This window comes from Motacilla alba, unplaced genomic scaffold (assembly GCF_015832195.1).
Source record: "Motacilla alba alba isolate MOTALB_02 unplaced genomic scaffold, Motacilla_alba_V1.0_pri HiC_scaffold_34, whole genome shotgun sequence".
In the NCBI taxonomy this organism is placed as follows: domain Eukaryota; kingdom Metazoa; phylum Chordata; class Aves; order Passeriformes; family Motacillidae; genus Motacilla; species Motacilla alba.
Window position 1 is genome coordinate 548,805 of NW_024037436.1, and position 139,050 is coordinate 687,854.

General features: G+C 53.9%; 8 protein-coding genes across 9 annotated transcripts; 5 read left to right on the plus strand and 3 right to left on the minus strand.

Annotated features, from left to right (window-relative positions):
• The first annotated feature begins 970 nt into the window (after window positions 1-970).
• Window positions 971-31,588, plus strand: LOC119696647 (class I histocompatibility antigen, F10 alpha chain-like). The gene is made up of 6 exons (XM_038126451.1): window positions 971-1,230; window positions 3,259-3,531; window positions 3,842-4,114; window positions 4,194-4,298; window positions 4,397-4,584; window positions 31,486-31,588. Exons 1-5 carry the CDS (start codon window positions 1,032-1,034, stop codon window positions 4,576-4,578), a joined length of 1,032 nt encoding a protein of 343 aa, XP_037982379.1. The 5' UTR covers window positions 971-1,031; the 3' UTR covers window positions 4,579-4,584; window positions 31,486-31,588.
• On the plus strand, window positions 25,992-62,731 carry LOC119696608 (class I histocompatibility antigen, F10 alpha chain-like). Its single transcript, XM_038126398.1, has 8 exons — window positions 25,992-26,121; window positions 27,776-28,039; window positions 29,684-29,956; window positions 30,268-30,540; window positions 30,620-30,724; window positions 30,823-30,858; window positions 30,978-31,004; window positions 62,565-62,731. Exons 1-8 carry the CDS (start codon window positions 26,055-26,057, stop codon window positions 62,576-62,578), a joined length of 1,059 nt encoding a protein of 352 aa, XP_037982326.1. The 5' UTR covers window positions 25,992-26,054; the 3' UTR covers window positions 62,579-62,731.
• Window positions 62,732-65,322: 2,591 nt separating this feature from the next.
• On the plus strand, window positions 65,323-80,035 carry FLOT1 (flotillin 1). The gene is made up of 12 exons (XM_038126380.1): window positions 65,323-65,404; window positions 65,917-65,992; window positions 66,071-66,161; window positions 67,484-67,627; window positions 69,085-69,204; window positions 69,737-69,832; window positions 71,753-71,905; window positions 72,304-72,485; window positions 73,720-73,765; window positions 77,423-77,560; window positions 78,601-78,756; window positions 79,713-80,035. Exons 1-12 carry the CDS (start codon window positions 65,362-65,364, stop codon window positions 79,800-79,802), a joined length of 1,335 nt encoding a protein of 444 aa, XP_037982308.1. The 5' UTR covers window positions 65,323-65,361; the 3' UTR covers window positions 79,803-80,035.
• Window positions 80,036-81,613: 1,578 nt separating this feature from the next.
• On the minus strand, window positions 81,614-92,743 carry LOC119696599 (tubulin beta chain). Its single transcript, XM_038126379.1, has 4 exons — window positions 92,532-92,743; window positions 87,945-88,053; window positions 85,578-85,688; window positions 81,614-84,144 (listed from the first exon to the last, which is right to left on the minus strand). Exons 1-4 carry the CDS (start codon window positions 92,586-92,588, stop codon window positions 83,087-83,089), a joined length of 1,335 nt encoding a protein of 444 aa, XP_037982307.1. The 5' UTR covers window positions 92,589-92,743; the 3' UTR covers window positions 81,614-83,086.
• Window positions 92,744-93,019: 276 nt separating this feature from the next.
• LOC119696542 (mediator of DNA damage checkpoint protein 1-like) lies at window positions 93,020-106,162 on the plus strand. Its single transcript, XM_038126283.1, has 8 exons — window positions 93,020-93,050; window positions 94,058-97,310; window positions 97,622-97,927; window positions 99,077-99,262; window positions 100,081-100,206; window positions 100,973-101,083; window positions 103,338-103,597; window positions 106,099-106,162. Exons 1-8 carry the CDS (start codon window positions 93,037-93,039, stop codon window positions 106,160-106,162), a joined length of 4,320 nt encoding a protein of 1,439 aa, XP_037982211.1. The 5' UTR covers window positions 93,020-93,036.
• LOC119696606 (octapeptide-repeat protein T2-like) lies at window positions 105,487-114,347 on the plus strand. Of its 2 annotated transcripts, none has more exons than XM_038126394.1 (7): window positions 105,487-105,545; window positions 106,397-106,561; window positions 106,749-107,160; window positions 108,819-108,908; window positions 109,294-109,383; window positions 111,804-111,949; window positions 112,362-114,347. In XM_038126394.1, the coding sequence occupies exons 2-7, from the start codon at window positions 106,404-106,406 to the stop codon at window positions 112,558-112,560; spliced, it is 1,095 nt and encodes a 364-aa protein (XP_037982322.1). In that variant the 5' UTR covers window positions 105,487-105,545; window positions 106,397-106,403; the 3' UTR covers window positions 112,561-114,347. The 2 variants fall into 2 exon arrangements, with proteins under 2 accessions (XP_037982322.1, XP_037982323.1); XM_038126395.1 differs by lacking the exons at window positions 111,804-111,949; window positions 112,362-114,347 and adding exons at window positions 110,511-110,584; window positions 110,840-111,030.
• A 4,873-nt stretch (window positions 114,348-119,220) lies between these two features.
• LOC119696543 lies at window positions 119,221-123,560 on the minus strand. Its single transcript, XM_038126284.1, has 3 exons — window positions 122,215-123,560; window positions 121,087-121,471; window positions 119,221-119,681 (listed from the first exon to the last, which is right to left on the minus strand). Exons 1-3 carry the CDS (start codon window positions 122,236-122,238, stop codon window positions 119,221-119,223), a joined length of 870 nt encoding a protein of 289 aa, XP_037982212.1. The 5' UTR covers window positions 122,239-123,560.
• A 268-nt stretch (window positions 123,561-123,828) lies between these two features.
• On the minus strand, window positions 123,829-126,558 carry LOC119696615. The gene is made up of 2 exons (XM_038126406.1): window positions 125,589-126,558; window positions 123,829-125,189 (listed from the first exon to the last, which is right to left on the minus strand). Exons 1-2 carry the CDS (start codon window positions 125,745-125,747, stop codon window positions 124,395-124,397), a joined length of 954 nt encoding a protein of 317 aa, XP_037982334.1. The 5' UTR covers window positions 125,748-126,558; the 3' UTR covers window positions 123,829-124,394.
• Window positions 126,559-139,050: the final 12,492 nt, after the last annotated feature.

A 139,050-nucleotide genomic window follows, 5' to 3' on the forward strand; every position in this document is an offset into this window, starting at 1 on the left:
TTTGGACTTTTTCCTTGACCTGTGGACCCCCAGATCTCCCAACTTTCCATGTCCTTCCCGTTTTCCCCTCCCGGCACTTCCCAAAACAGGGTTCCAGAGGGTACCAGGGGTCCCAGGAGGGATCCAGATGAATTCCCTGGAATTCCCCCTTTCCCCCGTGCCCTCCCCCCCACATCCCCTCAGTCTCTTTCTCTTTCCCGTCTCCCCAGCTGCCCCCCTGGGATCCGCCCGCCTTTCCCAGCCCCAGACCCCCCTTCCTGTGACCCAGGGACCCCCTGGATCCCCCATCCCACCTCTCCCAATCTCTTCCTTGAACCTTGGTCCCTTCCTGGCTCTCGTGATTCCACTTCCTGATCCTTGGATGTCCTCAGGGGGGCCAGGAGGGTCCCTGGGTGGTTGTGGAGGTTCCAGGGGGGATTCTGGGCTCTGGGACACCCCTGAATTTCCAGTCCCGGGCACTGGCATCCCCTTACACCCCCTTATCCAGTTCCAACAACTTCCTGCACCCCTTTCCCATCCATCCCGCTTTCCTTAGTCCCCAGACCCCCCTTTTCCTTGACCCTGAGGCCCCCTGGGCCCCCATTCCTGCTTTTCTCAGTCCCCACTCCCCCCTTTCCTCTGCACCAAGGACCCCTGAGCCTCCCATTCCCAGGTCTCCCCACCTTGTGACCCCTTTTCCTGGCACTGGGGACCCCTGGACCCCTTTTCCTGGGCACAGGGATCCCCTGGAACCCTCTTCCCACTTTCCTAGTCCTTCCCCCCCCTTCCATAACCCTGGAACCCCCTGAGCCCCCATTCCTGGACCCCAGGACCCCCTGCAGGCCCTTTCCTGTCCATGCCACCTCTCCCAGCCTGCACTCCCTTTCCTTGGCCCCAGCATCCCCAAACCCCTTCCCAGCTCTCCCAGTTCCCCTTTCATTGATCCATGACCCCCTCAACCCCCCCTAAATCTCCGTGTCCCCCCAGTTCTCCACTCCCTGCATAACCTGTACGTGGCGGTGTCAGAGCCCAGCCTGGGGGTCCCCCAGTACATGTCCATTGGATACCTGGATGGGATCCCCTTCGTGCGCTACGACAGCGAGCGGGGCCGGGCGGAGCCGCTGACACAGTGGATAAAGGATGGAGTTGAGCCGGGATATTGGGATGGGCAGACCCAGATTGCTGTGAGGAACCAGCACGTGGCTGCCAGGAACCTGGAGATACTGCGGGAGCGATACAACCAGAGCGGGGGTGAGTGGGGGCAGCTGTGGGGCTGGGATGGGAACTGTAGGGCTGGGGTGGGGATCCATGGGGCTGGGATGGGATCTATAGGTCTCGGCTGTGGATCCGTGGGGTTCCACGTGGTTGGAATCGGGATGCATTAGGCTGGGTTGGCATATGTTGTGATCCACGGATTGGGATGTGGATCCGTGGGGCTGGGATGGGATCCGTAGGGCTGGGGTGGGATCTGTGGGGCTGGGGTGGGACCTGTAGGGCTGGGATGGGATGTGTAGATCTCAGGTGTGCATTCACAGGGCTCTGTGGGGCTGAAACGGGAATCCATTAGGATGAGATGGGAAAGCTTGTGATCCATCGGGCTGGGTTGGGATCTGGGGGTTGGGAGAGGAACTGCAGGGCTGGGGTGAGGATCCATGGGGCTGGATGGGATCTGTAGGTCTCAGGTGTGGATTCACAGGGCTCCAAGGGCCTGAAAATGGTGATCCATTAGGCTGGGATGGGATATTTTGTGATCCACGGGTTGGGATGTGGATCCATGGGGCTGGAATGGGATCTGTGGGGCTGAGATGGGATCTGTGGGGCTGGAATGGGAACTGTAGGACTGCACTGGGATCCATAGGACTCAGATATGCATTCACAGGGCTCCAAGGGGTTGAAATGGGGATCCATTAGGCTGGGATGGGATAGTTTGTGAGCCATGGGGTTGGGGTATGGATCCATGGGGCTGTGATGGGATCCGTGGGGCTGTGATGGGATCCGTGGGGCTGGGATGTGAATGTATGAGGCTGGGATGGGATCTGTGGGGCTAGGATAGGAACTATAGGGCTGAGATGGGGATCCATGGCGCTGGGATTGGATCCGTGAGGCTGGGATGGGATCTGTGGGGCTGAGATGGGAACTGTAGGGCTGGGATGGGATCCATAGGACTCAGGTGTGCATTCACAGGGCTCCAAGTGGTTGAAATGGGGATCCATGAGGCTGGGATGGGATATTTTGTAATCCATGGGGTTGGGGTATGGATCCATGGGGCTGGGATGGGATCTGTGGGGCTGGGATGTGGATCCATGGGGCTGGGATGTGAATGCATGGGATCTGTGGGGCTAGGATAGGAATTTTTAGGGTTTAGATGGGGATCCATGAGGTTAGGATGGGGATCCGTGGGGCTGGAATATGACCTGTGGGGCTGGGATGGGATCTGTAGGTCTCAGGTGTGCATTCACAGGGCTCCAAGGGCCTGAAAATGGGGATCCATTAGGCTGGGATGGGATATTTTGTGATCCGTAGGTTGGGATGGGGATCCATGGGGCTGGGCTGGATCTGTGGTGCTGGAATGGGATCTGTGGGGCTGGAATGGGATCTGTAGGGCTGGGATGAGGATCCATGGGGCTGGGATGGGATTTATAGGTCTTAGATGGGGATTCACAGGGCTCCATGGGGTTGGAAGGGGATCCATTAGGCTGAGATGGGATGGTTTGTGATCCATGGGGCTGGGTATGGATCCATGGGGCTGGGATGGGATCAGTGGGGTTGGAAAGGGAACTGTAGGGCTGGGATGGGGATCTGTGGGGCTGGGATGTGGATCTATAGGTCTTGGATGTTAATTCACAGGGCTCCATGGGGCTGAAAATGGGGATCCATTAGGTTGGGATGGGATATTTTGTGGTTCAGGGGTTTGAATATGGATTCATAGGGCTGGGATGGGATCCGTGGGGCTGGGGAGAGGATCTGTGGGGTTCAGATGGGATCTGTAGATCTTGGATGTGGATTAATTGGGCTCCAAGTAGATAAAAATGGGGATCCATTAGGTTGGGATGGGATAGCTTGTGATCTGTGGGTTGGGATGTGGATCCATGGGGCTGGGATGGGATCTGTGGGATTGGGTTGGGATTCATGGGGTTGAGATGTGGATCCATGGGGCTCCTAGGAGCGGGGATGAGGCTCTGTGGTCTCCCTCAGACTCTGGGGCTCCATAGGGCTGGAATGGGGCTCTGTGGGGCTGGGACACAATTCCATGGGGCTCTGTGGGTACAATCCCCCCAGGTCTCCACACATGTTTGCGAGTTTCTGGCTGTGACCTCCTGTCCGACGGGAGCATCCGTGGATCTGAGCGGTACAGCTACGACGGACGGGATTTCATCTCCTTTGACCTGGGATCCGGGAGATTCGTGGCGGCCGACAGCGCTGCCGAGATCACCAGGAGACGCTGGGAACAGGAAGAGGAACCTGAGAGGTGGACGAATTACCTGAAGCACGAATGCCCGGAATGGCTCCGGAAATACGTCGGATATGGGCAGAAGGAGCTGGAGCGCAAAGGTGGGAGCAGAATTCCTGTGGGAGCTTGGGATTTGGGAATGGAGGACTCGAGAACACAGTAATTCCTGTGGGAATTCCATGGATAGATTTCACCCCTGTCCCATTCCCACGGAATTTCACAGGCGGATTTCAACTCCATCCCATTCCAGTGGGAATTCCATGGGCAGAATGCAACCCAGTTTCATTCCCATGGAATTCCATGGGCAGATCTCACTCTCATCCCATTCCTAGGGAATTCCATGGGTAGAGCTCACTCTATTCCCATTCCCATGGAACTCCATGCACGAATTCCAGCATTATCCCATTCCAGAGCCCCCTGATGTCCACGTGTCCGGAAGAGAGGAACACGGGACGCTGATCCTGTCCTGCCACGCGTACGGATTCTACCCCAGCACCATCACAGTCAGCTGGATGAAGGGGGGGGATACCTTGGATCAGGAGACGCAGTGGGGCGGGATCGTTCCCAACAGCGACGGCACCTTCCACACCTGGGCCAGGATCGAGGCGCTGCCGGAGGAGCGGGAGCAGTACCGGTGCAGGGTGGAGCATCCCGGAATGCTGGAGCCCGGGATCTTCGCTTGGGGTGAGGCTGGGAATGTGGGAATTGGGAATTTGGAATTCCTAGATGGGGATTCCCCTCCTCACTGTCCGTCGTTTCCCAGAGCCATCTGGCGGGAATCTCACCGTGGTGGTCGCTGTGTCCGTCATCGCTGCCATCCTCATCCTCGTTGCCCTCATCGGATTCGTTGTCTGGAAGCTCCAGTCCGGTAACACATGGGATGGGGGTCGGGAATGGGCACGGATCCACCCGGCACCATTCTGGGAATCCTGTGCCACCAGCGCTGATCCCTCTTTGTTTCCACAGGGAGGAGGGACAGGAATGGATACAACCCGGCAGCCGGTGAGTTCCAGCAGCGGATCCGGCTCTGGATCCCCCCTGTGCGGATCCCAGAACGGATCCTGGGGTTAATCCTGGTGTGTGATCCGTGCTGGAATCTCATGGATCTTCTCTTTCTGCAGGAAAGGACGCGGGAACCACTGGCTTGAGCACAGGTACGGAGCAGGATTGGGGTGGGATTCCAGGGGGAGATCAGGGCAGGATGGATGGACTGGGATCAAGGAGGGATTCCGGATCAGAGCAGGGTCCACAGTGGGATCAGGTGGAATTGTGGAGTGGGATTGGGGCTGGATTGTGGAGCAGGATCAGTAGGGATGGCTGGAGCAGGATTGGTGTGGGAGGGATGGAGTGGGATCAGGGCTGGATTCCAGACAAGAATCAGGTGGGATGGAATGGAGCAGGATCAGGTTGGGATTCCAGAGAAGGATTGGGGTGGGATGGATGGGGCAGAATGGGGTGGGGTGGATGGAGCAGGGTTGGGGCAGAATGGATGGAGTGGGATCAGGTGGGATGCATGGATGGAGCAGGATTTTAGCAGGATTGGGGCGGGGTCAGGGGGGATTCTGGAGCAGCTCCTGCTCTCCATGGGCTCCAGCCAGGTCCATCCAGTGGAATGGGGACAGGGACAGGTTGACACCATGACCCTCTCTCATCCCGGCAGGAGTCACTGCCTGAGCAATCCATGGAGCTGGATCCGGCCCCTTCCCTCTTCCCAGGAAAGCTGAGAGCTGCCAGCAGAGCTCATCCCGCTGCTCCCACTCATGCCACAGCTTTTTCTAGTGGATCAGTTTCCTGTTTTCCAGTGTTTTAAAGGCAAGATCCACAAATATTCACAGTGCTTCACTCTTGGTGTGAAATTATCCTTCTTGGGGCAATAAATCCAGGTTCCCTCCTCCCTTGGTGTCTGGCAGTTCATCTCTCGGAGCCAGGAATGGGAATGGGGTCACTGGGACAGGGAAGGGGACACTGAGAGCAGGGATGGGGACAACAGGAGCAGGGATGGGAACACCAGGAGCAGGGATGGGGACACCAGGACTGGCTTGGGGACACCAGGAGCAGGGTGGGGACACCAGGAGCAGGATTGGGACTTGCCAGCCATGCCCGGCTCCATCCCCTGGGATTCATTTCCTGTTCTGTGTCCCATGTCCGAGGTGTCCCCAGGATGGTTTGGCTGCATTGGGTTCCTGAAAGAGCAGTGGGATGGGGGCAGGGGTCAGGCCAGGCTTCATTATCCCCAGTGATCCTTGAGTGTCCCAAAATCAGGGCTCAGGATCTCGGAGGGGTTCCCTGGCCACGGCCACATCCATGACACGAGCACGAGATGGCCGTGAGATGAGAGTGACCATGAGTGACACAACCCTGAGATGACTGTGGCCATGGGATGACCATGACTGTGACCGTGACCATGACGCAATCACAATCCTGACCATCAGATAATCTGGACCAAGAGATGACCATGGGTTGGCCATGGCACAGCCATGGCCTTGAGGTGACCCTGACGCGATCGTGGCCATGAGGTGACAATGACATGATCATGAGATGACCATTACAGTGAGATGACCATGAGCATCAGATGATGGTGATCAGCAAACGACCGTGACCATGAGATGGCCATGAGATGACTGTGATCATGAGATAACCACAACCATGGCCCAACCACAGCCGAGAGATGACCATGACAGGATTGTGGCAAATGAGTCAAACGTGAGATGATCATAAAATGACCGTGACCAACCAATGACCATGACCATGACCATGACACAGCCAGGACCATGGGATGACCATTACAATAATTTCCATGACATGAGATAACCGTGACTGTGAGATGAGCATGAGCATGAGATGATTGTGACCAAGAGATGACCATGAGATGATCACAACACACCATGGCCATGTGGGGTCATGATCAGGAGGTGACTGTGAGATGCCCATTACAGTGAGATAAGCATGAGCTTAAGATGATGGTCATCAGGAAATGACCATCGCCCTGAGCTGGCCGTGGGATGACCATGACCATGACAACCATGATCATAAGATGACCATTACAGAGAGATAACCACAAATGTGACCATGACACAGCTGTGACCATGAGCATGAGATGATTGTGACCAAGACATGACCACAGAGCAGCCATGGCCGTGTGGTGATCAAGGCCATGAGATGACCATGACTGTGACATTAATACACACTCAACCGTGAATTGATCAAGATTGTGACAAGATTCTGACCACAAGTTGACCAAGAGATAACCATGGCCATGGCACAATCACAGCTGTAAAATGACCATGATGTGTTTGTGGCCATGAGTGGACCATGGAATGACCATGAGGTAACAATGGCATCAAATCAAACAATGAGATGAGCACGACATGACTGTGAGCCTGTGATGATTGTGATCAAGAGATGACCATGAGATGACCACAACGCATCATGGCCGCGTGGTGATCAAGACCATGAGATAATCGTGAGATGACCACGACCATGACATGATTGTGACCATGAGGTGATCATTACAATGAGACGACCGTGACCGTGGAATAACCATGACTGTGACACAACCATGACTGTGATGATGTGATTGTGGCCATGAGATGACTGTGAGGTGACCATGACACAATTATGGCCATGAGGTGATCAAGAGGTGATCAAGACCATGAGATGACCTCAACACATCATGGCCGCGTGGTGATCAAGACCATGAGATAATCGTGAGATGACCAAGACCATGAGGTAACCCTGCAACGACCATGGCACAACCATGAGCATGAGCATGAGATGATTGAGATTAGGAGATGACTGTGAAGTGACCACAATATGACCGTGGCTATGAAATGATTGTGGCCACGGGATGACCGTGACCATGAGGTAATGGTGATAAGGAGATGCTTCTGACCATGACATGACCATGAGGCGACCATGACATGACCATTACAGTGACTTGACCACAAGCAGGAGATGATGGTGATCAGGAAATGACCATGACTGTGATGATGGCACAACTATGACTGTGAGATGACCATGAGCATGAGACGACTGTGACCATGAGATGACCATGACACAGCCATGGCCATGAGGTGACCATGACATAATGATGACTGTGAGATGACCTTGATCATGACATGACCATGACCACAACATGATCCTGACCGTGAGATGACCATGAGCATGAGACGATGGTTATAAGGAGATGACCATGACCATGACATGAGTGTGATCATGAGATGATTCTTACCATGACATGACCATGGCCACGAGCTGACCATGAGCTGACCATGAGCTGATCCCGAACCGGCCGTGGTCTGGAGCTCCCCAGAGCCCGTCACTGCCCTCACCTCCAGGTTCATCCCGAACTGAAATTGTTCATTTCCCATGGATGATACGGAAATATGAACAGCGCGCAGCCAATGGAGCGCCGGGGAATCAGTGACGTCACAGGTTGCTAGGCAGAACAGACGTTCCCTTCCCGCCCTTGGCGCGGCAGCCAATGGGGACCGCGTGTTCGGTGACGTCACTGCGCTAATGCGGAAGTGGCGAGCGCGGGGGCTGCCGGGATCGGGGCGGTGGATCCCCATCGATCCCGATCGGCTCCAATCGATCCCCATCGATCCCATCGATCCCATCGATCCCATCAATCCCCGGCTCTCCCCTGCCGCGATGTTCTTCACCTGCGGCCCCAACGAGGCCATGGTGGTCACAGGTGAGTTCGGGGGGCCCGGGGGCTCCTGGGGACCCCCAAAACTCCCGGGAACCCCTAAAATTCCCCCCCAAGCCCTCCAGGGAATGCCCAGAAACTCCCCCTCTAAAAAACTCCTGGGAACCCCCCGGACCCCCAAACCCACCCCGGGACTCCTCGGACCCCTCCCAGCCTCCCCCAAACCCCTCCAGGGACTCCCCAAACCCCTCCCCGAGGGTCTGCCCCATCCATTCTGCCCCCCTGGGACTTCTATGGACCCCTTCCAAATTTTCCCCCCAACTTCCCTCCCAAATCTCCTGGGGGGTTCCCCCGACTCACCCAAGCACCCCCAGAACCTCTCCTGGGACCCCACAACCCTCTCCTGGGGATTCCTGGGGGTGTTCCTGTGTCCCCCCGGGGTTTCGGGGTCCCCCAGCTGTTGGTGTCCCCCAGGTTTCTGCCGCAGCCCCCCGGTGATGGTGGCCCGGGGGCCGGGTGTTGGTGATCCCGTGCCTGCAGCAGATCCAGAGGTGAGGAGGGGCCCGGGGGGTTTTTGGGGTTCAGGGGGGTTCCCCAGAGATTTGGGGTGACCGCCCCGGCCCCCCCAGGATCTCCCTGAACACGCTGACGCTGCCCGTGCGCAGTGAGAAGGTTTACACCCGTGTCATGGTTTGACGCTGGCCCAATGCCAGTGCCCCCATGAAAACCCATCTTCCCCTGGTGTCTGCTGTGAGATGTGATCAGAGACAGAGCAAAGCAGGCCTCCACTTGTAAACAAGAAAAAAAACTTTATTATCACATAACTACAATAAAATTAACACACAGAGCAGAATGGAAACCTTTTAAACATTTCTCCTCCCCCCACTCAATTTCCACAGAATGACACAAAACCTTAGATCTCTTCCCAGTCCATCACCCTTCAGATAATCAACTCAGTCCATCTCCACCCTTCCGACAATCACCTCTCATTTCATCGAGGAGAGAAGAGCCCCTCTTGTGCTACCACAGGCAAATCCCCGTCACTCAGCAACTACACGTCGTGACTTCTTCCTTCCATGGTCAGTGCTCTCACCACTGCACATGGACCAGAGCTGCTTTTAGGGTTTCCCTTTTCAAGGATGCCTTGCCCAGTTCCAGAAGAGAACGACAGTCTCTCACCTTTTCGGGACACCAGTCCCCCCCAATATTTCACCCCCTGGGGCCGAGGGGTCTCACCATCACTTCTTTGGCACCGCCTCCCCTTAAAATGCAGTCTCTGTATTACAGGAAAGATTCTGTTCATGGCTATACAAGAAAAGTCCAGCCAAAAGCCACTCTATCATCTCCTCCACCTAGGATTTCCTCAACTTCTCTCTGTCGTTCTTCACTTGCACAGCTTTCATCACACTTCTATATTTCCTCTTATCCGTCTCTCTCCTCCTTCAACTCCCGGAGGATCAGCATTTGCCAGGTTTCCACCGTCCCACAGAAGGGTTAAAATCACAGTCTCTGCTTATCTCGAACTCCCACACCAGCTCCGCACTCTTCCCTTGTCGCCCCCCCCTTCTCTTCTCTTCCTCGGCCAGGCCGGTGCTTATCAAGTTCAAGATAGCACTGGCACCTCTCTCTTTCTCTCTGTCTCCCGAGGAAGGGGGGGCTGCCCGCTGTCTCTCTGAGTTCCTCCACCCTTCCATCTCTGTGGGGAACTCACTCTTGTCCGAACCATCACCTCCCGTCCTCTGCCCAAGGCTCCGGCCTACCTCCCTCGGCCGCGTGGCTTTCCCCTCCCCCGCCCAGCCCGAAGCCGGGCAGGGGAGGTCTGACCTATCCATCCACCGGAACCAAGAGGGAAGTTCCCCTGGGAGTTCCTTGCTTTTAACCCCTGTGTTCTCAGAGGCATATCCATATCCTCAATGGCCAAACCAGGTGCCAATATCCACATCTGGGCACCTATTGGTTTGACCACTACCACCTCCCAAAAACTCGCTTCCTCTCAAACCACGACAACCCGCCACGGGGTGCCCATCTCCGTCACTGGCATCGCACAGGTACCCCCGGGATGACCTAAAACCACCCCAAAACACCCCCAAAACACCCCAAAAATTGCCGCAAAAATCCTCTCCTGGACCCCGAAAAATCCCCCATCAGAACCTCTGAAAATTCCCTAAAAATCACCCAAAATCCCCTCCTGGACTTCCAAAAATACCATAAAAATCTCCCCCAAATCCCCCCTCAGAATCCCCAAAAATCCCTTCCTGGACCCCCAAATATCGTCCATCTTAACAGCCAAAAATACACTCAGGGTCCCCCAAAATCCCCACCGGGATCCCCAAAATGCCCCTCGGAACCCCCAACCCTTCCTGGACCCCAACACCCCACTGGGACCCCAAAAACCCCATTCAGAACCCCCGGAATCTCATTGGCAGCCCCCAAAATCCCCTTCTGGATGCCCCAAAATTCCCCTGGAACCCCTGAAAGCCCCCCACAACCCCCAAATATCCCACACTGTTGCCCCCAATACCCCCTTGGGACGCCCAAACCCACACTCTGAACCCCTGAAATCTCCTCCAAGGCTCTCAAAAATGCTCCGGGACTCCCAAATTCCCCCCGGGACCCCCCAAAAGCCCCCTGGGGTTCCCCTGCCCCAACCAACCGGGGGGATGTTGCCCTTTTAAGTGAGTTTGTGGTGGGGTCCATGGAAAGGCGTTCTTAAAGCGGTGATGGTCGCAGGAAGGGCAAAACACCGCGGGGGAGGGGAGGAGCCCTTTAAAGGGGGTTTGGCGTGGGGGGGCACACCAACAACATTGAAAGGGGTAAAAATCCCCTTTCAAAGGGCATTTTGGGATAGGCAGTCCCTTCAAAGGAGCTCGAAGTTTTAGGGATCCCCAAACCCTTGGGATGGGAGGGGGAACCCGCCCTTAAAAGAACCTTAAGAAACAAAAAGGGCTTGTAATGGGGCAGTCTCCCTAAGCCCTTATTAAAGGGGTCACAGTCCAATCCTTAAAGGGGCTTGGGGTGGTGGGGATCCCAAAATCCCAGTGAGGCGTCTTGACTTCCCTTAAAAGGGGTTTTTCTTGGTGGAGACCCTTTTAAGAGGGGTAAGACCCCCCCAAAAAAGGGGCTGGGGATGGTGGGGACCCCCAAACTCCCTTCAAGTGGATGAGATCCCTTCAAAGGGCACTGCCCTGTCAGTCCCCACCCTGTCAAGCTGTCACGATCCGTCCTTACGAACGGAGATCGTGATGGTTCGTGAATTGCTCTCAGGGTACAAAACACCAACACGGCAAGGGGTTTGCAGTAACAATCAAAACCAGTGTACTTTATTGAATAATCACAGCAAAATGCATTGGAGGGGATTGGGGAAAAGAGAGAGAGAGAAAGCCTATGGAAAGAAAAGGGTTGAGAGAAAGGGAGGTAATAGCTACCAACGTAGAGGCGATGAAGTTCTTCGAGGTCCAGTCAAGGTCCAGTCGAGGAGTCGCTTTCACGCTGGGGAGATCTCGTTTAAGCTAGCTAGCTTGGGGGTTTTTATTAGAATTTTTCTATTGAGAATTGTGAAGGAGGGAAGAGGGGTAACACAATAGTCATCTGGTCAGCAGTGGGCGAGAGCCATTGTCTTCTTGGTCCAGTGGTCACTACCTGCAGGCAAACATCTCAGTTTGATCAGCTCTTCTCCCCCACACACACTGCAACACCTCCCCCAGGTTAGAGGTTTCAGTCCTTGAGGAGAAAAGGAGTCTTTTCCATATCGGGGTTTCATGTCTCAGTCTTGGAGGGAGTGGCTTCTCCCATCTCAGTCCGTCTGTCACGGTGGTTGTACAGTAGATGAAGGGTCTTCTGTGGAGACCAGCAAAAGGTCATTCCAGAAGAGAGTCCAGCCAGGTTAGGAGGTGGGTAAAATTCCAGGGCCATTGTTGCAAAGCGATGTAGGTGAAGAAGGGCGAAGTGCCCTTTCTCCTTTCACTGGGTTCAGTGTACCATGAGGTGGACAAACACACCTGCGAACAAGAACTCGAGTTCCAGTCCTGGGGCCCTGGCAAGTTCCCACCAAACCAGGATGTTGAACAGGATGCCCGGTGGTCTATAAATCATGAGGCAGATGAGAGTATTTTCGGACAGAGTCTCACAGGACCCGGTGACTCACGATTTGTTCATCAGCAGGTTTCTGGAGAGTCTCCTTTTTCAGGGCTCATACGTAGGTAGCATACCTCGGAAAACAGAGACAGTGTGACAGAAGGGGGGGAAGAGAGAAAGAGAAAAGGAGGAAAATGGAAAAATAGAGAGAGAGTGAAAAAGAAGGGAAACAATTGTACAAACATAATTAATATTAATTCAAACAATATTGTTTCTTAAATGATCAAAATAAATCAGAAACAATTAAAAGCAAAAGCAAAGAACAGAATCATAAACAAATACCAATTAAAAGATAATCTTTTAAATGTTTTTTCAAAGTAATTCACTAAAAATCAAAGTGATTCTCACAAAATCATAAAAGGAAAACTAATGATTGTTCCAAAACACATGTTCTTGTTTATACCCATTTTGTGTCAATAGCCTTAGGAATGTCTACAGTATTGAAAGCATCCACCAAGTTGTGAGCATTGATGATAGCTGTCAGCCTAGTTAACCGTTCCATCATTCTCCAATTCATTACAAATAAGATTGTGGATAGAACAAAACCAATCAGAACAAGAATGAAAAGAACAACAATGGGATGACACATAGTGTTCAAAACACTTGTGGCAGTTGGTGACCACTCAGAAAGAGTATCCCACCACCTGTGTTCGGCATCTTTCTTTACTCTTTCCAGGACACGGTGTATTTGTCTCACATTGTGATGAACGGTCAGCAAGGTTTTCTGTCCGCTTTTCTTGATCTTTTCCAAAATCTCAAGCAGGTCCTGGTGGAGCAACAGTTGTCTTACCAATGTGAGGTTCATCCAAATGGGAGTGGGCTCTAATTTGTGGATCAGCATATAGTTGGATTGTAAAAGGTAGTGAGACGTAACCTGTGGAGGATTTTGTGGACAATTGGCTAGCTGAGAAAGGTCACGTAGACACAATACCGTAGGTTAAGCAAGAAAGGGACAAGTGTAGGAGTCAGCAGTCAGTATAAAGCAAGGGCACTGTGCCCTTGGTGCAACAACAGGATAAGGAGGAAGATCTCTGGTTAGAAATATGAAGAAACACAGAAAAGCTGTAACAGTATAATCACAAGAATGCAAAAGTAGGTGTAGCTGGCTAATAAGTAACTAAGTAATAATGAGCTTGCTTTCTGCAATATGTATTAGTCTCATTAACACCAATATAAATATGTGTGGCTATCAATAATGTTTGGGATTTGCTGATCACTTATGTTAAGTGCCGCTTTTCTCCCGCCAACCTCAACAAATTGGTGACCCCGACGTGATAGCTGTAACGTGATACCACGGTGGATCAGTGTAGAAGTTCGGGTCCTACCACAGCTGGGTCGGCGAAAAAGCACTGCTGGAAAAGCGAAAGGTGCCGCGCCCTGGGTGACCTCAACGGAGAGCCCAGCCAATACGTGCTGCCGAGACCTTGTGGGGCTGCAAAAGTGCTGATGTTTTAAAATGGAAATGGAAAGGCAAGCAGCATATGATTTATTTACTTGCTTTTTAAAAAAGCATTAGGTTATGGGCATAGATTTGCAGAAAGAGCTTCCTGGGTTGTTAGCTTATGGGTATGCACTAGGAGTTTTTCAAAATCCTCCTACAGTGCATGAATTAATGGAGTGGGGACACTAAAGCTTGGGGACAAGCTGTGGGAGGCAGCTATAGATGAGGATAAAACTGCAAAAAAGTTGGGAAAGCTATGGTGAGTCGTGCACAATGAGTTATTACAATATCAGGCAGAACAGAAAGCTGCTCGGCAAGCTAGTGTAGCATATGATAAGAATAAGAGTTATGGGGACTTGTCAGATTGTCCATTACCCCCTGCCACATCTACAGTCATTTTGCCACCAATATCGTCTCCTTCTTCATGCAGCAGCCCTCCCCCCACGGGCGCTCTAGCAGCACCCCTTACGGCTGCTGCAGCTGTACCGTCCGCACTGCCTGCACCATGGCCAGACTATCCCCCTCCTCCTCCTTGTAATGAGCTGATCCCTGGGGCAGAAAGTGACCTAGCGGGGGCCATTGCACGAGAGTGAAGGGAGGCGTGGGCGGCGGTAGCAAAAGAGATCTTAGATACGGGGGACAGTGAGGCTATAGCAGCAGCTAGGGATGTTGCTTGTCCGGTGGTATTTGCACCTCTGGCAGGGGGCGGGTATCAAGCAACAATTACGGCCCTGGATTGGAAGCTACTGTCACAATTACGGTCCACAGTTAGTCGGTTTGGGGTGACTCGTGAGCCTGTAAAGCAAATGCTTGACTATATTTGGGGGACTCAGGTGTTACTGCTGGCTGATTGCAGAGGAATAGCAAAGCTTATCTTCACTCAACATCAGTAGCTCTTGTTTAATGCACACTGGCAAGCACTCTGCCAGGAATGTGTCACAACAGCACAGCAGCCAGGCGACCTGCTACATGGAATAACCCTACAGGAGCTAATGGGTTTAGGGCCTTTTCTTCGCACAGAAGCGCAAGCGTTCATTGGTCCCAATAAATGTTGAGAGGCTATGCGCCTGGTACGGCTGGCCATAGACAAGATAAAAGAACCAGGCGGGGTTCCCTCTTATATGGGAATAAAGCAAGGAAGGGATGAATCATTTGGATCTTTTATAGATAAGGCAGCCACTGCCATGGATCGGGCAGGAGTCCCTGATTTTATGAAAGCTACTTTGTTGAAAGAATGCGCACTCCAGAATAGTAACCAGGCTACGAGGAACGTATTAAATACCTTAGGAGCTAATTGGTCTATAGAAGAAGCATTAGAACGATTGGCAAATATGCCCGTAGGAAATCAGGCGATGTTAGTAGAAGCTATTAAGGACATAGGAGTAGGATTACAGAAACAGGCAGCAGCCTCTCAGAGTCAGGTGTTAGCTGCTCTTGCACCCCTACAAGCAGTGGCAACAAATGCTCCGCAGGCTCTCTCTACTGGCTGATTTAAATGTTACTGGTCAGACACCCACAACACCGCTGTCAGCGCCTCAGCTCAGCTCCACTACAACCAGCCACCGACGGGAGCCTCGGGCTGGACGTGGCAGCCTCAGTAGCAGTAACATTGATGACCACACAACCAGAAAAGGTGCTGACTGGAATAAAGGGACCAATCATCATTGATGGACAACCTATGGGAGCTTTGTTGCTGGGACGATCATCGGCCACCATGATGGGATTACTTGTTTTAACTGGGGTAATAGACGCTGATTGTACAGGGGAAATTTGTGTCATGGTGCATACTCCTTTTCCACCAATACAAATCGAGAAAGGACAAAGGATAGCCCAATTGGTTCCATTGGAACAGATGACTAAAACGTTGCCCCCTCGTCAATCACAACTGAAGGGAGAACGAGGCTTCGGTTCCACTGGGGGACTTACTTTATTAACAATGACTTTGAATGATCGGCCAAAGCACACTGTAATAATAGAGTATCCGGGTGGGAGACAAACCTTGGAAGGTTTATTAGATACTGGTGCAGACTCCAGCATTATTAGTCCAGATTGCTGGCCCCATAACTGGCCATGACATCCGACCACAGTGACAGTTACCGGGGTTGGGGGCCTAATGCTTGCAAGAAAGTCACCTATGTTATCTGTAACTATTGATGGAAAGACTTTTGTCATGGTTTGGCGCTGGCCCAATGCCAGTGCCCCCATGAAAACCTATCTTCCCTGGTGTCTGCTGTGAGATGTGATCAGAGACAGAGCAAAGCAGGCCTCCACTTGTGAATAAAGGGGGAAAAAAACTTTATTATTATATAACTACAATAAAATGAACACACAAAGCAAAAAATGGAAACCTCTCAAACATTTCTCCTCCTCCCACTCAATTTCCCACAGCATGAAACAAAACCTTAGATCTTTATCCAGTCCATCACCCTTCAAATAATCAACTCAGTCCATCTCCACCCTTCCGACAATCACCTCTCATTTCATCAAGGAGAGACGAGCCCCTCTTGCACCACAGGCAAATTCCCCTGGAAACACAGCCGAGTCCAGCTGTGTTTCCCCGTCACTCAGCATCACCTTCGTGACTTCTTCCTTCCATGTTCAGTGCTCTCACCACTGCACATGGACCAGAGCTGCTTTTAGGGTTTCCCTTTTCAAGGATGCTTTGCCCAGTTCCAGGAGAAAACGACAGTCTCTCACCTTTTCGGGACACTAGTCCCCCCCAATATTTCACCCCCTGGGGCCGAGGGGTCTCGAGAGCACCATCACCTCCTCACCTGTCATCTCCACTCACATCACTCCTTTGGCACCAAGCCATCGCCTCCCCCTAAAATGCAGTCTCTGTATTACAGGAAAGGTTCTGTCCATGGCCATACAAGAAAAGTCCAGCCAAAAGCCACTCCATCATCTCCTCCACCTAGGATTTTTCTCAACTTCTCTCAGTCGTTCTTCAACCTTCACAGCTTTCATCACACTTGCGTATTTCCTCTTACTTTATTTCCGTCTCTCTTCTCCTTCAGCTCCCGGAGGATCAGCATTTGCAAGGTTTCCATCATCCCATAGAAGGGTTAAAATCACAGTCTCTACTCGCTCAGAACTCCCACGCTGGCTCTGACGGGCACTCTTCTCGCCGCCCCCCCTTCTCCTTCTCGGCCAGGCCAGTGCTATCAAATTTTAAGGTAGCACTGGCACCTCTCTCTCTCTCCCTCCTGAGAAAGGGGGCTGCCCGATGCCTCTCCGAGTTCTTCCACCCTTCCATCTCTGTGGGGAACTCACTCTTATCCAAGCCATTGCCTCCCGTCTCTGCCCAAGGCTCCGGCCTACCTCCCTCCGGCCTCATGGCCTCCCCTCCCCCGCCCAGCCCGCAGCTGGGCAGGGGAGGTCTGACCTCTCCATCCACCGGAACCAAGAGAGAGTTCCCCTGGGAGTTCCTTGCTTTTAACTCTGTGTTCTCAGAGGTGTATCCATATCCTCAATAGCCAAACCAGGTGCCAGTATTCACATCTGAGCACCTATTGGTTTGACCACCACCACCTCCCAAAAACTCACTTCCTCTCAAACCACGACAACTTTACAGAGTGTTTTCTCAGTTGTACCTTTACCCCCTACTGTGCAGTGCCTTATTGGTCGGGACATTTTGGCTCAAATGGGAGTAGTGCTGACAAATGAGCACCCTTTGGACTAGTGGCCATTGTGTGGACTTTCCCAATCCCGCTGACCTGGACCACGGGTGTTCCAGTGTGGGTTAAGCAATGGCCGTTAAAAAGGGAATGTCTGGAACAAGCACATATACTAGTACAAGAACAATATAAGCAGCGTCGTTTACAGTTGTCAACAAGCCCATGGAATACCCCTCTTTTTGTCATTAAAAAGAAATCGGGAAAGTATCGCTTGTGACACGATTTAAGGGCTGTGAATGAACAAATGGAACTTATGGGAGCCTTACAACCAGGTTTACCTAACCCAGCTATGCTGCCAAAGGACTGGCCACTGTTGATTGTGGATCTTAAGGACTGTTTTTTTACTATTGCTCTTCTCCCTAGAGATACCCGAAGGTTTGACTTTACTTTACCGGCTTTAAATAGGGAAGAGCCAGACAAGAGATTCGAATGGGTTACTCTTCCACAGGGCATGTGCAACAGCCCCACCTTGTGTCAACTGTATGTTGACAATGCTTTACAACCTTTGCGGCAAGCATGGTCCAAAACCATAATTTATCATTCTATGGACGATATTTTATTTGCTCAGCCGCAACCTTTTACAGGTCAACAAATTCAAAAAATGCATGATGCTCTGAAACTACATGGGTTGGTTGTAACTCCAGAAAAAATTCAATTATCTGCACCCTGGAAGTATTTAGGATGGACACTTACCGGTCAGGTTGTTACCCCCCAGAAACTGCAATTAAATGTTAAAATACATACATTGCATGATGCACAAAGGTTACTTGGTGATCTGCAATGGCTGCGCCCTATTGTGGGCATCCCAAATGAGTTATTAGATGAACTTCGACCTTTACTAAAAGGAACTGATCCGGCACAGCCTGTTCATATAAGCTCTGAGCAGGTTAAGGCACTTCAACAGATAATGGACTGTGTGACACAGGGCAGTGTCCGGAGACGAGATCTTAACCTCCCTATACAGCTGACAGTCTGGTGTGGGACTAAATATTTACTGGGTGCACTTACTCAGCAAGACAGAAAAATGGGGGAGGCGTGGGCCTTGGAATGGATACCTCCTCCACTTCAACAGCATAAGATCCTTCTTCAAAAAATCAAAATTTTGGCTGATTTGCTCAAGAAGGGTCGTGAACAGGCGCTACAGATTACGGGAAAGGAGCCTGATCAGATACGGATACCAATGAAGAAAGATACATTGACCGGGTTCCTGATAAACAGTATAGAATTACAAGAGGTGTTGTTGGGAGCCGGAAGCTTGATTGCCACTGATGATATTCCCAATATACTGCTGAGCTGGATAGGGCATTGGGGTTGGATGCAATGCCCAAAAAGGTCACAGAAACCCCTGTTGGATGCCATCACAGCCTACACGGTTGTGGGAAGAAAATCCAGAACTGCTGCAGTGACTTGGCAGGAAAAGGGACAATGGCACCATCAGATTCTCCAGGCCTCTGAATCGGATACTCTACAAATGATGGAGTTATTGGCTGTTGTTTGGGCCATGATGCATTTTGCTGGACCTCTAAATATAGTGACAGATTCTTTGTATGTTGCAGGAGTATGTGGGTGAATAGAAGATGCCTCTATCAAAGAGGTTCAAACCAGGAGGTTACATGAGCTGTTTCTACAGTTACAGAGGGCAATTAAGCTGAGAGAGTATCCTTTCTCTGTTATCCATATCAGAAGTCACAAATGGGATATTGGCCTCGGAGAGGGTAATGCACGAGCAGATAAGCTAGTCTCAATCACACAAGTGACTCCAATTCCTAGGCAGACTATAGCCAGGGAGGCACACTCCATATTTCACCAAAATGCAAAAGGCCTCCATAGAGAATTTCAGATATCTATGGAAGAGGCACGGGCAATAGTCAAAGCCTGTCCCATATGTAGCCATGATAATGGGGGCTGCGGGTTAGGTCTGGGAGTTAACCCCAGAGGGCTGAATACAAATGAGACCTGGCAAATGGATGTCACACATGTTGCTGAGTTTGGGAGGTTGAAGTATGTGCATGTTACTATAGATACCTACAGTCATTTTATATGGGCCACAGCACAGACCGGTGAGAAGGCTGGGCATGTAGAGAGGCATCTCAGTAGCTGCTTTGCAGTAATGGGAGTGCCACGGTGCATCAAGATGGATAATGGGCCTGCTTACTGCAGCAAAAGAATAAAGCAGTTCATGCAAATGTGGGGGATAGAACACGTGACAGGCATCCCTAATTCCCTGACAGGAGAGGTGATAGTAGAAAGAGCTAATGGTACCTTGAAAAGATATCCAGGTACATACACAGATATTAGAGAGCCGCAAGAAAGATTGTTAAGGTGCCTATTTGTTTTGAATCATTTGTGTGTTTTTGGGGAAAGCCAAGTCCCTGCCATAATTCGTCATTACGTACAAGAGAAAGATAGTGTGAGGCAGGAGGTGTGGGTAAAATACAGGGATCCTAAGACAGGGCAATGGCAAGGTCCTGCTGAGGTATTATATTGGGGCCGCAGATATCTTTGTGTTTCTACCCCTACAGGATCCTTGTGGGTACCTGCTAAATGGACCCGAGCAGCTGTGTTAGAAAATTTTGGTCCCCAGGGTCCATAGTGGCAGCATCCTTTTTGACTCCAGGAGTATCGGCAGCAGGTGCCCATGCCATTTTAAATAAGCTAGGATGCTGGCTTGCTAAACAAACCAATGCCACCTCTTTGGCACTTTCTAGCCTTTTGCTTGATGTTGATTCTATTCACCATGCAACGCTTCAAAGTAGGGCTACAATTGACTTCCTTTTACTTGCACAAGGCCATGGCTGTGAAGAATTCGAGGGCATGTGTTGCATGAACCTCTCTGATCATTTGCACTCCATCCACTCCCAGCTCTCTGAGTTGCAGAGGCTAACTGGAAACTTACAGGTAGAATCAGGCCTCGGCATTGATGGATGGCTCAAATCTTTAGGCCTGGGATCGTGGTTATGCTCTATTGTCAAGGTTAGCATAATCGTGGGCATTATAGCTTTGTTAGTAGTGGTAATTTTGCCTTGTTTTTGCATATGCTTACAGACCATGGTGCAGAGGATGATATCTGCTGCATTTAATCAGACCATGCTTGTTCAACAGAAAAACGGGGGAAGTGTGGAGGATTTTGTGGACAGTTGGCTAGCTGAGAAAGGTCACGTAGACACAATACCGTTGGTTAAGCAAGAAAGGGAGAAGTCTAGGAGTCAGCAGTCAGTATAAAGCAAGGGCACTGTGCCCTTGGTGCAACAACAGGATAAGGAGAAAGATCTCTGGTTAGAAATATGAAGAAAAGCAGAAAAGCTGTAACAGTATATCCCCAAGAATGCAAAAGTAGGTGTAGCTGGCTGATAAGTGACTGACCAATAATGAGTTCGCTTTTTGTAATACGTATTAGTCTCATTAACACCAATATAAATATGTTTGGCTATCAATAAAGTTTGGGATTTGCTGATCACTCATATTAAGTGCCGCTTTTCTCCCGCCGACCTCAACAGTAATCGGAGCTACATAGGAAAAATCACATCCTGTAATCTTAGTTAAGTTACAAGCACAAATATTTGAATAATTTCTGGTATCTACTAGCACATCTTCTACAAATACAATATCACAAGCAGTTCTAAAGCATGCATACCTGTTACCTATGTATATTAAAACTGTTTTAAAAGTCTCATTAGGATGAATTTCAAAATGACAGATGTTTTGCTCTGTGTCCAAACAAATATCCTGAGCTGTTATTGCATTGCTTTCACAGATGAACCCTTGTTGTTCTCGGATAATCCAGGATCCCAAATTGACAGTTTGCCATTTGTCACCAATGCGGCGTGCCCATTCCCTGTGCTCAGAAGGATAGAGAACAGCTCCGCTGTGGTTCAGTCCTAATGCAATAATAGGGAATATGAAATGCACTGAAGCATTGTGTACAAAAGCTGTGGCTTTGTTTGAAATGGGGCCATAGGTAAAATTCACCAGGTTCCACCAGGATTGGAAATCTCTTTCAAAGCCTGTAGCACTGTCCCAAATTATTTTCCGAATTTTCAGTAGGAAAGGTGCCGTCTTCTTCTTCTCTTATAATTGAGGCAGAAACTGACTGCATCCATAATTGAGCCTGGATAAAGGTGAGAGCCAAAGAGACTTTGTTCTGTGTAGCACTCAGTGCATCAATCACCATTTTGTGGTCTTTTATATTTACCTTTTCCCAGTTCGGCAAAATGTTTGACAGCAGCCACTGATGTGTTCCCAAAGCCAATAAGGATGACTGCAGTGGTTGCTGTATCTTAGTCAAATCTTTGGTTGTGGCAGCCAATTTATTTAAGTACAAAAATTCACATGTTATATGTAATATCATCACCTGGTGTTACCATAAAGGAAAGGGAAAACATTATTTTTGTCGTCCAGCGCCAGTGTTATCGTGGTTTATCAGGTCTTCAAGTTGTCCCTCGGAGTTCTTCTGTAAAAGCAAACACAACAAACTCTGCCATGAAGAGGCAGGAAAAGTTAGAACGATGGAATTGTCAGGGAGGTTTTTAACACCAGTGGTACTTCCCCTACAGCACGGAGGTCCAGCAAAACAGGTTGTCCAGGATAATGTGCTGGATTCTTTGAATCATCTGGTTCCTGTAGTGAAGGAATTACGCTTGGAGCTGTCAGGCAAAAAGCAGTGATTTTGGGACACCCATTGACCCCCCATCTATAATAAGAGGTGTGAGAAATCCATTTAACCCCTTCACCTTTTGCCCAATCCTGCACATCTTGGACAGTAAAGTGAGAAACATTATCAGATTGGATTTCCTGTGGCTTTAGAAAAATTCCAAACCATCCCTGCAATGCTTTAACAGTATTATCTTGGGTAGCTCTTTTAAAAGCATCGGCCTGGACCAACACAAATATAAACACAGCATAGGACTTGGTGTAAATACAGACAAGAAAATAATTTTGTCCCTCATGCTGGAAAGTGCTCCAAACAGTTAACAGTTTTTTAACTTGTGCACTGCTTCCTTCCTCTCTGTTAGCAGAAGCGGGGGAGAAAGGAGGGGTTGCTTTAATCCCAGAGGCAAGTTTGTCTTGGCTGCTACCCAGGCTCTCAGTTTTGTGTATTGCTAAGTTTTTATCCACTTCTCTAAGAGTTAAGCTAACCACAGACAACCCCCCTTCCCAGGTAGAGAATCTTTTCTCAGCATCTTTGAAACCCCAGGAATAGAAACAAACAGGTTTTGTCAGACCCTTAGAACCCCACTGCCAGATGTGTACTGACAGTTGTGAGGAGGCAAATTCCCACTCCACCTGGAAGGGATCTGGAGGATGGATAGGGTCCAGTGCTTGGTGAGCTCTTGCTTCTACAGGAGACATAGCTGCTATGGTTTTTTGAGGGAAAATTGCTATAGGTTCAAATGTTCCTTGAAGCCCTTGCATTAAAGAGGTCATAATTTCAGGCTTTACAGGTGATTGCATTGGTAACTCAAAACTAGGAATGAATTTATTTTCACAAATCATTTGTGAAAAGGCAGCCAGCTTTGTGAATGTTTTCCAGGAGTTGGTCGGGAGTACCAGCTATGGTTAAAAGGTCTCCCCTTTTCAAGGGGTTAAGCCCCCCTGCCCAGTGAGCTGCACACAGAGTTAGGCATCATGGGATGTGTCTGTCCCCCGTTGTTAAGAACGCCCCGTGTCCCCAGCACCCACCGGCTTCTTGTTCTGACAAATGAATTTGTCCTCCCCCGGTGAGAGACACTTGACATATGTATTCTGTTTCAGATTTGTGGGGGAGAACCCCATGCTGCTTTGCAAGTTTTGTTAATTCAGTAGCAGTGTACAGGGTTTCCTTGGTGGTTATGTGCGGGTCAAGACCCTCATCATTAATACAGTTGCATTCTGTTTTAATTAGAGGTCTCATGCTAGAACAGCAGTGCTCCCCACAATTTTTCATCAGAGCTAAATCTTTTTGAGGGTGATTTTGATTAATGTGAGGAGTTTCCTTCTCCTCTGCCTCTTTTGAGTAATCAGCACTATGTGAATTTTTAACATGTTCCTCTCTTAAGGCAGCTCGTAATAAATGATTTTCATTTCTTTCTTCATCTATTTTTTTTCTTTGCAAAACCTGACAAGATTTTGGAGGGAGTCTATTATTGCATTTTCCTCACTTCTTCGCTTACAGCGAGTTTCTATGGCTGCTGTGAGGCAGTCTCCCAAGACTGAGCAGAGGATAGTCTTATTGTTGCCCAGTTTTAGCCTATTTCCATGTTGCAGAGAGCATATTTTATGAATAACGTTTTCTAAATGAGACCAATTGCAGTTTGCCCATTCTTCTCCTTCTGGAGAAGGTGCGGCATTGTATTTACCAAGCAGAGCATAAAATTCAGCTTTACCTTTTACACTGAGGTTCTCAGTCATTTTGTGAAGGGACCCAAACTACGACAGGGAGGTACAACTTAGTTACACAACCACACAGCCTTTGCTGTGTTCCCCTTCGCTTCCCTGGTAGCTGAAGGGACAAAATCTGTCTGGGAGGCCCTGCTTAGTTTCTTCAGGAGAGTCTCTTCCTTTCCAGACAGTCCAAACACACACGCACACACACAGAAAGCAGTTTTTTGTGAGGGAACCAAAAACTACTGCAGGGAGAAGAATCACAGACAGCCACGTGGCCTTTACCGCGTTTTCCCCCTCACTTCCCTGAGTAGCTGAAGGGACAAAACCTGCCGGGAGGCCCTGCTTAGTTTCTTCAAGGTGTCCCTTCCTTCCCGGACAGTCCAGATACACACAAGCACAACAACAAAAGCAGTTTTTTGTGAGAGGATCAAAACTACTGCAGGGAAATTAAACACACGGCCTCTGCCGTGTTTCCCTCTCACTTCCCCGAGTAGGCAAAGGAGATAATCTGTTTGGGAGGCTCTGCTTAGTTTCCTCAAGGTGCTCCTTCTCTCCCAAACAGCCCAAATACATACAAATACAACAACAACAGTTTCCCCCTTTTGCACTGAGAGATCTTTTTTGAAATCCCAGAGACAGAGTCCTAAACAGAGTCTGCCAACCAGGATCCTGCCGACTACGCCAGTTTATGTCACGATCCACCCTCACGGACAGGATTGTGCTGGTTCGTTATCTGATCTCAGGGTTCAAAACACCAACACGGCAAGGGGGTTTGCAGTAACAATCAAAACCAGTGCACTTTATTGAATGATCACAGCAAAATGCATTGGAGGGGACTGGGGAAGAGAGAGAGAGAGAGAAAGAGAGAGAGAGAAAGAAACCCTGCAGGAAAGGAAAGAAAAAGGGAATAGGTATAGCTACCAAAACACAGAGGCGACGGAGTTCCACTCGAGCCCCAGTCAAGCCCCAGTTGAGGAGTTGCTTCCAAGTTTTAGGGAGATCTTGAGTTAGCTAGCTGACTCGAGGGTTTTTATTAGAATTTTCTATTGAAAGTGTGGAAGGAGGGGGAAAAGATACAATAGTCTTATGATCTCATCTGGTCAGCAGTGGGCAAGAGCCATTGTCTTTTTGGTCCAGTGGTCACACCTGCAGCAACTTGCCTCCCCCATGCACCCTCCCCCCTGGGTTAGAGGTTTCAGGCTCAGTCTTTGGGAGGAAAGGGAGTTTTTCTATGTAGGGGTCTCATATCTCAGTCCTTGGAGAAAAGGCTTCTCCCATCCCAGTCCATCTGTCACGGTGGTTGTAAAACAGATGAAGGGTCTTCTGTGGAGACCACCAAAAGGTCATTCCAGAAAAGAGTCCAGCCAAGCCGAGAGGTGGGGAGATTCCAGGGTCATTGTTGCAAAATGGGTGCAGGTGAAGAAGGGCAAAGTGCCCCTTCTCCTTTCACTAGGTCCAGTGTTCCAATACGGCAAACACACCAGCAAACAATGGCTCAGCAGACCAGAAGCTCTGCTCCGGCCTCGGGACCCCGGGACGCTCCCACCAAACCAGGATGTCAAACAGGATCCTTTTTCGGTGGTCCCAGTTTCTGCTTTTTTTCATGACGATCATGAGGCAGATGAGAGAAACCCCCCCGTCTTACACACGGGGATCCCCCTGCACCCCTGATCCAGCACCAATGCCCCCCTGCAGCCCCTTTCCCGGCCCTCCCCCTCTCAGAGACCCCAGCCCCTGCTTTTCCTTGACCCCGGCACCCAGTGGACCCCCACTCCTGCCTTCCCCAACCCCCACCCACCACCTTCCTCAACACCGGGGACCCGTGCACCCCCTTTCCAGAGCACAGGGACCCCCTATACCCCCTTATCCGGGACTGGAACCCCCTCCTGGACCCCCTTCACGTGTTCTGGGCCCCCCTGCACCCCTCCCCGGCGCTCCCGCCCTTCCCAGGCCCCAGACCCGCCCTTTGCCTTCACCTTTGCACCCCCAGGTCCCCCAAATTTCCGGGTCCCCCCAGTTCTTCACTCCCGGCGCTTTCTAAAGGGGGTCTCTGGGGGTCCCAGGTGGTTCTGAGAGGGCTCCAGGGCGGTCGCAGCGGGGATGCAGAGGGATCCAGAGGGATTCTCTGGAATTCCCCCGTCCCCTCCTCCCCCCGCCCTCCTCGGTCCCTTTGACTTCCGCGTCCCAACCCGGGAGACCGGGATCTGCCCGGCGCCTGGTGACGTCACAGACAGATCGGGCTGCCATTGGCGGGCAGTTAACAGCGGGGCCAATGGCGGGGCCGGAGGTGGTTCTGGGGGCGGGGCCGGGGCAGGGGCGGGGCTAGAGCCGCTGCCGGGGCCGCAGCGGAGCAGCGCCATGGCTCCCGCGCTGGGGCTGGGGCTGCTCCTGGGGCTGCTGGGGGACCTGGGGGGCGCGGCCAAAGGTGAGTGGGAGCCCCGAAACCGGGAACCCTCTGAACTTCCATTTCCGGCCGCCGGGACCCTCCTGAGCTTCTATCACTGGGCACGGGAACCTCCCAAGTCTCCATTCCCGGGCTACTGACTCCTCTCCATCCTTTTCCCCATCGCCGGGACCCCCCTGTGCCCCCTCACCTGGCACCAGGACCCCCCTGAACCCCGATTTATGGGCAGGGAAACCCCCCGAAGCGCCATTCCCTGGCATCAGCATCCACTGAGCCCCCATTCCTGAGCGCCGGGACCCCTTCAGCCCCCTTTCTATGGACATCGGGACCCCCCTGTACTCCCTTCCCAGCTCTGGGGCCCCCCCGTACCCCCTTACCAGCTCCGTCTAAACTGCGTTTTCCGGGCTCCAGAACCCACTTGGACCCCAATTTCTGGGAAGAGAATCGCCTGAACCCCCATTACTGGGCAGGGAAACCCCCCTGAACCCCCATTCTTGGGCATAGAGCCCCCTGTGAATGTTCATTTCCTGGCAGCGGGACCCCCTTGCACCCCCTTATCTAGCCCTGGGACCCACCAGATCTCCCATTCCTGGGCCTCAGGATTCCTTTGAATCCTGAATCATGGCTTAGGAACCCCCTGAACCCCCATTCCTGTGCTCTGGGACCACCCTGCCCCCCCCTTTTCAGGCATCCCTCTTTTCCTAGACCCTTTGGACTTTTTCCTTGACCTTTGGACCCCCAGATCTCCCAACTTTCCGTGTCCTTCTCTTTTTCCGCTCCCGGCACTTCCCAAAACAGGGTTCCAGAGGGTACCAGGGGTCCCAGGAGGGATCCAGATGAACTCCCTGGAATTCCCCCTTTCCCCCGTTCCGTCCCCACCACATTCCCTCGGTCTCTTTCTCTTTCCCGTCTCCCCAGCTGCACCCCTGGGATCCGCCCGCCTCTCCCAGCCCCAGACCCCCCTTCCTGTGACCCAGGGGCCCCCTGGGTCCCCCATCCCACCTCTCCCAATCCCTTCCTTGAACCTTGGGCCTTTTCTGGCTCTCGTGGTTCCACTTCCTGATCCTTGGATGTCCCCAGGGGGGCCAGGAGGGTCCCTGGGTGGTTGTGGAGGTTCCGGGGGGGATTCTGGGCTCTGGGACACCCCTGAATTTCCAGTCCCGGGCACTGGCATCCCCTTGCACCCCCTTATCCAGTGCCAACAACTCCCTGCGCCCCTTTCCCATCCATCCCACTTTCCCTAGTCCCCAGACCCCCCTTTTCCTTGACCCTGAGGCCCCCTGGATCCCCATTCCTGCTTTTCTCAGTCCCCACTCTCCCCTTTCCTCTGCACCAAGGACCCCTGAGCCTCCCATTCCCAGGTCCTCCCACCTTGTGACCCCTTTCCCTGGCACTGGGGACCCCTGGACCCCTTTTCCTGGACACAGGGATCCCCTGGAACCCCCATCCCACTTTCCTAGTCCCTCCCCCCCCCTTCCATAACCCTGGAACCCCCTGAGCCCCCATTCCTGGACCCCAGGACCCCCTGCAGGCCCTTTCCTGTCCATCCCACCTCTCCCAGCCTGCACTCCCTTTCCTTGGCCCCAGCATCCCCAAACCCCTTCCCAGCTCTCCCAGTTCCCCTTTCATTGATCCGTGACCCCCTCAACCCCCCCAAATCTCCGTGTCCCCCCAGTTCTCCACTCCCTGCATTACCTGCAAGTGGCGGTGTCAGAGCCCAGCCCGGGGGTCCCCCAGTTCACGTCCATTGGGTACCTGGATGGGATCCCCTTCACGCGCTACGACAGTGAGCGGGGCCGGGCGGAGCCACTGACACAGTGGATAAAGGATGGAGTTGAGCCGGGATATTGGGAGAGGCAGAGCCAACTCTATGCGAGGAACCAGCACGTGAATGCCAGGAACCTGGGGATACTGCGGGAGCGATACAACCAGAGCGGGGGTGAGTGGGGGCAGCTGTGGGGCTGGGATGGGAACTGCAGGGCTGGGGTGGGAATCCATGGGGCTGGGATGGGATCTATAGGTCTCGGATGTGGATCCATGGGGTTCCACGTGGTTGAAATCGGGATACATTAGGCTGGGTTGGCATATGTTGTGATCCACGGATTGGGATGTGGATCCATGGGGCTGGGATGGGATCTGGGGGTTGGGAGAGGAACCATAGGGCTGGGGTGAGGATCCATGGGGCTGGATGGGATCTGTAGGTCTCAGGTGTGGATTCACAGGGCTTCAAGGACCTGAAAATGGGGATCCATTAGGCTGGGATGGAATATTTTGTGATCCACAGTTTGGGATGGGGATCCATGGGGCTGGAATGGGATCTGTGGGGCTGAGATGGCATCTGTGGGGCTGGAATGGGAACTGTAGGACTGCAATGGGATCTGTGGGTCTCAGATGTGCATTCACAAGGCTCCAAGGGGTTGAAATGGGGATGCATGAGGCTGAGATGGGATAGTTTGTGAGCCATGGGGTTGTGGTATGGATCCGTGGGGCTGGGATGTGAATGTATGAGGCTGGGATGGGATCCGTGGGGCTGGGATGTGAATGTATGAGGCTGGGATGGGATCTGTGGGGCTAGGATAGGAACTGTAGGGCTGAGATGGGGATCCATGGGGTTAGGATGGGATCCATAGGGCTGGGATGAGGATCTGTAGGTCTCAGGTGTGCATTCACAGGGCTCCAAGGGGCTGAACAGGGATCCATTAGGCTGGGATGGGATAACTTGTGATCCATGGTGCTGGGATTGGATCCATGAGGCTGGGAGGGGATCTGTGGGGCTGGGATGGGATCTGTAGGTCTCAGATGTTGATTCACAGGGCTCCAAGGGGCTGAAAATGGGGATCCATTAGGCTGGGGTGGGATAGCTTGTGATCCATAGGTTGGGATGGGGATCCATGGGGCTGGGCTGGGATCCGTGGGGCTGGGATGTGAATGCGTGGGACTGGGATAGGGATCTGTGGGGCAGGAATGGGGTCTGTGGGGCTGGAATGGTATCTGTAGGGCCGGGATGAGGATCCATGGGGCTGGGATGGGGATCCATTAGGTTGGGATGGGAAATTTTGTGGTTCAGGGGTTTGAATATGGATTCATAGGGCTGGGATATGGATCCCTGAGGCTGAGATGGGATCTGTGGGGCTGGAATGGGATCTGTAGGTCTCAGATGTGGATTCACGAGGCTCTAAGGAGCTAAAAATGGGGATCCATAAGGTTGGGATGGGATATTTTGTGATCCGTGGGTTGGGATTTGGATCTATGGGGCTGGGGAGAGGATCTGTGGGGTTCAGATGGGATCTGTAGATCTTGGATAGGGATTCATCAGGCTCCAAGGAGGTAAAAATGGGGATCCATTAGGCTGGGATGGCATAGCTTGTGATCCATGGGTTGGGATGTGGATCCATGGGGCTGGGATGGGATCTGTGGGGTTGGGTTGGGGTCCATGGGGCTGGGATGTGGATCCATGGGGCTACCAGGAGCTGGGATGAGGCTCTGTGGTCTCCCTCAGACTCTGGGGCTCCATAGGGCTGGAATGGGGCTCTGTGGGGCTGGGACACAATTCCATGGGGCTCTGTGGGTACAATCCCCCCAGGTCTCCACACATTGTTGCGAGGTATTGGCTGTGACCTCCTGTCCGACGGGAGCATCCGTGGATCCTACCAGGTCGGCTACGACGGGCGGGATCATATCTCCTTTGACCTGGGATCCGGGAGATTGGTGCCGGCCGACAGCACTGCCGAGATCACCAGGAGACGCTTGGAACAGGAAGAGGTGGCTGAGCATTGGATGAATTACCTGAAGCACGAATGCCCGGAATGGCTCCGGAAATACGTCGGATATGGGCAGAAGGAGCTGGAGCGCAAAGGTGGGAGCAGGATTCCTGTGGGAGTTTGGGATTTGGGAATGGAGGACTCGGGAACACAGTAATTCCTGTGGGAATTCCATGGACAGATTTCACCCCTGTCCCATTCCCATGGAATTTCACAGGCGGATTTCAACTCCATCCCATTCCATTGGGAATTCCATGGGCAGAACGCAACCCAGTTTCATTCCCATGGAATTCCATGGGCAGATCTCACTCTCATCCCATTCCAGTGAGAATTCTATGGATAGAGTTCACCCCAATCCCATTCTTAGGGAATTCCATGCACGAATTCCAGCATTATCCCATTCCAGAGCCCCCTGATGTCCACGTGTCTGGAAGAGAGGAACACGGGGCGCTGATCCTGTCCTGCCACGCGTACGGATTCTACCCCAGCACCATCACAGTCAGCTGGATGAAGGGGGGGGATACCTTGGATCAGGAGACGCAGTGGGGCGGGATCGTTCCCAACAGCGACGGCACCTTCCACACCTGGGCCAGGATCGAGGCGCTGCCGGAGGAGCGGGAGCAGTACCGGTGCAGGGTGGAGCATCCCGGAATGCTGGAGCCCGGGATCTTCGCTTGGGGTGAGGCTGGGAATGTGGGAATTGGGAATTTGGAATTCCCAGATTGGGATTCCCCTCCTCACTGTCCCTCGTTTCCCAGAGCCATCTGGCGGGAATCTCACCGTGGTGGTCGCTGTGTCCGTCATGGCTGCCATCCTCATCGTCGTTGCCCTCATTGGATTCGGTGTCTGGAAGCTCCAATCCGGTAAGACACGGGATGGGGGTCGGGAATGGGCACGGATCCACCCGGCACCATTCTGGGAATCCTGTGCCACCAGCGCTGATCCCCCTTTGTTTCCACAGGGAGGAGGGACAGGAATGGATACAACCCGGCAGCCGGTGAGTTCCAGTGGTGGATCCGGCTCTGGATCCCCCCTGTGCGGATCCCAGAACGGATCCTGGGGTTAATCCCGGTGTGTGATCCGTGCTGGAATCTCATGGACCTTCTCTTTCTGCAGGGAAGGACATGGGAACCACTGGCACAGGTACGGAGCAGGATCAGGCGGGATTCCCGGGGGAGATCAGGGCAGGATGGATGGACTGGGATCAGGGAGGGATTCCAGATCAGAGCAGGGTCCAGAGTGGGACCAGGTGGAATTGTGGAGTGGGATCAGGGCTGGATTCTGGAGCAGGATCAGGAGGGATGGCTGGAGTAGGATTGGTGTGGGAGGGATGGAGTGGGATCAGGGCTGGATTCCAGACAAGATTCAGGTGGGATGGAATGGAGCAGGATCAGGTTGGGATTCCAGAGAAGGATTGGGGTGGGATGGATGGAGCAGGGTTGGGGCAGAATGGATGGAGTGGGATCAGGTGGGATGCATGGATGGAGCAGGGTTTTAGCAGGATTGGGGTGGGATCAGGGGGGATTCCGGAGCAGCTCCTGCTCTCCGTGGATTCCAGCCAAGTCCATCATGTGGAATGGGGACAGGGACAGGGTGACGCCGTGATCCTCTCTCATCCCGGCAGGAATCACTGCCTGAGCAATCCACAGAGCTGGATCCAGCCCCTTCCCTCTTCCCAGGAAAGCTGAGAGCTGCCAGCAGAGCTCATCCCGCTGCTTCCACTCATGCCCCAGCTCTTGCTAACGGATCAGTTTCCCGTTTTCCAATGTTTTAAAGGCAAGAAGCACAAATATTCACCATGCTTCACTTCTGGTGTGAAATTATCCTGCTTGGGGCAATAAATCCGGGTTCCCTCCTCCCTTGGTCTCTGGCAGTTCATCTCTGGGAGCCAGGAATGGGAATGGGGTCACTGGGACAGGGAAGGGGACACTGGGAGCAGGGATGGGGACACCAGGAATGGGATGGGGACACCAGGACTGGGATGGGAACACCAGGACTGTGTGGGGGACACCAGGAAGAGGATGGGGACTTGCCAGCCATGCCTGGCTCCATCCCCTGGGATTCATTTCCTGTTCTGTGTCCCATGTCCGAGGTGTCCCCAGGATGGTTTGGCTGCATTGGGTTCCTGGAGGGGCAGTGGGATGGGGGAAGGGTCAGGCCAGGCTTCATTGTCCCCAGTGATCCTTGGGTGTCCCAAAATCAGGGCTCAGGATCTCGGAGAGGTTCCCTGGCCACGGCCACGTCCATGACACGAGCACGAGATGGCCGTGAGATGAGAGTGACCATGAGTGACACAACCCTGAGATGACCATGGCCATGGGATGACCATGACTGTGACCGTGACCATGACACAACCACAACCCTGACCATCAGATGATTTGGACCAAGAGATGACCATGGGTTGGCCATGGCACAGCCATGGCCTTGAGGTGACCCTGACGCGATCGTGGCCATGAGGTGACAATGACATGATCATGAGATGACCATTACAGTGAGATGACCATGAGCATCAGATGATGGTGATCAGGAAATGACCATGACCATGAGATGAGCATGAGATGACTGTGATCATGAGATAACCACAACCATGACCCAACCAGAGCCGAGAGATGGCCATGACAAGATTGTGGCAAATGAGTCTGTCATGGTTTGACCCTGGCCCAATGCCAGTGCCCCCATGAAAACCCATCTTCCCTGGTGTCTGCTGTGAGATGCGATCAGAGACAGAGCAAAGCAGGCCTCCACTTGCAAACAAAAGGAAAAAAAAACTTTATTATTACACAATTACAATAAAATTAACACACAGAGCAGAATGGAAACCTTTCAAACATTTCTCCTCCCCCCACTCAATTCTTACAGAATATCACAAAACCTTAGATCTTAATCCAGTCCATCACCCTTCAGATAATCAACTCAGTCCATCTCCACCCTTCCGACGATCACTTCTCATTTCATCAAGGAGAGAAGGAGCCCTCCTTGTGCCACCACAGGTAAATCCCCGTCACTCAGCAACTACACGTCGTGACTTCTTCCTTCCATGTTCAGTGCTCTCACCACTGCACATGGACCAGAGCTGCTTTTAGGGTTTCCCCTTTCAAGGTTGCCTTGCCCAGTTCCAGAAGAGAACGACAGTCTCTCACCTTTTCGGGACACCAGTCCCCCCCAATATTTCACCCCCTGGGGCCGAGGGGTCTCACCAACACTTCATCACCTGTCGTCTCCGCTCACATCACTCCTTTGGCGCAGCCTCCCCCTAAAATGCAGTCTCTGTATTACAGGAATTAAACAGGAAAGGTTCTATCCATGGCTAATGCAAGAAAAGTCCAACCAAAAGCCACTCCATCATCTCCTCCACCTAGGATTTTCTCAACTTCTCTCAGTCCTTCTTCACTTGCACAGCTCTCATCACACTTGCACATTTCCTCTTATCCGTTTCTCTCCTCCTTCGACTCCCAGAGGATCAGCATTTGCCAGGTTTCCACCGTCCCACAGAAGGGTTAAAATCACAGTCTCTGCTCATCTCGAACTCCCACACTAGCTCTGCACTCTTCCTTTGTCGGCCCCCCCTTCTCTTCCTCGGCCAGGCCAGTGCTTATCAAGTTTCAAGATAGCACTGGCACCTCTCTCCTTCTCTCTCTCTCCTCAGAAAGGGGGGCTGCCCGCTGCCTCTCTGAGTTCTTCCATCTCTGTGGGGAACTCACTCTTGACCGAACCATCGCCTCCCGTCCTCTGCCCAAGGCTCCGGCCTACCTCCCTCGGCCACATGGCTTTCCCCTCCCCCGCCCAGCCCGAAGCCGAGCAGGGGAGGTCTGAACTCTCCTCCGACCGGAACCAAGAAGAAAGTTCCCCTGGGAGTTCTTCGCTTTTAACCCCTGTGTTCTCAGAGGCGGATCCATATCCTCAATGGTCAAACCAGGTGCCAATATCCACATCTGGGCACCTATTGGTTTGACCACTACCACCTCCTAAAAACCCACTTCCTCTCAAACCACGACAAAAGGGCATTTTGGGATGGGCAATCCCTTCAAAGGAGCTCGAAGTTTTGGGGATCCCCAAACCCCTGGGATGGGAGGGGGAACCCGCCTTTAAAAGGGGCTTGGAGTGGTGGGGACCCAAAAACTCTTTTAAGATGAGAAAACCCCTTAAGAAATCCATTAAAAACATTTAAAACCCTTTAAACACCCTTTAAAACCCTTAAAAAACCTTAAAAAACAAAGAGGGCTTGTGAGGGGGCAGCCTCCCCTAAGCCCTTATTAAAGGGGTCACGGTTCACTCCTTAAAGGGGCTTGGGGAGGTGAGGACCCCAAAATCCTACTGGGGGGTCTTGACTTCCCTTAAAAGGGGTTTTTCTTGGTGGAGACCCTTTTAAGAGGGGTAAGACCCCCCAAAAAAGGGGCTGGGGATGGTGGGGACCCCCAAACTCCCTTCAAGTGGACGAGATCCCTTCAAAGGGCACTGCCCTGTCAGTCCCCACCCTGTCAAGCTGTCACGATCCATCCTTACGAACGGAGATCGTGATGGTTCGTGAATTGATCTCAGGGTACAAAACACCAACACGTCAAGGGGTTTGCAGTAACAATCAAAACCAGTGTACTTTATTGAATAATCACGGTAAATGTGTTGGAGGGGATTGGGGAAAAGAGAGAGAGAAAGCCTATGGAAAGAAAAGGGTTGAGAGAAAGGGAGGTAATAGCTACCAAATGTAGAAGCGACGAAGTTCTTCAAGGTCCAGTCGAGGTCCAGTCGAGGAGTCGCTTTCACGCTGGGGAGATCTCATTTAAGCTAGCTAGCTTGGGGGTTTTTATTAGAATTTTTCTATTGAGAATTGTGAAGGAGGGGAGAGGGGTAACACAACAGTCATCTGGTCAGCAGTGGGTGAGAGCCATTGTTTCCCTGGTTCAGTGGTCACTACCTGCAGGCAAACATCTCAGTTTGATCAGCTGTTCTCCCCCACACACACTGCATCCCCCTCCCCCAGGTTACAGGTTTCAGTTCTTGAGGAGAAAAGGAGTCTTTTCCATATCGGGGTCTCATGTCTCAGCCTTGGAGGGAGTGGCTTCTCCCATCTCAGTCCGTCTGTCACGGTGGTTGTACAGTAGATGAAGGGTCTTCTGTGGAGACCACCAAAAGGTCATTCCAGAAAAGAGTCCAGCCAGGTTAGGAGGTGGAGAAATCCCGAGGCCATTGTTGCAAAGCGATGCAGGCGAAGGAGGGCGAAGTGCCCTTTCTCCTTTCACTGGGTTCAGTGTACCATGAGGTGGACAAACACACCTGTGAACAAGAACTCAAGTTCCAGTCCTGGGGCCCTGGCAAGCCCCCACCAAACCAGGATGTTGAACAGGATGCCCAGTGGTCTGAGGATCATGAGGCAGATGAAAGTATTTTCTGACAGAGTCTCACAGGACCCGGTGACTCACGATTTGTTCATCAGCGGGTTTCTGGAGAGTCTCCTTTTTCAGGGCTCATACGTAGGTAGCATACCTCGGAAAACAGAGACAGTGTGACAGAAGGGGGGGAAGAGAGAAAGAGAAAAGGAGGAAAATGGAAAAATAGAGAGTGAGTGAAAAAGAGGGGAAACAATTGTACAAACATAATTAATATTAATTCAAACAATATTGTTTCTTAAATGATCAAAATAAATCATAAACAATTAAAAGCAAAAGCAAGGAACAGAATCATAAACAAATATCAATTTAAAAATAATCTTTTAAAGTGATTTTTCAAAATAATTCACTAAAAATCAGAAGTGATTCTCACAAAATCATAAAAGGAAAACTAATGATTGTTCCAAAACACATGTTCTACTTTATACCCATTTTGTGTCACTAGCCTTAGGAATGTCTACAGTATAGAAAGCATGAGCCAAGTTGTGAGCATTGATTATAGCTGTCAGCCTAGTTAGCTGTTTCATCATTCTCCAATTCATTACAAATAAGATTATAGATAGAACAAAACCAATCAGAACAAGAATGAGAAGAACAACAATGGGATGACACATAGTGTTCAAAACACTTGTGGCAGTTGGTGACCACCCATAAAGAGTATCCCACCACCTGTGTTCGGCATCTTTCTTTACTCTTTCCAGGACACGGTGTATTTGTCTCACATTGTGATGAACGGTCACCAAGGTTTTCTGTCCGCTTTTCTTGATCTTTTCCAAAATCTCAATCAGGTCCTGGTGGAGCGACAGTTGTCTTACCAATGTGAGGTTCATCTCAATGGGAGTGGGCTCTAATTTGTGGATCAGCATATAGTTGGATTGTAAAAGGCAGTGAGACGTAACCTGTGGAGGATTTTGTGGACAGTTGGCTAGCTGAGAAAGGTCACGTAGACACAATACGGTTGATTAAGCAAGAAAGGGACAAGTATAGGAGTCAGCAGTCAGTATAAAGCAAGGGCACTGTGCCCTTGGTGCAACAACAGGATAAGGAGGAAGATCTCTGGTTAGAAATATGAAGAAACACAGAAAAGCTGTAACGGTATAATCACAAGAATGTAAAAGTAGGTGTAGCTGGCTGATAAGTGACTGACCAATAATGAGCTTGCTTTTTGCAATATCTATTAATCTCATTAACACCAATATAAATATGTGTGGCTATCACTAAAGTTTGGGATTTGCTGATCACTTATGTTAAGTGCCGCTTTTCTCCCGCCGACCTCAACAAATTGGTGACCCCGACGTGATAGCTGTAATGTGATACCATGGTGGATCCGTGTAGAAGTTTGGGTCCTACCGCAGCTGGGACAGCGAATAAGCACTGCTGGAAAAGCGAAAGGTGCCGCGCCCTGGGTGACCTCAACGGAGAGCCCTGCCCATACGTGCTGCCGTGTCCTTGTGGGGCTGCAACAGCGCTGATGTTTTAAAATGGAAATGGAAAGGCAAGCAGCATATGATTTTTTTTACTTGCTTTATAAAAAAGTGCCAGGTTAAGGGCATAGATTTGCAGAAAGAGCTTCATGGGTTGTTAGCTTATGGGTATGCACTAGGAGTTTTTCAAAATCCTCATACAGTGCATGAATTAACGAGTGGCGTAAGCTTGGGGACAAGCTGTGAGAGGCAGCTATAGATGAGGATAAAACTTCAAAAAAGCTGGGAAAGCTCTGGCGAGTCGTGCACAATGAGTTATTACAACATCAGGCAGATCAGAAAGCTGCTTGGCAAGCTACTGTAGCTCAAGATAAGAATAAGAGTTATGGGGACTTGTCAGATTGTCCGTTACCCCCTGCCACATCTACAGTCATTTTTCCACCAACATTGGCTCCTTCTTCAAGCAGCAGCCCTCCCCCTATTGGGAGCACTGTCCGCACTGCCTGCACCATGGCCAGACTATCCCCCTCCTCCTCCTCATAATGAGCCGATCCCTGGGGCAGAAAGTGACCTAGCGGGGGCCATTGCACGAGAGCGAAGGGAGGCGTGGGCGGCGGTAGCAAAAGAGATCTTGGATACGGGGGACAGTGAGGTTATAGCAGCAGCTAGGGATGTTGCTTGTCCGGTGGTATTTGCACCTCTGGCAGGGGGCGGATATCAAGCAACAATTACGGCCCTGGATTGGAAGCTACTGTCACAATTACGGTCCACAGTTAGTCAGTTTGGGGTGACTAGTGAGCCTGCAAAGCAAATGCTTGACTATATTTGGGGGACTCAGGTGTTACTGCCGGCTGATTGCAGAGGAATAGCAAAGCTTATCTTCACTCAACATCAGCAGCTCCTGTTTAATGCACACTGGCAAGCACTCTGCCAGGAATGTGTCACAACAGCACAGCAGCCAGGCGACCTGCTACACGGAATAACCCTAGAGGAGCTAATGGGTTTAGGGCCTTTTCTTCGCACGGAAGCGCAAGCGTTCATTGGTCCCGAAAATGTCGAGAGGCTGTGCTCCTGGTACGGCTGGCCATAGACAAGATAAAAGAACGAGGTGGGGTTCCCTCTTATATGGGAATAAAGCAAGGAAGGGATGAATCATTTGGATCTTTTATAGATAAGGCAGCCACTGCCATGCATTGGGCAGGAGCTCCTAATTTTATGAAAGCTACTTTGTTGAAAGGATGTGCACTCCAGAATAGTAAGCAGGCTACGAGGAATGTAATAAATACCCTAGGAGATAACTGGTCCATAGAAGAAGCATTAGAACGATTGGCAAATATGCCCGTAGGAAATCAGGCGATGTTAGTAGAAGCTATTAAGGACTTAGGAGTAGGATTACAGAAACAGGCAGTAGCCTCTCAGAGTCAGGTGTTAGCTGCTCTTGCACCCCTACAAGCAGCGGCAACAAATGCTCCGCAGGCTCTATCTACTGGCCGATTTAAATGTTACTGGTCAGATACCCACAACACTGCTGTCAACACCTCAGCCCAGCTCCACTACAACCAGCCACCGCCAGGAGCCTTGGGCTGGACGTGGCAGCCTCAGTAGCAGTAACACTGATGACCACCCAACCGGAAAAGGTGCCGACTGGAATAAAGGGACCAATCATCATTGATGGACAACCTATGGGAGCTTTGTTGCTGGGACGATCATGGGCCACCATGATGGGAATATTTGTTTTAACTGGGGTAATAGACGCTGATTGTACAGGGGAAATTTGTGTCATGGTGCATACTCCTTTTCCACCAATACAAATCGAGAAAGGACAAAGGATAGCCCAATTGGTTCCATTGGAGCAGATGACTAAAACGTTGCCCCCTCGTCAATCACAACTGAGGGGAGAACGAGGCTTCGGTTCCACTGGGGGACTTACTTTATTAACAATGAATTTGAATGATCGGCCAAAGCGCACTGTAATAATAGAGTATCAGGGTGGGAGACAAACCTTGGAAGGTTTATTAGATACTGGTGCAGACTCCAGCATTATTAGTCCAGATTGCTGGCCCCATAACTGGCCATTACAGCCGACCACAGTGACAGTTCCCGGGGTTGGGGGCCTAATGCTTGCAAGAAAGTCACCTATGTTATCTGTAACTATAAATGGAAAGACTTTTGTCATGGTTTGGCGCTGGCCCAATGCCAGTGCCCCCATGAAAACCTATCTTCCCTGGTGTCTGCTGTGAGATGTGATCAGAGACAGAGCAAAGCAGGCCTCCACTTGTGAATAAAGGGGGAAAAAAACTTTAATATTATATAACTACAATAAAATGAACACACAAAGCAAAAAATGGAAACCTCTCAAACATTTCTCCTCCTCCCACTCAATTTCCCACAGCATGAAACAAAACCTTAGATCTTTATCCAGTCCATCACCCTTCAAATAATCAACTCAGTCCATCTCCACCCTTCCGACAATCACCTCTCATTTCATCAAGGAGAGACGAGCCCCTCTTGCACCACAGGCAAATTCCCCTGGAAACACAGCCGAGTCCAGCTGTGTTTCCCCGTCACTCAGCATCACCTTCGTGACTTCTTCCTTCCATGTTCAGTGCTCTCACCACTGCACATGGACCAGAGTTGCTTTTAGGGTTTCCCTTTTCAAGGATGCTTTGTCCAGTTCCAGGAGAAAACGACAGTCTCTCACCTTTTTGGCACACTAGTCCCCCCCAATATTTCACCCCCTGGGGCCGAGGGGTCTCGAGAGCACCATCACTTCATCACCTGTCGTCTCCGCTCACATCACTCCTTTGGCACCAAGCCTCCGCCTCCGCCTAAAATGCAGTCTCTGTATTACAGGAAAGGTTCTGTCCATGGCCATACAAGAAAAGTCCAGCCAAAAGCCACTCCATCATCTCCTCCACCTAGGATTTTTCTCAACTTCTCTCAGTCGTTCTTCAATCTTCACAGCTTTCATCACACTTGCGTATTTCCTCTTACTTTATTTCCGTCTCTCTTCTCCTTCAGCTCCCGGAGGATCAGCATTTGCAAGGTTTCCATCATCCCATAGAAGGGTTAAAATCACAGTCTCTACCCGTCCCGAACTCCCACGCTGGCTCTGCCGGGCACTCTTCTCGCCGCCCCCCCTTCTCCTTCTCGGCCAGGCCAGTGCTATCGAATTCCAAGGTAGCACTGGCACCTCTCTCTCTCTCTCTCCCTCCTGAGAAAGGGGGGCTGCCCGATGCCTCTCCGAGTTCTTCCACCCTTCCATCTCTGTGGGGAACTCACTCTTATCCAAGCCATTGCCTCCCATCTCTGCCCAAGGCTCCGGCCTACCTCCCTCCGGCCTCGTGGCTTCACCTCCCCCGCCCAGCCCGAAGCTGGGCAGGGGAGGTCTGACCTCTCCATCCACCGGAACCAAGGGAGAGCATTCTCCTGGGAGTTCCTTGCTTTTAACCCCTGTGTTCTCAGAAGCGTATCCATATCCTCAATGGCCAAACCAGGTGCCAGTATTCACATCGGAGCACCTATTGGTTTGACCACCACCACCTCCCAAAAACTCACTTCCTCTCAAACCACCACAACTATACAGAGTGTTTTCTCAGTTGTACCTTTGCCCCCTACTGTGCAGTGCCTTATTGGTCGGGACATTTTGGCTCAAATGGGAGTAGTGCTGACAAATGAGCACCCTTTGGACTAGTGGCCATTGTGTGGACTTTCCCAATCCCGCTGACCTGGACCACGGGTGTTCCAGTGTGGGTTAAGCAATGGCCATTAAAAAGGGAAAGTCTGGAACAAGCACATATACTAGTACAAGAACAATATAAGCAGGGTCATTTATAGTTGTCACCAAGCCCATGGAATACCCCTCTTTTTGTCATTAAAAAGAAATCGGGAAAGTATCGCTTGTTACATGATTTAAGGGCTGTGAATGAACAAATGGAACCTAAGGGAGGCTTACAACCAGGTTTACCTAACCCAGTTATGCTGCCAAAGGACTGGCCACTGTTGATTGTGGATCTTAAGGACTGCTTTTTTACTATTCCTCTTCACCCTAGAGATACCCGAAGGTTTGCTTTTACTTTACCGGCTTTAAATAGGGAAGAGCCAGACAAGAGGTTTGAATGGGTTACTCTTCCACAGGGCATGCGCAACAGTCCCACCTTGTGTCAACTGTATGTGGGCAATGCTTTACAACCTTTGCGGCAAGCAGGGTCCAAAACCATCATTTATCATTCTATGGATGATATTTTATTTGCTCAGCCGCAACCTTTTACAGGTCAACAAATTCAAAAAATACATGATGCTCTGAAACTACATGGGTTGGTTGTAACTCCTGAAAAAATTCAGTTATCTGCACCCTGGAAGTATTTAGGATGGACACTTACCGGTCAGGTTGTTACCCCCCAGAAACTGCATTTAAATGTTAAAATACATACATTGCATGATGCCCAATGGTTACTTGGCAATCTGCAATGGCTGCGCCCTATTGTGGGCATCTGAATGAGTTATTGGATGAACTTCGACCTTTACTAAAAGGAACTGATCTGGCACAGCCTGTCCATATAAGCTCTGAGCAGGTTAAGGCACTTCAACAGATAATGGACTGTGTGACACAGGAAAGTGTCCGGAGACGAGATCTTAACCTCCCTATACAGCTGACAGTCTGGTGTGGAACTAAATATTTACTGGGTGCACTTACTCAGCAAGACAGAAAAACGGGGGAGGTGTGAGCCTTGGAATGGATACCTCCTCCACTTCAACAGCATAAGATCCTTCTTTAAAAAATCAAAATTTTGGCTGATTTGCTCAAGAAGGGTCATGAACGGGCGCTACAGATTACGGGAAAGGAGCCTGAGCAAATACGGATACCAATGAAGAAAGATACATTGACCTGGTACCTGATAAACAGTATGGAATTACAAGAGGCACTGTTGGGACCCGGAAGCGTGATCGCCACTGATGATATTCCCAATATACCGTTGAGCTGGATAGGGCAGTGGGGTTGGATGCAATGCCCAAAAAGGTCACAGAAACCCCTCTTGGATGCCATCACAGCCTACACGGATGCAGGACGAAAATCCAGAACTGCTGCAGTGACTTGGCAGGAAAAGGGACAATGGCACCATGGGATTCTCCAGGCCTCCGAATTGGATACTTTACAAACGATGGAGTTATTGGCTTTTGTTTGGGCCATGATGCATTTTTCTGGATCTCTCAATATAGTGACAGATTCTTTGTACGTTGCAGGAGTATGTGAGCGAATAGAAGATGCTTCTATCAAAGAGGTTCAAAACAGGAGGTTACATGAGCTGTTTCTACAGTTACAGAGGGCAATTAGGTTGAGGAAATGTCCTTTCTCTGTTATCCATATCAGAAGTCTCAGGCATCTTAGTAGCTGCTTTGCAGTAATGGGAGTGCCACGGTGCATCAAGACAGATAATGGGCCTGCTTACTGCAGCAAAAGAATAAAACAGTTCATGCAGATGTGAGGGATAGAACACGTGACAGGCATCCCTAATTCCCTGACAGGACAGGCGTTCGTAGAAAGAGCTAATGGTACCTTGAAAAGATATCCAGGTAAATACACAGATATTAGAGAGCCGCAAGAAAGAATGTTAAGTGCGGGGTTTCACCCCCGGATTGGGATGACCCCAAAAGATGGAAAAGTCCCTCCTCCAACCCGTGCCTTCGAAGAAAGACTCAGTAGTCTTCTGTTGTCTGTTCTCAAGGTTGTTTATTGTTGGTTATCTACAAGATTCTTCTCCCTGAACTGCTGTGGCCCGTTCAGCAGCTCAGACAATGGGACTCTGCCCTCCCAGGAGGCTGGTGCCATCTTTCATATCATATATTACGTACTACATGTTTATACTTTTTCTCCAATACCTATCATCTATATTGAATGGTGACTTTCTACTCCAAACCAATCTGTGAGTGCCAACATCACCAAAGACATGGAGGCTAGGAAGGAGAAAGAAAGAGGACAGGGCACACCCAAGTCCCTCCATCTTAGATCTCCTGACCCCCATGTACAAAACTTGGACCCCTGCGTACAAGGCTTAAAACCCCCCTGTACAGCACTCAGAAATCCTACCCTTTACTTCGTGACTACTTCTACTACAATAGCTAAACTTTTGTGACTTCTTGTTCTTCCTGCAAAGTTGGTAAACTGTTCCATGGGTCAGATTCAAAGCCACAGGGGTCTCTGGCTGCATGCCAGGGTCTCAGATGCTTTTGACCTGGGCCTGGAACGTCCGAGAATGTCTGTGGGACATTCTGAGTTCCGACAGTTAAGGTGCCTATTTGTTTTGAATCATTTGTGTGTTTTTGGGGAAAGCCAAGTCCCTGCCATAATTCGTCATTATGTACAAGAGAAAGATAGTGTGAGGCAGGAGGTGTGGGTAAAATACAGGGATCCTAAGACAGGACAATGGCAAGGTCCTGCTAAGGTATTATATTGTGGCCGCAGATATCTTTGTGTTTCTACCCCTACAGGATCCTTGTGGGTACCTGCTAAATGGACCCGAGCAGGTGTGTTAGAAAATTTTGGTCCCCAGGGTCCATAGTGGCAGCATCCTTTTTGACTCCAGGAGTATCGGCAGCAGGTGCCCATGCCATTTTAAATAAGCTAGGATGCTGGCTTGCTAAACAAACCAATGCCACCTCTTTGTCACTTTCTAGCCTTTTGCTTGATGTTGATTCTATTTGACATGCAACACTTCAAAACAGGGCTGCAATTGACTTCCTTTTACTTGCACAAGGCCATGGCTGTGAAGAATTCGAGGGCATGTGTTGCATGAACCTCTCTGATCATTCACAGTCCATCCACTCCCAGCTCTCTGAGTTGCAAAGGCTAACTGGAAACTTACAGGTAGAATCAGGCCTCGGCATTGATGGGTGGCTCAAATCTTTAGGCCTGGGATCGTGGTTACACACTATTGTTAAGGTTAGCATTATTGTGGGCATTATAGCTTTGTTAGTAGTGGTAATTTTGCCTTGTTTTTGCATATGCTTACAGAACATGGTGCAGAGGATGATATCTGCTGCATTTAATCAGACCATGCTTGTTCAACAGAAAAATGGGGGGGGGAAGTGTGGAGCATTTTGTGGACAGTTGGCTAGCTGAGAAAGGTCACGTAGACATAATACCGTTGGTTAAGCAAGAAGGGGACAAGTATAGGAGTCAGCAGTCAGTATAAAGCAAGGGCACTGTGCCCTTGGTGCAACAACAGGATAAGGGGGAATATCTCTGGTTAGAAATATGAAGAAACACAGGAAAGCTGTAACAGTATAATCACAAGAATGCAAAAGTAGGTGAAGCTGGCTGATAAGTAACTAACCAATGATGAGCTTGCTTTTTGCAATATGTATTAGTCTCATAACACCAATATAAATATGTGTGGTGATCAATAAAGTTTGGGATTTGCTGATCACTCATTCTAAGTGCCGCTTTTCTCCCGCTGACCTCAACAGTTACCAGAGCTACATAGGAAAAATCACATCCTGCAATCTTAGTTAAGTTACAAGCACAAAAATTTGAATAATTTCTGGTATCTACTAGCACATCTTCTACAAATACAATGTCACAAGCAGTTATAAAGCATGCACACCCGTTACCTATGTATATTAAAACTTTTTTAAAAGTCTCGTTAGGATGAATTTCAAAATGACAGATGTTTTGCTCTGTGTCCAAACAAATATCCTGAGCTGTTATTGCATTGCTTTCACAGATGAACCCTTGTTGTTCTCGGATAATCCAGGATCCCAAATTGACAGTTTGCCATTTGTTAACAACACGGCGTGCCCATTCCCTGTGCTCAGAAGGATAGAGAACAGCTCTGCTGTGGTTCAGTCCTAATGCAATAATAGGGAATATAAAATGCACTGAAGCATTGCATACAAAAGCTGTGGCTGTGTTTGAAATGGGGCCATAGGTAAAATTCACCAGGTTCCACCAGGATTGGAATTCTCTTTCAAAGCCAGTGGCACTGTCCCAAATTATTTTCCGAATTTTCAGTAGGAAAGGTGCCGTCTTCTTCTTCTCTTATAATTGAGGCAGAAACTGACTGCATCCATAATTGTGCCTGGATACAACTGAGAGCTAAAGAGACATTGTTCTGTGTAGCACTCAGTGCATCAATCACCATTTTGTGGTCTTTTATATTTACCTTTTCCTAATTCGGCAAAATGTTTGACAGCAGCCCCGGATGTGTTCCCAGAGCCAATAAGGATGACTGCAGTGGTTGCTGTATCTTAGTCAAATCTTTGGTTGTGGCAGCCAATTTATTTAAGTACAAAAATTCACATGTTATGTGTAATATCATCAACTGGTGTTAACCATAAAGGAAAGGGAAAACATTATTTTTGTCGTCCAGCGCCAGTGTCATCATGGTTTATCAGGTCTTCATGTTGTCCCTCGGAATTCTTCTGTAACGACAAACTCTGCCACAAAGAGGCAGGAAAAGTTAGAATGATGGAATTGTCAGGGAGGTTTTTAACACCAGTGGTACTTCCCCTACAGCAGGGGGGGGGTCCAGCAAAACAGGTTGGCCAGGATACTGTGCTGGATTCTTTGAATCATCTGGTTCCTGTAGTGAAGGAATTATGCTTGGAGCTGTCGGGCAAAAAGCAGTGATTTTGGGACACCCATTAACCCCCCATCTATAATAAGAGGTGTGAGAAATCCATTTAACCCCTTCACCTTTTGCCCAATCCTGCACATCTTGGACAGTAAAGTGAGAAACATTATCAGATTGGATTTCCTGTGGCTTTAGGAAAATTCCAAACCATCCCTACAATGCTTTAACAGTATTATCTCGGGTAGCTCTTTTAAAAGCATCGGCCTGGAGCAACACAAATATAAACACAGCATAGGACTCGGTGTAAATACAGACAAGGAAATAATTTTGTCCCTCATGCTGGAAAGTGCTCCAAACAGTTAACAGTTTTTTAACTTGTGCACTGCTTTCTTCCTCTCTGTTAGCAGAAGTGGGGGAGAAAGGAGGGGTTGCTTTAATCCCAGAGGCAAGTTTGTCTTGGCTGCTGCCCAAGCTCTCAGTTTTGTGTATTGTTAAGTTTTTATCCACTTCTATAAGAGTCAAGCTAACCACAGACAACTCCTTTTCCCAGGTAGAGAATCTTTTCTCAGCATCTTTGAAACCACGGGAATAGAAACAAACAGGTTTTGTCAGACCCTCAGAACGCCACTGCCAAATGTGTACTGACAGTTGTGAGGAGGCAAATTCCCACTCCACCTGCTAGGGATCTGGAGGATGGAGAGGGTCCAGGGCTTGGTGAGTTCTTGCTTCTACAGGAGACATAGCTGCTATGGTTTTTTGAGGGAAAATTGCTATAGGTTCACATGTTCCTGGAAGCCCTTGCATTAAAGAGGTCATAATTTCAGGCTTTACAGGTGATTGCGTTGGTAACTCAAAACTAGGAATTAATTTATTTTCACAAATCATTTGTGAAAAGGCAGCCAGCTTTGTGAATGTTTTCCAGGAGTTGGGGGCACCAGCTATGGTTAAAAGGTCTCCCCTTTCCAAGGGGTTAAGCCCCCCTGCCCAGTGAGCTGCACACAGAGTTAGGGGCCATGGGATGTGTCTGTCCCCCGTTGTTAAGAACCTCCCATGTCCCCAGCACCCACCGGCTTCTTGTTCTGACAAATGAATTTGTCCTCCCCTGGTGAGAGACACTTGACATATGTATTCTGTTCGGATTTCTGGGGGAGAAGCCCGTGCTGCTTTGCAAGTTTTGTTAATTCAGTAGCAGTGTACGGGGTTTCCCTGCTGGTTATGTGCGGGTCAAGACCCTCATCATTAATACAGTTGCATTCTGTTTTAATTAGAGGTCCCGTACGAGAACAGCAGTGTTCCCCACAATTTTTCATCAGAGCTAATTCTTTTTGAGGGTAATTTTGATTAATGTGAGGAGTTTCCTTCTCCTCTGCCTCTTTTGAGGAATCAGCACTATGTGAATTTTTAACATGTTCCTCTCTCAAGGCAGCTCGTAGTAAATGATTTTCATTTCTTTCTTCATCTATTTTTTTTTTTTTGCAAAACCTGACAAGATTTTGGAGGGAGTCTATTATTGCATTTTCCTCACTTCTCGCTGTGAGGCAGGCTCCCAAGACTGAGCAGAGGATAGTCTTATTTTTGCCCAGTTTTAGCCTATTTCCATGTTGCAGAGAGCATATTTTATGAATAACATTTTCTAAATGAGACCAATTGCAGTTTGCCCATTCTTCTCCTTCTGGAGAAGGTGCGGCATTGTATTTACCAAGCAGAGCATAAAATTCAGCTTTACCTTTTACACTGAGGTTCTCAGTCATTTTGTGAAGGGACCAAAACTACGACAGGGAGGTACAACTTAGTTACACAACCACTCAGCCTTTGCTGTGTTCCCCCTCACTTCCCTGGGTAGCTGAAGGGACAGAACCTGCCAGGAGGCCCTGCTTAGTTTCTTCAAGGTGTCCCTTCCTTCCCGGACAGTCCAGATACACACAAGCACAAGAACAAATGCAGTTTTTTGTGAGAGGATCAAAACTACTGCAGGGAAATTAAACACACGGCCTCTGCCGTGTTTCCCCCTCACTTCCCCGAGTAGGCGAAAGAGATAATCTGTTTGGGAGGCTCTGTTTACTTTCCTCAAGGTGCTCCTTCTCTCCCAAACAGTCCAAATACATACAAATACAACAAAAACAGTTTCCCCCTTTTGCACTGAGAGATCTTTTGTGAAATCCCAGAGACAGAGTCCTAAATGGAGTCTGCCAACCAGGATCCTGCCGACTACGCCAGTTTATGTCCTGATCCACCCTCACGGACAGGATTGTGCTGGTTCGTTATCTGATCTCAGGGTTCAAAACACCAACACGGCAAGGGGGTTTGCAGTAACAATCAAAATCAGTGTACTTTATTGAATGATCACAGCAAAATGCATTGGAGGGGATTGGGGAAGAGTGAGAGAGAGAGAAAGAAAGAAAGAAAACCTGCAGGAAAGGAAAGAAAAAGGGAATAGGTAGAGCTACCAAAACACAGAGGCGACGGAGTTCCAGGCGAGGTCCAGTCGAGGTCCAGTTGAGGAGTCGTTTCCGAGTTTTAGGGAGATCTTGCGTTAGCTAGCTGACTCGAGGGTTTTTATTAGAATTTTCTATTGAAAGTGTGGAAGTGTCGGAACTCAGAATGTCCCACAGACACTCTCGGACGTTCCAGACCCAGGTCAAAAGCATCTGAGACCCTGGCATGCAGCCAGAGACCCCTGTGGCTTTGAATCTGACCCATGGAACAGTTTACCAACTTTGCCGGAAGAACGAGAAGTCACAAAAGTTTAGATATTGTAGTAGTAGAAGTAGAAATAGTCACGAAGTAAAGGGTAGAATTTCTGAGTGCTGTACAGGGGGGTTTTAAGCCTTGTACGCAGGGGTCCAAGTTTTGTACATGGGGGTCAGGAGATCTAAGATGGAGGGACTTGGGTGTGCCCTGTTCTCTTTCTTTCTCCTTCCTAACCTCCATGTCTTTGGTGATGTTGGCACTCACAGATTGGTCTAGAGTAGAAAGTCACTATTCAATATAGATAGTAGGTATTGGAGAAAAAGTATAAACATGTAGTACGTAATATATGATATAAAAGATGGCACCAGCCCCCTGGGAGGGCAGAGTCCCTTTGTCTGAGCTGCTGAACGGGCCACAGCAGCTCAGGGAGAAGAATCTTGTAGATAACCAACAATAAACAACCTTGAGAACAGACAACAGAAGACTACTGAGTCTTTCTTCGAAGGCACGGGTTGGAGGAGGGACTTTTCCATCTTTCGGGGTCATCCCAATCCGGGGGTGAAACCCCACATCTGGCGTCCCTGGGTCGGCCCGACTGAAGCAAAGAGATAAAACCATCAGACGACCTCCCACCCCAATATGGGAGGAAGGCACACTCCGAAGCTCCAGAGAGGACCAGGGAGGCCCAGACAAAATATTGTGACCTTCACCAAGAGAAATTGCCTCGGGCGCAGCCCGGAGAGGAAGAAAACCAGAAATGCGCGTCTGGAATTCCTCACCTGGAAAACTGCTGGACAGGAACCAGGACCATCTCTGGACTGACCTCGCGTTGATTCAGCTTTTGGTGAGAACAGTCAAAATTAAGAACATGGGGGAAGCATATTCCCAGGAACAACTCAGGGAGATTAATGGACATCTTTATCATTTAGCAACAGGGAAAGAAAACAAGGCCTTGAAACTTTTGGCTCCAGAGAGACTAATGCTGGAGGAAATTTCGTGGAGTGCCGCGGGGGTACCTTTTACCAGCAGGCAGCAGAAATGACTCCCACCAGTCAGGGGGGAGGGATGCCTTCTTGCCATCCGCAAGAGAGGGAATCGTCTAGCCATCCACAGACGGGGTTTACTGTTATGAAATTAGGAGGAACAGAACTGACTCTCACCAAAAAGGTGGGGGGGAATTGTTATCACCTTCAGGACTTACAGGGTGCCCAGGCACACCTCTTCCAGTTGCGGGAAAGCGCGGCTTGAAGGACTGGGATTTTGCCTTCTTTGTGGCTTGTTCCCCAGAATTGCAGCCCGCCACAGAGGCGACGGCAGGATGGGGGGCAGAGAGATTGCAGGACGGGAGAAGGAGCTGCTTTTCGGCGGCTGGCACAGAACCCATGCCGAGGTGGCACCGGTCAGCCGGCAGCCCGGGGGGCCCGCACAGGTGGCCGTGGGGGTTGTGGAGGCTGGCGGGGGGGCCACGGTGGCAGCAGGGGCGGCAGCTGCAGCCACGGCGGCGGCGGCGGTGGCGGCACGCGTATGCGCAGTGCCGGCGGCAGGAGAGGCAGCGGCGGCGGGAAGCACGGACGCGGCGGTTGCGCGTTCCCAGGGTGCCGTGACGCGCTCCATGCTGAGAGCCCGCGCGGCCGCGGAGAAGGCCGCCTGGCAGGCGGGGGGGGGGCGCTCCTACACTGCAGCAGCGGCGCTGGCAGGGCAGCCCACTGAGACAGAGCACAGAACCGCGGCGGATGCTCGTCCAGGAGCGGCAGGGCCAGTGCACGCGCGCGTGTCGGTGGAGCGAAACCCTACCTGGTTGGGGAGGGGCAGCTCGCATGTTGCAGATGCGAAACGGGCACAGACGGGACAGGAATCGCGCGCTCGGTTGTGGACATTGGCACGGAGCCAGGGGAGGCGGATCCTGGTGGACAGCAGAGCAGGCACAGGCAGAGACGGGACAAGGTCAGGGCAGAGATGTCCTTCAAGGCAGCGCTCTGTCAGAGTTGCTAGGCAACCACAGCAGCCAGAACTCCAGGCAGGCTTTTGGGGAAAAAACAGGTCTGGAAACTTTTCCAAGGGCAGGATGAGAAACTTCTGAGAATTTTCACAGTGTTTTATCCAGTTTTACAACAGGGTCAACTCCAGAAAAAAAAATGCAGCAGATGTTATGTGGGGCAATTGGTTCAGTTCTTCCACAGGCAGGTTCCACAGAAGTGATGGCAAAAGCATTTGCCAGAGGACCATGATTCAGATGCAGAAGACATGGACAATGCTACAAGTGCAGAGTTCTATGTTCCAGTCAAACAAAGTTTTTTAAGGGTTGAATTTCTAAATAGGTATTTTCATATCAGTCATTTCTTGGGATTTTATTGTTTTTCTACTGTGAAAAATGCTTCCTAGGGAAACAAAACATTATGTAAAGAGTCTGTGGGGTCATCAGCTGATTTCCCAATGGTTCAGAGTTCTAGGAATTGTTGGTATTGAGTTTGTAACCTTTGTTATTTTTAATTTTTATAAGTAATAATGATAAATAATGATGGTTGTTGATGTTATATGAATGCTTTAAAAAGATTGTCTTGTGATAAGAATTATTGTTAAGGTATTGTTGTAGTATTAACAGCCGGCTTTCATGTCTTTGTGTGATAATCTTTTATCTTTTTTGTGATCATCTGCAAGACACGTGTCTCTTCAGGATCCTGTCTTTTGATTTCTTAACTACTCACATGTTTTTTGGGTTTTTCTATCCAGATTGCCAGTCTCATGGTTTTCTTCAGTCATTATTACAGAGGTACTTCAGCAGAGAATTCAGTTGTAACATTAAGTTCTTAGGTTTTTGGGTTTCAATATTGTATTAGGTAGTCAGTCTTTCATTCAGCTGCACTTCTTTCGCTCTCAGTGTCCAGATCCAGAGTCACAATCCTGACTGTGACGAAGTTCACATCTCTGAAGAAGAGGTTTGTTGTGTTTGAAGAATCCCTATCATGTTATTTCATGGTGTGAATGATTTTTAATCCTAAGGTTTCTTATTCATAACTGTTGTTTTTAAGAGTCTTGTTTTAGAATGTGTTAAGTGATACTCACCAATTAGAGTTCGAGCTGTGGCCAAGCTTTAGCTCTACTTGGTGGAGTGATTGACAATCAACCCAGAAGTTTTCTGCATCAAAAAGTATTCAAGTCCTTTTGACTTGGCAATTTGACCATATATGACAGCTGAGCTGGTTTTCAAAGGGAGCTTGGAGAAACATGAATCCGGACATGATTTCTTCAATCTTCTGTTGTTTTAAGGTTCATCAGCTGTTGCAGACTCTGGGATGACAGTCCAATGTTGTGGTGCTTGATAATTGTGTGATTTCACATGTGCTGTTGATTGTCTGTATTATTTGGTTGATTTCTAATTACTGTTGTATTGCATTTCTCTATGCAATTTTGCAAAACAGAACAGATCAAGGTTTCATTTTCACATCAAGACCTATTCTTCATCTCTGGGATTTTGAGAGGATCCTCCAGTCCCTGCGGGGACGTGGATTTGTTTGTGTTTTAACAGGTACAAAGTACAGGTGCATTTCAGTGAAGAATGTGAAACTGTATCGAGTGCAAGAAAACGCTGAGCATTTGACAAGCAGAGAAGAAGACACACAGATGTGGACGGGAGACCTCTACCACATCCGGGAAACGGGAAAAAGAGTGCGAATCATCGTCAGCGCGCTCCGACACAAATAATGGCGGTGATGCAAAGTCAGCAGGGAAAATCATCGGGGAACAGCAAACAGAACCACTAAGCAGAGCAATCTCCAGGATCCCCAGCGACCCAGACTTGGTACCACCCGGCTTCCAGTGCGTGTTGGCAGCCTCCAAATTGACGTGTCTTTTGGATGACAGTCATGTGATGATACCCACGGGTGTCACTGGGACTTCTTGGAAAAGGCAGGAGTTTTTGATAACGGCCAGAGACAGGAGCAGCATCCTTGGACTTGTTGTTTATCCATCCATGGTTTCGGCAAACTGCAAAGAGGAGCTGAAGGTCACGGCAAAAAGCTCTTCGACCACCCTTGACAATCCCAAAAAATACACCGATAGCCCAGGCCATGGCTTTGCCATCCCATGCAGAAAAGCAAATCATGCCAGTGTTCAACAAACAGGACTCTTTCTCTGGTGACCAAGTGGAAATACATGCATCCTGGGTGAAACATTTGAGCCGAGATCGACCAATTGTTACCTGTCAGTGGACTTGTACCGAGAAAACAGTGATCATCACAGGGATGCTCGACACAGGGGCAGACATCACAGTCATCTCATACGTCTTTTGGCCCCGGGAATGGGACTTGGTGGCACCTTTGGGTTCTCTCACAGGCATAGGGGGAAGTTCCCTATGCACGCAGAGTGAGAACGCAATCGTTGTCACAGGTCCAGGGGGAAAAACGGCAATAATCCGTCCTTTCATCGTGCAGAGGCCCATCACAGTTTGGGGGAGAGACCTCTTGGCACAATGGGGACTGAAACTGGAATTGGATTTTTAACAGGGGTCACTGTGGCATTCACCACTCTGAAGTTGACTTGGAAAACAAATGATCCTGTTTGGGTGGATTTCATCATTGCTCGACCTTTTGAGAGGGGACAACAACATCAAATTTCCCAGGACTCTCACACCTGAAGCGCGAAGAGATCTTGAAAAGATCACAAAAATGATCCAGCAGAGACAAGCACATCGCTTTGTGAAATCACTGCCTTTCCATTTGGCAGTGCTGGGGGAAACAGTACAACTGTATGGGTTGATTTTTCAATGGGATTCATCTCAAAGGGATCCTCTTTTAATGATAGAGTGGGTTTCTTTTTTAGCTTACAGGCCCTCAAAAACAATCCTCACAGATCTGGAGATGATGACTCAAATAACCATCAAGGCAAGAACAAGGTTGCTGACAATGTCAGGCAAAGACTTTTCAATCATTCACTTACCTTTGAAGAAAAAATATTTTGAGTGGGCAATGCAAAAAGCACAGGATTTGTCAATCGCTTTGTTAGGGTACCCAAGAATTTGTACAATTCACTTTCCAGCTCACAGAATGTTAAATGCAAAGATAAGTTTCAGGGAAAAACCAAAAGTAAGTCAGGAACCGGTGGAGGGGGTGACAGTGTTCACTGATGGTTCAGGGAAAACTCACAAAGCAGTGATCACATGGCAAAACACAAAAACAGGGAAACAGGAATCAGACATCAAAACAGTACAGGGTTCACCGCAAATTGTGGAATTGGCAGCAGTAGTCAGGGTTTTTCAATTATTTCAGGAGCCTCTCAATCTGATCACAGATTCAGCATATGTTGCAAATGTGGTCAAACGATTGGAGGGATCACTTTTAAAGCACACAGACAATGACATTTTATATCCATATTTATCATGTATGAGATCAATCCTAGAAAACAGAGAGCACAAATACTTTGTTACACACATCAGAGCACATTCCTCACTTCCAGGGTTTTTAGCAGAAGGGAATGCTCGTGCAGACAAACTCACAATGTCCATCTCACAGACATTACCAGACATTTTTGAACAAGCAAGATTGAGCCATGCATTTTTCCATCAAAATGCAGAGGCATTGATGGAATCCTTTCGCCTTTCAAAAAGCCAAGCAAAGGAGATCATCAGTGCTTGCCCAGATTGTCAGCTTGTGCAGCCACCTGCATCCACAGGAGCAGTTAATCCGAGAGGATTGGAAAGTCTTCAGCTGTGGCAATCAGACGTCACAAAATACCCATCTTTTGGGAGACTCAAAAATATCCATGTTTCAGTTGATACATTTTCAGGGGCAATCTTCGCATCATTACATACAGGGGAAACTGCAGAACATGCCTGCAGACACTTTTTACAAGCATTTGCATCATTAGGGGTGCCACAAGAAATAAAAACAGATAACTTACACAGGCAAGGTGCTTGACAAATTCTTTAAAAAATGGGGAGTCAGACACACTTTCGGCATTCCTTATTCTCCCACAGGTCAAGCAATCATTGAAAGAACACATCACACCCTGAAATCCCTTTTGGATAAACAAAAAAGGGGGGAGGCAGGTGCGACACCTTATATGCGGTTGAGCAAAGCTCTGTATGTGTTGAATTTTTTAAATGGTTCTTTCTCAGAGCCCACTCCACCAATTGTCAGGCATTTCACGAACAGCACACAAGCAAAACTAAGGGAGAATCCTTTAGTTTTGATCCGAAACCCAGAGACAGGACCAATCGAAGGCCCATTCACATTAATCACTTGGGGCAAGGGTTTCGCTTGTGTCTCCACAGGGCAAGGGCTGAAGTGGGTGTCAGCAAGGCACGTGAAACCTTACCAGACGCAGACAAAAGTGGACACAGACTCAAGGAGCAAAGAAGAAAGCACGCAGGCGAAGGCAGACGACAATGCTGCAGACATCTCATCAGACGACAATTGAAATTTAGAGACTTGAGGGTTTTCTTGGGACTCGAGTGACTTTCGGGTGTTGTTGCATTGCGGGGTCTCTCACAGAGAGTGAGGACATGGGCACGGGGTTCAGACTGATAGTGCTCATGTGCTTCATTCTCCTGCCTGTTGCTTTGGGCAATAGGACAGATTTTCCCATGAGACAACCAAAGGGAAATGTGTGGGAGACTTTGGCAAAGGCAGCGGGTCTGGACAGCATTTGTCTGACTCATTCAAGACCAGGGAAACCATTCTCCACATGTTTGGTAGGTGTGCCAGTGAAAGAATGGCCGATCCCAAAGAACATCCCTTCAAAGGTTTTGAAATCTTTTTCGGATCCAGTGGAGGGATGGCGTGTTTGGACACAGTTCCTTCCTGTGGCTCATTTTGAACCTCAGGAACTGGACATCTTTGGGTCAACAAGAATGGAATTCTGCATCATACTCAATCCATTGGGAGTGACGGAGACAGATAACCACACGATAGATGTCACTCCAAACCAGCTCATTTACAGAAATGCATCATCCTGGTGAAATTACACCAAAATGATGAGCAGACCATCCCTCCAAGCTCCAGCAATTTTGCCAAAAGGAATGTTCTTGATTTGTGGGGACAGAATTTGGCCTGCTATCCCTGCAAAAATCAAGGGCGGTCCATGCAGCATTGGAGAACTTACATTGATAACACCCAATTTGAAAATTTTAACAGACACACAGGGAAATAAGATCCCTTGAACAATATAGTCAAAATTGTGATGATAGAGTTTACACCTGGGACAAAGCTCGGAGAATTGCAGTAGCAATTTTTTCACCCCAAGTTGCATCAGGGGAGGCCTTGACACAATTGGACCACATGGCGTGTTGGTTGAGCAAACATACTCGTGCCATCTCCTCTGCACTGAGCGACACGTTAACAGATATCGACAGTGCGAGACAAGCAACACTCCAGAACAGGGCAGCAATTGATTATTTGCTGCTGTCACATGGGCACAGGTGTGAGGAATTTGAGGGGATGTGCTGCATGAACTTGTCTGATCACTCAAAATCTATCCATGAAAATATAAAACAAATGCAAAATAGCATCAGCAAATTGCAAAAAGTTACAGGATCCTGGTGGGATGATTTCATTAACCTTTTTAGTCTTTCACTATTGTGGAGGGAGCTTGTAAAAATAGCCATTTATATTCTTATAGGACTTCTAGTTCTTCTGCTTGTTCTGCCGTGCATCTTTCTGTGCATTCAGTGGGTCATGAACAAAGTGGCAAGAGAGGTTTTTTTGGTGCAAACAGGAGGGGGAGATGTCGGAACTCAGAATGTCCCACAGGCACTCTCGGACGTTCCAGACCCAGGTCAAAAGCATCTGAGACCCTGGCATGCAGCCAGAGACCCCTGTGGCTTTGAATCTGACCCATGGAACAGTTTACCAACTTTGCAGGAAGAACGAGAAGTCACAAAAGTTTAGATATTGTAGTAGAAGTAGTCACGAAGTAAAGGTTAGGATTTCTGAGTGCTGTACAGGGGGGTTTTAAGCCTTGTACGCAGGGGTCCAAGTTTTGCACATGGGGGTCAGGAGATCTAAGATGGAGGGACTTGGGTGTGCCCTGTTCTCTTTCTTTCTCCTTCCTAACCTCCATGTCTTTGGTGATGTTGGCACTCACAGATTGGTTTAGAGTAGAAAGTCACCATTCAATATAGATAGTAGGCATTGGGGAGAAAGTATAAACATGTAGTACGTAATATATGATATAAAAGATGGCACCAGCCCCCTGGGAGGGCAGTGTGCCTTTGTCTGAGCTGCTGAACAGGCCACAGCAGCTCAGGGAGAAGAATCTTGTAGATAACCAACAATAAACAACCTTGAGACCAGACAACAGAAGACTACTGAGTCTTTCTTCGAAGGCACGGGTTGGAGGAGGGACTTTTCCATCTTTTGGGGTCATCCCAATCCGGGGGTGAAACCCCACATGGAAGGAGGGGAGAAAAGATACAATAGTCCTATGATCTCATCTGGTCAGCAGTGGGAGAGGGCTATTGTCTTCTTGGTCCAGTGGTCACACCTGCAGCAACTTGCCTCCCCCATGCACCCTCCCCCCTGGGTTAGAGGTTTCAGGCTCAGTCTTTGGGAGGAAAAGGAGTTTTTCTATATAGGGGTCTCATGTCTCAGTCCTTGGAGAAAAGGCTTCTCCCATCCCAGTCCATCTGGTCCATCTGGTCCATCACGGTGGTTGTAAAACAGATGAAGGGTCTTCTCTGGAGACCACCCAAAGGTCATTCCAGAAAAGAGTCCAGCCAAGCCGAGAGGTGGGGAGATTCCAGGGCCATTGTTGCAAAATGGGTACAGGTGAAGAAGGGCAAAGTGCCCCTTCTCCTTCCACTAGGTCCAGTGTTCCAATACGGCAAACACACCAGCAAACAATGGCTCAGCAGACCAGAAGCTCTGCTCCTGCCTCGGGACCCCGGGACGCTCCCACCAAACCAGGATGTCAATCAGGATCCTCTTTCAGTGGTCCCAGTCTCTGCCTTTTTTCACGACGATCATGAGGCAGATGAGAGAAACCCCCCTGTCTTACACACGGGGATCCCCCTGCACCCCTGATCCAGCACCAATGCCCCCCCGCAGCCTCTTTCCCAGCCCTCCCCCTCACAGAGACCCTAGCCCCTGCTTTTCCTTGATCCAGCACCCCCTGGACTCTCACTCCTGCCTTCCCCAGCTCCCACCCACCACCTTCCTCAACACCGGGGACCCGTGCACCCCCTTTCCTGGGCACAGGGACCCCCTGCACCCCCCAGCCTCACCCCCCTTTCCTTGACCTGGAACCCCCTGAGCCGCCGTTCCTGGGCACAAGGAGCCCCTGCACCCCCTTATCCGGGACTGAAACCCCCTCCTGGACCCCCTTCACGTGTTCTGGGCCCCCCTGCACCCCTCCCCGGCGCTCCCGCCCTTCCCAGACCCCAGACCCGCCCTTTGCCTTCACCTTTGCATCCCCAGGTCCCCCAAATTTCCGGGTCCCCCCAGTTCTCCACTCCCGACGCTTTCTTAATTAGGTCTCTGGGGGTGCCAGGGGGTTCTGAGAGGGCTCCAGGGCGGTCGCAGCGGGGATCCAGAGGGATTCTCTGGAATTCCCCCGTCCCCTCCCTTACCCCCGCCCCGCCTTGTTTTGACTTTTTCGCTTCCGCGTCCCAACCTGGGAGACCGGGATCTGCCCGGCGCCTGGTGACGTCACTGACAAGTCGGGCTGCCATTGGCGGGCAGGAAAAAGCGGGGCCAATGGCGGGGACGGAGGCGGCTCTGGGGGCGGAGGCGGGGCTGTGGGCGGGGTTAAGACTGTGCGCCATGGCTCCAGCCCTCGGGCTGGGGCTGTTCTTGGGGCTTCTGGGGCTCCTGGGGGACCCGGGGGGCGCGGAGAGAGGTTAGTGGGAACCCCGAAACCGGGACCTCCCTGAACTTCCATTACTGGGCTCGGGAACCCCCCACATAGCCCCATTTTGGGTCCTATCCCCTTCCCCACCACTAGAACCCCCCTGTACTCTCTTATCTGTTACCGGGTCCCCCCTGAACCCCGATTCGTGCGCAGGGAAATCCCCCCGAAGCGCCATTCCCGGGCATCAGCATCCACTGAGCCCCCATTCCTGATCGCGGGCACCCCTTGAGCGCCCATGTCCGGGCACCGGGACGCCCCTGTACCCCCTTCCCAGCTCCGCCTGAACCGCCGTTTCTGGGCACCAGAACCCACTTGAACCCCAATTTCTGGGAAGAGAATTCCCTGAACCCCCATTCCTGGGCAGAGAAACCCCTCTGAACCCCCATTCCTGGGCACGGTGACGCCCGTGAACATTGATTTCCTGGCAGCGGGACCCTCCTGCACCCCCCTATCTAGCCCTGGGACCCATCTGATCTCCCATTCCTGGAGTTCAGGATCCCTTTGAACCCTGAATCACAGCATGGGATCCCCCCTGAGCCCCCATTCCTGGACCCCAGGACCCCCTGCAGGCCCTTTCCTGTCCATGCCACCTCTCCCAGCCTGCACTCCCTTTCCTTGGCCCCAGCATCCCCAAACCCCTTCCCAGCTCTCCCAGTTCCCCTTTCATTGATCCATGACCTCCTCAACCCCCCAAATCTCCATGTCCCCACAGTTCTCCACTCCCTGCATTACCTGCATGTGGCGGTGTCAGAGCCCAGCCCGGGGGTCCCCCAGTACATGGCCATTGGGTTCGTGGATGGGATCCCCTTCATGCGGTACGACAGCGAGCGGGGCCGGCTGGAGCCACTGACCCAGTGGATAAAGGATGGAGTTGAGCCGGGATATTGGCAGGAGGAGACCCAGATTGCTGTGAGGAACCAGCACATGTATGCCAGGAACCTGGGGACACTGCGGGAGCGATACAACCAGAGCGGGGGTGAGTGGGGGCAGCTGTGGGGCTGGGATGGGAACTGTAGGGCTGGGGTGGGGATCCATGGGGCTGGGATGGGATCTATAGGTCTCGGCTGTGGATCCATGGGGTTCCACGTGGTTGGAATCAGGATCCATTAGGCTGGGATGGCATATGTTGTGATCCACGGATTGGGATGTGGATCCGTGGGGCTGGGATGGGATCTGTGGGGCAGGAATGGCATCTGTAGGGCTGGGTTGAGGATCTATAGGTCTCAGGTGTGCATTCACAGGGCTCTGTGGGGCTGAAACTGGAATCCATTAGGCTGAGATGGGAAAGCTTGTGATCCATGGGGCTGGAATGGGATCTGGGGATTGGGAGAGGAGCTGTAGGGCTGGGGTGAGGATCCATGGGGCTGGGATGGGATCTGTAGATCTCAGGTGTGGATTCATAGGGTTCCAAGGGGCTGAAAATGGTGATCCATTAGGCTGGGATGAGATATTTTGTGATCCACAGGTTGGGATGTGGATCTGTGGGGCTGGAATGGGATCTGTGGGGCTGGAATGGGAACTGTAGGACTGCACTGGGATCCATTGGACTTAGATGTGCATTCACAAGGCTCCAAGGGGTTGAAATGGGGATCCATTAGCCTGGGATGGGATAGTTTGTGAGCCATGGGGTTGGGGTATGGATCCATGGGGCTGTGATGGGATCTGTGGGGCTGGGATGGGATCTGTGGGGCTGGGATGTGAATGTATGAGGCTGGGATGGGATCTGTGGGGCTAGGATAGGAACTATAGGGCTGAGATGGGGATCCATGGCGCTGGGATTGGATCCGTGAGGCTGGGATGGGATCTGTGGGGCTGGGATGTGGATCCATAGGGCTGGGATGGGATGTATAGATCTCGGGTGTGAATTCACGAGGCTCCAAGGTGCTGAAAATGGGGATCCATTAGGCTGGGATGGGATATTTCGTGATCCACTGGTTGGGTTGTGGGTCAGTGGGGCTGAGATGGCATCTGTGGGGCTGAGATGGGAACTGTAGGGCTGGGATGGGATCCATAGGACTCAGGTGTGCATTCACAGGGCTCCAAGTGGTTGAAATGGGGATCCATGAGGCTGGGATGGGATATTTTGTAATCCATGGGTTGGGGTATGGATCCATGGGGCTGGGCTGGATCTGTGGGGCTGGGCTGGGATCTGTGGGGCTAGGATAGAAACTTTAAGGACTTAGATGGGGATCCATGAGGTTAGGATGGGGATCCGTGGGGCTCGGCTGGGACTTGTGGGGCTGGAATGGGATCTGTGGGGCTGGAATGGGATCTGTAGGGCTGGGATGAGGATCCATGGGGCTGGGATGGGATCTGTAGGTCTTGGATGGGGATTCACAGGGCTCCATGGGGCTGGAAGGGGATCCATTAGGCTGAGATGGGATGGTTTGTGATCCATGGGGCTGGGTATGGATCCATGGGGCTAGGATGGGATCAGTGGGGTTGGAAGGGGAACTGTAGGGCTGGGATGTGGATCTGTGGGGCTGGGATGTGGATCTATAGGTCTTGGGTGTTAATTCACAGGGCTCCATGGGGCTGAAAATGGGGATCCATTAGGTTGGGATGGGATATTTTATGGTTCAGGGGTTTGAATATGGATTCATAGGGCTGGGATGGGATCCGTGGGACTGGGGAGAGGATCTGTGGGGTTCAGATGGGATCTGTAGATCTTGGATGTGGATTAATTTGGCTCCAAGTAGATAAAAATGGGGATCCATTAGGTTGGGATGGGATAGCTTGTGATCTGTGGGTTGGGATGTGGATCCATGGGGCTGGGATGGGATCTGTGGGGTTGGGTTGGGGTCCATGGGGTTGGGATGTGGATCCATGGGGCTCCCAGGAGCGGGGATGAGGCTCTGTGGTCTCTCTCAGACTCTGGGGCTCCATAGGGCTGGAATGGGGCTCTGTGGGGCTGGGACACAATTCCATGGGGCTCTGTGGGTACAATCCCCCCAGGTCTCCACACATGTTTGCGAGTTTATGGCTGTGACCTCCTGTCCGACGGGAGCGTCCGTGGATCCTACCGATACGGCTACGACGGGCGGGATTTCATCTCCTTTGACCTGGAATCCGGGAGATTGGTGGCGGCCGACAGCGCTGCCGAGATCACCAGGAGACACTGGGAACAGGAAGGATGGGTTGAGGAGCGGACGAATTACCTGAAGAACATCTGCCCGGAATGGCTCCGGAAATACGTCGGATATGGGCAGAAGGAGCTGGAGCGCAAAGGTGGGAGCAGGATTCCTGTGGGAGTTTGGGATTTGGGAATGGAGGACTCGGGAACACAGTAATTCCTGTGGGAATTCCATGGATAGATTTCACCCCCGTCCCATTCCCACGGAATTTCACAGGCGGATTTCAACTCCATCCCATTCCAGTGGGAATTCCATGGGCAGATCTCACTCTCATCCCATTCCAGTGAGAATTCCATGGATAGAGTTCACCCCAATCCCATTCCTAGGGAATTCCATGGGTAGAGCTCACCCTATTCCCATTCCCATGGAACTCCATGCACGAATTCCAGCATTATCCCATTGCAGAGCCCCCTGATGTCCACGTGTCTGGAAGAGAGGAACACGGGGCGCTGATCCTGTCCTGCCACGCGTACGGATTCTACCCCAGCACCATCACAGTCAGCTGGATGAAGGGGGGGGATACCTTGGATCAGGAGACGCAGTGGGGCGGGATCGTTCCCAACAGCGACGGCACCTTCCACACCTGGGCCAGGATCGAGGCGCTGCCGGAGGAGCGGGAGCAGTACCGGTGCAGGGTGGAGCATCCCGGAATGCTGGAGCCCGGGATCTTCGCTTGGGGTGAGGCTGGGAATGTGGGAATTGGGAATTTGGAATTCCCAAATGGGGATTCCGATCCTCACTGTCCCGCGTTTCCCAGAGCCATCTGGCGGGAATCTCACCGTGGTGGTCGCTGTGTCCGTCATCGCTGCCATCCTCATCCTCGTTGCCCTCATCGGATTCGGTGTCTGGAAGCTCCAGTCCGGTAAGACACAGGATGGGGGTCGGGAATGTGCACGGATCCACCCAGCACCATTCTGGGAATCCTGTGCCACCGGCGCTGATCCCCCTTTGTTTCCACAGGGAGGAGGGACAGGAATGGATACAACCCGGCAGCCGGTGAGTTCCAGTGGCTGATCCGGCTCTGGATCCCCCCCGTGCGGATCCCAGAACGGATCCTGGGGTTAATCCTGGTGTGTGATCTGTGCTGGAATCTCATGGATCTTCTCTTTCTGCAGGAAAGGACGTGGGAACCAACGGCTTGAGCACAAGTACGGAGCAGGATTGGGGTGGGATTCCCGGGGGAGATCAGGGCAGGATGGATGGACTGGGATCAAGGAGGGATTCCGGATCAGAGCAGGGTCCACAGTGGGATCAGGTGGAATTGTGGAGTGGGATCGGGGCTGGATTGTGGAGCAGGATCAGGAGGGATGGCTGGAGCAGGATTGTGTGTGAGGGATGGAGTGGGATCAGGGCTGGATTCCAGACAAGAATCAGGTGGGATGGAATGGAGCAGGATCAGGTTGGGATTCCAGAGAAGGATTGGGGTGGGGTGGATGGGGCAGAATGGGGTGGGGTGGATGGAGCAGGGTTGGGGCAGAATGGATGGAGTGGGATCAGGTGGGATGCATGGATGGAGCAGGATTTTAGCAGGATTGGGGCGGGGTCAGGGGGGGATTCTGGAGCAGCTCCTGCTCTCCATGGGCTCCAGCCAGGTCCATCCTGTGGAATGGGGACAGGGACAGGGTGACACCATGACCCTCTCTCATCCCGGCAGGAATCACCGCCTGAGCAATCCACAGAGCTGGATCCAGCCCCTTCCCTCTTCCCAGGAAAGCTGAGAGCTGCCAGCAGAGCTCATCCCGCTGCTCCCACTCACACCACAGCTCTTGCTAGTGGATCAGTTTCCTGTTTTCCAATGTTTTAAAGGCAAGAAGCACAAATATTCACCATGCTTCACTTCTGGTGTGAAATTATCCTGCTTGGGGCAATAAATCCAGGTTCCCTCCTCCCTTGGTGTCTGGCAGTTCACTTCTGGGAGCCAGGAAAGGGAATGGGGTCACTGGGACAGGGAAGGGGACACTGAGAGCAGGGATGGGGACACCAGGAGCAGGATTGGGACTTGCCAGCCATGCCCAGCTCCATCCCCTGGGATTCATTTCCTGTTCTGTGTCCCATGTCCGAGGTGTCCCCAGGATGGTTTGGCTGCGTTGGGTTCCTGGAGGGGCAGTGGGATGGTGGCAGGGGTCAGGCCCGGCTTCATTGTCCCCAGTTATCCTTGAGTGTCCCAAAATCAGGGCTCAGGATCTCAGAGAGGTTCCCTGGCCACGGCCACGTCCATGACACGAGCACGAGATGGCCGTGAGATGAGAGTGACCATGAGTGACACAACCCTGAGATGACCGTGGCCATGGGATGACCATGACTGTGACCGTGACCATGACACAACCACAACCCTGACCATGAGATGATTTGGACCAAGAGATGACCATGGGTTGGCCATGGCACAACCACGGCCTTGAGGTGACCCTGACGCGATCGTGGCCATGAGGTGACAATGACATGATCATGAGATGGCCATTACAGTGAGATGACCATGAGCATCAGATGATGGTGATCAGGAAACGACCATGACCATGAGATGGCCATGAGATGACTGTGATCATGCGATAACCACAACCATGGCCCAACCACAGCCGAGAGATGACCATGACAGGATTGTGGCAAATGAGTCAAACGTGAGATGATCATAAAATGACCGTGACCATACAATGACCATGACCATGACCATGACACAGCCAGGACCATGGGATGACCATTACAATAATAACCATGACATGAGATAACCGTGACTGTGAGATGAGCATGAGCATGGGATGATTGTGCCCAAGAGATGACCATGAGATGATCACAACACACCATGGCCATGCGGGGTCATGATCTGGAGGTGACTGTGAGATGCCCATTACAGTGAGATAAGCATGAGCTTAAGATGATGGTCATCAGGAAATGACCATCGCCCTGAGCTGGCCATGAGATGACCATGACCATGACAACCATGATCATAAGATGACCATTACAGAGAGATAACCACGAATGTGAGCATGACACAGCTGTGACCATGAGCATGAGATGATTGTGACCAAGACATGACCACAGAGCAGCCATGGCCGTGTGGTGATCAAGGCCATGAGATGACCATGGCTGTGACATTAATACACCTTCAACCATGAATTGATCAAGATCACGACAAGATTCGAGAGTTGACCAAGAGATAACCATGGCCATGGCACAACCACAGCTGTAAAATGACCATGATGTGGTTGTGGCCATGAGTGGACCATGGGATGACCATGAGGTAACAATGGCATCAAATCAAACAATGTGATGAGCACGACATGACTGTGAGCCTGTGATGATTGTGATCAAGAGATGACCATGAGATGACCACAACGCATCATGGCCGTGTGGTGATCAAGACCATGAGATAATCGTGAGATGACCACAACCATGACATGATTGTGACCATGAGGTGATCATTACAATGAGACGACCGTGACCGTGGAATAACCATGACTGTGACACAACCGTGACTGTGATGATGCGATTGTGGCCATGAGATGACTGTGAGGTGACCATGACACAATTATGGCCATGAGGTGACCAAGACCATGAGATGACCTTGACCATGAGGTGACCCTGCAACGACCATGACACAACCCATGAGCATGAGCATGAGATGATTGAGATTAGGAGATGACTGTGAAGTGACCACAATATGACCGTGGCTATGAAATGATTGTGGCCTCGGGGTGACCGTGACCATGAGGTAATGGTGATAAGGAGATGCTTCTGACCATGACATGACCATTACAGTGACTTGGCCACGAGCATGAGATGATGGTGATCAGGAAATGACCATGACTGTGATGATGGCACAACTATGACTGTGAGATGACCATGAGCATGAGACGACTGTGACCATGAGATGACCATGACACAGCCATGGCCATGAGGTGACCAATGACTGTGACCATGACATAATGATGACTGTGAGATGACCTTGATCATGACATGACCATGACCACAACATGATCCTGACTGTGAGATGACCATGAGCATGAGACGATGGTTATAAGGAGATGACCATGACACGAGTGTGATCATGAGATGATTCTTACCATGACATGACCATGGCCACGAGCTGACCATGAGCTGATCCCGACCCGGCCGTGGTCTGGAGCTCCCCAGAGCCCGTCACTGCCCTCACCTCCAGGTTCATCCCGAACTGAAATTGTTCATTTCCCATGGATGATACGGAAATCTGAGCGGGGCGCAGCCAATGGAGCGCCGGGCAGTCAGTGACGTCTTAGGTTGCCAGGCAGAACAGACATTTCCTTCCCGCCCTTGGCGTGACAGCCAATGGGAAGCCGCGTGTTCGGTGACGTCACTTCGCTAATGCGGAAGTGGCGAGCGCGGGGGCTGCCGGGATCGGGGCGGTGGATCCCCATCGATCCCGATCGGCTCCGATCGATCCCATCGATCCCATCGATCCCCGGCTCTCCCCCACCGCGATGTTCTTCACCTGCGGCCCCAACGAGGCCATGGTGGTCTCAGGTGAGTTCGGGGGGCCCGGGGGCTCCTGGGGACCCCCAAAACTCCCGGGAACCCCCAAAATCCCCACAGAATATCCCGGGAAAATCCAGAATCCTCAATAAACCTCCTGAGACCTCCAAAAAACTCCCGGGAGCCCCCAAAATTCCGGCCCAAACCCTCCAGGGAACGCCCAGAAACTTCCCCTCCAAAAAACTCCTGGGAACCCCCCGGACCCCCAAACCCACCCCGGGACTCCTGGGACCCCTCCCAACCTGCCCCAAACCCCTCCAGGGACTCCCCAAACTTCTCCCCGAGGGTCCCCCCCATCCATTCCGCCCCTCTGGGACTTCTGGGGACCCCTCCCAAATTTTCCCCCCAACTTCCCTCCCAAGTCTCCAGCGGGCGTTCCCCCGACTCACCCAAGCACCCCCAGAACCGCTCCTGGGACCCCACAACCCTCTCCTGGGGATTCCTGGGGGTGTTCCCGTGTCCCCCCGGGGTTTCGGGGTCCCCCAGCTGTCGGTGTCCCCCAGGTTTCTGCCGCAGCCCCCCGGTGATGGTGGCCGGGGGCCGGGTGTTGGTGATCCCGTGCCTGCAGCAGATCCAGAGGTGAGGAGAGGCCCGGGGGGTTTTTGGGGTTCAGGGGGGGTCCCCAGAGATTTGGGGTGACCCCCCCGGCCCCCCCAGGATCTCCCTGAACACGCTGACGCTGCCCGTGCGCAGTGAGAAGGTTTACACCCGCCACGGGGTGCCCATCTCCGTCACCGGCATCGCACAGGTACCCCTGGAATGACCTAAAACCACCCCAAAACACCCCAAAAACACCCCAGAAATTGGCGCAAAAATCCTCTCCTGGACCCCCAAAAACCCCCCATCAGAACCTCTGAAAATTCCCTAAAAATCCCCTTCCTGACCCCCAAAAATCGTCCATCTTAAAAGCCAAAAATACACTCAGGGCCCCCCAAAATCCCCACCGGGATCCCCAAAATGCCCCTCGGAACCCCCAACCCTTCCTGGACCCCAACACCCCACTGGGACGCCAAAAACCCCATTCAGAACCCCCAGAATCTCATTGGCAGCCCCCAAAATCCCCCTCTGGATCCCCCAAAATTCCCCTAGAACCCCTCAAATCCCCCCAGAACCCCCAAATATCCCACGCAGTTACTCCCAAAATGCCCTCGGGGGCAAAATGCCCTCGGGACCCCCAAACCCCCACTCTGAACCCCCGAAATAACCTTGGAACCTCCCAAAAATACTCCCTGACCCCCAAATCCCCCCGGGACCCCCCAAATTCCCCCCGGGGCTCCCCTGCCCGAACCACCAGAGTGTCGTTGCCCTTTTAAGTGAGTTTGTGGTGGGGTCCATCTGAAGGAGTTCTTAAAGCGGCGATGGTAGCGGGAAGGGTAAAACACCGCGGGGGAGGGCAGGAGCCCTTTAAAGGGGGTTTGGAGTGGGGGCGCCCACCAAGAACATTGAACGGGGTAAAAATCCTCTTTCAAAGGGCATTTTGGGGTCGGCAATCCCTTGAAAGGAGCTCGAAGTTTTGGGGATCCCCAAACCCCTGGGATGGGAGGAGGAACCCACCTTTAAAAGGGGCTTGGAGTGGTGGGGACCCAAAAACTCTATTAAGATGGGAAAAACCCTTAAGAAATCCATTAAAAACCTTTAAAACCCTTTTAAACACCCTTTAAAACCCTTAAAAAAACCTTAAAAAACAAAAAGGGCTTGTGAGGGGGCAGCCTCCCTAAGCCCTTATTAAAGGGGTCACGGTCCAATCCTTAAAGGGGCTTGGGGTGGTGGGGATCCCGAAATCCTACTGGGGGGTCTTGACTTCCCTTAAAAGGGGTTTTTCTTGGTGGAGACCCTTTTAAGAGGGGTAAGACCCCCCCAAAAAAGGGGCTGGGGATGGTGGGGACCCCCAAACTCCCTTCAAATGGATGAGATCCCTTCAAAGGGCACTGCCCTGTCGGTCCCCACCCTGTCAAGCAACCAGCCTCTTAAAAGGGCAATGCCACACCTACCCCTTTAAGTGCCTGTGGTGATTTTGGAGGGTACCAGCGGTGGGTGGGGAATCCCCAGGTGATCCCAGCCCCCCTGCAGGTGAAGATCCAGGGCCAGAACAAGGAGATGCTGGCGGCCGCCTGCCAGATGTTCCTGGGCAAGTCGGAGAGCGAGATTGGCCAGATCGCCCTGGAGACGCTGGAGGGCCACCAGCGCGCCATCATGGCCCACATGACCGTGGAGGTGGGGCTGGGGGAGCCACGCCCTTTTGGGGAAGCCACGCCCCTCCCAGGACAGCCGCAACCACTTGGGATCCAACCAAACACTCCCCACTTGGGATGAGATGTGGCCCCTTTAAGAAATCCCAGGTCCCGGGTCCCACACCTCCACTGTGGCCATGCCCACCTGGATGGACACACCTCCTCCGGGACAGGTCACCTCCCCCTCCCTGGGAGTGGGATTTGGCCCTTTAATAGAACCTCTCCCCCATTTGGCCCATAAGCTCCACCCCTGGAGGAGGCCACACCCACTGCTGAAGCCACACCCACAAGATGGCCCCCTTTTGCTAAAGCCCCACCCACCAGCACAAGATCCTGCTTCCTTGTCCCAACCCCTCTAAAGCCACGCCCATCACTGCCCCACCTGTGCCCTAAGCCCCGCCTCCCTTATTGACCCTGCCCCATATAAGCCCCACCCATCTCAAAGCCACACCCACCAGACTCCACCCCATGACTCAAGCCACGCCCCCTGCATCAAGTCACGCCCCTGCCTTAATCCTGACCCCACTCTTCACTTTAGGCCATGTCCGCCATGGCTCCACCCCTTACTCAAGCCACACCCACTTAGCACCACACCCTTGCTCTAGCCCCGCCTGTTCTTGGTCAAGCCACACCCACTAAGCTCAGCCACTCCCCTGACTACACCCTGGGTCATGCCATGCCCACCTGGCTCCACCCCTTGCTTCAAGCCACACCCCTTAAGTTCTGGCCACTCCCACTGGCTCAAACCACGCCTACCTGGCTCCACAGCTCTGTACAAGCCATGCTCCCAAAAAAGCCATGCTCACCTGGCTCCACCCACTTTCCAAAGCCACGCCCACTTTTCCTCAAGCCACACCCCACCTTAAGCCTGACCCCACTCTGCTTAAGCCACACCCACAGAACCAAACCACGCCCCTGAGATCAAAACCACACCCCCAGGACAAAGCCTCACCCCCTGGCACTGCTCATTGCCTCAAGCCACGCCCCCTGAGTAAACCACGCCCATCACCCCCCATGCCTTTTCTCTGCTAAGCCCAGCTTTTTTTGTCCCTGCCCTACAAAGCCCCACCCCAGTACCCCCCACCCAATTTAAAGTCCACCCCCTTGGGCCCCACCCTGCTAAACCCTGCCCCACTAAGCCCCACCCCTGCCCCACAAAGCCCCACTCTCTTTGAGCCACACCCTGCTAAGCCCTGCCCAATTTGAGCCCCACCCTGCTAAGCCCCACCTACTTGAGCCCCACCCCTGTAAGCCCTGCCCCTTTCAGTCCCGTTCTGCTGAGCCCTGCTTAATTTGAGCCTCACCCTACTAAGCCTTGCCCCTTTTACCCCCACCCCACTGAGCCCTGCCCAACTTAAACCCCGCTCTCAGGCCCCGCCCAGCTAAGCCCCGCCGCCATTTGAGCCCCACCCTGCTAAGCCCCGCCCCGGCCCCACCCAGGAGATCTACAAGGACCGGCAGAAGTTCTCGGATCAGGTTTTCCGCGTGGCCTCGTCCGACCTGGTGAACATGGGCATCTCCGTGGTCAGCTACACCCTCAAGGACGTGCACGACGAGCAGGTGGCGACCTGGGCATGGCTGGGGACAGCTGGGGACACAAGCGAGACACTCAGGACACGCCTGGGGCACACTTGGAGATGCCCAGGGACAGGATGGGGACACCTGGGACACACCTGGGCACAGCTGGGACACTTGGGGCGGCCTAAGACACACCTGGGATGTGCCTGGAGGGGATGGGGTGACACAAGTGTGACGGGGGGTGACACAGATGTGACACAGATCTGACTCAAGCGATGGAGGTGACACAAGTGTGTCAGGGAGGTGACACAGGTGTGACAGGCGTGTCCCCATGCAGGATTACCTGCGCTCCCTCGGGAAGGGCCGCACGGCGCAGGTGCAGGGGTGACACAGGTGTGACAGGGAGGTGACCCAGGTGTGACAGGTGTGACAGGGAGGTGACACAGGTGTGACAGGCATGTCCCCGTGCAGGATTACCTGCGCTCCCTCGGGAAGGGCCGCACGGCGCAGGTGCAGGGGTGACACAGGTGTGACAGGGAGGTGACCCAGGTGTGACAGGCGTGTCCCCGTGCAGGATTACCTGCGCTCCCTCGGGAAGGGCCGCACGGCGCAGGTGCAGCGCGACGCCCGCGTGGGAGAGGCCGAGGCCAAACGCGACGCCGGGATCCGCGTGAGTGACACCGGGGATACCTGGGGACACCTGGGGATACCTGAGAACACTGGGGACATTGGGAACACCTGAGGATACATGGGGGCAGCTGGGTCACCTTCCTAGCAGTCACACCCCAGCATTCCCAGTACTCCCAGTGCTCTCCCTGTGGCCCCCAGTTCATCCCAGTGCCCCCAGTACCCCTGACAACCTCAGTACCCCCCTTCCCCAGTGCCCCCAGTGCCCTTCCAGTGCCCTTCATGTCTCATCCCAGTCCCTCCCAGTGCCCCCAGTACCCCATTCCCCAAACTGCCCCAGTACCCCCAGTGCTCCCAGTACTCTCCCAGTACCCCACTAACCCCACCCCAGCACCTCCCAGTTCTCATCTAATGCCGCTGGCTGGTCTACGGGGTGTACCTAGGAGCTGCATCAAAGCCGGATAGCACAGCTCTGAGGGGGGCTGGTCAGCCCAAGCTCTGGCAGTGCCTCCAGCCTACGCCTTAGCAAGCCCTTAGTGATATTCAGCTTTAGTGATTCTCAGCTCATGAGTGATTTCAGCTCGAGGGCTTGCTAGGCTCGGCTGGGGCACGCAGCAGGCATTCGGAAGACCAGGAAAGAGAGGAGAGCGCTGTGTGAGCTTCCAAGACGATGTCTTTATTGGTCTTCTTCGTAGCTCTTCCACGGAGTGTCTCGAAGGGTCTCAGGGACAGCAGCTCCACTGAGTCGGGCAGAAACAGGGGTTTATATAGGGCAAGGGAGGATTGAGAATTGTCCAATGGTAAGGGTTAAAGGAAAGTGACCGATAGCCTTACAGAGAGATAAGCCAGGGTCCGAGAGCGGGAGAGAGGGGCTCCTATTGTCCAGTCATCCTGACTCAGCATTCTGTCTCTGAACGCCAAGGCAGGTTCGCAGGGCCTGCGCCTGCTACACTCGTCCAGCTGCTCCCAGTACCCTCAGTACCCCAATCCCTCCCAGTGCTCCCAGTGCCTTTCTAGTCCCATTCCAGTTCCTCCCAGTCTCTCCCAGTACCCCCATTCCCCAAAGTGCCCCAACACCTGCAGTGCACCCTGTAGTTTGTCCCGGCTAGATGGTGACGGGGGCAGGGGCGCCACAGATACCCCTCCTGGGATCTGCAGAGTCCCAGCTACAGGTGGAAGCGCAGTGCAGGAACAGCAGCACGGGTCCTGGGGTGGAACTGGGGTACCTTTATTCGATGGCAAAACTCCCCGAGTTTCCAGGGTGCCAGGACCCCGAACTGGGGGCAGACAAGAGCTTATAAACAGGGGGAGGTCTCAGGGAGAACACAATCTTTAACTAATCAGGAGAACTGGGGGTGGAACACAAGGTGGGGAATACGAGGTGTAAACCAATAAAGGATTACAAGGGAGGAGAACAGCTTCAGTGAACTAATGGGGCTTGGAAGAATACGAAACTGACAGGGAAGTTTCTAGGGGGAAGGCAGGTTCAGTGAGAGATTGACATTTGATGGAAGGAAGAGTAAAGAAAGTTCTGGGGAAAGGGTATGGATAGGAGGGGTTAACAACTGGGAAGGGGAGGGGGTTTAAAACTTGGCAGGGAGTAGCTAGGTAAAAAACAAAAAAACAGCGCTTCACTAAACTAAATAACAATGAGGGAGCAAGTCTGGTTTTAGAAATGTAAGATACAAAGTGGGCAACCTGTGCCACTCTAAGGGTAGGGAAAGGACAGCATAAGGGAATTACAGAATTACAAATCAAACAGTAAGCATACTAATAAAACTAAAGAAAGCACTCTGCAACAGCGTCCAGTGCTCCCAGAAGCCCATTCCCCAGTCTTTCCCAGTCCCATTCCTGTGCTCTCCCAGTCCCTCCCAGTCCATCCCAGCCCCTTCCACTCCCTCCCAGTCCCTCCCAGTTCACTCCCAGTCCCTCCCAGTCGGTCCCAGTGCCGCTGTCCCCGCAGGAGGCGCGGGCGCGGCAGGAGCAGGTGTCGGCGCAGCTGCTGAGCGAGGAGGCCACGGCGCGAGCCCAGCGCGACTTCCAGGTGGCCCAGGCTGAGTGTGACGGAGCCGTCAGTGCCCGCAGGGCCACGGCTGAGCTGGCATTCCAGCTGCAGGTGAGGTCACACCTGGACAGGTAACGCAGCTGGGGCAGATAACAAACACACCTGGGACAGGTAAAACACCTAGGACAGGTAAAACACCTGGGACAGGTAACACACTTGGAATTGTCACAGGGCCATGGCCTAGCTGGTGTTTCAGTTACAGGTAACAAACACACCTGGGGGGGCTGGAATGGGAGCTGGGATCTCACCTGGAACACCTGCAGCCCTCCAGAACACCTAGAACCTCCAAATCCTGGGATTCCCTCCGAAATTTGGGTCTGTTGGGTCACCTACGGACACCTCCAGGCTGCCTGAGCTCCCCCTAGAGATAACTGGGCCCCTACCTGGTGTCCCCTGTCCCTGTGTCCCTTCCCTGATGGATTTCTGTCCTGTCCCCATGTCCCCCGCAGGCGGCACGCTCGCAGCAGGCCATCGCGGCGCAGCGTGGGGAGGTGGCGCTGGTGGAGCGGGCACAGCGGGTGCAGCTGCAGGAGCAGGAGGTCGGGCGGCGCCGCCAGGAGCTCGAGGCCACCGTGCGCAAACCGGCCGAGGCTGAGCGCTACCGGCTGGAGCGGCTGGCTGAGGCGCAGCGGTGAGGCACTGCCCCTTTAAGGATGGCCACTCCCCTCTGGGGACGAGCCACACCCTCCTCCACTGGGGTGTGGCAGTGTTTTTGGGGGGGTGCCATCCATTGCCCTTTTAAGAGAAGTGTTGCCCTTTTAAGAAGCAGCACCTTCACTGTGGTGGGTCCCACCAGTTTGGGTGGTGTCTTTGCCCCTTTAAGAGAAGTTCTGCCCCTTAAAGGGAGTCACACAGCTGGTGGGCCCCACCAGTACAGGTGAAGCCATTGCCCCTTTAAGAAGGAACCACGCCCTCACCCAGTCAGGCCCAGTGGCAGTTGGGAGGGTCTCACCCGTTGCCCTTTTAAGAGAAGTATTGCTCCTTCAAGGAGAAGCTGCGCCCTCACCTTGGTGGGTCTCGCCATTTTGATAGGGCCATTGTCCTTTTAAGAGAGGTGTTAGCCCTATCAGGAGAAACCCTGGTGGGTCCCAGCTGTAAATGTGACGCTGTTGCCCCTTTAAGAGAAGTGCTGCAGTCTTAAGACAAAGCCACGCCCTCTCTCAGCCGTGATCCTGTTTGTGGAGGGTACCACCATTTTGGGTAGAACCATGGCTTCATTAAGAGAAGGGTTGCCCTTTTAAGGAAAAGCCACACCCACACCATGGTGGGTCCCACCACTTTGGGTAGAGCCATTACCTTTTTAAGAGAGGCCCTACCTGTTACAGTGTGTCCTGTTCCTGGTGGGCCCCTCCCTCAAGGTGAAGCCATTGCCCGTTTAAGAAGCCCTGCCCTCTCCCAGTCAGCTGTGGTGGAGTTTTGGGGGGTTCCGCCAGTCTACAGATAGTTGGTTCTCTTTAAGGAGAAGCCACACCCTCACAGTCGTGGGTCTCACGAGTTTGTGTGAAGCCATTGCCCCTTTAAGGATAAGCCCCACCCCTTTAGGTGAGCCATACTCTCATTGTGGTGTGTCCCACCACCTTGGGTAAAGACGTGGCCCTTTTAAGGGAAGCCACACTCCTTAAGAGAGAAGCCACGCCTCCTCCCAGTCAGCCACCATCATATCTTGGTAGGCCCCACCAGTCTGTTTTGTAGTCATGGCCCCTTTAAGAGACACATTGACCTATCTGGGTGCTGTCATTGCCCTTTTAAATCCCATTGCCCCTTCTAATAAACCACACTCCCACTCATAGTGCAGCATTGCCCCTTTAAGAGCGGCATTGCCCCTTTAAGAGCAGCCCCGCCCCCTGACTTGGCGCCCCCTACAGGACGCAGGTGCTGCTGCAGGCGGAGGCCGAGGCTGAGACCCTGAAGGTGAGTCCAGGGAGCCCGGGGGAATTTGGGGGGGTCCCAGGGGATTTGGGGGTCCCAGGTGAGATTTGGGGGATCCTGAGGGGATTTTGGGGGTCCCAGTTGGATTTTGTGGCCCCCAATCTGGGATTTTTGGTTCCCTGTGGGATTTTTGGCTCTCACAAAATTTCTGGGGGTCCCTATCCCGTTTTTGGGGCTCCCAGTCCCATTTTTGGGGTTCCCAATCCCGTTTTCAGGGGTCCTGCCCGACCTTTCCACAGCCCTTGTCCTGTTTTGGGGTTCCCAATCCCATTTCCGATGTCCCTGATGCCGTTTCAGGTCCCTGATCCCGATTTTGGGTTCCCAGTCCCGTATCCAATGTCCCCGATCCCGTGTCGGTATCCCTGATCCCATTTCCAGTGTCCCCAGTCCTGTTCCTGGATCCCCGATCCTGTTTCAGGTCTCCAGTCCCGTTCTGGGTCCCTGATCCCCTGTCGGTGTCCCCGATCCCCTTTTGGGCCCCGATCCCATTCCTGAGTTCCCGATCCTGTTCCTGGGTCCCTATCCCGTTTTGGGTCCCTGATTTCCTGTTGGGTTCCTGTCCCATTTAGGGTCCCCAATCCCATTTCGTGTCCTTGATCCCGTTTTGGGCCCCCTATCCCATTCCAGGTCCCCGATCCCACGTCGGTGTCCCCGATCCCATTTTGGGTCCCCCATCCCGTGTGATGTCCCTTGATCCCATTTCAGGTCCTTGATCCCATTCCTGGGGCTCTGTCCCCGTTTTTGGGTTCCTGATCCCGTTTTTGCGGGTTCTGTCCCCATTTTGGGTCCCGATCCTATGTCCATGTCTCCAATCTCATTTTGGTGTCCCCAATCCCATTTTGGGTTCCCACTCCCATTTCCAATGTCCCCAGTCCCATTTCGGTGTCCCCAGTCCCATCTCCCATGTCCCCAACCCCCTGTCGTGTCCCCACAGGTGACAGGTGTTGCCTGTGCCGCGGCTGTGGCCTCTTGTGCCCATTCCCGGGTTCCCAATCCCATTTCCCATGTCCCCAGTCTCATTTTGGTGTTCCCAGTCCCATTTTCAATGTCCCCAACCCCATTGGTGTCCCCAGTCTCATTTTGGTGTCCCTGCAGGTGACGGGCTCTGCCCATGCCGCAGCCGTGGCCTCTCATGCCCATTCCCGGGTTCCCAATCCTCTTTTGGGTTGCCACTCCCATTTTCCATGTCCCCAGTCCCATTTCCCATGTCCCCACTCCCATTTTGGTGTCCCCAGTCCCATTTTCAATGTCCCCAACCCCATTGGTGTCCCCGCAGGTGATGGGTGTTGCCCGTGCCACAGCCGTGGCCTCTTGTGCCCAGTCCGAATCCCAATCCCAATCCCATTTCCAGTGTCCTCAGTCCCATTTCCCATGTCCCGAGTCCCATTTTGGTGTCCCCAGTCCCATTTTGGTGTCCCCAGTCCCATCTCCCATGTCCCCAACCCCCTGTCATGTCCCCACAGGTGACAGGTGTTGCCTGTGCCGCGGCTGTGGCCTCTTGTGCCCATTCCCGGGTTCCCAATCCCATTTCCCATGTCCCCAGTCTCATTTTGGTGTTCCCAGTCCCATTTTCAATGTCCCCCACCCCATTGGTGTCCCCAGTCTCATTTTGGTGTCCCTGCAGGTGACGGGCTCTGCCCATGCCGCAGCCGTGGCCTCTCATGCCCATTCCCGGGTTCCCAATCCTCTTTTGGGTTGCCACTCCCATTTTCCATGTCCCCAATCCCATTTCCCATGTCCCCACTCCCATTTTGATGTCCCCAGTCCCATTTTCAATGTCCCCAACCCCATTGGTGTCCCCGCAGGTGATGGGTGTTGCCCGTGCCACAGCCATGGCTGCTTGTGCCCAGTCCGAATCCCAATCCCATTTCCAGTGTCCTCAATCCCATTCCCCATGTCCCCACTCCCATTTTGGTGTCCCTAACCCCATTGGTGTCCCTGCAGGTGACAGGTGCTGCTCGTGCCGCGGCCATGGCCTCTCGTGCCCATGCCTGGTTCCCAGTCCCATTTCCCATGTCCCCAGTCCCATTTTGGTGTCCCCAGTCCCATTTTGGTGTCCCCAGTCCCATTCTGGTGTCCCCGCAGGTGACGGGCGCTGCCCGTGCTGCGGCCGTGGCCTCTCATGCCCATGCCTGGTTCCCAATCCTCTTTTGGGTTCCCACTCCCATTTTCCATGTCCCCAGTCCCATTTCCCATGTCCCCACTCCCATTTTCCATGTCCCCAATCCCATTTCCCATGTCCCCAACCCCATTGGTGTCCCCGCAGGTGACGGGTGTTGCCCGTGCCACAGCCGTGGCCTCTTGTGCCCAGTCCGAATCCCAATCCCATTTCCAGTGTCCTCAGTCCCATTTCCCATGTCCCCACTCCCATTTTGGTGTCCCCAACCCCATTGGTGTCCCCAGTCTCATTTTGGTGTCCCTGCAGGTGACGGGCGCTGCCCGTGCCGCAGCCGTGGCCTCTCATGCCCATTCTCGGGTTCCCAATCCTCTTTTGGGTTCCCACTCCCATTTTCCATGTCCCCAATCCCATTTCCCATGTCCCCACTCCCATTTTGATGTCCCCAGTCCCATTTTCAATGTCCCCAACCCCATTGGTGTCCCTGCAGGTGACAGGCGCTGCCCGTGCCGCGGCCGTGGCCTCTCGTGCCCAGTCCGAATCCCAATCCCAATCCCATTTCCCATGTCCCCAGTCCCATTTCCCACGTCCCCAGTCCCATTCTGGTGTCCCCGCAGGTGACGGGCGCTGCCTGTGCCGCGGCCGTGGCCTCTCGTGCCCAGTCCGAATCCCAATCCCATTTCCAGTGTCCTCAGTCCCATTCCCTATGTCCCCAGTCCCATTTTGGTGTCCCCGCAGGTGACAGGCGCTGCCTGTGCCGCGGCCGTGGCCTCTCGTGCCCATGCCTGGTTCCCAATCCCATTTCCCATGTCCCCAATCCCATTTTGGTGTCCCTGTAGGTGACAGGTGTTGCCCGTGCCACAGCCATGGCCTCTTGTGCCCATTCCCGGGTTCCCAGTCCCATTTCCCATGTCCCCAGTCCCGTTTTGGTGTCCCCGCAGGTGACGGGCGCTGCCCGTGCCGCAGCCGTGGCCTCTCGTGCCCAGTCCGAATCCCAATCCCAATCCCATTTCCAGTGTCCTCAGTCCCATTCCCCATGTCCCCAGTCCCATTTTGGTGTCCCCAACCCCATTGGTGTCCCCAGTCCATTCTGGTGTCCCTGCAGGTGACGGGCGCTGCCTGTGCCGTGGCCTCTCGTGCCCATGCCTGGTTCCCAATCCCATTTCCCATGTCCCCAGTACTATTTTGGTGTCCCCAGTCCCATTTTGGTGTCCCCAGTCCCGTTTTGGTGTCCCCGCAGGTGACGGGCGCTGCCTGTGCCACAGCCATGGCCTCTTGTGCCCATTCCCGGGTTCCCAGTCCCATTTTGGTGTCCCCAGTCCTGTTTTGGTGTCCCCGCAGGTGATGGGCGCTGCCCGTGCCGCGGCCGTGGCCTCTCGTGCCCATGCCTGGTTCCCAGTCCCATTTTGGTGTCCCCAGTCCCATGTCCCATGTCCCCAGTACTATTTTGGTGTCCCCAGTCCCATTTCCCATGTCCCCAGTCCCATTTTGGTGTCCTCAGTCCCGTTTTGGTGTCCCCGCAGGTGACGGGCGCTGCCCGTGCCGCGGCCGTGGCCTCTCGTGCCCGCGCCGAGGCCGCGGCGGCTGCGGCCAAGGCCGAGGCCTTCGGGCAGTTCCAGGACGCGGCCGTGGTGGATCTGGTGCTGCAGAGGCTGCCCCAGGTGGGGACCCCGGGGACTCTTTGGGGACACCTGGGGACACTTTGGGGACAGCTGGGAATGTTCTGGGGACACCTGAAGACACTCAGGGGATGTTTTGGGGTCTTTTTTGGGACACTTGGGGGTTGTTTTTGGGATGTTTTGGGGACACTTCATGGACACTTGGGGACGTTTTGCGGGGACACTTTGGGGACACTTGGAGACACCTGGGCATATTTTGGGGCCACTTGGAGACATTTTGGGGACACTTTGGGGACATGTTTTGGACACTTGGAGGACACTTTGGGGACATCTTCATGATGTTTTGGGGACACATGGGGAATGTTTTTGGGACATTTTGAGGACTCTTGGGGACATTTTGCAAACACCTGGGGACACTTTGGGGGTGTTTCGGGGACACTCTGGAGATGTTTTGGGGATACTTGGGGACACTTTGGGGGACACTTTGGGGGTGTTTTGGGGACACTCTGGAGATGTTTTGGGGATACTTGGGGACACTTTGGGGGACACCTGGGGGCACTTTGGTGACATTTTGCAGACACCTGGGGACACTTTGGGGATACTTTGAGGACACTTGGGGATGTTTTGGGGACACTTTGGGGACACTGGGGGCACTTTGAGGACGCCTGGGGACATTTGGGGGACATTTTGCAGACACCTGGGGACACTTCGAGGGTGTTTTGGGGACACTTTGGGGACACTTGGGGATGTTTTAAGGACACTTTGGTGACACTGGGGACAGTTTGGGGATGTTTTGGGGACACTTGGGGATTCCGGAGTGTTGCTGATTTCAGGGATCCCTGATTTGGGGTTGATTTTGGGATTCCTGATTTTGGGATCCCTGATTTGGGGCTGATATGGGGATTCCTGATTTTGGGATCCCTGATTTGGGGCCAATTTCAGGGCTGATTTTGGGATTCCTGATTTTGGGATCCCTGATTTGGGGCTGGGCCTGTTTCGGGGCTGATTTTGGGATCTCTGATTTTGGGATCCCCAGTTGGGGGCTGATTTTGGGGCTGATTTGGGATCCGTTCTGGGGGCAGGTGGCCGAGGCGGTGGCGCAGCCGCTGCTGGGGACGCGCCGGGTGACGCTCGTGGGCGGCTCCGGGGCCGTCGGGGTGGCCAAAATCCCCTCGGAGATCCTGGACTTGGTCACGCGGCTGCCGGGGGCCGTGGGGGCGCTGGCCCGGGGCTCCCAGGTGAGCCGGGGGGATTCGGGGGATTTGGGGGGTCCAAGGGGGGATTTGGGAGGGTCCCAGGTGTATTTTGGGTGGTCCTAGGAGGGATTTGGGGGGAATTTGGGCTCCCAGATTTGAGGGGTTTGGGGTCCCAGGGGGGTTTTGGGGCTCCCAGGTGAGCTCGGAGCATTCAGGGGGTTTGGGGGTGAATTTGGGGGTCCCAGGTGGAGTTTGGAGCATCCCAGGTGAATTTTGGGGTGAATTTGGGTGGTCCTGGATGGGGTTTAGGGGGATCCCAGGTGAGTCTGGGGAATCCTGGGAGGATTTTTGGGTTGAATTTGGGGGATTTTGGGGGTCCCAGGTGAGGTTCAAGGGGGAATTTGGGGGGTCCTGGATGGGTTTGGAGAGTCCCAGGTGAGTCTGGGGAATCCTGGATGAAATTTGGGGAGTCCCAGATGGAATTTGGGGTGAATTTGGGGGATTTTGGGGATCCCAGGTAGAGTTTGGACCATCCCAGATGTATTTTAGTCAATTTGGGGGATTTAGGGGGTCCCTGAGTGGATTTTGGGGGTCCCAGATGGATTTTGGGGTGATATTGGGGAATTTTGGGGGATCCTGGATGGGTTCAGGGATCCGAGCTGGAGTTTGGGGGGGTCCCACATGAGATTTGGGGTGAATTTTGGGGTTCCCCGGTGTCTTTGTGGGTGAATTTGGGGGATCTGGGGAAGCCCAGGGGGATTTTGGGGGGTTCCTGAGGGATTTTGGAGGTCCCAGGTGAATTTGGGGAATCCTGAGAGGATTTTGAGGTCCCAGGTGGAATTTTGGGGGTCCCAGGTGAGGTTTGGGGGTCCCATTTCGATTTTGGGGTGAATTTGGGGGGGGTTTGGGGGTCTCAGGTGAGATTTGGGGTGAATTTGGGGGATTTGGGGGCCCCTGGAGGGAGGTGACACCCCCAGGTCCCCCCCTTGTCCCCTCAGGTGTCCCCGACGGAGCCCGAGGGTGGCACCGGAGCCACCGAAACGTCTCCAAATGCCCCCAGAGTGACCCTGAGTGCCAACCCCCAGTGACACCAAAGTGTCCCCAAGTGCCACCACCCCCCAGAGCCGCCGGGACCCCGCTGTGTCCCCGAAGTGCCACCCAAGTGCCACCACCCTCTGATGCCACTGCATCCCCCAAGTGCCGCCGGTGGCCCCTGAGGCCACCAAGATGCCACCAGCCCCCAAGTCCCTTTGTCCCCAGAGTGCCACCACGCCTTGCATGTCCCCAAAGTGCCACCACTGCAGTGTCAGCGTGTCCCCAAAGTGTCCCCCAAATGTCATCATGTACTCCAAGCGTCCCTGTAGTGTCACTGTCACCAAGGTGCCACCTTGTCAGTAAGTGTCCCAGAAGTGCCACCACCCCCTGGTGTCACTTTGTCCCAAAAGTGCCCTGGCCAAATGCCATCATGTCCCTGAAATGTCCTCAAGGTGCCACCACCCCCTGCAGTGTCCCACAAGTGCCATCCCTGAATGTCACCATGTCTTCAAAGTGTCACCAGGGTGCCACCACCACCCCCATGTCCTCAGTGTCCCCAGAGTGCCACCACTGCAGTGCTATGTCAATAAAGTGTCCCTATGGTACCACTACCCTCAATGTCCCCACAGTGCCACTACCCCAGTGTCACCAGGTCAATAAAGTGTCCCCAAGGTGCAACCTCAGCAGTGTCCCTGTGTCCTTTAAGTGCTACCACCCCCACAGTGTCCCCCAAGTGCCACTATGTCCTCAAAGTGTCACCCAAGTACCACCATCCTCCCTTTCATGATGTCCCAAATGTGTCCCCAAGGCGCCACCACCTCCCAATGTCACCTTGTCCTTAAAGTGTCCTTTAAGTGCCACTATACCTTACATGTCCCTGAAGTGTCACCCTTGAACGTTGTCATGTCCCTTAAGTGCTGCCACCCCCCAGTGTCCCCATTCCCAGCAAGTGCCCACCTTGTCCCTTGTCCCCAAGGCGTTCCCAAAGTGCCACCACCCCTTGGTGCCACCCGAATGTCCCCAACCAGTGACATTCCCACGCTGCCACCACCGGAGCTACAAACCGACACCCTGCGGACACTGGGGGGAGAGGAGGGGACAGGTGACACAGGGACCTCTCGGAGAAACTCCAGGTGACAATGGGGACCCTGAAAAGGGACTCAGGTGACACTGGGGACCTTCAGGTGGGGACATGGGGACCCTGAAATGACCCCAGGACCAACCCAGGTGACCCCAAGGTGACATTGGGACCTGCAGGTGACAGAGGTGACAATGGGGATCCTCTGCTGGGGACACCCCTGGTGACAGTGAGACCCTCCAGGTGACACAGGGACCCCCAAGATGGACATGGGGACCCCCCCCAGGTGACCCTGAAGTGACACTGGGACCCTCCTGGCGCCCCCAAAGCGACCCCAGGTCAGCCCAGGTGACCCTGAGGTGACACAGAGACCCCCTCCCAGTGACCCCAGGGGACCCCTAGGGTGACAATGAGACCCTCCAGGTGACACCCGGGTGACCCTGAAGTGACACAGGGGCCTCCAGGAGGGACATGGGGACATGCAGGTGACCCTAAAGTGACACTGAGACCCCTCCATGTGACTCTAGGACCCGCCAGGTGACAAATGAAACCCTCAGGTGACCCCAGAGTGACACCCAGGTGACACTGGGGAACATCTGGTGACCCTCAAGTGACATTGGGGACCCCCAGGTGACCCATGTGACCATTGGGGACCCCCAAAGGGGACACAGAGACCCCCCAGGTGACCCTAAAGTGACCCCAGGACCGCGCAGGTGACACTGAACCCCTCAGGTGGCCCCAGACCCCCCCAGATAATGCAGGAGGTGACACAGGTGACACCCGCGGTGGCTTTTCCATCCCGAGTTTATTCCGGACCCGGGGGCGACTTTTCAATATGAAAAACGAAAGAAACGGGAAAAAAACAAAAACATCCAAAAACGGGAGAGCGCGACCGGACACCGGGAACGGCGACGGGATCGGGGAGGAAACGGGAAAATGGACAAGAACGGGGAAAACACATAAAAAATGGGGAAACATGAACAAAATTGGGGAAAAATGAACAAAAATTGAGGAATATGAACCAAAAATGGAGAAAAATGGGTAAAAAATGACTGAGCAAAACCAGGGAAAAATCAACCAAAAACTGGGAGAGGACCCCAAAGCTGGGAAAAAGGAATGGAATTGGGCTGAGAGTGAGCAAAAACACAGGAAAAAGAGCAAAAATTGGAAAAGTGGAATAAAAGACCAAAGCTGGAAAAAAATGACAAAAAAAGGAAAGAAACAAAAAACTGGGAAAAACGAACAAAATTTAGGAAAAATTACAAAACTGAAAGGGGAAAATGGAGCCAGAGTGGGGCGGGGGAGGGGACAGGAGGCCGTGGTGGCAGCGGGGGAGGGGCGGAGGTGATACGATGATGATGAAAGTCAGCAACTCCTCCAGGATGAGGCTGAAGGTCAGGAGCTCTTGGAGGCTCTTCCATGATGAGGATGATGGTGGTCAAGGCCATGTGACCAACCCTGATGAAGGTCAAGGAATCTTCCACGATGATGATGAAGGTCAGCAACTCTTCCACGATGAGAGTGAAGGTCAGAAACTCTTGGAGGCTCTTCCATGATGAAGATGATTATGATGAAGGTCAAGGCCAACTGAGCAGCCCCAGTGAAGACCAAGGGCTGAGGATGATGAAGACTGAAGACTCTGCAAGGACCACGATGAAGGCCAGGAGCTCCTGGAGGCTCTGCGAGGAGGATGATGATGAACTCGGGGGATTCTTCGAGGATGAAGGTTGGGAGCCTTTGACGATGATCATGATGAAGACTGGGGACAGCAAGGATGATGAAGGCTGGAAACTCCTTGACAATGATGAACCTGGGGTCCCTCAATGATGATGGAAGCTGGAAGCTCTGACCAGGATCAGGATTGGAGACTCTTCAATGATGATGAAGACTGGAGACTCTTCAAGAATGGCCATGATGAAGGTTGGGGACTGTGAGGACAATGCTGAAGGCTGGGGACTCTTCAAAGACGATGATGAAGGTTGGGAACTCTTCAAGGATGAAGACGACAGAAGTTAGAAGCTCTGACCATGATCAAGACTGGAGACTCTTCAAGGATGGCAAAGGCCAAGGACTCATTGATGATGAAAGCTGGGGACTCTGCTGCTGCCGCCGCCGATGACCAGGGCCAACACTGACGATGATGAAGGACAATGACGATGACACCGAAGGCGCCGCCCACCGGTTGACGCCTCTCTGGGACAACACACCGGGAAAGGGAGGAGCAACACTGCCGAGGACCAGGACCTCTGGAGAAACCACTCAGGCCTCCTCTTCGGCCTCCTCGCCGAAATCCTCCTCCTCCTCGGCCGTGGCGTCCTGGTACTGCTGGTACTCGGACACGAGGTCGTTCATGTTGCTCTCGGCCTCGGTGAACTCCATCTCGTCCATGCCCTCGCCCGTGTACCAGTGCAGGAAGGCCTTGCGCCGGAACATGGCCGTGAACTGCTCGGAGATGCGCTTGAAGAGCTCCTGGATGGCCGTGCTGTTGCCGATGAAGGTGACGGCCATCTTGAGGCCGCGCGGCGGGATGTCGCACACGGCCGTCTTCACGTTGTTGGGGATCCACTCCACGAAGTAGGAGCTGTTCTTGTTCTGCACGTTCAGCATCTGCTCGTCCACCTCCTTCATGGACATGCGCCCGCGGAAGACGGCGGCCACCGTCAGGTAGCGGCCGTGCCGCGGGTCGCAGGCGGCCATCATGTTCTTGGCGTCGAAGACCTGCTGGGTGAGCTCGGGCACGGTGAGGGCGCGGTACTGCTGGCTGCCCCGCGAGGTCAGCGGCGCGAAGCCGGGCATGAAGAAGTGCAGCCGCGGGAAGGGCACCATGTTGACGGCCAGCTTGCGCAGGTCGGCGTTGAGCTGGCCGGGGAAGCGCAGGCAGGTGGTGACGCCGCTCATGGTGGCCGACACCAGGTGGTTGAGGTCGCCGTAGGTGGGCGTGGTCAGCTTGAGCGTGCGGAAGCAGATGTCGTAGAGCGCCTCGTTGTCGATGCAGTAGGTCTCGTCCGTGTTCTCCACCAGCTGGTGCACGGACAGCGTGGCGTTGTAGGGCTCCACCACCGTGTCCGACACCTTGGGGGACGGCACCACGCTGAAGGTGTTCATGATGCGGTCGGGGTACTCCTCGCGGATCTTGGAGATGAGCAGCGTGCCCATGCCCGAGCCGGTGCCGCCGCCCAGGGAATGGGTCAGCTGGAAGCCCTGCAGGCAGTCGCAGCTCTCGGCCTCCTTGCGCACCACGTCCAGCACCGAGTCCACCAGCTCGGCGCCCTCCGTGTAGTGGCCCTTGGCCCAGTTGTTGCCAGCACCGCTTTGGCCTGGAAAAGGGGAGGAAGGGTTGGGTTGGGGTCTTCAAACCACTTGAGAACCTTCACACCACCTCTCTGGAAACCTTTAAACCATCTTTAGGGACTTTAAGAACCTCAAAACCACCCTGGGGAGCCTCAAAACTACCTTTGAGGAAATTTGAACCAACCTTGAGGATCTTAGGGATCCTCAAACCTGGAGACCCTCAGAGTACCTTTGGGGACCTTACGAAACTTCAAAATATTTTTAGGGACCCTCAACCCAACCTTGATGACCTTGAAGACCCTTGAATCACCTTTGGGGTTGATGAGCACCTCCATTTCCACCTTGAGAATGTTCAAGCCACTTTGGGGACCTTCAAACCATCTTTGGGGCACCTCTGAGGACCCCTGACCCCCCCAGCTCGGCCTCTCCTTGTGGTGACCCTTGGTCAGGGGCAGACAAGGAAGAGTTAGGTGGGGGTCTTTGAGGTGACTTTAGGGACCCTCAAAACACCTTTGGGGACCTTGAAGAACCTCCAATCACCTTTGGAGATCTTCAGGTTAATGCTGAAGATTTTGGGGACCCTCAAACCATTTTTGGGGACCTTCAAAGCATTTTTGAGGACCTCGGGCGACTCTTCACCAACTTTGGGACCTTACTCCCACCCATGGGGACCTCAATCCCACCTGTGGGGACCTCGGGAACCTTCAAACCCACACTGGAGACACCTGGGGACCTTCAACCTTACCCTTTGGGGATGTTCAGCTCCACCTTGGGGATGCTCAAGGACCTTTAACTCCACCTTGGATCCTCAACCCTCTTTTTGGGACCTTCACTCCACCCTTGTGATCTTCAAACCCACCTTGGGGGGACACTTGGGGACCCTTATCTCCCCTTTGGGGCCCTGCCATCCCTTGAGGCCACCCCCCACTGTTCCAGATCCATCCCAGCTGTGTTCCCACACATCCCCAGCTGCCCCAAGTATTGCTAAGTGTCCCCAAGTGTCCCCAGCTGTTCCCAAATGCCCAGAGGTATCCTTAATGTCCCTAAGCAACCCCCAGGTGTCCCCAAGATGCCCTCAGGACCACTAGGCATCTCCCGAAGTGTCCCCAGGTGTGTCCCAGATGTCCCCAAGCATGCCCAAGGTGTCCCAGATATCCCAATGTCCTGGACGTCCCCAGGAACCTCCAGGTATCCCAGGTGTGTCCCAGATGTGCCCAGCTATGCCACCAGGTGTACCCCAGTGTCCCCAAGCATGTCCCAAATGTTGTTATGTGTGCCCTCAGGTGTCCTTAATGTCCCCAGACATGCCCAAGGTGTCCCCAGGTGTGTCTCAGATGTCCCAGGTATGTTCCAGGTGACCTCAAGTGTGTCCCAATGTCCCCAGGAGCCCCCAAATGTCCCCAAGCACGCCCAGGATGTCCCAGATGTGCCCCCAGATGTCCCCAGGTGTGTCACTCACCAAAGACAAAGTTGTCAGGCCGGAAGATCTGCCCGAAGGGGCCGGAGCGCACGGAGTCCATCGTGCCGGGCTCCAGGTCCACCAGGATAGCCCTGGGCACGTATTTACCCCCTGGGGACAGCAAAATCGTCACCAAAACCCAGAGAATTCACCCCAAAACCACCAGCATGGCCCTGGGCATGGATTTACCCCCTGGGGAGCGACCAAAACCCAGAGAATTCAACCCAAAATGAGAAGAGTCACCCCAAAACCACCCAGAATCACCCTAAATACATTCAAATCACCCCATAAACACCTGGAATCACCCCAAACCACTCAGAATTACCTCAAGATTCCTGGGAATACCCCAAACCCATCCAGGATTACCCCGAAACCACCCAGGAATACCCCAAAACCATCTGGTATCATCCCAAAAACCACCTGGAATTACCGCAGCAACACTCAGAATTACCCCAAAACCCACCAAGAAGTACCCCAAAACCACCCAGAAACAACCCAAACCAACCCAGAATCACCTCAAACACACCCCAAAACACCCAGAATTACCTCAAAACCCACAAAAATCACCCCAAAACAACCTGGAATAACACCCAAACCACCTGGAATTACCCCAAAACTACCCAGAATTGCCCCCAAAGCGCTCAGACTTAACCCAGAAATACCAAAAATCACCCCAGAAAAATCTAAAATCACTCAAATGTCCCAAACCACCCTATATGACACAAACACAACCAAAATCACCACAAATGTCCCAAATCACTCTAAAACACATGAAATAACACCAGAATTAGCCCAAAAAGAGCCAAAATCACCCCCAACCCACCCAAAACTACCCCATAAATATCTGGAATCACCCCAAATCCACCCCCAAAACACCCACAGTCACACCCAAACCAACCCAAATTCACCCCAAATCACCTGGAATCAACCCCAAACCACCCAAATTCACCCCAAAACCAGGAAAAGCCTCCCCCAAAATGGCTCCAAATCCACCCAAAATGAACCCCCAAACCCCCCAAATTACTCTAGAATTTTTAAAATCATTCCCAAACCATCTAAAATCACCTCAAATCCACCTCTGACCAACCCTAAAATATCCAAAATTACTGTGAAGCACCCAAAATTGCCCCAGAACACCCCAAAATGACCTAAAAACAATCCAGAGCTCCCCAAAACTCAACCCTAAAGCACTTCCAAAACCCCCAAATTCACCCCCAAACCATCTTTAATAACCTAAACCACCCAAAATCACCCCCAAATCTGCCCCAAAACCCCCCAAAATCGTTCCAAAGCCTCTCAAAATTACCCCAAACTAACCCTAAAAACCCCCAATAACCCCAGGAGTGCAAAATTCACCCCAAATTCCCCAAAGCCACCCCAAAAACTCCCCCAGAGCAACCCAGAACGGGACACGGGGACAGGGAGGAGACAAATGACAATGGACAGGAAACACTGCAGAGGGGGCACAGGGTGACACACAGGGGGGACAAAGGACAGGTAACACCAAGGGGATATCAGGGACAAGGTGACGACAGGTGACATGGGGGGGACGGGGACATTGGGGACAGGGTGGGGGTCACAGGGGACAAGTGACACAGGGGGGTGACAATGGACAGGTGACACTGGAGATGCATTGGGGACGAGATGTGGGTCACAGAGGACAGGGTGACACTGGGAAGGGACAGGAGGCAGCGACACCAGGGGAGTGCCACTGGGAGGTGACACCAGGGAGGTCACAGGGTGACACAGGAGGTGGCAATGAACACCAGGGGATCCCCAGGATTGAAGGTGACAGGGGACAAGGTATCACTGCAAGGTGACAATGGACAAGTGACACTGATGGGTGACTGGACTGGGGGCAACACTGGGAGGTGACAGGACAAGGTGACCCCACTGGCATGACAAAGGAGGGGGTGGCACCCAGGGTCACAGGAGATGAGGTGACACAGGGCATGGACCACGACAAAGTGACACTGGAACGTGACAGCAAGACAAACAAAGATGACACTAAGAGGGAATCATGGGGACGCAGTGACATGGGGGTGACAAAGTGATAACAGACAGGAAAGTGACATTGGGGGGGGGGTGACACTGGGGAGCATGAGGTGACAGAGGAGGGTGACGAAGGAGTGACAAGGCAGGTGAGGAAGTGACAATGGAAGCAAAAAAGTGACAGCAGAGAAAAGTGACAAAGAAAGGAAAGTGACACGGGGGGTGACAGTGGGACAAATGACACTGGAGAGATGACAAATGCCACCAAGTCTACCCACCACTAAAGAGTGACACAAAGAGGGGGGAAGGGCAGAGGAGCCCCAGGAGTGTGGCAAATGTCACCAAGTGCCACCAGCTGTCCCCAGGTGTCCTCACCTGTGGCCTCATTGTAGTAGACGCTGATGCGGTCCAGCTGCAGGTCGCTGTCCCCATGGTAGGTGCCCGTGGGGTCGATGCCGTGCTCGTCACTGATCACCTCCCAGAACTGTGGGGACAAGGGGACAGCTTGGGGACAGCTCAGGGACAGCCCAGGAGCAGATTCGGGGCAAAACCAAGGAATTTGGGGAAAAAACCGCAGGGGTTATGGGAGGAAAAATGGGGATTTCAGGGAGGAAAAGGGGGTTGGGGGCGTGGTCAGGGGGTTAAAAGGGGTGGGGCTTGATGATGACTGACATCAGCTGGGCCACGCCCACTTTGTGACAACTGGGACCTGAGTTAGGAAAAAAGTGGGGATTTGGATGAGAAAGTTTGGGATTTTAGAGGCGAAAATGGGGATTTTGAGGTCAGAAATGGAGGTTTGGGAGCATGGTCGGGGTTCAAAGGGGCAGGAGATAAGGAGGGGTGGGGTCAGGTGGGCCAGGCCCACCCCAGACTCAATTTTGGGGAAAAAAATTAGGATTCTTGTAAAAAAAATTAGGGGGTTTTAGGGCAGGAAATGGGGTTTGGTGGCATAACCAGGGGCCAAAGGGGGCATAACTTAAGGAGGGTGGGGTCAGGTGGGCTGCACCCACCCCAGGCATCATTTTGGGGGAAAAAAATTGGGGGGACTTTAGAGTGTGAAATTGGGCGGGACTTTAGAGTGTGAAATTTGGCTTGGCACTTAAGGAGGGGTGGGGGCAGCTGGGCTACACCCACTTTGCTATACCTGGAAACCCATTTTGGGGGAGAAAATGAGGATTTAGGGCTAAAAAAATTCAGCAATTTCAATGTAAAAATTTGGGATTTTAGGGTACGAAATGGCATTCGAGAAGCATCAAAAAATCTGGATTTGAAGGAAAAAAATTTGGGATTTAAAGGGAAATTGAGGGCACAGTCTGGGTTAGAGGGGCAGAACCATACCCACATTGCTACACCTCGAAACCCATTTTAGAGGAGAAAATGAAGACTTGGGACTAAAAAATTCAGGAATTTTAATGTAGGAATTTGGGATTTTGGAGTATGAAATGGCAGTTGAGCAGCATGAAAATAATCTGGATTTTAAGGAAACAAAATTACGATTTCAAGGGAAATTGAGGCCACAGTATGGGTTAGAGGAGCAGAACCACACCCACTTTGCTATATATGGAATTTATTTTGGGGACAAAAAAGGGGATTTTGGAACCTTATTAAAAGAATAAGATATAAATCTGGCCCCAAACACCTCCCCATAGCAGCGTTTTTGGGGAAAAAAATGAAGAATTTAAGGATTTAATGGAATTTGAGGGCGTGGCCAAGTGAGGGGTAGGATCCACAAGCCCTCTCCCATAGCCCGGACCTGTTTTGGGTTGAAAAATGGGGATTTTTGGGGCCTTTCAAATAAATTTAGGCTGTGGTCGGGTCCCAAAAGGGTGTGGCTACAAGCCACAGCCACTCCACGACGGTTTTTGGGGTAAAAAAGTGCGATTTTCAGGCGTTTTTTGTGGTTTGGAGGCGTGCGGAGGGGAGGTGGGCGGGGCTCTGTGAGGGAGGGGCGTGGCCAGGGCGGCGCGGTCCCGCTCCCCGAAAAGGGCGGGAACGCGGGAAAATGGCGGCAACTCCTTAAAATTCAAACCAACCCCTGCAAAATCGGCTTCTTGCACCCCAAATCGGCATTTTACCACCTAAAATCGGGACTTTTATACCCAAATTTGGCTCGGGAGGCTCCAGGCTTTGTATTTGAAGTTGAGATTCCACAAATGCAGGGTTTGAAGTTAAGGTGGGCTGAGGGGGGGGGGGGGGCGACGCAGCGTGAGGGGAAAACGAGGTGAAAAAAAGGTGATTTTGGGGTTAAAGATAAGAAATGCGGCAAAAAAATGGGGATTGTGGGACTGTGGAGAGAGGAATGGCATTGAAATATTAATTTGGGTTAAAAAGCCTTTAAGTTCGAAATTGTTAATTCAAAAAAAAAGACGTAGAAAAGGCAATTTGAGATGAAAATGGTGGTTCGGTGATCGTGAGGGAGAAATGCGTTTCAAAAACCACAATTTTGGGTCTGAGAAGAAAAAAAGGGTTTAAAATTGTCAACTTTGGACCTGAGAGGGAAAATGGGATTAAAATCCAGCCATGTGAGGGGAAAAAAAGTGGGAAAACGGGCTTTAAATGTTGATTTTGGTGCTGAGGAAAGGAATTGGTTAAAATCCGGCATTTAAAGGGGTTGTGAGGAAAAATGGGTTAAGAAATAGATATTGGGGCTGATTGGACAAATGAGTTAAAAAAGGGCAGTTTTGGGAATATAAGAAAGAAATTTGCCCCCCCCAAAAAAAGTTAATTTAGAGAAAAAACAGATTTTGCGGAAATAACGGAGAAAATGAGTTTAAAAATATCAAATTCAGAATATTCCGCATTTTTAGACAAGAAAAAAAAAAAACCACTTCATTTTGGAGCCTTGGGAAACAGTGGGTTAAAAACTACAGTTTTTGAGGAGAAATGTGAGTTTGGTGCAGAAATTGAGAGTTTAGTGACAGGAGTGGGGATTATGGGGAAAAAAGAATATTTAAGGGTAAAAACTGCGAATTTAGGGGTAAAAAAAAAAAACAGATTTAGTGCTAAACCACCATTTTTGCGAACAAACTCGACCTGCTAAATACCAGTATTTTTTGTACAGTGAAAACCTTTTTTTGGGCTTCAAAATCGCAATTTGGGTTCAAAACCTCCTTCCCAAAGCTAAAAAAAATAGCTTTTTAGGGTTAAAAACTCCCAATTTGAGGGGCTTTGGAGAACAAAGATTTCGGTGTGGGGCAGGAAATGCGGTCTGGAGACACAAAGAGAGGGGGTTTGGGCTGAAGAGGGTCATTTTGCGACAAAAAGTAACATTTAAGAAAGAAAAGAAATAAGACATGTGGTAAAGGAGGCCTTTTTCTGGGTGAAGTTAATATTCAGGAGAAAAAAGGGAATTTTGAAGCAGCAAAAATGACATTCCAGTCACAAGAATTGCAAATTCCGAGGCATAAAATAACGCTTTTTTGGGGAAAAAAATCACCAATTTATACTAAAAAAAAACCCTTAAATATAAAACGTTAATTATGGAGAAAAAGCGGTGATTATGGCAAGAAAAAAGCGGATTTGGGAGCACAAAGCTGCGATTCTTCCCCCACCCCTCCATTTTGGGGCTGGAAACCTCCATTTTGGGGCTGGGAGCTCCCTCCGAGCTGCACAAAATCCCAATTTTAACCCTAAATTCTACTTCTGAAAAATAAATCCAGCCCTTTTTCTCCTCAAAACTCCACGTTTTTGGGATAGAAATCTTGATTTTGTACCAAAATGTTGTTTTACAAAACAAAGATGCTGAGCTGGAGCGCCGAAACTCCATTTTGGGGCTGGGGAAAAAAAAGGTTTTGGGGCCAAAAAGCTGCATTTTAGCAACAAAAAACCTTCCATCAATGATAAAAAAATCATTTAAATCCAAAATATTAATATTTTGAGAACTACAATAATTTTTTTAAATAAAATAATCCATTTTCAGGCTTACAAAAGGCATTTCAGTGGAAAAAGCTGATTTAAAGTAAGAAAAACATCAATTTTGGAGATGACTATTGCAATTCAAAGACCCCAAATCCACATTTAGGGAATAAAAAAAAACAACTGTTTTTATAAAATCCCGTAGTTTAAAGAAAGCTTAAAAATCTTTATTTTGTGGATAAAAACAACCCCATTTTGGCACAAAAAATAGGAACACACCTCTTATTTAGGGGATAAAAACCATTATTGTGCATATTCAGCCGCTTTTTTTGGGATAAATCCTCCCATTTTCGGGTCTGACCCCTCCGGGCGTCACTCCCCGTTTGGGGGTCGAAATTCTTATTTAGGGGCACAAAATCCACATTTCTGAGGTAGAATTGGACGGTTTTGCCATGGAAAACGCTGATTTTTAGGGATGAAAATACCAATTATGGGATAAAAACAATCGATTTCAGTCTGAAAAAGCAGCACTTGAAGTATGGCGTTTTAAAAAGGAATCAAATCAGGTTTTAAATTTAATTATGGATATATTATTGTGAAAAGCATTATTTCCATGTTAAATCCTTTAACTTCGGGGCTCCTCGCCGCCATTTTGGCGCCTTCCCCGCCCATGCTCAGCCAGACCCCCTCGATTACGGGCAAAAAGCGCCATTCGCGGCCAAATCTCTGAAATAGTAATTTGAATTAGGATGAAACAGTATTATTTTATTTAAATATCCCCAACAAGGAGATTATGGAGGAGAATTCTCCGCGGTTCGGGGCCGCCGCCCTCAGCCGCCATTTTGCGGCCGCGTGTGGGGGGGAGCGCGTTCGGCCAGAGAAAATCCTCATTTAGCGACAAAACCTCCTGATTTAAACCCCAAACCCGTCCCATTCATCACCGTCCCCTTCCCCCACAGGCGCTTCTGTGGGGAGAAAACGCCGATTTTGGGGTAAAATCGCCCTGGTTTGGGTCACCCTTTGTCTTGGCGCGCGGGGGTTGGGGGGGGCTCTTAAAGGGGCAACGCCGCCGCGGCGCGGGATGGAGGCGGGGCCCGCCGCGCTCACCTTGGCGCCGATCTGGTTGCCGCATTGGCCCGCCTGGATGTGGACGATCTCCCTCATGGCGGCGGTGGATTCTGGCGGGGGGTCTCGGGGCCACCCGGACGGAGCGGAGGCGCTCGGAAAACTGAATAAAAAAACGTAAAGAGGCGGCGCGGCCCCTTTAAGTGCGGAGCAAAGGCGCGACAGCGACGGCGGTGAAAATGGCGGCAGCCCCGGCCCCGCGCGCGCTCATATAGGACAAAGCCGGGGCTCCCATTGGTCGGCACCGCCCGCTTTCCGTCCTTTAATTGGTTAATGTCGTTGTCAATCTAGCTTTTTCATTTTCAATTGGTCTAAACCTCTCTTAAACCCCACCCACCGGCGCTCTGGCGCTCCCGGAGGACCACCCCGCCCCGTCTCGGTGGCCTGGCGATGATCGACACGCGCTACAGCCAATGGGAAGAGGGAATGGGCGTTGGCGCGCCAATAGAGCTGCCAATGGGAACGCAGGGGGCGGGGCCCGGTTGTGATGGCGCGGGAGGGGTGAGCGGGGGAGGGGAGCCGGGGCAGCATTTTGGGGTCCCTGAAGGAATTTTGGGGGAATTTGGTGGAATTTGCGGTCCGGAGAGGCGTCTGGAATCTCCTGGAGGGATTTGGAGGTGGCAGCGGGGGTTGGAGCGGTCCTTGGTGAGGGCTGGGGGCCTTGGGGGCAGTTTAGGGGAGTCCCTGAGGGAGATTGGGGGGGGGGGGGGTCTCTGTCGGGCGTTCGAGGTTCCTGAGGAAAGTTTGGGGTCTCTGAGGGAAGTTTGGGGCTTTGGTTTGGCAATTCGGGGTCCCGGAGAGAAATTTGGGGATTCCTGTGGAGAGTTGGTACTTGATAAGGGAATTTGGGGGGTCCCTGAGGGAGGTTGAGCGTGTCTGAGGGAGGTTTGAGGTCCATGAGGGGAGTTGGGGTTTCTGTGAGGGAATTTGGGCTTCCTGAGGAAGGCTTGGAGGTCCCTGGGGGGATTTCAGGTCTTTTGGGTGCAGTTTAGGGGGATCCTGGTGGGATTTTGGGTCACTTGTGTGCAGCTTAGGCAGTTTTGGGGGGTCCCTGGGTTTGTTTTGAGTCTTTTTGGGGCAGTTCGGTGGGTACCAGGCAGGGGTATTGGGGCCTCTGGTGTGGTTTGTGTCCTCTGGGGGCAGCTTGGGGGGTCTCTGGGTGATTTTAGGGGGTTCCTTAGAGAACTGGGGGATGTTTGGGATTGTCCTGGGGCAGTTTAGGAGGATTTTGGGGGGGATTGGGAGTTCTGGGGGGTCCCTGGAACAGTTTGGGGTTGTTTTGGGTCATTTTGGGGCTTCCCGGGGGGGGTTTGGGGGTCCTTGGAGAATTTGGGGGCATTTTTAGGGGTTCCTGTGGGGTTGTTTGGGGTCTTTGGGGAATTTTTGGAGGGTTTTGGGGCAGTTAATGGAGTTCCCAAAGGGGTTTTGGGGCGCTTTGGGTTATTTTTAGGATCCTTGGGGTATTTTGGGGGTCCCAAACTCCTGAGCCCCCCAACTCCCCTTTGCAGTGCCCTGGAGGATCCAGCTGTGCCCCCAGATGTTGAGAGCCCCCAAAGACGCCTTGCCTGCCCCCGAAATGCCCCAGCTGTGGTCGGGGAGGGACCAGATCCAGATGTTGGGGACCTGAAAATGCCCAGAGTGGCCCAGGACACCTCAGAGGCTCCAGATGTGGCAGCAGAACCCCCAAATCCAGATGTGCTGTGGGCCAAAAATGGGCACCGGACACTGCAGGTGGACAGCGACACAGATATGGAGGAGGAGGAGGAGGGGCTGAATCCAGATGTTGGGCCCCAAAAATGGCTTAAAATGACCCAAAATGTGCCCGAAACTCCAGATGTGGGGCTAAAAACCCCAAATCCAGATGTTCCGTGGCTTAAAAATGGGCGTGGCACACTGCTGGTGGAGAGCGACACAGATGTGGAGGAGGAGGAGGCCAGTCCAGAATTGCAGTCCCCAAAACGACTGAAAATTACCCAAAGCATCCCAGAAACTCCAGATGTTGCAGGAAAGGCCCCAAATCCAGATGTTTCAGGCCCAAAAATGCGACACAGAGTGCAGCTGGTGGACAGCGACACAGATGCGGACGAGGATCCAGGTGTGCAGCCCCAGAAAAGGCTTAAAGTGACCCAAAACATGCCTGGAATTCCAGATGTGGAAGTGGAAACCCCAGGTCCAGCTGTGAGGGTGCCCAAAAGTGGACACTGGACAATGCTGGTGGACAGCGACACCGATGTGGAGGGGGAGGAGGAGAATCCAGATGTGCAACTGCCAAAACAACTCAGAATGACCCAAAACACGTCCGAAACTCCAGATGTGGCAGCAAAGCCCCGGAATCCAGATGTTTCGGGCCCAAAACTCCATTCTCGGATGCTGCTGGTGGACAGTGATACAGAATTGGAAGATGAAGTAAATCCAGATGTGCAGCCCTCAAAAAGGCTCAAAGCGACTGAAAATGTGCCCGGAATTCCAGATGTGGAGGTGGCGACCCCAAACCCAGCTGTGGAAAGGCCCAAAATCTGGCATCATACGCTGGTGGAGGACAGCGACACAGATGCGGAGGAGGATCCAGATGTGCAGCCCCCCAAAACTCTCAAAAGTACTCAGAATTTGCCCGAAACTCCAGATGTGCGGTGGGGGACACCAAATCCAGATGTTTCAGGCCCCACACTCAGGAGTCAGATGCTGCTGGTGGACAGCGACACAGATGTGGAGGAGGATCCAGATGTGCGGCCCCTGAAGCGGCTCAGAGCAACCCAAAGCGTCCCTGAAACTCCAGCTGCGGCTGCAAAGCCCCCAAATCCAGATGTTTCAGGCCCTGAGATCAGGGGCCAGACATTCCTGGTGGACAGTGACACGGATGTGGAGGAGGAGGAAGAGGTGAGTCCAGATGCTGGAGCCCTAAAAAAGCTTGAAATGACCCAAAATGTGCCTGAAAGTCCAGATGTGGTGCCACAGACCCCAAATCCTGATGTGGGAATGACCAAAAACGGGTGTCAGGCACTGCTGGTGGACAGTGATACAGATGTGGAGGAGGAGGCGATGGATCCAGGTGTTCGTCCTTCAGAAAGATGGAAAATTCCTCAAAACGTGCCCCAAACTCCAGATGTGGCCACACAGCCCCCAAATCCAGCTGTGAAGGGGTCAGAGAGGGGTCATGGGGCGCTGCTGGATGACAGCGACACAGATGTGGAGGAGGAGGAGGAAAGTCCAGATGTTGGATCCCTAAAAAGACCGAAACCAAACCTAAAAGTTCCTGAAACTCCAGATGTGAGGCTGAAAATGCCCAATCCAGATGTTTCAGACACAAAAATTGGGTGTGGGACGCTGCTGGTGGACAGTGAGTCAGATGTGGAGGAGGATGAGACGAGTCCAGATGTTCGGCCCTTAAAAAGACGGAAAATGACCCAAAGTGTGCCCGAAACTCCAGATGTGCCCACACCAACCCCAAATCCAGCTGTTGGAGGCACTGAATCCAGATGTGGAGCCTTGGTGGTGCAGAGCAACCCAGATATGGAAGAGGACGAGGCTGATCCAGATGTTCGGCCCTCAAAAAGACAGAAAATTACCCAAAATGTGCCGAAAACTCCAGATGTTGGGCTGAAACCCCCAAATCCAGATGTTGGGAGGCTCCAAAGGACCCAGAATGTGGCCGAAATCCCAGATGTGGAGGGAGAGGAGGAAGGGTGGGATCCAGATGTGGCCACCCAGCTGTTCCTGCCCCCAAATCCAGATGTGGGGGAGGCCAAGGTGGATCCAGATGTTGTGAGCCCAGAACGAATCACAATGACCCAGAAGCCACCAGAATTTCCAGATGTGGAGGAGGAAGAGGAGTCAGATCCAGATGTGGCCACCCAGCTGTTCCTGCCCTCTCCAGATGTTGGGAGCCCAGAAAGCACCAAAACAGCCCCAAAGGACTTCAGAATTCCAGATGTGGAGGAGAAAGGGGAGTCAGATCCAGATGTGGCCACACAGCTGTTCCTGTCTTCTCCAGATGTTGGGAGCCCAGAAGGCCCCAAAACTACTCCAAAGGACCCCAAAATTCCAGAGGCAGAGGGGCTGCCCTCCCTGGATCCAGATGTGGCCACGCAGCTGTTCCTGCCCCCACATCCAGGTGTGGAGGATGGCCTAAATCCAGATGTTCTGGGTCCAAAACAACCCAAAATGGCCTCAAATGACCCCAAAATTCCCGTTGTGAGGGTGGAGACCCTAGATCCAGATGTGGAGGAGGAGGAGGACTTGGATGTGGCCACCCAGCTGTTCCTGCCCCCTGATCCAGATGTGGAGGGGGAAGGACCCTCAGATCCAGGTGCTGGGTCCCCAAAACCACCCCAAAGTCCCTTAAACCCACCCAAAATTCCAGATGTGGACATGGAGAGCCCAAATCCAGATGTGGAGGGGTCGCTGAGGGGCCATAGGACGTTGCTGGGGGACGCTGATCCAGATGTGGAGGAGGCTGGCCCAAATGCAGATGTGGCAGCCTCAAAAATACCCCAAACGGCCCCGAAAGTCCCTGAAATTCCAGATGTGGAGGTGGACACCCCAAATCCAGATGTGGAGGGGCCGGGGAGCCCTGGCCTGGATCCAGATGTGGCCACCCAGCTGTTCCTGCCCCCTGACCCAGATGTGGAACGCCCGGAAAGCCCCGAAAGGGCCCTGGACGAGCCCCAAGTTCCAGATGTGGAGGAGGCGGCCCCAAATCCAGATGTTGAGGCTCCACCAAGCCCCGCCCAGGAGGAAGCAGAAGCTCCGCCCACCCTGCAGGTGAACTGGGGGGGGGGCTCCCAAGTCAGTTTTGGGGGCTCTGAAGGGATTTTGGGGGGTTCCAGGTGGATTTTTTGGGGTTCCCAGTGGGTTTTGGGAGAGCCGGTGTGGTTTGGGGGGCTCTCAGGTGCATTTTGGGGGGTCCCAGGTGGAATTTGGGGGATTTTGGGGGTGGCAGGGGGGTTTTGGAGGTTCCTGGGAGGATTTTGGGGGTTCCCAGTGGAATTAGGGGTGAATTTGGGGGGTTCCCATTGGATTTTTGGGGGTTCCCATTGGACTTTGGGGTCCCCACCGCAGCCCCTCCCCACCAGGTGCGGCGCAGTCGGCGATTGGCTGAGAGTGGAGGGGGCGGGGCCTCTCGTGGCCCCACCCCCACCCAGAACGGGCACGACCAAGGCTCCAAGCCACGCCCCTCACCCAAGCCACGCCCCCAGAGGGGGCGGGACCAAACAGCAGCAGCGCTGGAAGAGGCCACACCCACTGTGTCCATAAAAGGAAATGGGCAGGGCTCCGTGGCAGCCCCGCCCCCAGAGGGGGAGGAGCCTGCAGAGGAGGAGGAGCCACCTGCCAAGCGCAGGCTCCGCCCTCGGGCAGCGCCAGGCCCCGCCCAGATCCGGGTAAGGACCAGTACGGACCAGTACAGACCAGTAGGGACCAGTACGGACCAGTACGGACCAGTACAGACCAGTACGGACCAGTACGGACCAGTACAGACCAGTACAGACCAGTACGGACCAGTACAGACCAGTACAAACCAGTATGGACCAGTACAGACCAGTATGGACCAGTACAGACCAGTACGGACCAGTACAGACCAGTACAGACCAGTACAGACCAGTACGGACCAGTATGGACCAGTACGGACCAGTACAGACCAGTACAGACCAGTACAGACCAGTACGGACCAGTATGGACCAGTACGGACCAGTACAGACCAGTACAGACCAGTACAGACCAGTATGGACCAGTAGGGACCAGTACAGACCAGTAGGGACCAGTACAGACCAGTATGGACCAGTAGGGACCAGTATGGACCAGTACGGACCAGTACAGAGCAGGACCTCCCCAGTGCCCCCCATCCCCCGCAGTGTCCCCAGTTGCTGTTCTGGGGCTGGTGGCACCTGGGCATGTCCCCACGGTGTCCCCAAACTGTCCCAAACCTGTCCCAATGTCGCCCAGGTGTCCCCAGCTCCTTGGCGATGTCCCCAGAGTGTCCTGGACTCTCTCAGGGATGTCCCCAGTGTGTCCTGAATGTGTCCCCAACCTGTCCCAGTGTCCCCTAGATGTCCCCACCCTTCCAGGCCTGTCCCCAACTTGTCCCCACTGACCACAGGTGCTGTCCCCAGGCCTGGTGGCACTCAGGGATGTCCCCAGTGTGTCCTCAAGTGCTGTCCCCAGGCCTGGTGGCACTCTGGGATGTCCCCGCTGTCCCCAGGTGTTGTCCCCAGGCCTGGTGGCACTCAGGGATGTCCCCGCTATCCCCAGGTGCTGTTCACAGGCCTGGTGGCACTCAGGGATGTCCCCACTGTCCCCAGGTGCTGTTCACAGGCCTGGTGGCACTCAGGGATGTCCCCACTGTCCCCAGGTGGCACTCAGGGATGTCCCCACTGTCCCCAGGTGCTGTTCACAGGCCTGGTGGCACTCAGGGATGTCCCCACTGTCCACAGGTGCTGTCCCCAGGCCTGGTGGCACTCAGGGATGTCCCCAGTGTGTCAAGTGCTGTCCCCAGGCCTGGTGGCACTCAGGGATGTCCCCGCTGTCCCCAGGTGCTGTTCACGGGCCTGGTGGCCTCCCCGGCGCTGCAGGTGGCCCTGGGGACACTGGGTGGCACCGAGGCCACATCGGTGCACGACTGCAGCCACCTGGTGACCGATGGCATCCGCCGGACACTGAAGTTCCTGTGTGCCCTGGGCAGGGGCGTCCCCATCGTCACCCCCCAGTGGCTGCTAGAGGTGACATCGGGGACAGCAGGGGGTGGGGACATTGAGGGGGACACTGGGGACAAGAGGGGGGTTGGGGGGATTGGGGACATTGGGGGGACATTGGGGGATTGGGTACATTGGGGACATTATGGACATTGGGGACAATCAGGGAGTTTGGGATGTTGGGGACAGGGGACATTGGGGTTGGAAACAATCAGGAGGATTGGGGACACTGGGGATATCAGGGACATCAGGGGGACATTGGGACTTTGGGGACATCAGGGACACTGAAGTTCCTGTGTGCCCTTCCGGGGGTGTCCCCATTGTCACCCCCCAGTGGCTGCTGCAGGTGACATCAGGGACAGCGGGGGGTTGGGGACAATTGGGGGGACTTGGTGACAATGAGGGGAGTTTGGGGACAAGGAGAAGGATTTGGGGACATTGGGGACGGGGGGTGGCACTGGAGACTTTGGGGGGCATTTGGGGACATTGAGGGGCCTTGGGGACGGGGACACTGGGGACATGGTGACAAGGGGGATTGGCCTTGGGGACTTTAGAGATGGGTGGGGTGACCTTGGGGACAGGGGGAACTCAGGGACAATGGGTGGGAATTTGGGGACAAGGGGAGGGTCTTGGGGACAGTGGGGGTGGCTTTGGGGACTTTGGAGCCTTGGGGACCTGGGGTGGCCTTGGGGACAGAGGGGCTTTGTGCAACAAGGGAAGGTGACCTTGGGGTAAGGAGAAAGGACTTGGGGACAATCAAAGGGACTCTGGGGACAAGGGGGTGTCCTGGGGACACTGGGGTGGCTCTGGGGCCGTGTGTGACCCCTGTGTCCCCATGTCCCCAGAGTTCCCACAGTGGCCGCCCGCTGTCCCCAGGTCCCTTCCTGCCCCGGGACCCCTCCTGTGAGCGGCGCTTCGGCTTCCGCCTGCGCCCCGCGCTGGCCCGGGCCCGGGAGCGGCCCCTGCTGCAGGTGACAGTGCCCCCAAATGTCCCCAAATGTCACCTCATGCCACCTGAACCCAGCCCTGAGCCAGCCCCAGGCCCTGCAGGTGGCAGTGACAGCAGTGTCCTCAATGTCCCCAATGTCCCCGGCCCGGGAACGGCCCCTGCTGCAGGTGACACTGTCCCCAAATGTCACCTCATGCCACCTAAACCCAGCCCTGAGCCAGCCCTGAGCCAGCCCTGAGCCAGCCCCAGGCCCTGCAGGTGGCAGTGACAGCAGTGTCCTCAATGTCCCCAATGTCCCCGGCCAAGGAACGGCCCCTGCTGCAGGTGACACTGTCCCCAAATGTCCCCAAATGTCCCCTCATGCCACCTAAACCCAGCCCTGAGCCAGCCCTGAGCCAGCCCCAGGCACTGCAGGTGGCAGTGACAGCAGTGTCCTCAATGTCCCCAATGTCCCCGGCCCGGGAACGGCCCCTGCTGCAGGTGACACTGTCCCCAAATGTCACCTAAACCCATCCCTGAGCCTGCCCTGGGCATGGTGGCACCCCCTCCTGCAGGTGATGATGACATTAATGTCCCCAAATGTCCCCAGCTTCTCCAATGTCCCTAATACCCCAATGCCCCCAATGTCACCAACCTGCTTAATGTCCCCAATGTCCCCCCAGTCATCCCCATGTCCCCAATACCCCAACCCCCCCCCAGTGTCCCCAATCCCCCAATCTCCTGATCCCCTCAATGTTCCCAACCCCTGAATGTCCCCAATGTCCCCCTGATGTCCTCTGTGTCCCCAGGGGTACCAGGTGCACGTCACCCCCAGTGTCCAGCCGTGCCCCGAGGACATGCGCGACATTGTCACCTGCTGTGGTGGCACCTTCCTGCCACAGCTGCCCCAGGAACATGCGGTGAGGGGACATTGGGGACATGGGGACATTGGGGACAATGGGGGATTGGGGGGGTTGGGGGCACTGGGGGGACATTAGGGAGGTTTAGGGACATTGGGGCGTTGGGAACATTGGGGACACTGAGGGACATTGGGGGTGTGGGGGACTGGGGACATTGGGGACACTCGGGGAAATCGGGGGTATTGGGGACACTGGGGGATTGGGGACATTGTGAGCAGTGGGGGTGTTGGGGACATTTGGGGATTGGGGACATTGGAACTGGGCACAATGGGGGGGTCGGGGACAGTGGGGGGATTGGGAGGATTTGGGACATTGGGGACACTCGGGGACATCAGGGACATTGGGGGCGTTGGGGGTTTTGGGGTTTCTCCTGGGGTGTTTGAGAGTTCCTGGGGTTTTGGGGTTTCTCATTTGGTTTTTGGGGGTTTCTCACTGGGTTTTTGGGGTTTTTTTGGGGTTTTTGGGTGGGATTTGGGCTCCTGACCCCGTTTTCCCCCAGCCCCCCTGTCCTGGACATTTCCCGTCCCCAGGACCAGGCTGTGTGGAGTTTGGGGCATCTCATGGGGGTTTTGGGGTCCCTCTCTGGGTTATTTGGGGTTCATTTGGGGTATTTGGGGTTTCTGACAGGGCTTTTGGGGTCCTGACCCTGTTTCCCCCTATCCTCATGTCCTGGTGATCTCAAATCCCCAGGACCTTTCTGATCCCATTGGGCTTTGGGGTTCCTCTCTGGGTTTTGGGGGGTATTTAGGGTTTTTTTGGGGTTCCTCGGGTTCCTCTCTGGGTTTTTGGGGTTTCACTTGGGGTTTTTGGGGTTCTTCATTATGTTTTTGGGGTTCCCCAGCCCCTTGTGCTGGTCATTTCCTGTCCCCAGGACTGGGCTGGGTGGGGTATTTGGGGTTTCCCTCTGTGTTATTTAGGGTTCCTCATGGGCTATTTGGGGTTTCAGATGGGGTTTTTTGGGTTCCTGACAGGGTATTTGGGGTTTCTCTCTGGGTTCTTTGGGGTTCCTGACTGTGTTTTTGGGGTTTCCCCCCCCCCAGCTCCATGTCCTGGTGATCTCGTGTCCCCAGGACGGGTCTGTGTGGGGTATTTGGGGTTTCTGACTGGGTTTTTGGGGTTTTTGATGGGTTATTTAGGGTTCCTCATGGGATATTTGGTGTTTCTGATGGGGTTTTTGGGGTTTTTCCCCCAGCCCCGTGTCCTGGTGATCTCGTGTCCTCAGGACTGGGCTGTGGGGGTATTTGGGGTTTCTGACTGGGTTTTTAGGGTTTTTTATGGGTTATTTGGGGTTCCTTATGGGCTATTTGGTGTTCCTGATAGGGTTTTTGGGGTTCCTGATGGGGTATTTGGGGTTTCTCTCTGGGTTATTTGGGGTTCCTGAAGGGGTTTTTCCCCCAGCCCCGTGTCCTGGTGATCTCGTGTCCCCAGGACGGGTCTGTGTGGGGTACTTGGGGTTTCTGACTGGGTTTTTGGGGTTTTTTGATGGGTTATTTGGGGTTCCTCATGTGTTATTTGGGGTTTCTGATGGGGTTTTTGGGGTTCCCCAGCCCCGTGTGCTGGAGAACTCATGTCCCCAGGACTGGGCCGTGTGGGTTATTTGGGGTTTGTCTCTGGGTTATTTGAGGTTCCTGACAGGGTTATTTGGGGTTTCTGACTGGGTTTTTGGGGTTTTTGATGGGTTATTTGGGGTTCTTCACTGGGTTATTTGGGGTTCCTGACAAGGTTTTTCCCCCAGCCCCATGTCCTGGTGATCTCGTGTCCCCAGGACTGGGCTGAGTGGGTTATTTAGGATTTCTGACTGGGATTTTGGGGTTTTTGATGGGTTATTTGGGGTTCCTCATGGGATATTTGGGGTTTCTGATGGGGTTTTTGGGGTTCCCCAGCCCCATGTCCTGGAGATCTCATGTTCCCAGGACTGGGCCGTGTGGGTTATTTGGGGTTTCTCTCTGGGTTATTTGAGGTTTCTGATGGGGTTTTTGGGGTTCCTCACTGTGTTTTTGGGGTTTTCCCCCCAGCCCCGTGTCCTGGTGATCTCGTGTCCCCAGGACTGGGCTGTGGGGGGTTTTGGGGTTTCTGACTGGGTTTTTAGGGTTTTTTATGGGTTATTTGGGGTTCCTGACTGTGTTTGGGGGTTTTCCCCCCAGCCCCGTGTCCTGGTGATCTCGTGTCCCCAGGACTGGGCCATGTGGGTTATTTGGGGTTCCTCATGGGTTATTTGGGGTTTCTGATGGGGTTTTTGGGGTTTTCCCCCCAGCCCCGTGTGCTGGTGATCTCGTGTCCCCAGGACCGGCAGCTCTGGCCCCCGGCCGTGGCCGCGCGGCTCCCGCTGCTCTCGGCCGAGCTGCTGCTCTCGGGGGTGCTGCGGCAGCGCCTGGAGCTGGCCCCGTTCCTGCTGAGCCCCTGGCAGCCCCCCGAGACCCCCCAGAACACCCCCGAGTCCCCCCAAAACACCCCAAATCCCGCCCAAAACCAAAAAAATCCCGCCCAAAATACCCCAAATCCTGCCCAAAACCAAAAAAATCCCGCCCAAAATACCCCAAATCCCGCCCCAAAACGGAAAAATCCCCCACAGAAAACCCCAAATCCCCCCCCAAAAACCCCAAATCCCGCCCCAAAAATTGCAGATCCCACCCCAAAAAACCCAGATCCGACTGGGGCAAAAACCCCAAATCCCGCCCAAAAAAGCAAAAATCCCCCAGAGAAACCCCCAAATCCCACCCAAAATACTCCAAACCCACCGCGAAAAACCCCAAATCCCCCCCAAAACCTAAAAAATCTCCCCCAAAAAACCCCAAATCCCTCTCAGAAACAAAAAAATCCCCCCCAGAAACGTCCAAATCCCACCCAAAGTACCCCAACCCCACCCCAAAACCATTCCCGGCCCCATTTTGGGGACTCCACCCCTCCCCCGAGCCCCCCCAGGACCCGGAGTGGGCGGAGACCCCCCCAAAATCCCCCCCCGAAAACCCCAAATTCAGGGACCCACCAAAAAACCCCAAATCCACCCCAAAAAACCCCAAATCCACCCCAAAAAACCCCAAAACGGCCCCGGGGTCGCTCAGAGGGTCCCGACCCCGATTCTGGGGTCTCAGATCCCCCACAGGAGCCCCCCAGGACCCGGAGCCGTCGGGGACCCCCCCAAAATCCCCCTCGGGACCCTCCAAATTCAGGGACATCCAAAAAACCCTCAAACCCAACCCCCAAAACCCCAAACCCACCCCAAAAAAACCCAAAACAGCCCCGGGGTCCCCCAGGGGATCCCAACCCCAACGTTGGGGTCCCAAATCCCCCCCTGGACCCCCCCCTGGAGCCCCCCCGGACCCGGAGCGGGCGCAGACCCCCCCCAAATGCAGGGAACCCCCAAAAAACCCCAAACCGGCCCCAAAAAGCCCCAAATCCCACCCCAAAACAGCCACGGGGTCCCCCCTCCAATTTTGGGGTCCCCGAGCCCCCCCCGAGCCCCCCCCGGACCCGGAGCCGCCGGGGGGCCCCAATAAAGTGAATTTGGGCAGCGGAATTTGGGGTTTTGGGGTTTTTGGGGTGAAAAATCCCAAATTTTGGCGGGGGGAGGACCCGGGGGGGTTTGGGGACACCCCGGGGACAGCCATGGGGTGGCTGTGGGGCGGTTGGGGACACGATGGGGACATTGGGGACCCCTTGGGGACATCGGGGACCTCCCTGGGATGGCCATGGGGGGCTGGGGACATCAGAGAGCCCTTGGGGACACCAGGGACTGTCTCGGGGACACTTTGGGGACACCAAGGACCCCTTTGGGGACCCCCTGGGAAGGTCATGGTGGCCTTGGGGACATCTGGGACTTCTGTGGGGACACTTTGGGGGCATCAGAGACCCCTTGGGGACATTAGGGACTCCCTTGGAGACACTTTGGGGACACCAGGGCCGTTCTGGGGACATCGCGGGCCCCCTTGGGGACACCAAGGTCCCTTTTGAGGAGGCCCTGGGGACATTGGGGACCCCCAGGATGGTCGTGGTGGCCTTGGGGACATGGGGAATCCTTTTGGGGACACCAGAGACCCTCTTGGGAACATTAGGAACCCCCTAGGATGGCCATGGGGGTTTGGGGAACCTCAAAGTTCCCTTTGGGGACATCGGGGACCCTTTTGGGGACCCCTTTGGGAGAGTTCTGTCTTTAGCCCCGTCCTCTCAATCATGAGCCAATCAGCGCTCTCATTCCCGAGCACAGCAGCCAATGGCAGCACAGGATGTGCGGGACTTCTGTTGCCATGGGAACGCCCGAAACCTCCTGATCGCCATGGCAACAGGCAAAGACGCTTCCGGGTTGCTGTTCCCGCCCTCTGCCGATCTCAGCCAATCAGCACTCGCGGATCGAAACAGCCAATGGGGATGCAGAAGGGGCGGGAGCAGCGTTGCCATGGGGACGGACGGGGCAGTCGCCATGGCAACGGGGCGGCCGGGCCTGGGGCGGGAGAAGCGGAAAAAGGTAAAAAAAGGAATAAAACCCGGGGTTGGTGTGGGGTGGGAGAGACTGGGGGGCCTTGGGGACAGCAGAGACCCCTTGGGGACAGCAGGGACATCTTGGGGACAGCGGGACCCCTTGGGGATGGGCGTGGGGCCTTCGGGGACCCTGACTGACCCTGCCAGTACCAAATGGCCCCTCAGGACCCTGGCTGACCCTGCCAGGACCCCATTCCCCCCTCGGGACCCTGACTGACCGTGCCAGGACCCCATTCCCCCCTCGGGACCCTGACTGACCGTGCCAGGAGCCCATTCCCCCCTCAGGACCCTGACTGACCCTGCCAGGACCCCATCCCCCTCAGGATCCCGGTTTACCCTTTCAAACCCTCATTTAGCCTTGCAGGTCCCCCCGGACCGCATTAAATCCTCCCTAAAGACCTCAGGACCTCATTTACCCTTCCTAAGATCCCATTTCTGCTTGCAAGACCCTATTTCCCCTTCCAGGACCACATTTCCTCTTCCAGGACCCCCATTTCCCCTTTCAGGGCCCGATCCCTAGCCCCGCCCACCTCTCCCAGATGCGCCCTCCCATTGGTCGGAGGGGGAGGCTGGACCCGGGAGCCTCCGCCCCTGATTGGTTGAGGCGGGAGCGCGGGAAAGCGGCGGCGGGGGCGCCTTCCCGGCGTGCACTGCGCGGGGGAACTGGGAGAGACTGGGAGGGGAACTGGAAGGTACTGGGAGAGACTGGGAGGGACTGGGAATGACTGGGAATGGCTGGGAGCGTGGGGAGGGGGAACTGGGAGGGACTGGGAAGGTCTGGGAAGTTACTAGGATTGAGGACATACTGGTCCATACTGGGAACTGTCCCCCTCACAGGTCGCCGATGGCCGAGCCCCGCCCGGGCCCTCCCAGTGCTCCCAGTACCTCCCAGTGCCGCCAGTTTCCCCTTCCCAGCGCTCCCAGTAACCCCCAGTGCTCCCAGTTGCCCCCTCCCAGTCTGGAGGGGCTCATTCCCCCCTCCCACTTTGTGCTGCGCCCCAGGTGAGGCTCCCAGTGCTCCCAGTAACCTCCCAGTAACCCCCAGTGATTTCCCAGTGCTCCCAGTAACCTCCCAGTACCTCCCAGTAACCTCCCAGTAACTCCCAGTGCTCCCAGTAACCCCCAGTAACCTCCCAGTAATCCCAGTTCCCCCTCCCGGTGCTCCCAGTAACCCCAGTCCCCCTCACAGGTCCCTGGGGGTGGAGCTTGAGGCAGAAAGGGGGCGTGTCCATGAATTGGAGGTGGAGCTGAAAGCACTGAGGGGGCGGAGCCAAGACCTGGAAGTGGAGCTTGAGGCAGAAAGGAGGCGGAGCAAACACCTGGAGGCGGAGCTTGAGGCTGAAAGGAGGCGGAGCAAACACCTGGAGGCGGAGCTTGAAGCAGAAAAGAGGCGGAGCCAACACTTGGAGGCAGAACTTAAGTCAGAAAGGGGGCGGAGCCAAGCACTGGGGGTGGAACTCGATGCCCTGAAGGGGCGTGGCCAGCGGTTGGAGGCAGAGCTGGAGGCAGAAAAGGGGCGGAGCCAAATCCTGGAGATGGAGCTGGACACCCTGAGGGGGCGGGGCCTTGGCCCAGAGGGGGCGGAGCCAAGCCCAGAGCAGGTAAGGCCTCAGTACTCCCAGTAACCCCCAGTAACTCCCAGTGCTCCCAGTAACCCCCAGTAACCCCCAGTGCTCCCAGTAACTCCCAGTAACCCCCAGTAACTCCCAGTGCTCCCAGTAACTCCCAGTGCTCCCAGTAACTCCCAGTAACTCCCAGTGCTCCCAGTAACCCCCAGTGCTCCCAGTAACTCCCAGTAACCCCCAGTAACCCCCAGTAACTCCCAGTGCTCCCAGTAACCCCCAGTAACTCCCAGTGCTCCCAGTAGCTCCCAGTAACTCCCAGTGCTCCCAGTAACTCCCAGTAACCACCAGTAACTCCCAGTGCTCCCAGTAACTCCCAGTAACCCCCAGTAACTCCCAGTAACCCCCAGTAACTCCAGTGCTCCCAGTGCTTCCAGTAACTCCCAGTAATTCCCAGTAACCCCCAGGAACTCCCAGTAACCCCCAGTAGCTCCCAGTGCTCCCAGTTATCCCCAGTAACCCCCAGTTCCCCCAGTCTCACCTGTCCCAGGTGTTCTGGGTTTGTCTCGGGGCTGGAGCCACCCCAGGAGGAACTGGGGACACCTGGGGGGACCTGGGGAAACACCTGGTGACATTTGGGACACCTGGGGGGACACCGGGGGGGGGGGGGACCTGGGGAGACACTGGGGGGACCTGGGGACACACCTGAACACACCTGGGGGGACTTGGGACACACCTGGGGACATAGGGGACACACCTGGAACCCATCTGGGGATACTGGGGACACCTGGAGGCTCCTGGGGGGACACCTGGGTGCATCTGGGACATCTGAGCACACCTGGGGGGCACTGGGACACACCTGGGGGGCATTGGGGACACACCCTGGGGTGCCACAGGTGTGTTTGGGGTCTCTCAGGTGAGTTTTGGGATTTCTCAGTTGTGTTTGGAGTCTCTCAGGTGGATTTGGGTTCCCCATGTGTGTTTGGGGTGTTCCAGGTGAGTTTTTGGGTTCCCCAGGTGTATTTGGGGTGCCCCAGCTGTGTTTGGGGTCTCAGGTGTGTTTTTGGGTTCCCCAGGTGAGTTTTTGGGGTCTCAGGTGAGTGTGGGGTTCCCCAGGTGAGTGTTTGGGGTCTCAGGTGTGTTTTTGGGGTCTCAGATGAGTGTTTGGGTTCCCCAGGTGTGTGTTTGGGGTCTCAGGTGAGTGTTTGGGGTCTCAGGTGTGTTTTTGGGTTCCCCAGGTGAGTGTTTGGGGTCTCATGTGTTTTTGGGGTCTCAGGTGAGTGTTTTTGTGGTCTCAGGTGTTTGGGGTCTCAGGTGAGTGTTTGGGTTCCCCAGGTGAGTTTTTGGGGTCTCAGGTGAGTGTTTGGTGTCTCAGGTGAGTGTTTGGGGTCTCAGGTGAGTGTTTTTGGGGTCTCAGGTGAGTGTTTGGGGTTTCAGGTGAGTTTTTGGGGTCTCAGGTGAGTGTTTGGGGTCTCAGGTGTGTTTTGGGGGTCTCAGGTGTGTTTTTGGGGTCTCAGGTGAGTGTTTGGGGTCTCAGGTGTGTTTTGGGGGTCTCAGGTGTGTTTTTGGGGTCTCAGGTGAGTGTTTGGGGTCTCAGGTGAGTGTTTTTGGGGTCTCAGGTGAGTGTTTGGGGTCTCAGGTGAGTTTTTGGGGTCTCAGGTGAGTGTTTGGGGTCTCAGGTGAGCTCTCTCCCCCAGGTGCTGCTGGGCCGCTGGCGCCAGAAGGTTTTCCAGCTGCTGCTGCAGGTGAGGCTGCAGCAGGGCCAGGAGCTGCGGCTGCAGGGACAGGTGAGGGGACAGGGGACAGGGGAGGGGACACAGGGACACACCTGGGGCAGGTGGGAGCACACCTGGGACAGGTGAGGGGACACAGGGAAAGGTGAGAGCCTGGCATGCCTGTGACAGGTGAGGGGACACACCTGGGGCAGGTGAGAGCACATCTGGGACAGGTGAAGGGACACAAGGGACACCCCACACCTGGGGCAGGTGAGACCCTGGAGAGGTGAGACCCCACAGCTGGGACCAACCCCACACCGAGGGATTGTCCTCTGGCGTTACCTGTGTCCCTTTGGGGTCACCTGGCCACACCTGTGTCCCTTGGGGAGGGTCTGTCGGTCACCTGGGCAGGTCACCTGTGTCCCTCAGGGATGTCACCGTGTCCCACCTGTCCCAGGTGCGCTCCCTGGGTGCTGCAGTGGCCGCCGGGTCCCGCCAGGTGTCGCTGCTGGAGCTGCGGCTGCGCCAGGGGGAGCAGGAGAGACAGGTGAGGGACACCTGGGGACACACCTGGGGACACTGGGGACACACCTGGGACAGGGGAGGGACACCTGGGGACACACCTGGGGACACTGGGGACACACCTGGGACAGGTGAGGAACACCTGGGGACACTGGGGACACACCTGGGACAGGGGAGGGACACCTGGGGACACACCTGGGGACACTGGGGACACACCTGGGACAGGTAAGGGACACCTGGGGACACGGGTGAGGGACACTGGGGACACACCTGGGACAGGGGAGGGACACCTGGGGACACACACACTGGGGACACACCTGGGACAGGTGAGGGACACCTGGGGACACATCTGGGACAGGTGAGGGACACTTGGGGACATTGGGGACACACCTGGGACAGGTGAGGGACACCTGGGGACACACCTGGGGACATTGGGGACACACCTGGGACAGGAGAAGGACACCTGGGGACACACCTGGGGACATTGGGGACACACCTGGGACAGGTGAGGGACATCTGGGGACACACCTGGGGACATTGGGGACACACCTGGGACAGGAGAAGGACACCTGGGGACACACCTGGGGACATTGGGGACACACCTGGGACAGGTGAGGGACACCTGGGGACACACCTGGGGACATTGGGGACACACCTGGGACAGGTGAGGGACACCTGGGGACACACCTGGGGACATTGGGGACACACCTGGGACAGGTGAGGGACACCTGGGGACACACCTGGGGACATTAGGGACACACCTGGGACAGGTGAGGGACACCAGGGGACACACCTAGGGACATTGGAGACACACCTGGGACAGGTGAGGGACACCAGGGGACACACCTGGGGACACATTTGGGGGCACTGGGGACACACCTGGGACAGGGGAGGCACACCTGGAGACACTGGAGACATACCTGGGGACATTGGGGACACAATTGGGAGCACTGGGGACACACCTGGGACAGGGGAGGGACACTTTAGGACATTGAGGATACACCTGGGGGCATTGGGGACACACCTAGGAACACACCTGGGGCAGTTGAGGGGACACCTTGGGGACAGTTTGGGGACAGCTGGGGGATTGGGGACACCTTGAGGCCAATCTGGGGACAATGTGGGGACAATCTGGGGCTGTTCCGTGTCCAGGCCCTGTCCCAGGAGCGGCTCCGGGCGGAGGCGGCCGAGGAGGAACTGGGGAAACTGGGCCAGGCCCTGAGCCGGTACTGGGGGAACTGGGGGGACTGGAAGGGGGACTGGGATGGGACTGGGAGGGACTGGGAGGGACTGGTTTGTACTGGGCTGTCCCTGTCGCTGTCCCCAGGCTGCTGGGGACGCTGGGCTGAACTGGGATGAACTGGGCTGAGTTGGTTTGTACTGGGATGAACTGGGATGTCCCCAGGCAGCTGGGGGACACTGGGGGTTACTGGTTTGAACTGGTTTGAACTGAACTGGGCTGTCCCCGTTGCTGTCCCCAGGCTGTTGGGGACACTGGGCGTGGCCCTGGCCGATGTCACCACAGCTGTCGGGGCCCTGGGGACCCTCAGTGAGCGCCTGGGACAGGCCCAGCACCGACTGCGGGGTCAGTGACACTGTGGGGACACCTGGGGACACCCGGGGACACTGCAGGGACACCTGGGGACACTGTGGGGACACTGCAGGGACACCTGGGGACAGTTCAGGGGTATTGGGGGGAGGATTGGGGACACCTGGGAGACCTTGGGAGGGGTTGGGAACACTTTGGGGACACGTGGGGGAGGGCTGGGGACACCTGGGAGACACCTGGAGAGTTGGGGACACTTTGGGAACACTTTTGGGTCACCTGGGAACAGCGTGGGGACACTTTAGGGGGCTTGGGACACTTTGGGAAGGTAGGGACATTTCTGGAACACCTAGAGGATGCTTTGGGGACATTTGGGACACCTTAGGAGGGGTTGGAGACACCTTGGGGACCCTGGGAGCACTGTGGAGACACTGGGGACACTCTGGGGACATGGTGGGGACACTGTGGTGGCCATGCCCGCTGTCCCTGTCCCAGTGTCCCCTCTGTCTGTCCCCAGCGCTGGTGACCTCGGGGCGGCTCCGGTGGCAGCGGGAGCCGGAGGGGACAGCGAGGGACAGCAGGTGAGTGACACTGGGGACACTGGGGACATCAGGGGGTGACCTGGGAATATCTGGGACATTGAGATGGCCCTGGGGACATCAGGGGTGGCCCTGGGGACATTGGGGGGGTTACCTTGGGGACACTGGGGACATTGGGGACAATGGTGAGTGACACCGGGGACATCAAGGGTGGCCCTGGGGACAGTGGGGACAGTGGGTGAGTGACACCAGGGTGGCCCTGGGAACAGTGGGGTGGCACAGGTGACATACAGGGGTGGCCCTGGGGACAGCGCTGACCCCAGTGGTGACACAGTGGCTTTGTCCCCTCTGTGTCCCCAGCGCGGTGGCCCCGGAGGTGACATCGGAGAAGGTGAGGGGGCGGCACCGAGGGAACACTGGGGGTGGCTCTGTCCCCAGGGTGTCACCCCCGTGTCCCCCCCAGGCCACCAAGGGTGGGGACAGGACCCGGCCACGCCCAGGCACAGGTGGGTGTGTCCCCAATGTGTCCCCAAATGTCCCCAAATGTCTCCCAGTGTGTTCCCAAATGTGTCCCTGAGTGTCCCCAAGTGTCCCTCAGTGTGTCCCCAGGTGTGTCCCCAGTGTCGCTAAATGTCCCCCAATGTCCCTTCAATGTGTCCCCAGTGTCCCCAGATGTCCCTAGAAATGTCCCTGAGTGTCCCCAAACATCCTTCCCGATGTCCTCTCAATGCTCCCAAATGTGTCCTCAGGTGTCCCCTCACTGTCCCCAAGCTGTCCCCACTGTCCCATCGGTGTCCCCGAAGTGTCCCTGAGTGTCCCCAAATGTCTCTCAACATCCCCAATGTCTTCAGAGCTCCCCCAGCCTGTCCCCAGATGTGTCCCCAGTGTCCCCAACGTGTCCCCAACGTGTCCCCGCAGTGTCCCTGGCCCCGTTGGTGATGCAGCTCCAGGCCCTCGGTGCCGCCATCCTCGGGGACACTGGGGACATCGGGGACCCCGCAGTGCCAGCGCCCCCGTGGGGACACCGGTGACATCATCGGGGACACAGGTGACATCATCAGGGAGCGGTGGCACTGCGGGGACAGAGATGACATCACTGTGGTGGTGGTGGTGGTGATGTCACTGTGGTGATGTCGATGACGTCACTATGATGGTGATGATGTCACAGCTCTGTCCCAGCCCTGGCTCGGTGTCACTTTGTCCCGGCCCAGCCCCGATGTCCCCAAGCCACCACGACCATCCCAGAGGGTCCCCAAAGAGTCCCTGACGTCCCCAAGGAGGTTCTTTGGTGTCCCCAACCCCCCGCAATGCCCTCCAGATGTCCCAGGAATGTCCCCAGTTCCCCCAAGGTGTCCCCGGGGTGTCCCCAACCCCTCCCAGTGTCCCCAAGAGCCCCCAAACTGTCCCCAACCCTCTGCAAAGTGTCCCCAAAGGTGCCCCCAGTGCCACCCACCCTGCCTGGTACAGCCTGGGGACAGACACGGGGACAACTCTGGGGACAGCCCAGTCCCTCCCAGTCCCTCCCAGTTCGGGGTCCTGAGGAGCCGTTGGGTCCTGGCAGGGTCAATTAGAGTCCCCGACGGCCCCACGCCCATCCCAGAGGGGTCCCAGTGTCCCCAAGGGGTCCCAGTGTCCCCAGGAGGTCCCTGCTGTCCCCAAGGTCCCCCAGTCTCTCCCACCCCACCCCAATCCCGGGTTTTATTCCCTTTTTTACCTTTTCCCGCTCCTGTTGCCATGGCGACCGCCCGTTCCCATCCCCATGGCAACGCTGCTCCCGCCCCTTCTGCATCGCCATTGGCTGCTGCGCCCCGCCCTGAGAGCGCTGATTGGCTGAGAGCGGCAGAGGGCGGGAACAAAAACCCGGAAGCGTCTTCCCCCGTTGCCGTAGACACCCCGTTCGTGCGTTCCCATGGTAACAGAAATCCCGCCCCTCCTGTGCTGCCATTGGCTGCTGTGCTCGGGAACGAGAGCGCTGATTGGCTGGATGTGGATGGGGCGGGGCTAAACGCGAAACTGGGCCCAGAGCAGTACAGACTGAACTGGGAACTGGGATAAACTGGGAACTGGGCCTGAACCAGTACAGACTGAACTGGGAACTGGGATAAACTGGGAACTGGGCCTGAACCAGTACAGACTGAACTGGGAACTGGGATAAACTGGGAACTGGGCCTGAACCAGTACAGACTGAACTGGGAACTGGGCCCAAACCAGTACAGACTGAACTGGGAACTGGGCCTGAAACAGTACAGACTGAACTGGGAACTGGGCCTGAACCAGTACAGAATAAACTGGGAACTGGGATAAACTGGGAACTGGGCCCAAACCAGTACAGAATGAACTGGGAACTGGGCCCGAACCAGTACAGACTGAACTGGGAACTGGGATAAACTGGGAACTGGGCCCGAACCAGTACAGACTGAACTAGGAGTGATCCCAAACCAGTACAGGGTCTAAACTGGGAACTGGGATGAGCTGGGACCAGTGCCTGAGCTGGGAGCAGAGCCCTGAACTGGTCTGGGAGCCACAGTGATCACTCACAGACCCAGCACTGGTTCATACTGGTTTGTACTAGTTCATACTGGTCTGTATTGCTCCATAGTGATTTATACTGGTCTGTACTGGTTTGTACTGGTTCATACTGGTCCATACTGGTCCATCCTGTCACTGGCTGTACTCCGGCCTCCCTGTGTGTTTCCTGTGCTCTCCCAGTGGTGTCTGAGCTGCAAGAAGCACTGGTGGCAGTGGCCACAGGGCTGCAGCATGAGGTCAGTGGGAATGGCCGCAGGGGAACGGCCGCAGCCCGAGGGTCAGCAGGAATGGCTTCAGGGGAACGGCCGCAGCCCGAGGGTCAGCAGGAATGGCTTCAGGGGAACGGCCGCAGCCCGAGGGTCAGCAGGAATGGCTTCAGGAAAATGGCTTCAGGGGAATGGCTTCAGGGGAATGGCTGCAGGGGAACGGCCACAGCCCGAGGGTCAGCAGGAATGGCTTCAGAGGAATGGCCACAGCCCGAGGGTCAGCAGGAATGGCTTCAGGGGAATGGCCACAGCCCGAGGGTCAGCAGGAATGGCTTCAGTGGAATGGCCACAGCCTGAGGGTCAGCAGGAATGGCTTCAGGAAAATGGCTTCAGGGGAATGGCCACAGCCTGAGGGTCAGCAGGAATGGCTGCAGGGGAATGGCTTCAGGGGAATGGCCGCAGCCTGAGGGTCAGCAGGAATGGCTGCAGGGGAATGGCCGCAGCCTGAGGGTCAGCAGGAATGGCTGCAGGGGAATGGCCGCAGCCTGAGGGTCAGCAGGAATGGCTTCAGGGGAACGGCGGCAGCCCGAGGGTCAGCAGGAATGGCTGCAGGGGAATGGCCACAGCCCAAGGTCAGCCAGAACGGCCGCAGGGGAACGGCCTCAGCCCAGGCTCAGCCGGACGTGCTGCTCGCCCTTGGGCCGTGCCACCGAGCGCTTCCCGTGGTCCGGGCGGTGCCTCACCGGCGCGTGGGCCGTGTGGCCACTGCGGCACAGGAGCTGGTTGCCGTGCGGGTCCACCCGTGTCCAGCCGGGCAGCATGGGGTTGGTCAGCAGTGGGATGTCTGGCGTGGTCACCACGGTGGTGGCCGGCTCGGGTTTGATGTAGAAGGTGGCGGGCGGGTCCAGAGGCATGGCCAGAGGAGCGTTGGTGTCGTCCAGCACAATCCTGTGGGGCCCTCGTCGTTGTCATCGTTGTCATCGCTGTCATCATCATTGTTGTCATTGTCATCGTCCTCCACGTGGATCTTGAGGATCTCCTGGGATGGCAGAGACAGGGATGTGCTGGCGGCCACGCAGAGCTGGAGGGGCTCCACTGTGGTGGTGCGGGTGGCCCAGGAGGAGGAGGAGCAAAGGAAGCAAAAGAAGAAGGGAGGGTCATTATCACCATGGATTGTCACAATGTCACTGTGGATTGTCACACTGTCACCATGGATTGTCCTGTCACCACCATGGATGGTCCTGATGTCACCACAGATTACCCCTCACTGCCGTGCAGACCTCATGATGACAGTGACAATGACAAAGGTCCTTCTCCACTGCGGTTGAGCCACAGGGCCACAACAGAGGGTCCATGAGGAGGAGGAGAAGGATGAAGATCTTTCTCCACCGTGGTTGGCTCATGATGACCCACCGGGACCGCAGGTGATGTGTGACAATGACAACGGAGGCTCTTCACTACCATGGACTGCCCTTGGTGACAATGGAGACCCTTCATGGCCATGGTTGGCCTTTGATGACAATGGAGACCCTTCATGGCCATGGCTGGCTCGTGATGATGATGATGATGATAAAGGCAAAGACCCCTCAAGACCGCGGATGGACTCATCCCCATCATGGACATTCCACAGCGATGATGACCCTTCAGGAAGACAAATGGTCCTTGATGGTGACAGTGAAGACCCTTCACGACCACGGACGGTCCATGATGATGACAATGACGAAGGCAAAGACCCATCAAGACCATGGATGGACCCGTGAAGACCACGGATGGACCCATCGTGGCCATGGATAACCTTTGATGATGACAGTGACAGTGAGCACCCATCAAGGCCACGGATGGACTCATGACCGTCACAGATGTTCCACAATGACCCTTCATGACCTTGGACGTTCCTTGACAATGCCGATGACCCATCACGACCATGAATGTTCTGTCACGATGATGATGCCCCACCCCGACCCTGGCTGGCCCCATCCTCATGCAGCTCCTGCAGGATCTGTGAGCATGGCTCCACCACGTGCCACATCTGCAGCACACTGGCCACCAGCAAACCCCAGCTGGAACCCTCCAGGACCCCCCAAATCGTCCCCGGGATTCCCCAAAACCCCTCCTAGAACCTTCCAGGACCCCTCAGGATCCCCTAAAACCCACCCAGGGCCCCTCAAGGCCCTCCAGGACCCCCCAGATCCTCCCCAGGAATGGCCAGAACCGCCAAACCCTCTTGGGACCCCACAAATCCTCCCCAGGACCCCTCAAATCCTCCCCAGGACCCCCAACATCCCCCGAGGCCCTTTTTTGTAATGCCTCAAATTGTGATTAAAAGTTGACTTTCCAGGAAGTTCCCGGGTTTTTGCTGGGAAGCCAGAAATTTGCTGGTAAATCAACGTTTTATCCCAATCTGAAGCTTTAAAATACAGGAATTTCCAGGAAAATAAACTTTTTTATGCCTATTTGGGGCATTAAAAACAGAATTCCCTGGGAAAATCAACAGTTTTATCCCAGTTTGGGGCATCTGGGGGGGTCTTGGGTCCTGTTTTTGGGGTTTTCCATGGAATTCCCAGTATTTTAGGGATTTCCGGGAATCTTGATGGGGGGGTTCTCGATCCCATTTTTGGAGTGTCCCTCCCCCCTTCCCTCCCCATCCATTTCAGTTTTGATTATCAGACTCGCCACCTCCTTGGCCACGCCCCTTTCTCCAATCTGACCAATCAGAGCTTGGGGCGGAGCCTGGGGGCACGGCCCGTCTGGGGGGGGTGGTGAATGAGGTCCCGGAAGGTAATTGGGGTCCTGGAAGGGGAAATGTGGCCTTGAGAGTGGGGGGCTCAGGGTCCTGGCAGGGGAAATGAAGGTCCTGAGGGGGGTAAATGGGGTCCTGGAAGGGTAAATGAGGGTTCTGAAGCGTTCATTTGGATCCTACAAACGGAATTCAGGACCCTCATTTAACCTGCCAGGACCCCCATTTACCCCCTCGGGACTCTGATTTACCCCTTCAGGACCTTATATGACGTCTGTAGGATCCCATTAACCCCCTCAGGACCCTCATTCCCCTTCCAGGACCCAATTCACCCCCTCAAAACCCTGTTTCCCCTTCCAGGACCCCATTTGTCCCCATGGAAACAGCACCCGTGAGTGACCGGGCCTTGTTGGGTTGGTCCCTGTCCCCAGATGTCCCCAGTGACGTCACCACAGGAATTCTCATCAGGATTTGGGACAATTTTAATGAAAATTCTCAGCAAATTCCCCAAACTTCTCTCAAATCCCGTGCTGGGACGGTGGGAGGGGACAGGTGACACCAGCGATATCTCCAATGGTGTCACCACCCCAATGACATCACATCGGTGACATCACAGTCCCTGCAGCAGCCTCGGGATGTCCTCGATGGCTCTTTGGCACCGCTTGGCCACCGCACGGGCACCAGGGCCACCAGGGTGACTCGAGAGGAGGCTGCCGATGTCCGCAAGTGTTCCCACCAGGTGACGCGTCGCCAGGCGGGTGTTGGCCTCCCACAGCCGCTCAGCCTCAGCCACCATCGCCACCAAGGCCTCGGGGACATCAGAGGATGCCTGATTTGTCCCCTTCAGGGCAGCCTCGATGTCCCCGAGCCGGCGCTGCAGCTCCCGGGGGAAGGCGGTGGCTTTGTCACACGCGGCCACCAAGCGCTCCAGCAGCCCCAGGGCCACCTCTGCCCGCTCCCCCCTCCTGGTGGCCGCCTCTGCCTTGTTGGCGGCCACCACGGCCTCTTCCATGGCCTTGGTGGCCGCCTCCTCCTCGCTGGCAGCCGCCTCCACCCGGGCCTCATGCGCAGCCACCACTGAGGCCACCTTCTCCTTGTGCGCGGCCAGCGGCAGCTGCCAGGCCTCAGCCACCAGGTTGTGCAGAGATGTCCCCCAGCGGGCGGCCTTGACCTGCAGGTCCCTGGCCCGAGTGGTGGCGGTGGCCGCGGTGGCGGCCTCCCCAATGGCCGTGTCCCTGCAGATGTCGCGGAGCTCGGTGGCCTTTCTGGCCACCTGGGCCCAGCTGTCCTCGAACGTGGCCACCAAGTCCCGCCAGGCGCTGGCCTCAGCTGTCACATGGGCCCAGGTGGCCCCCAGGTTGGCCTTGAAGTCGGCCAGGGCCTTGCCCAGGGAGGTGACACCATCGTGGTCCAGGGCGCCACGGAGGTGACCAATGAAGGTCTTCAGAGCCGTGTGCAGGGACCCTGGGGACCCAGCCAGCAGCACGTCCCCATAGGGACCACCCACGGTGGCTGCCAGCTCACCTAGGGTGGCCACCACGGTGACCTGTTGCTGCAGCAGGGCCGGGAACAGCTGGGGAGGGGACAGGGGAGGTGTCAGAGACCTGGTGGCACTTGTGGCCTCCTGGGGTGGCCACTGTGTCCTCCCAGCGTCCCGTTTGTCCCATCCGTGGATGGCTCTGCTGTACTCTGTCCCTGTGTCACCCCCTCGTCCCCTCTGCAACCCTCGGTCCCCTCCGGCCCTCTGTCACCTCCCCCCTTCCCGCCACGCCCCTGTCCCCTCCTGCCACTCCCTGTGTCCCCTCCGTTCCCCCACCGTCCCCTCTCCCGCCCGCGCCGGGATTGTCGCACCTCGCGGGTCTCCATGGCCGCTGGGGACACTCCAGGGACGCTCTGAGGGCACTCCGAGAGACGCTGACGGGGACAGGGGGGGACACGCCCGGGGACACTCGGCGGACACGCGGGATCGCGGCGCGGCCGGATGGGGGCAGGGCGAGGTAACGGCGCCGCCCCCCCGCCCGCGGGGCCGGGGCGGGGTACCCGGCGCACCCGCGATGTCCCCAACGGGCCCCCGTGTCCCCAACTGGAGCCCAGTGTCCCTCGATGTCCCTTTGGGGACGCTGGGGACACACCGGGGTCCTGCTGGGGACGCTGCGGGGACATCGTGGTGACCCAAAACGGGACAGGGGACGTCAGGGCGGCCGCGGTGTCCCCAAGGGAAGGACACGGGGGTGTCCCCAGTGTCCCTCGGGGTGTCCCCGCGCTCCGGCGGTGACAGTGCCACCCCCGTGTCCCCACTCCGTCCCTACCCCTGCCCCGCCAGCGCCCCCTGGGCCACCTCCAGCCTCCGCGTCACCTCCTCGTGCCCCTCCAAGGCCACCACGATGTCCCCGAGCGCCCGGGCAGCGCTGGGGAAGCCCTGTCCCCGTGTCCCCCATGGTGTCACCTCCCTGTCCCGGGTGACAGCGGTCACCAATGTCCCCAGCGCCAGCGTCACTTTCTCCAGCCGCCCCAGCACCTCTGCCATGGCCTCGTTGGTGGCCGCGGTGGCCTCGGCGCTGGCCCTGGCGGCCGCCACTCGCCGGGCGCGGTCCCGCAGGCGCAGGGCCATGTCCCGCTGGTGACCCACGGCGGTGGCCAGGTGACGCCGCGATGTTTCCAAGCCCCGCCAGGCCACCTCACAGGACACGGCCACCGCGGCCAGGGCCAGCAGCAGGTGACCGTCCTCGGTCACCCCCAGGGCGGCACGGGCTGAGTCCAGAGACACTGCAGAGACATGGGGACACCACACAGGTGGCACCAGGGACACGGCAGTGCCACCAGCCCAATGTCACCAACCCACTTCAAGCCCAGTGTCCCCAGTCCTGTCCCAGTGCCACTGGGCCAGTGCTCCCAGTGCCAGCCCAGTGCCACCACCCCAATGCCCCCTTACCTATGTCACCAGTCCCATCCCAGTGTCACCAGTATCACGCATAGCACCAGCCCAGTGTCACCGGTTCAATCCCAGTGTCCCCCACCCTGTCTCAGTGTCACCAGTCCCTTCCTGATGTCCCCAACCCAGTGTCCCCTCCCAGCGCCCCCAGTCATGTCCCACTATCTCTGTCCCAGTGTCACCAGTTCCCTCCCACTGTCCCCAGTTCCAGCCCAGTGCCACCAGTTCTGTCCCACTGTCACCAGCCAAGTGCCACCTGCTCGGTGTCACCAACCCGGTTCCAGCCCAGTGTCCTCAGTCCTTTCCCAGTGCCACCACCCCATTGTCCCCACACCAATGTCACCAGCCCACTGTCCCCGGTTCCAGTTCAGTGTCCCCACCCCATTGTCACTGTGCCAGTGTCATCACCCCAGTGAGTCATCCCAGTGTCACCAGTTCCATCCCAGTGTCCCCATCCCGGGGCAGGGGAAGGTCTCTGCTGGTCAGTAGGGCTCCATACTGGTCTGAACTGGTCTCTACTGGTTCCCTGCATCTCCTGCTGCTCCATGATGCTCTACACTGGTCCATACTGGTCTATACTGGTCTGAACTGGCCTATACTGGTCAGGGCAGGGGAAAGTCTCTCTTGGTCTGTAGATATACATACTGGTCCAAACTGGTCTGAACTGGTCCCCTCTGCTCTGTATTGGTTCATAGTGATCCTTACTGCTTTATAGTGCCTCATACTGGTCCATACTGGTTTATACTGGTCTATACTGGTTTATACTGGTCTGTACTGGTCAGGGCAGGGGAAGTTTCTGCTGGTCTGTAGATATTCATACTGGTCTCAACTGGTCTGAACTGTCTCCCACTGAGGCAGTACAGACCCACAGGATACAGTCCTCCCACAGTGTACTATCAAGACATATACTGGTCTGAACTGGTTTATACTGGTCTGAACTGGGTTATACTGGTCTGTACTGGTCCATGCTGCCCCACAGTGGTCCATACCATTCCATACTGCTCTGTACTGGTTCATACTGGTCCATACTGCTCTGTACTGGTTCATACTGGTCCATACTGCTCTATACTGGTTCATACTGGTTTTTACTCTCACACAGCCCCACACAGCACCATCAGCCCCACGGCCAGCCCATGCCTGGCCCGCAGCCCAATTCATCCAAACTGGTCTGTACTGGTCCGTACTGGTCCGTACTGGTCTGTACTGGTCTGTACTGGTCCATACTGGTTTTTTACTCACGCACGGTCCCGCACAGCACCATCAGCCCCATGGTCAGCCCGTGCCCGGCCCGCAGCCAGCGCTGCCACTGCCGTGCCCGTCCCTCCTCGCGCTCCAGCGCTGCTGCTGCCACCTCAGCCACGGCCCCAAGCCGCCGCAGCCGCTGCTCGTCCTCGTCCCCCAGGGTCCCCAGGGCCACCGCCGGGGCCACCGCAGCCTCCTGGACCCCCTCCAGCCTCCTCAGGGCCGCCTGGGCCTGGCCCAGCACAGCCTCAGCCTCAGCCAGCGCCGTGGGGACGGTGTCCGGTGTCCCCAAGGCCTCGGCCAGGGCCACCAGGGCCGCCAGGGCCCGGTCCTGTGCGGCCACCGCCGTGGCCACCTCAGGTGGGAGGGCAGAGGGGGACACCTGGGGACAGGAAATGGGAGTTAGGGGGGTGGGGGAGGGGTTTTGGGGGGTTTGGGGTGTGGGGGAGGGGTTTTGGGGGTCCCTGGTGGGGTTTTTGGAGGGTAGGGGGAGCGCAGGGGAGGTTTGGGGGGTCCCAGGTGGAGTTTTGGGGGTCCCAGTTGAGCAGGGGACATCTAGAGGACACGGCACAGGGGTGGCAGGGTGGACATGGGGGCAAGGGGGTCCCAGGTGAGGCTCCCAAGGGATTGGAGGGACCCCAGGTCAGGTTTTTGGAGTCCCAGGTGAGGTTCCCCGGGGATTTGTGGCTTCCCAGTTGAGAATGCCCAAAGATTGGGGGTTTCCCAGCTGCCCAGGTGAGGATTTGGGGGTCCCAGGGGTCAGGTGAGGGTCCCAAGGGTCTCCCAGGTGAGATTTGGGGGGTCCCAGGTGAGAATTCCCAAGGATTTGGGGTTTCCCAGGTGTCCCAGGTGAGGCTCCAGGGAGGTTTTGGGGTTCCCAGGTACCCAGGTGAGATTTTGGGGGGCTCCACCTGAATCTCCCCATGAATCTGGGGAGTCCCAGCCCTGTTTTCCCCCTCCCCGGCCCCTCTGAACTCCCCAGAGTCCGGAACTTTCCACTTCCCTTTTCCCTCCCGGCCGCACCCACGGCCCTGGGGATTCCAAAACTTCACCAAATCCCCCCAAATCCCCCCAAATCCCCTCGGGTGCCTGCTGGGGGTGACCCCGGGGTTTTGGGGTTCCCACCTTGGGCTCCATCCTTGTCCCCATCCGGAGGCGGCGGCCGGAGCTCTGAGGGCAGAGGGCGTCGAGGCTCGGAGAAGGGAGGGCCCCACGCCCTGATCCTCCCCCAAGGGGCAGAACTGGCCCTGCCAGGACCTCAGGGAACCTTTCAGGGCTGGCTTTAACCCCTCAGGGCCCAGATCCATCCCCCAGGGCTCCATTTCCCTGCCTGGACCCCACTGACCCCTCAGGGCCCTGATTTCCCCTGCCAGGACCCTGATTTACCCCTATTCATCCTTTCACGACCCCACTTACCCGTCAGGGCCCTCATTTATCCCTTCAGGACCCATTTCTCCCTCAGGACCCCATTTATCCTTCCAGGACCCCATTGACCCCTTCAGGGCCCATTTACCCCACCCAGGGCTCTGATTTCCCCTGCCAGGACCCTGATTTGGAATTGGTTTTGGGGATTGTTTTGGAAGATCCAGCAGGATTTGGGGTCTGGGATTTGGGATTGTTTGGGGATCCAGGACTGGAGATCTTTTAGGATTGGATTTGGGGTATCTGGCAGCATTTGGGATCTGGGATTTTTTGGGATCCAGGTTTTGGGATTTGAAAGCATTTAGAATTGGTTTTGAGTGTCCAGCAGGATTTGAGATCTGCGATTTGAGATTGTTTGGGATCCAGGGTTTGAGATCATTTGGGACTATTCCTTGGGATCCAGCAGGATTTAGGATGTGGAACTTAACACTGCTTGGGATGCCAGATTTGGCATAATTTTGGGATTGCTTGGGATCCAGAATTTGAGATCATTTGGGACTATTTCTTGGGGTCCAGCAGGATTTGGGATTTGGGGTTTAGGATTTTTTGGGATTGGTTTTGTGTATCCAGCAGCATTCGGGATGTGGGATTTTTTTGGGATCCAGGATCTGTGATTTGAGATCATTTGGGATCATTCCTTGGGATCCAGCAGGATTTGGAATCGTTTGGGAAAACAGGGGCCCCCAAACCCCTGGCGATGTCCCCAAGGGGTCTCTTTTACTCCAGTTCCCATGATGCCATTGATGGCCCCGCCCCTTTCCCACACCCCATTCATGCCCTCACAGGCCCCGCCCAGTTTCATTTCCCTCCAGGCCCCGCCCCTCTCCGCACCCTATTAATCTCTCGCCCCTTTAGGCCACGCCCCCCACTCCCCATTGGCTGTTGCTCCCGCCCCTTTTCCCACTCTCCCATTCCTCACCCTTTCCAGTCCCCGCCTCTCCCCACTCCGCCTCTCCCCATTGGCCGAATCATGAGGCCCCGCCTTTCTATGGGCGTGGCCGCAAGGCTGATCGGCGTTGATTGACAGGGGCAGCCCCGGGGGGTGGAGCCAGCGCGGGCGGGGGCTGGGGGGAGGGGCTGGGGGCGCTTCGGGGGGGTTCAATCAATGGGGGGGCCCGGGGGGTGCCGGGAGGGGGCGGGGTGAGTGGGGGAGGGGGGGTCCCGTGGGTGGGGGAGGGGCGGTGAGTGAGGGGTCCTGGCGCACTGATGGGGGCTCATGGACGGGGGGGTCCCAGCGCTTTGGGGGGGTCGGTGAAGGGGGGCAGGCGGTGAGTGGGGGGTCCCGATGCGTGGGGGGCGCTGATAAATTGAGGAGTGGTCCCTGGCGATAACGGGGGGGTCACAGGACCGAGCCCAAGGGAACATTACGCTGCCATTAAATCGGCTGCACGGTGCTCACACGGGCAGGTAGATTATATTGTACCAGCGAGCAGCTGCAAGGGATTATCAATAATCGATAATCAAGCACCAGAGCAGAATTCCTGTGAAAGTAATTTTTTGCAGCAGCCAATGCGGAATGGCAGAAGCCGATTATGAAATTGTCATTTATGACCCAGCTCTGCTGCAGGCCCAGTGGAAAGCTGGAAGCTGCTGAGGGGACTCAGTCACCCCTGTCCCCTGTCCCTGAGTGTCCCCAGACTGTCCCAGTGTGCCCCTGACTGTCCCCAGAGTGTCCCAGATTGTCCTCCCTGATTGTTCCTGTGTGCCCCTGAGTGTCCCCAGTGACATCACTACAGGAATTCCCATCAGGATTTGGGACAATTTCAATGACAATTCCCAGAAAATGCCCCAAATTTGTCTCCAATCCCAAGCAGGAAGGGGACAGGTGACAGCAGTGATGTCCCCGATGATGTCACTGCCCCCATGACATCACAGCTGTCATATCACTGTCCCTGCAGCAGCCTCGGGATGTCCTCCCTGGCTCTTTGACACTGCTTGGCCACCGCACGGCTGCCGGAGCCACCGGGGCCACCTGGGTCACCATCGGGACTCAAGAGGAGGTTGTGGATGTCCCCAAGTGTCCCCAGCAGGTGACACGTGAACAGGTGGGCACTGGCCTCCCACAGCTGCTCAAACTTGGCCACTTCGGCCACAAAGGCCTCGGGGATATTGGGGGATGCCTCCTCTGTCCCCTCCAGGGTGGCCTCGATGGCCCTGAGCCACCCCTGCAGCTCTGAGAGGAACAACCTGGCTCTGCCACTCGCGTCCACCAAGCGCTGCAGCGGCCCCAGGGCCACCTCTGCCCACTGTCCCCTCCTGGTGGCCGCTGTCACCCGGCTGGTGGCCACCACGGCCTCTCCCATGGCCTCGTTGGTGGCCGCAGCCCCCTGGGCCTCCTGCGCGGCCCCCACCAAGGCCACCTCCTCCCTGCCCAGGGCCACCGGCAGCGGCTGGGCTATGGCTGCCAGGTTGTCCCCGGCTGTCCCCCAGCGGGTGGCCTCGTCCTGCGTGTCTCCAGCCCGGGTAGTGGCGGTGGCCTCAGCGTTGGCCGCGTCCTCGCAGGCGTCACGGAGCTCAGCGGCCTCCCCGGTCAGCCGTTCCCAGCTCTCCATGACTGCGGCCACCGACTCCCGCCAGGCGCTGCCCGCGGCTCTCACATCGGCCCAGGCGGCCCCGGGCTGGCCCCAAGGGCGGCCAGGGCCTGGCCCAGGGAGGGGACACCGCCGTGGTCCAGGGTCCTGTGGAGGCGCCAGGTGAATCTCCTCAGGGCCGCGTTCAGGGACTTTGGGGACACGCGCTGCCGCACGTCCCTGTGTGGCCCGGTCACGGTGGCCGCCACCTCGCCCAGAGTGGCCACCATGTCCACCATCGCTGCCAGCAGCTGGGGAGGGGACACCTGGGGAGGGGACAGGGGAGGTGTCAGAGACCTGGTGGCACTTGTGGCCTCCTGGGGTACCATTTGTCCCCTCCCTGGAGGACTCTGCTGTCCCCTCTCTCCCTTTGTTGCCCACCGCTGTCCCCCCTCCCCCAGCCACCCTCGGTCCCCTCCACCCCTCTGTCAGCTCCCCCTCTCCTGCCACGCCCTCCTGTCCCCTCTGTCACCGCCCTCCCCGCTCCACCCGCCGGGATTGTCGCACCACTGGGGGCTCCATGGCCTCCAGGGACACTCCGGGGACACTGCGGGGACACTCCGGGGGCGCACACGCCTGGGGGACAGTTGGGGACACGCAGGATCGTGGCCCAGCCGGAGTGGGGAAGCAGGAAGAGGTGACAAGCCCGCCCCCCCCAGGGGCCATGTCCCGCTGGTGGCCCGCGGCGATGGCCAGGTGACACTGCGATGTCCCCAAGGCCTGCTGGGCCACCTGGCAGGACACGGCCACCACGGGCACGGCCAGCAGCAGGTGACCGTCCTCGGCCACCCCCAGGGCAGTGCGGGCTGAGCCCTGGGACACTGCGGGGACACGGGGACCCAGCACAGGTGGCACCAGGGACACGGCAGTGCCACCCGTCCAGTGTCACCAGTTCAATGCCAGTGTCCCCGTGCCACTGCCACCAGTCCTGTCCCCCTGTCCCCAGTTCCATCCCAGTGCCATCAGTTCTGTTCCACCGTCACCACCCCAGGTTCCCCAGGGCTGGGTGTCCCCAGTGCCACCAACCCAGGGTCATCATTCCAGTGCCACCAACCCTGTTCCAGCCCAGTGTCCCCAGTCCTGTCCCAGTGCCACCAGTCCAGTGCTCCCAGTTCCATCCCAGTGCTCCCCCTGCCAGCCCAGTGCCAGCACCCATTGTCCCCATACCAATGTCACCAGCCCATGTCACCAGTTCCATCCCAGTGTCCCCCATGCTGTCCCAGTGTCCCCATTCCAGTGTCACCAGTCCTGTCCCAGTGTCACCAGTTCCACCCCAGTGCCAGCAGCCCACTGTCCCCAGTCTCTTCCTGATGTCCCCATCCCAGTGTCCCCTCCCAGTGTCCCCAGTCCTGTCCCAGTATCCCTGTCCCAGTGCCACCAGGGTTTCCCTGGTGTCACCACCCCAGTGTCCCCAGCTCCATCCCAATGCCACCAGTTCTGTCCCACTGTCAACAGTGTTTTGAACGTTTTGGGGGGGTCCCAGGTGGAGCTTGGGGGATCCTGGGGGCTTTGGGGGGGATCCTGGAAGGGTTTTGGGGGGGTCCCAGATGGTGTTTGGGAGCTCAGCTAAGGTTCTGGGGAGTGCTGAGGAGATTTTGGGGGCTCCCAGGTGAAGTTTGGAGGTCCCAGGTGAGGTTTCAGGGGTCCCAGAGGAGATTTTGGGGAACCCAGGTGATGTTTTGGGGGGCCAGATGAGGTTTCCATGGATTTGGGGCTTCCCAGTTGAGAATTCCCAAAGATTTGGGTTTCCCAGGTGAGAACACAGGCCAGGGGCTCAGGGGGACTGAGGGCCTGGGGGCGTTTTGGGGGGGTTCAATCAATGGGGGGGGGGGGGGGGAGTCCTGGGGTCGGCAAGGGGGGGGAGATCTGGTGAGTTTGGTGGGGGGTCCCCTGGATTTGCTGCCTCAGGTTTTGGCTTTTCTGTTTCTCAGATTCTGTGCTGCTTTACTCGGTGCCTCTGGGCTTCATATTAAGGGATGCTGAGCTCTGTTCCCAGAGCAGGGAGACAAAACAATTCCTGCTCTAGCTGGGGACCCAAGGACAAACAATCCAAACCTCAGGCCCAAGAGCATAAATGTTATGAATGAAGTTGCCAATCTAATTTTATCAATAATTTGCCAAATTATGATATAAAAACAAAGTACAAAATTTATTTCGCACAAATTGACAGAATTTCGGTAAGCCACGGATCGGACAGAGTCTAGCCCGGGAATAGACCCTGGGTGACACGCTGAGCAGCTCCAAGCACTGGCAGCTTCAGAGTGCGGCGGCACACCTGGGTCTTCTTCCACTCAGGTTTTTATCCCATTTTTCTTGCCGCGGGCTAGGAAGTCCATTGTCCTTTTCATAATCAAACAAGTTCCAAAGGTTCCTCCGGTCCAGTAGAATGCTATCTGATGGAAGATGGTCCAGTCCTCGATGTCTTTGGGAATAATTCATCGGCTTCTGGTCTTGTGCTAGACAGGACTAAGCTTAACAATACACAGTCACATCCCAAGAGAGATATCCTTGTTATCACCCTGAATTCTGATACTCAGCTCTTACTGGAAATCTCTTTTACAAACCGAGAGGTTTCCCAGAAGTGTTTTAAAATTCTAAACAGTGTGTTCTCCCCCCCTCCAGTCGGGAGTATCCAGGTGTGCTGCTGATGGCGTAATTCCCTGTGTGGTTGCAATCTTGAAATCAAGGGTTCCTGTTGGGTTTCACATGTAAATGGAGTCTATTGGTATGGTATGTGTTGGTATTTTACTGCAGACTGACTTTTCTTGGGTTTTTCCCTGAGAACACGTCCAGACATAACTCTCCTTGTATCCCTTTTTACTTTAATATCTATCTACTTTATTATTTTATATTATTCTGAATCTATTTCTCTATTCTAATAAATATGAATTTTGACACTCATTCATAACACTTTCCATGCTTGCATCTTGTTCCTTTCTCTCCCTCGAGGGAGGATTGAAGCACTGGCAGGGTTAACATCCTGCCGAGGCGCTGCCTGACCCGCCGGTAGCTTGTGATGGGGAGCTGCGGCTGGGCTGTGTCAGGCCCGGCCTCATGCTTGCTCTTTGGTTTTCTGCACGGGCTGCAAGGCTCTCTGGTCTCGGCCGCGCCGGGGGAAGGGGCTTTGATGGTAAGATCTCCACAGCCGCAGCCAGCCCTGCTCCGGCCAGGGCTCCGCAGCATCCCCCGCCGTCCTGCCCGGCAGCTGCCGGGGCCCGGCCCGCGGCCATGGGGAGGGGGAAGGGGCTCGGCCCGCGGCAGAACCGCCCGGCCCGGCCTGGCTGAGACGGGGCCCGGGGCTGGGGACCGCCGCCTCCTCACCGACTGGAAAGGAGAGAGTTCCCGGGTTTTTCGTCTTTAACATGTGTGTTTCACAGAGGCGTCTCCAGCTTCTCAGTCATTCAACAGACTGTCAGTTACACAAAAAGCTTTGCATCACTTCCCTGAATTTCCTCCCATTGCAAACCATGACAGTCGGTGTCTGGAATTGGGTCAGTGGTTCCAGGGATGAAGTCACAAAGGTCTTTGTCAGGTCTCTATGACCCTCTGGCACGATCCAAGGCCCCCTGTTTCATGGTGGATGAACATGGAGTGCAGGTGCTGGGCATTGTTCTACTGGTTTCAATATGTTCCTATAATGGTTTACTTGCTCACTTCCTTCTACAAATGAGCTCATAATGTAACAATTAGCTTTAGTTTAAGCATCTAATAATCATTAACCTATTGTTGGTGTATCTGACTTCAATATGAATTGGTTCTAACCCTCAGATAAAATCTTAAAGTTTTAAAATCGTGATTTGTCAGGGCTCACCCCCAGATTGGGGTGACCCTGAGAGATGGAAAAGTCTCTCCTCCAACCCGTGCCTTCAAAGAAAGACTCAGTAGTCCTCAGTCGTCCGGTCTCAAGGTAGTTTATTGTGTGTTATCTAAAAGATTCTTTTCCTGAAATGCTGAGGTCCGTTCAGCAGGTCAGACAAAGGCACACTGCCCTCCCAGGGGGCTGGTGCCATCTTTTATATCATACATTATGTGTTACATGTTTATACTTTTTCCCCAATGCCTATTACCTATATTGAATGGTGACTTTCTACTCTAAACCAATCTGTGAGTGCCAACATCACCATGAACATGGAGGTTAGGAAGGAGAAAGAAGGAGGACAGGGCACACCCAGATCCCTCCATCTTAGAACCTCTGACCCCCCATGTACAAAACTCAGACCCCTGTGTACAAGGCTTAAAACCCCCTTGTACAGCACTCAAAAATCCTACCCTTCACTTCGTGACTACTTCTACTACAATACCTAAATTTTTGTGACTTCCTGTTCTTCCTGCAAAGTTGCTAAGTTATTCCATGGGTCAGATTCAAAGCCACATGGGTTCCTGGCTGCATGCCAGGGTCTCAGATGCTTCTGACCTGGATCTGGAACATCCAAGAATGTCTGAGGGACATTCTGGGTTCCGGCACATAGCATTAGTTAATTGTTGTATTTGTAAGTGGAGGCGTTGACATTTCTTAGCTTTCTCACTCGCAGCTTCCCTCATGGAAGAAGAACTGGCTCATATCTGACTGTCACGTCAACCATTAATGCATTCGAGTCTTTCACAAAGATCAAATCAGGTTTAAACAGTTCATTATTCTCTTCTCTCCAGTGTGGCTCCTGGAAAACCATCCAATCCTCCTTAGCTGCACAGCTAAGAATTTCACAGATGGCATTATGTTGTTTTATCCCGGCCTCCTGAGTAATTGGACAGTTCCCCACAATGTGGGCTACAGTTTCGAAACTCGCACCACAATGCCGGCATGATCGAACAGAGTCCTCCTGTCTACCCCGAGCCAGGAACTCCCTTGTTGGGTAGACATTGGCTTGCATTTGTAGGGCAGTTATAAGTTTACGGTGAGGAATGCCCCTATAATGCCTTATCCAGGCATTACTGATGTTATCGTTCTCAAAATTTGCAATTCCATGGCCCTGGGCAACCAGATGTATCCATTTTTGAAATTCATTTTTCCGCCAATTACAAGGTTTTGGATAGCAGATTTTCGGAACGGATACCTCCCATCCAGCCCAGCTTCCATCTCCACCACTTTCTAACACCGGCAAGGGTTCCCAAATTAACGGGATGGACTCTCTCCTTCCACCAGCTTTTACCCATAATTTTTCATATAAGAATTCCAGTTGTTCGTCTTTCAAGAAACTCACAAGAGCCTCATCCAAGGACTGTGCCAATCTGTGCAGTCTTCGCGCTTGTGTGCTTGGAATAAGAGCCGCTAGTTTGATGATACCCAAACCTCCATCCTTAAAACCTGACTATAAGATGGCATCACACGTACTTGGAGGTAGATGAAGCCACTCCTTGACTGCCTTTCGAATCAGCAAGTCAAGGGACTCCAGGAAGCCCACTTTAACCTCGGTATGGTCGGCCAAATACACCAGTCTCGGGATGGTATAAGTCCTGAGTATCTCGACCGTCTGGAGAGGTTTGAGGGCTGAACATCCAATCCGATGTAACCAATCAGCGAGTTTTTCCGATAAACCCGAGTCCGCAAAGCCAGTCCAAGGGTCGATCCATGTGCCAAGATATTTCTCTGAGCTTCCCGGGTCCATCATATTCAGGGGAATGCCACAAATTTTCCATGGGGGACAATCATTGATAGTGTATGAGTCCCTAGTTGGCTTGATGTAAAAGCCATGACACTTTTCCCCTTGTGTTCAGAGACCAGTAAGCTTGCAGAAGGTCTCCAAGATACTGATGTTATTACACATACCCTCCCAGGAGTCGCTCAGCAGCACGAGATGTTCCGCAAATGCCATGGCTGTTATTTTCAACTTATCATGCTGGTACCCATCACCCTGGCTCTCAAGTTCACATAGTAAAGGGTCCATCACAAGATTAAACAGCAGAGGTGACATCAGATTGCCGTGCTTGACATCGGGGCGGATGTAAATAGGGTCTGTCCTTTCTTTCTCGATGGAGATGTACATTTTGATATTTCTGTACAGCTCCCTTGCCAACTCAACTATATGTGGATCAACACCTCTCTGGACCAGACCTTCAATTACATGCCAATGACTTACGGTATCAAAAGCCTTGGCAATGTCCACGAATACAACCCCCAAATGTTTGTGCTCCCGTTTCGCACTCTTAACCACAAGCTGCAAAACCTTGAGGTTCTCAGCACATCCTGATGCACAGATGAAACCCCATTGCCGGGCGTTGATGGGACAGGCCTCGGACAGCCTCGCAGTAGCCATCCTGAAAAATAGCCTAATCACCACTGAACCAATGGTGATCGGCCTCCAGTTAGTGATATCACCAAGTCTTTCCTTCTTGGACGACTTGGGTATCAAGACTGTCCTGCAGTCCCCAGCGTGTCAGGGAAAGCACCGGAAGTGAGCCAGAGGTTGAAGATTTCCATCAACTGGGAGAACTTAGGGTCTTTTTTAATCATTTGACCCAATGTAGTCCTGTCTGCCTGGAAGCGGAGGTTTTAAACATTTCATCCAGTTCTTTCCAGTCTCATTTTCTGTTATTAGGGCCTCAAATAAGATGTTATCAGCCTCCCCATAAGGAGGAAACTCAGTCAGGCACCGAACTCCACTGATGTCTCCTACATCGTCTTAAAATAATCATGGACAGTAGCCAATGGTATTTGGCATTGCAAAGCCTCCGTGCTGTCCAAGATGATACGGGCAAGACGCCTCCTATGCAACTCACATAACCTCTGAAATCGAAGATGTCTCCCTCTTTTAATCGCCCTTTTGCGCATCCATTTAGTTGCTGTTTTGGATGCCCTGTGGCTGTGGGGTGTTTGCGATTTCTTCCCCCTGGCAGATTTTCTAGTTTGGCTAGGCACACCCAGGGTATCTTGAAACTCCTCATAAACTCCACTCACCACCTCTTGCAGATCTTGACCATCCAAAATTTTCTCAAAGGCCTCCTGGTACCTGGTAAATTTGCCAGCTGATAGCCCCGCTTTGATGACCTCGCAGTATTGGAGCTTCAATTGTCCCTCTTTCAGTGGCTTAGCAGACCCGTGAAGGATCCATGGGTTTTGGGCTGTAAAATCCCTCCGGCTAGTTTGGGATTTAGGCCAGCACGGATCCTACATAGACGAAGCAAAAGACGAGAAGCGCTCTTTCTCCACGTGGTTCTGATGTCCTGTTTTATTGGCTGGAAAGGGACATGTGCATCGGAGACCATCCAGGTGAAAAAAGAGGCCGAATTCCAATCCCAAGGGACAGTTATACCCACGGAATGGGAGACGGGGACAGAGGGCCGCAGCCAATGGGATACCAGTGAGGAGGGGCGAAGGGAGGGGCTACAAGGGACAGATCACCTTACCAAGGGAACAAACCACCTGAGGGAAAGGGGAACCATTCATGTAACATAACACCCAGTGCTGAACATCTAAGTAACTATTTAGTGCATCACAACCCCTCACCCTTTTCTGTTAAAAAAAAAAAAAAGAAAAATAAAAAACAACAAAAACCCAAAAGGAAAATACATCGGGCTACTCCTACTGTAGATTATGAATTTGCCCACCAGTCATGATTGGCAGGTTTGTCCATTTGCTTTGGTTTCACAAATTCTTTGCGGTTGACTTCTGAGGTGGTGGAGACCAAACCATTAATGGCCTTCAAAAGTATGTGACGTAGAATTCCAAATGCTAACATGACCAGAGAAAGAACAACAAAAAACAACAGAATTGACTTAATTATAGAAGTCCACCACCCTGAGAGTCCCCAGTCTTTGAACAGTCCGTTGAATCAGTCCTCTGATTTCTGCTTAACTTGTCCGATCAGGCTCTTCACTTAGACTGCTCAATGTCAGCAGGATGACAACTTGGACAGGGCTCATCGCGAGGATAGGTGGTAGGTAGATTCTCTTCTCTATAAAGGAAAAAAAATACACTTATTTTTTCAAGAGTGTACTTAAGTTCACGGGTCTACCGGAATGCAGCCAGTTCTTTTAGGAAATTTCTTTCTCTTTCCGGTGCCGTCTTCTCTTTGAGACGACAGCTGCTTGTTTCTCCTCTGCTTCTGGTGGAGCTGGATTTTTGGGGATGAAAGGTTTTACCCACTTTTGGGGTATCCATCGGGGGCCTGAGGGGGTGGACACGCATGCGTAACCACTCCCCCAGGTGACGAGCTCATAAGGACCCTTGACTTCCCAGGTTTCTGGGTTCTTAATGAGAACTGGTGGACGCTGTGACAACTTAAACCGAATGTTATTATTGAAATTACATACTACTGGAGGATTCATGTTTTCAAATGAACAGTTTAAGAAGTTGATTGTAAAAAGGGCTTTGCAGAGGTTTTTTTTGTGGAGTCATGCACACTGCAGAACTGCCCTGCTGAGCCAGGACTTGTTTGAGCATATGGTGGGCACACTCGATCACAGCTTGACCTGTGGGGGAGTGGGGGATGCCTGTCTTATGCTCCACTCCCCACTGCTGGACAAACTCTAGGAACTCCTTGGAGGCATACGCTGGGCCATTGTCAGTTTTGATCTCCCTAGGGATCCCCAATACTGAAAAGGCTTGCACCAGGTGTTGTTTGGCATGTGCAGCCCTTTCCCCTATGTGGGCAGAGGCATAAACCGCACCTGAGTATGTATCTATGCTGACATGTACATATTTCATGCGACCAAAACTGGGAATGTGTGTGAGATATCAGTCTGCCACACTTCACAGCTCCCAAGGCCTTGGGGGTTAACCCCAACACCCAGTGATGGGACTGCCTGAAGCTGGCAATTGGGACAGGTGGCCACAATGGCTCGAGCCTGACTCCGTGTTAACTGGAATTGGCGGATTAGACCTGGAATGTTTTGATGATATTGCTGGTGACTTAGCTTTGCCTGTTGAAAGATGTCCAGAAGGCACGCCATTCCTGCTGGAGCTGCAAGGGAATCTGCTTTGCTATTACCTTCTGTGATCTTGCCTGGCAGATCGGTGTGTGACCTCACGTGCATCACAAAGAACGGATGCTCCCGCTGCTTAACCAAATAAATTAGTTTTGAGAGCAATCTGAAGAGCTGTTCATTCTCGATGTCTTTGAGAACTGCCTGCTCAGCCCTGGACACTACTCCCGCCACATATGCTGAGTCGGTAACCAAATTAATTGGCTCTGAGAACTTCTCAAAGGCTCTCACAACTGCAGCCAGTTCAGCAATCTGGGGCGACCCTTCCACAAACTCAACATCAGCTTCCCAATGCTGGGTCTGGGGATTTCTCCAAGTCATCACCGACTTGTGGGAGGCCCTGGACGCATCAGTGAACACTGTAAGCGCCTTGAGAGGCCTACGACTCCTTATCTCAGGAGCTGTGAGGTGGAATTCCTTGTTGAACAGCTTGTGTGACGGGGCGTGGACAGATACCTGTCCACTGTAGCTGTCCAGAGACAACTGGAGACTGGCATTGCTCTGGAGCAGGTTCTCGAGCATCTCCTTGGTGAACCTCTCAGGAGAGTTCCTTCCCTCCTTAGAAAGTTTAACTGGAAGGTGAATACACTGAAAGTCACAACCGGCCAGCTCACGCAATCTTACCCTGGCCTTCCGGATCAGCTGAGCTATCAGCTCCTGTGGCTGTGTGATGGTTTTAGATCGCTGAAGGGAGAGGAAAACCCACTCTATGATTAGAAGCGAATCACTCTGCCCCTCAGACCACTGGAATATTAACCCGTGTATGTGTGGTGACTTCCCTAGAACAATGAATTTGAAAGGCAGCTCAGGCTGATAATGATAAGCCTGCCTCTCAGCCAAAGCCTTCTGCACCTTTTGGAGAGCGGTTTTTGCCTCTGGGGTCAGTTCCCTGGGAGAAGCTAGGTCTCTCTCGCCTTTCAGTAAATTGAGAAGGGGAGCTAGGTCCTTGTTGGTGAGGCCTAGCCAAGGTCTGACCCAGTTCAAAGACCCACACAGGGAATGGAGATCTGCTAGGGTTTTGGGATCACTCTTGATTTCCAATTTCTGCGGAACAGCGGTCCGCGCAGTGATGTCCAGGCCCAGGTACTTCCAAGGTGGCATCCTCTGAACCTTGCTTTCCTGCAGTTGGAACCCAGGAGAGGTTAAAACATTAACCACTAGGTCAAGTGTGTCTTGGAGTATTATGTCATCGGGGGCACACACAAGCACATCATCCATGTAGTGTAGGATGATTGCCTTCCTTTTTTGGGTGCGCACTGGGGACAGCAATGAAGCCACATACCACTGGCGATGGAAGGAGAGCATTTCATTCCCTAAGGCAATGCTTTCCAGTGGTAGCGCTTTATTGGGGCTTCTCCATTGATGGTAGGAACCGAGAAGGCAAACCGTGGTGCATCTTCTGGGTGTAGGGGAATATGGAAGAAACAGTCTTTGATGTCTATGACAACCAATTTCCAATTTTGGGGGAGCATGGTTGGGGAGGGCATCCCTGGTTGTAGAGACCCCATGTCTTCAATAACCTTGTTTACTTCTCTTAGATCATGGAGGAGCCACCACTTATCCTTCCCCGGCTTCTTTATTACGAATACAGGGGAATTCCACGGGCTAGTTGTCTCTTCAATGTGTCCTTTAGCCAATTGTTCTTCCACAAGCTCCTCGAGCGCCTTCAGCTTTTCCTTAGTGAGTGTCCACTGATGTACCCAGACTGGATTATTATCCAGCCATGTTAACTTGTGGGCAGGGCGCTCCACAGTGGCCGCTTCTAAAAATCCTGGGGGGTCTTAGGGATGACCAATTTGACCCCCCATTGTGACATGGTGTCTCTACCCCACAGGGGAGCTTTATAGTCGGTGACAAATGGGCGGACACTGGCCAATCTTCCGTCCGGTCCCTCAATTTGCACGATGCTTTTTGATATTTTTGCCAATGTGACTCCTCCTACACCTTGGATTCTACCAGCCACGGGCTGCAAATCCCAATGTGATGGCCACAACCTTTCAGGTATGATTGTCACATCTGCCCCTGTGTCTAGCAGCCCTTCCACGTGGAGATGTTCTTCTCCACGCATCAGGTTGCATCCCATAATGGGTTTGTCCTCACCAACCACTTCCGCCCAGTATACACCTGGGGCCTTGTCATCTACTGATATTTTTGCAGGAACAGGCATGGCCTGGGCAATGATTTGCCCCTTGGCCAAATGGAAGGGTGGCTGTGGACAGCGTGCTAGAAGAATGAGATTAGGTATGTCCCCCTTGATGGTCATGGGAGCCACCTCAATCTCCATGGGTGTGTGTGCTGTGTCCCCAATAACAAAGTACTCACTGTCCAGTCTCGGGCGATCTTTTGTCAAGTCTGGCAAGTCCTCTGGCAGGTCCACTCCAATGACCGTCCACTGGGTAGACCTGAAAACAAAAGCTTTGGTGGTCACAAGCTTGAAACACTTGTGAGGCTGATAGATTTTATCCTGTACACTGTTATTTAGTTTCCCTGCATCCCGCTTCCCTGCCTCCCCCTTTTTTGCTTTGGGGGAGGTTTTTCCCTCAGGGAAGCGTGCTGCATTTATGTCGTAGCGCGGGGCAGGGGAGCCGCACTGGTGTCCTGGTTTTTTGGAGTAAATGGTGTCTTTTGTTGCTGGTTTTGTGGGCAATTTTGGGCAAAGTGTCCAGGTTTTTTGCATATGAAGCAGATGATGTGTTGAAGCTGCTCTGGTGACATCTGTGTCCTCATGACTTCTGGAGAAACAGGTGCCACAGTCTCTGGGATTGCAGGCTTGGACCACGGCTCTCGTGCAGCAAACAGTTCCGCTTTCCTGGCACATGCTTCCATCATTTCTGCCAGTGTAGGTGGAGGGTTGAGAGGCAGTCCTAGGAGCACCCTGCTGCAGACCTCATTGGCATTCCTCTGTGCCAGCTCTTTCACCATTTCTGCTTGTGTTTTGGGGTCCTGAACTTGTCTTTCAACCTGAGCACGAAGTCGATCGACAAACTGCAAGAAACTTTCTGAAGGAGATTGTTTAATATCAAGAAAACTACCTTTAGATTCAACGGTTGGTAACTGGTTAAAAGCTTTACCTGCAGCCTTTGAAATCTGATCTAGAATGGATTTTGACAACACCCGAGCTTGATCCTCGGGCTTAGACCAATCCCCCTCGCCACACAGATGTTCAAAGGTGAGGGGATTATTTTCTAAATCTTTGGCATCCTGTGGGTTTTGTTTAAGTTCCTCCAAAAGATCCCTTAAAGATCTCTTCCAGGAGCCTTCCCATAGATCAAACTCTGACTGGGTAAGCAAGCACCGGAAAAGATCTAGGAGATCGACAGGGACAAATTCAAGGGATGTTAATGTAGCTTTCATCGTACTTTTAAAGATTTCACTATGTCTCCCAAATTCTGATTGGGTTTTACATAGTTCACGTTTTGTTTGGTATGAGAAGGGTTGGTAGGTCCTAGGACCAACCCTACCACCATTGTATTGGACCGGAGCTACTAAAGGAATCACTTCTTCCCGGGTTTGAATGCTAGTTTTTTTTGATTCGGCTACACCCTCATGGGGACCAGACAAGGGACTAGCTCTCCCCCCGGCCACACCGCCCTGGGAAGTAGGCAGGGGTTCGCCCCCCACCCCACTCACTTGGGGACTGGTAGAGGGTAGACCCCCTACCCCTGCCCCACCCACCCCGGCGCCCTGGTAACCGGAAGGAGGGACGTGCCCTCCCCCTGCCCCACCCCCGTGGGGGCCAGGCAGGGCCTCACCCCCCCAGCCCCCGGCCCCACTGTCTGGGGACCCGGGCAAGGGGGCGTGGGAAACAGGAACAGGGAGGGGGGCGGGGTTACAGGGTGACATCATGGGGGCGGGGGCAGGGAGGGAGGGGGAGGAGCATCTGAGGGGAGGAAGGGGTTGTGAGACCGGAAGGGGTTGGGGGAGGGGACAGGTGGGTGAAAGGGATTGCGGGAAGAGGAAGGATAGACTGAAGGCTCAAACACATGGATGCCGCCATGTTGGGCTTTGACCACGCGGTCGGCAGTATCTGGAATGCCAACCATGTGGTCGTAGCCATTTTGGGAATGGGGGGGGTCAGCATGCGAGATTGGGGTAACAGGAATTAGGTTGGAGGGGTGCGGGAAAGGTGCTCTGTCAGCCTGCGCACAGCTGCTAGGGCCAGGGTACTGAGGGGGGCGAGGGAGGCCAGGGGAACAGTGGCAGTGCCAGGTACCCTGTGTTTGCCGGCATGCCTCACTCGACTCTCTCAGTTCGGGGGCAGAGGGTTTGGGAGGAAGGGTAGGGGAAGCTGCGGGAGGGGAGATTTGCTCGGGCTGTCCTTTCAAATCCCTGTTTAAGATTTCTTTCCGAATTAAGAGGAACACAGGAAAAGGGTTAGATACAGTTGTATCACCCTGTTCTGCTTTTGCAGTTAACAAGGCTCCAATTTTGTCCCAGGTAGAGACTGAGTTGATATTTTGCTGGGAAAACTGCGGGAAATGAAAAGAAATCCAGCGAACAAACCGTTTTAAGACTGCTTTTGAAACTTTAACGTTTCCACTACTTAGGGTATCTAAAACTAGGGAATAAATGCTTCTCTGTGTTGCGGAAAGCTTAGCACCCATTCTGATGTTAACTGGCTTCTGCAACACTATAATCCACCTTCTAAAAAGCAAGCGCTGACAAGAATTGAAAGCACTGAGTCCACAGCCAATCCGAGAAAGAATCCGGGCAGCCTCCCCCCCTTTCTCTCCGGGGGAGAGACGAAACTGCTTGCGTGTGAACCGCGCGGGTTTAAAGCCGCGGGCGGCAGCTGCCGGCTGCACGGCTGCCACGTGGCTGCCACGCGGGAGCTCGGAGCCGCCCACCCCGCTCACCGGGCCGAAACCCGCCCGCGCCGCTTCTCAGAGCCGCGCGCCGCGGGGACCCGACGGATGGAAGCACGCAGCTCCCGGGACCACGCACGGACCCTGCTGCAGTGCCGGAGCCGCTCTGCCCGAGAGGAGAGACCCGCGGGACACTCACAAACCCCGACTATTGGGGCCGGACCCTTCCCTGCACCGGGAGC

What these genes read in the sequence shown, in the direction of transcription:
- LOC119696647 (XM_038126451.1), top strand. Translation starts at nt 1,032, where the DNA reads ATGTCCATTGGATACCTGGATGGGATCCCCTTCGTGCGCTACGACAGC. An exon ending in GCGATACAACCAGAGCGGGG is followed by an intron (nt 1,231 to 3,258) that starts GTGAGTGGGGGC and finishes CAATCCCCCCAG; the next exon opens with GTCTCCACACATGTTTGCGA. An exon ending in TGTCTGGAAGCTCCAGTCCG is followed by an intron (nt 4,299 to 4,396) that starts GTAACACATGGG and finishes TTGTTTCCACAG; the next exon opens with GGAGGAGGGACAGGAATGGA.
- LOC119696608 (XM_038126398.1), top strand. Translation starts at nt 26,055, where the DNA reads ATGGCTCCCGCGCTGGGGCTGGGGCTGCTCCTGGGGCTGCTGGGGGAC. An exon ending in CCTGGGGGGCGCGGCCAAAG is followed by an intron (nt 26,122 to 27,775) that starts GTGAGTGGGAGC and finishes GTGTCCCCCCAG; the next exon opens with TTCTCCACTCCCTGCATTAC. An exon ending in TGTCTGGAAGCTCCAATCCG is followed by an intron (nt 30,725 to 30,822) that starts GTAAGACACGGG and finishes TTGTTTCCACAG; the next exon opens with GGAGGAGGGACAGGAATGGA.
- FLOT1 (XM_038126380.1), top strand. Translation starts at nt 65,362, where the DNA reads ATGTTCTTCACCTGCGGCCCCAACGAGGCCATGGTGGTCTCAG. An exon ending in CGAGGCCATGGTGGTCTCAG is followed by an intron (nt 65,405 to 65,916) that starts GTGAGTTCGGGG and finishes GGTGTCCCCCAG; the next exon opens with GTTTCTGCCGCAGCCCCCCG. An exon ending in AGCTGGCATTCCAGCTGCAG is followed by an intron (nt 71,906 to 72,303) that starts GTGAGGTCACAC and finishes TGTCCCCCGCAG; the next exon opens with GCGGCACGCTCGCAGCAGGC.
- LOC119696599 (XM_038126379.1), bottom strand. Translation starts at nt 92,588, where the DNA reads ATGAGGGAGATCGTCCACATCCAGGCGGGCCAATGCGGCAACCAGATC. An exon ending in CTACTACAATGAGGCCACAG is followed by an intron (nt 85,689 to 87,944) that starts GTGAGGACACCT and finishes TGCTGTCCCCAG; the next exon opens with GGGGTAAATACGTGCCCAGG. An exon ending in GCCTGACAACTTTGTCTTTG is followed by an intron (nt 84,145 to 85,577) that starts GTGAGTGACACA and finishes CCCCTTTTCCAG; the next exon opens with GCCAAAGCGGTGCTGGCAAC.
- LOC119696542 (XM_038126283.1), top strand. An exon ending in CCCCCCAGTGGCTGCTAGAG is followed by an intron (nt 99,263 to 100,080) that starts GTGACATCGGGG and finishes CCATGTCCCCAG; the next exon opens with AGTTCCCACAGTGGCCGCCC. An exon ending in CCAAATCCTGCCCAAAACCA is followed by an intron (nt 103,598 to 106,098) that starts AAAAAATCCCGC and finishes CACCTCTCCCAG; the next exon opens with ATGCGCCCTCCCATTGGTCG.
- LOC119696606 (XM_038126394.1), top strand. Translation starts at nt 106,404, where the DNA reads ATGGCCGAGCCCCGCCCGGGCCCTCCCAGTGCTCCCAGTACCTCCCAG. An exon ending in AGCTGCGGCTGCAGGGACAG is followed by an intron (nt 108,909 to 109,293) that starts GTGAGGGGACAG and finishes CACCTGTCCCAG; the next exon opens with GTGCGCTCCCTGGGTGCTGC. An exon ending in AGGGGGAGCAGGAGAGACAG is followed by an intron (nt 109,384 to 111,803) that starts GTGAGGGACACC and finishes CTGTGTCCCCAG; the next exon opens with CGCGGTGGCCCCGGAGGTGA.
- LOC119696543 (XM_038126284.1), bottom strand. Translation starts at nt 122,238, where the DNA reads ATGGGGACAAGGATGGAGCCCAAG. An exon ending in GGACAAGGATGGAGCCCAAG is followed by an intron (nt 121,472 to 122,214) that starts GTGGGAACCCCA and finishes TCCTGTCCCCAG; the next exon opens with GTGTCCCCCTCTGCCCTCCC. An exon ending in GGTGCTGTGCGGGACCGTGC is followed by an intron (nt 119,682 to 121,086) that starts GTGAGTAAAAAA and finishes ATGTCTCTGCAG; the next exon opens with TGTCTCTGGACTCAGCCCGT.
- LOC119696615 (XM_038126406.1), bottom strand. Translation starts at nt 125,747, where the DNA reads ATGGCCCCTGGGGGGGGCGGGCTTGTCACCTCTTCCTGCTTCCCCACT. An exon ending in AGGCCATGGAGCCCCCAGTG is followed by an intron (nt 125,190 to 125,588) that starts GTGCGACAATCC and finishes GCGCCTCCACAG; the next exon opens with GACCCTGGACCACGGCGGTG.